This window comes from Denticeps clupeoides, chromosome 4, assembly GCF_900700375.1.
Source record: "Denticeps clupeoides chromosome 4, fDenClu1.1, whole genome shotgun sequence".
Classification (NCBI taxonomy): Eukaryota; Metazoa; Chordata; class Actinopteri; order Clupeiformes; family Denticipitidae; genus Denticeps; species Denticeps clupeoides.
The window spans coordinates 16,112,696-16,250,467 of NC_041710.1; the positions used below are offsets into that span (position 1 = coordinate 16,112,696).

At 41.4% G+C, this 137,772-nt stretch overlaps 7 protein-coding genes and 1 long non-coding RNA gene across 14 annotated transcripts; 5 read left to right on the plus strand and 3 right to left on the minus strand.

Annotated features, from left to right (window-relative positions):
• The first annotated feature begins 2,119 nt into the window (after positions 1-2,119).
• Positions 2,120-13,256, plus strand: LOC114788963 (uncharacterized). Its single transcript, XR_003749598.1, has 3 exons — positions 2,120-2,303; positions 9,780-9,989; positions 11,097-13,256. It is a non-coding gene; the product is annotated as an uncharacterized LOC114788963 (long non-coding RNA).
• On the minus strand, positions 4,629-14,747 carry ccdc13 (coiled-coil domain containing 13). Of its 5 annotated transcripts, none has more exons than XM_028977952.1 (16): positions 14,569-14,747; positions 13,905-14,130; positions 13,672-13,796; positions 13,393-13,535; positions 13,190-13,270; positions 12,919-13,032; positions 12,684-12,788; positions 11,067-11,231; positions 10,590-10,766; positions 9,774-9,974; positions 9,513-9,595; positions 8,627-8,692; positions 7,699-7,824; positions 6,992-7,137; positions 6,779-6,872; positions 4,629-5,953 (listed from the first exon to the last, which is right to left on the minus strand). In XM_028977952.1, the coding sequence occupies exons 2-16, from the start codon at positions 14,120-14,122 to the stop codon at positions 5,740-5,742; spliced, it is 2,058 nt and encodes a 685-aa protein (XP_028833785.1). In that variant the 5' UTR covers positions 14,123-14,130; positions 14,569-14,747; the 3' UTR covers positions 4,629-5,739. The 5 variants fall into 5 exon arrangements, 4 of the variants coding, with proteins under 4 accessions (XP_028833785.1, XP_028833786.1, XP_028833784.1 ...); XM_028977953.1 differs by having other exon boundaries at positions 7,016-7,137; positions 9,774-9,980; XM_028977951.1 differs by having other exon boundaries at positions 9,774-9,980.
• Positions 14,748-14,848: 101 nt separating this feature from the next.
• Positions 14,849-16,429, minus strand: higd1a (HIG1 hypoxia inducible domain family, member 1A). The gene is made up of 4 exons (XM_028977955.1): positions 16,311-16,429; positions 15,972-16,052; positions 15,754-15,888; positions 14,849-15,657 (listed from the first exon to the last, which is right to left on the minus strand). The coding sequence occupies exons 2-4, from the start codon at positions 16,045-16,047 to the stop codon at positions 15,581-15,583; spliced, it is 288 nt and encodes a 95-aa protein (XP_028833788.1). The 5' UTR covers positions 16,048-16,052; positions 16,311-16,429; the 3' UTR covers positions 14,849-15,580.
• Positions 16,430-24,600: 8,171 nt separating this feature from the next.
• Positions 24,601-26,542, plus strand: LOC114788834 (5-beta-cholestane-3-alpha,7-alpha-diol 12-alpha-hydroxylase-like). Its single transcript, XM_028977755.1, has one exon. The coding sequence runs from the start codon at positions 24,611-24,613 to the stop codon at positions 26,144-26,146; it is 1,536 nt and encodes a 511-aa protein (XP_028833588.1). The 5' UTR covers positions 24,601-24,610; the 3' UTR covers positions 26,147-26,542.
• Positions 26,543-31,943: 5,401 nt separating this feature from the next.
• Positions 31,944-43,973, plus strand: gjc2 (gap junction protein gamma 2). Of its 2 annotated transcripts, none has more exons than XM_028976802.1 (2): positions 31,944-32,032; positions 41,056-43,973. In XM_028976802.1, the coding sequence occupies exon 2, from the start codon at positions 41,076-41,078 to the stop codon at positions 42,330-42,332; it is 1,257 nt and encodes a 418-aa protein (XP_028832635.1). In that variant the 5' UTR covers positions 31,944-32,032; positions 41,056-41,075; the 3' UTR covers positions 42,333-43,973. The 2 variants fall into 2 exon arrangements, with proteins under 2 accessions (XP_028832635.1, XP_028832636.1); XM_028976803.1 differs by lacking the exon at positions 31,944-32,032 and adding an exon at positions 37,641-37,840.
• A 2,488-nt stretch (positions 43,974-46,461) lies between these two features.
• On the plus strand, positions 46,462-48,742 carry iba57 (iron-sulfur cluster assembly factor IBA57). Of its 2 annotated transcripts, none has more exons than XM_028977711.1 (3): positions 46,462-46,913; positions 47,109-47,457; positions 47,908-48,742. In XM_028977711.1, exons 1-3 carry the CDS (start codon positions 46,548-46,550, stop codon positions 48,297-48,299), a joined length of 1,107 nt encoding a protein of 368 aa, XP_028833544.1. In that variant the 5' UTR covers positions 46,462-46,547; the 3' UTR covers positions 48,300-48,742. The 2 variants fall into 2 exon arrangements, with proteins under 2 accessions (XP_028833544.1, XP_028833545.1); XM_028977712.1 differs by having other exon boundaries at positions 46,501-46,913; positions 47,126-47,457.
• jmjd4 (jumonji domain containing 4) lies at positions 48,640-51,318 on the minus strand. The gene is made up of 6 exons (XM_028977710.1): positions 50,605-51,318; positions 50,346-50,511; positions 49,977-50,102; positions 49,615-49,882; positions 49,207-49,353; positions 48,640-49,129 (listed from the first exon to the last, which is right to left on the minus strand). Exons 1-6 carry the CDS (start codon positions 50,855-50,857, stop codon positions 48,821-48,823), a joined length of 1,269 nt encoding a protein of 422 aa, XP_028833543.1. The 5' UTR covers positions 50,858-51,318; the 3' UTR covers positions 48,640-48,820.
• Positions 51,319-51,631: 313 nt separating this feature from the next.
• snap47 (synaptosome associated protein 47) lies at positions 51,632-62,702 on the plus strand. The gene is made up of 6 exons (XM_028977709.1): positions 51,632-51,991; positions 52,181-52,696; positions 53,403-53,902; positions 54,784-54,914; positions 61,705-61,884; positions 62,312-62,702. Exons 2-5 carry the CDS (start codon positions 52,203-52,205, stop codon positions 61,849-61,851), a joined length of 1,272 nt encoding a protein of 423 aa, XP_028833542.1. The 5' UTR covers positions 51,632-51,991; positions 52,181-52,202; the 3' UTR covers positions 61,852-61,884; positions 62,312-62,702.
• Positions 62,703-137,772: the final 75,070 nt, after the last annotated feature.

Genomic DNA, 137,772 nt, shown 5'->3' on the forward strand with positions numbered 1-137,772 from the left:
GGATGAAGCAATGGTAAAAATTTGCAAATCATAGCAACTGTTGTAGTTGACGGACAGTGGTGGGGATCGGCCACTCTGTCGCAATGGAGGTTTTGGCAGGATCCATGGTGACCCCATGAGGACTGATCTTGAAACTCAAAAACGTGGTGTGGATTGCATGGAAAGTGCACTTCTCCAAGTTTAACATTAAGAGCAGCATGCGTACCTCCAGAGGCGGTGGAGTCTGAAAGGAGTGTGGGGGCTGTGCATGCTGCCGGCGCTCCTGGCTCCTGGCTCAGTTATGTGCCCTATGTTATGTGCTGGCAGAGAGGTGAGCAGACATACTTTGTCACTTGGGGTGCAGCAGGTAAGCAATGAAGGAAAGTGATTGTGAACAGGCACGTATGTGAGCGCAGGCTTGTTCAGGCTGCTGCTCCACGACAGGAGAGATGCACAGGGCAGAGGAGGAGACTGGGTCTACCTTGGCATAGATGTAGAAGAAGGCAGCAGGCTGAGGAACAGTTGAGTGGAATTTAGGCAATTGGTCAGCAACATGAGAATCAAGGGCAAGGACAATCCAAAAAGAAAGAATCAAAGGCAATTGGTAGGCCTGAGGTTATTTCAGTATGACCTTGTCCCATTTGCTTCCCCGTGGTCGGTTGGCCCAGCGGTGGTGTGGCAGCCATTACAAAAGTACATCATAATTAAGTATTTTTGTTCTGATTTAAAAATGTATTGCAACGATTAACATTTTCATTTTGACTGCCCTACTAATAATATATCAAGTATTAATGCAACTCTTCCTATCCTATGTTATTAACAAGAACAATTCAGGTTCTGTGTGTTCTGTTGAAAGTGAACTCACCGCCACTGGCTCCAGACTTCAAATCATTCTTAATCACAAACACAATCTCCGCTCCCTTCACCAGACTCATAGTGTTTCAAACGTGTGCCAAGTGGCACAGTTCTGCCAATGGGGGAAATAACAAATGTTAGAGTGGCACTCATCTTTTCCATTAGCACAAGTTTTTCTCTCAATAAGGAAACCACATGGGCCACATAGATTTGTTTTTGGCAGTAGCTCATTTGTTACTCACCGCCAAACTGTGTTTTACTGATAAGTGTCACCATTTTAAAAATTATTATAGCTTGATCAAGGTGATTGTTCGAAATGATTAATTACAGCCGATACCAACACTAATTCTAAAGAGCCATTCATTAACAAAAAATATGCTTTAAACATTGTGAAAATTAGATTAATAAGTAGTATTAATTATTTATATACATCTATTGGCAGGCCAGAGTCCCATCCCTGCCCAATCTTAACAATGTTTGTTTCTTTTTCTGATATATCTTCTGTAAGATTAGAATTTACTATATACTGCCATCTAGTGACCTTCACAATATGCTCAAGTTTGTCTGACCCTTTTTGACCTGGCATTAGTTCTGTGATTGCTTTAATACTAGAACTAATGGCTGTTAATTAGTTTAAATGAGCTTGGCTGTAATTTCAACATTACACAAAACTTAAATTCTGGTTCTCTCACAAGGTCAAGATTGTGGGACATTTACAGCACAATACACCTTGTGTTGTATTCTTTATGATATTTATGTATTTTTTACCTAGTATTTTGTCTTTTTTGCTATTACTCTCATTCAATCCTTTCTAATATAGGCTTTTCATAAAATGTTCTTCATAAATCACATCTGACAGCTCCACATAAACCAGCCTGCTGAATAGGGCTTTAACCTCCTCTCAGGCTATATCTGCCAGTCATGACTGGGGTTCCAATATGTTATAATGGTTTCTTTTGATCCTCAATGAAAAATCATTTTACGACTTGGCCATGAAGGTTGATGGAGGTGCACATGTAGCAGATTGAAGTCTGGAATTAAAGAGACACGAAGCTTTACACATTTTCCTTTTCAATGGTACATTACCCATGGCTCCACTGGTTAATCTAATAAGAAATAAAAACACAACCTTTCCTTTTGCCTGCCGTAAAGGAAAAAACATCTTATCAGGAAACACTGCACGGTCCCTGCTAAAGAGCCTTTTTTCATGCCATTGCATGCAAATGAGAGGCTGCGCTCCCAGTGGATGAATGAGCTCTTTGAGCCACTCTGAGCTTCAGGTCGACACGTTTTCACAACTCCTTCAAACTTGCATGGCAAACTTTAACCTCTGCCTTCACAGCGGGACCTGTTTACTTAAGGCCTTGGATGCAGTCTATGGTCTGGAGGAAGCATTGGTCCAGAACGAGGGAATACCTTGGAGGAGAAGGATGGAGAAAGGACCCATTCAAACCTGGAATGACAAATAGGTCAGGCTGTTTACGTACGCTATGTTGACACAAGTTTGTGTTTGACTTGGTTGGCCATTGCGAGGCACTTTTGGAATAAATCTATGTCTTTCTCAGCAGTTGGCCCTTGTAAGACAATGGTAATCTGTTTTTTGTAAAATCTAAATTATTTTGAAGCAATGATGTCCTTAATTATATGGTCAATCAGAAATTGACACCTGTTTAGGGGAAACGTGTTCAGGTTATGGCTGTACCTGAAAAATGTAGGCCTGTGGGCCACAAAGAACAGGGGTGGGTACCCATGATTCTTATTAATGTGAAGAACTCCTGGCAGCACTGGTTGCAGCAGAGCATAGCGAGAACAAGAACCGACTTTGTGAAGCTACCGTTCAAACCACTCTGAGCTCTAGAGCCGAGTGAACAAGTAGGATAAATCGCCTGCTTTAAAGGCACTAGCCACCCATGAAATGCTGAGGATTTCATCTGGACATCATCCAGGGCATACTGGTTGGGTTATTTATTTGACATTGTCTACCAGGACACTCGAACACTCCAGGCCATCACATTTTGTCTGCTGACAGACTGTTTGAATCCACACTTGGAATGAGGACATGAGGTGTAGAACTTGCTCATACTGCCTGTCAAGGATGTGCCTCTTGCAGCCTGTGATGATTTTTGTCATACCCTTGCTGTAAGGGCATTTTGAATTCTGAGCACACTGGCTCTGCGTGGATGATTTATTTTCAGTGCCACTGTCTTCATTTGAATGTGCACAGTAAGACTTTTCTGCTTTTGAGATGTGACATTTGATAAAGAATATGGTAGTATCAAAATGGAGGGAAGTACAGCATGCAGAGAACAATTACAATAAAAAAATAAATGACAACATAAATATATAGTAATATATTATTAATAGTGCTGGCAATCAATTTCAAAAGTTTAACAAATTAATTCAAGTTTAACAAATGAATCAGAATCAGAATCGTATTTATTGGTCAAGTAAGTGCAAGCACATACAAGGAATTTGATTCCGGTAGATGGTGAATCTCAAGTACAGAGTAGAAAAAAAAAAGATAAATTCTTAAGACTAAAGCTTGTATTAATGGTTTTAAAACTATGACACAAAGGTGCATTAAAGACATACTACAAGCCATCTGTGCCATTTGAATCATCCCTATGATAATACCTGGCTAGGATGGATTTTGCATTCTTGTCATAGGTCAGGCAGACATAAATAAACACAGTTTTGGTAATTGTAATCATGTGACAAATGTCAATTTCGACAGCCATTATTAATATATAACATATAAACTCACACCTTTTATATTTTAGGCATATTATATTACTGAAGTAATCCAAATGTAGATGGTTACAAATTCAGAACTGTCTATTTGGATTGACAGCTTATTTACTGTATAAAAGAAGAATTTTGACTCTTCTTGAACGGATTTATCTTTCATTTTCCCTCTCTTATCAGCTCCGGTCATTCCCCTACCAAATACACTCCCCACCTTCATCTATCCTTGATGTGCTCAACACAAGTGTCTTTCTGTAAAGCCCTATTTTCCATGTGCAAGGCTTCTCTGTGATATTTTTGTCTTGTGGCAGCCTTTTCACTTGCTGTGGCCCCGAGGCTTGCCAGTGTCCCCTGGAGGCGTGGAGAAGAAGAAATAGTGGCATTTTTCAGCCAGCCACAGAGCCTCAGCCACGGGTTTAAATTAAGCGTGGTGGAACAGCACGGGAACTGCGAATGAGGGGGGAACGTGCTGAAATCCCTTTGGCCGCATCAGAAGAACATGACTTGTGTACAGGAGTATGAATGGGGAGGCTGATCCAGTGGGTTCCAGTGCTTCTGCAATGTAGCGAGTGCATTTTGTTGGGCTCCGGGGGAAAAGGCAGAGAATAAAGTGCAAACTTGTGTAGTATGTGAAGCCTCATTGAAATTATTGATTTAAAATTGTAGTTTCATAAGGCTCGGATGATTTTAATTGCAAAGTGCATCGTTTTTAATATTATTACATGATGGTTTTATGAATAATGAAATAAGAATTTTAATTCAGTCTTTAACATTTCAGCGTATTTTGCTCATTTGTGTGCAGAATTAGACCAAATATACTGTCCCAGAGTTTTCATGTCACAGGGCAGATTAACAAATACAGCATTAGCCAAAACTATGCTTCTCTTGGCCTTAACAGTCCTGTGGATGCCAGTGAAGTTAAATAGTGATGAAGCCATGTGAATTCATGTCAAATTGGTTAAGAAATGTTTTGCTCTAAACAGAAACATATTGTAATTCATTTCATTTTTATTCAGAACCAGTCAAAATTACACAGAAATTTGGTTAACATCATTGTTTTTAAAAGTATTACCTAAAGAACAGCACACAGCATTGGCAAAACATATATTTTCCATGCAAAAAAACTAATCAAATATACAAAAAATGCATTAGCAGGCATTAATAATGACATTGTGTTTATTAGAAAGAAACTCTGTGCTTGAGCGACTGTTTTTTGTTATCGTGGATGGATGAAAAACCTGTAATTAGTACTGCCTAAAACTGTGGACTGTAAAATTTGCAAAAATTTGTGGACAGTAAAAATATAGATATATTGCAAATTGTATATGCTGTGGAGATTTGTATAGATATATATACAAATCTCCACAGCATAGAGGCCAACTTGAGTGCTATTTGCTGACCACATGTCTTTAACTATCATTCCACCTTAAAAACCTGCAAAATCCTGACAAGCATTTTCTATATGCCGGACGTCTGAATGAAAGATGTTAATGAATAATCAATACATTTTCAGCTCAATTATTATCATTTATGAGCAACTCATAAAAAAATAAAGAAAGTGAATATTGAAGACTATTCTTATCATTTTTCTTTATGTGTATCTTGTGCAGTATCGAGCTGTGTATACATCATCTCTGTGTTAGTTTATGTACATATTTTGACAGGGACACTGTCTAAACATACTGATAAGAGTCACCAGCTCATATCCAGTTGAAAAGTATTTCTAGTTTGTTGGAATAATCCCCTTTGTGTTCCAGCTCTCAGCGGAGGAGGATCTGCTTGACATTTGGATCCTCATTCAGTTTGTGCTGGGGATCTCGCACACTCCCACATTTCAGCAGGGTTTGTTTTCAAAGAAAGCAAAATCTTTTAACAATCCAACTAGTGTAAGCAATATATCCCAATTCTAGTCTATTCTAGTCTGCGCCGCTATGAGCCTGAGATGGAGGTTTCAGACATCAAAGAAGTCATGACTGTTCACCATCTCTGTGACATTTCCCATTCATTCAGATGTAAGAAACGTAGCATGACTAATGCTCTATCTCACTGCCAGGGCAGGTACAATCAAACAGGTAATTGATGTTTGCTGCACTGAAAACGGTAGGCAGACACTGATAATGACATTGTGTTCATTAGAAAGAAGCTCTGCTTGTGCGGCAGTCAGCCTTCATTATCGTGGAGGGAAGAGGAGGCTGTCGGATGCAGGGACATCTCCTGCTTTGTGTTTTGCTTGTGTTGTTGCAGACCCTGCAGGAAGACTTGCTTGACCTGGTCCATCATGTCACTGTAAATCAGGAGGTCCTGCTTCTTGGCTTCCAGGGTACTCTTCAAAGTGGCCCTCAAGGCCTCCGTCTCGTGTTGCTTTGCAGAAAGTCTGTTGGCCCAAAACAGATGCAGCTAAGTAACAGTCTGTAATATACAAACATATTTAAATCTAATTATTTAAATCATAGTTAAATCCAGCCCTCAGATCAGTTCGTTTGCTAGAATAACCTGGTAAGTAGACAAGAAGTGAAAGTGCAGAAAGTTCTCCACGTATCTCTGTAACTGGATTTATATGGGTTAATCCATGTTTTATGGTATCTTATGACGCAGAATGTAATGAAGATTAGGCCAAATATGTACAAAGTGAGAGGAACCAAAGCAGCTGCCCAGCATTCTGCAGCAGCATCCAGTATCCTCTGATACGTGTTTAGTTGTTTGGGGGCTTATCCTACAGTAAGATACAGTAACCACTCCTGTCTCACCCGCACATATATTTCGGCATCTGTTCCTCCACATTTCTTACCAGTGGACATTACAAATATTAAGGCTTACAACCACAGACACTACCAAACCAAACGTACAGATTTAGGAATATTGATAGGCACATTAGTGAAAGTGGCATTTGTGAACATTATAGCATTACAAAAATATACCCCTAATATGACAAGCATATAGCCCTAATATACCCCTAATATGACAATCCCTTCAGATGAAGAAAGTATATGTGGAATCCAGGGTTTCAATTTTACGAGAACGGCGGAGTGAAAGAGAAATTTATATTGACCTGCTCTTAACATTCAAATGGTTCTCATGTGATACGACTGTATTATGCTGAGGAGATATTACAGCTTTCTCTCAAAATGTGGTAGTTCACACAGTCCATAACATGAAAATCTACTCATACATTTATAAAAACACGAGGACAAAATCCTACTTTGCATTCAGCTCATGCACTTGGGCAACGTAGCCTAAGTCTAGGGCTCTTGTGGGGGACAGACGTTTCTCACTCACGCTGTTGGAGGAAGCACCTGAGAAGGAAATATTTGAAACAAGAAATAAATTCTTACATTCACTATGAATGCTTAACTATATTCACATATATCTACAAGCACTGCAAACATGCATATGTGAACAAACTGAAATCTACCAGCGACTCCCCTACTCTGTTGACCTGCTGTCTTTCCCAGATCCAGTTTTGTTTTCTCCAGCTGCTGTTCTAGAAACACAGTCCGACGGCGTTCTTCATGGAACCTGAGATCTATGTCCATACACTTCTGCTTGGCCTCCTCCTCCCTGTCCGAGAATGCAGATCTCATTAGCAAGACCTGACAAACCTTGTTTTTTGTACTTCCATTAAATACCTCAATATAAACTATTCAGAAGATTTTGTCCCCCTTGAGAGCCATTTTAAATAAGAGATTTAATTTCCTGATACTATGCAGAGCATGGGGCATTAAGAGAAGAGAAAGTACAGGCAAACAGAGGAGAAAGGGGAGGAGATGGATACAGATTTGTGACATTGACAATAAATTAGTTCAATTTTCCAGGAAGCGGGGAGTTTGAAATCTCATGACTATGCAGTCAACCCTTCATCTTTTTTTATGAGAACATCAAGTTCACTTGTGGATTTCAGAAATAATTAAATTAACAAAATATACTGATAACTAGTCCTTTCTTGTTTCTTTCTGTAAATACAGAAGACATGTTGTGGCTTTTGTGAACACTCCCCTTCTGCTACACCTGAAAAATACAACTTTATGGTTTCAGCCTCAATGCAGAGATTGCATTGAGAAAGTCCGCTACTTCCCTCTGTTAATTTCCCTCTGTCTGCCACTGAGCGGTTTCCTGCCATACCTGGTCTGCTGCAACTTGGCCAGCTCCATAAGCCGATCCCTCTCCACACTGGCAGCCTGGTAGAGGGTCTTATACTCTGTGCACTGGGCCAGCAAAGACAAAGAGCTGGTGGATGTCTGGAGTCCCCTTTTAAAATTCAGAAGACAGGACTGTATTAATTTTGGACCAGTGTAGTGCCTCCGAAGCCTGCTGCTTTTACTGCTCATGTGTTTCTGAAGAATCACTGAATTAAATAGTTCCGATTATAAAAATATTCAGATATATCATTTTATGTTTGCATTTCATTCATTCATTCTAAAACACACAGAACCTCTGGAATCTCCTGCCAGTCCCTACTTTGATGCTGGTGATTGTTATGACAGAAGATATATGCTGGGGAGGTTGCACAGCGGCCTTTTTTTTCAATTATCTCAGCAGCAGAAGCTCAACTTGCAGACTTTTATATCTAACATTTACTATTGACAGACTGGCAAAACACCATAGATTTAGAACCCTGGCTTTGAAACGCTGCCTTATTGAACTCCTTTGGGTCCACAAAACACTTACTTTAAGACTTCATACAAAAGAAGCAGAATCTGAGACACATTCAATAGAAGCTGAAAGAGAACCTTGCATTTTTATATGGATTGCCCAGTTTTGAGTCTTCATTTCAACATAGCTGCACTGTTAAATCTGTGCTCATTATTTCAAACTAGGTGCATGGGTTTAATTCTTCAGCACTAAAAATATCACTGACCTTTCCAAAATTGTAATTCAGAATGGGATCCGGAAAGACATCTGAACAGAGCAAAACCACTAGTCAAAATGAACTGCAGCGCTGTATACCATAGTTTCCTTTCTAAGAGTCACTCTCATGACAAGTTTTGAGCCAGGGTATAAGAACTGACACTTTCACAGTTGATATGAAATGGATGATCCAATAACCGACCTTATTTCACTGCTGCCCTCTACTGGCAGAGTGGCTGCAGACGCTACCAGCTGATGTCCAAGTTTGCTGAAATAAAGGGACATTTAAACAATTAAAACAATAATAATTTATGGTTTTCATGGGTGCCTATTGCTCACCAAGGGTTAAAAGCAGAGGAAACATTTCATTGTGTGTACCATATGCTGTGCTGCTGTGTATCACAATGACACTTCACTTCACTTATTGTCATACAAATCATGATACACATTATTTTCCAAATATGCACAGAAAGCACAGAAACACAATGAAAACCGTCTTCTGCATTTGACCCATCGCCCACAGTGGGCAGCCACCTGTGGGGACGCAGGGATCTCAGTGGCACTGCAACCCTTTGATTATGAGTCTGCTTCCTTACCAGCTATGCCACCACAGTTGCAATTTATGTAAATACATGCCTAAAGTTTGTATTACTTTATTCTCAGAACATTAATGTGACAATTTATCAAATCTAATTAATGACACAGTCATGCCCATGTCACAATGGCCATGTCATAATGCCCATGTCATGTCAAACTAAGTATCACTGTTTAGAGCAAGAATAACACTGCTTTGTGCAAGCCTTCTGGGTAAAGATCAAACCTTCATTGAAATGCTGCTATGTATGATATATGCTGGTGGTAGTAGCCTATGAACCAGAAGACCCAGGTTCAAATCCCACTTACTACCATTGTGTCCTTGAGCAAGACACTTAACTCTAAGTTGCTCCAGGGGGGCCTGTCCCTGTAACTACTGATTGTAAGTCGCTCTGGATAAGGGCGTCTAATAAATGCTGCAAATGTAAATATATGTATGATATAACTGCATGAACAATAAACCAACAAACGTTTCATTAGATAAGTTCACCCACCGAGCAGAAGCTGATCGCCTCTCTTCTCTTGCAGTCATAGGCTTGGAACTGCTAACTTCAGCCTTGAAGTCTGGGTCTTTATTCTGCAAGGCATGAAAAGAGGCACTAAAATATAGTCATACTGATAATATATTATCAGTGGGTTGTATAGATTTTTTTTTATAATAAATTTAAGTTTTATAATTTCTAACCGTTAAGACCAATTGAAGCATGTGTCTGAGAATCCTTTGGTGACATTGTGCTGGTGATTTCTTGACCTACCTTTAGGGCCAGCTGCTGGATTTCCCACTCCAGTTCCTTGACTTTGGCCTCCCTCTCAGAAATAATGTGCTGGAGCTGCTGGATAAGGGAGCTGTGTCTGTGCGCCTCGCTATGTAGCTGCATCCCCAGGCTCTGCTGGCTCTCATCACGCTGCTCATCCTGCTGGCGTAACCGGCCCAATGCTGCCTGCAACTGCGCATGCTGCTTCTGCCAAAGGTAGGAAGGAGCAGAGAGAACTGTCACTCTCTGGGCATTGCCTCATCTAGGATTCTTCTTCCTTTTCCTCAATTGTTTGTCACTGCAATGTGCAATTACAGACGCAGGCATACAGGTTATGTAAGGTTATGCTTAAAAGTTTTAATGTTTAATCAAACACCTTCCATTAAGAATATGTTATTACCCATGATATTAAAAATATTGGTTGAAACATAGTTTTGACAAATCTTTAAATCCAGAGAAATTAATTGGATGAAAAATCCTGGCAGAAGCAATGTTTTGGAATTCAAAGGATCCTAATTCCTTGTTCATTTTTGCTTTTGATTTATGCCTTTTAATCAAACTGCACTAAAAATATATTATTCAAGTCACAAAGGATACATATCCTAAAACAGAATGATTGAATGAATGAATGAGGCATGAATAAATTAATTTTGTTTTATACAGTGTACTTTTGACCTTATTTGGCTGTTTTGGCTGAAAATGAAGATGGCGTTTCTCTGAATATTACATAGTGGAAAACACTCTACAATACCTGATCCTCCATCATCCAACAGAGCAGTTAGAAATGGGTTCATGATTCAGTAAGGACCCTCTCACCAGCAGGGCATCCACCAGTTCATCGTCATGTTTGCCCTTCTCCAGCAGGGTGGAGATCTGGCTCTTGAGGGACTTCACCTCCACGCTCAGCACTCTGTTCCTGGCCTTTGAGGCCTCCAGCTTGTTTTTCATGTCTGCTTGGTCTCTGAGGAGCACTTCATAGTCCTCAGTGATCTTCTGCCAAGCCCACATAAGAAAGTAGCTGGAACATGTTCACTCGCTAGACACCACTGCTGCAGATGGTGATGGTTAAACTTTTTATGACAAACACACATTACTGGCCATTATACCCAAAGCGTCAGGGAACATATGAATTAAGCACAGACTGTAATAAAACATTTACAGAAAACAGATTTTTTTTTTATTTGATGCATAAATACTTTTACTTGTGTTGACTACTCTAAGAAAAATGTTCATTCGAGATATATATATATATATATATTACATTAAAAATAGCATCTTTTGCACCCACTATACCTCCAAGGCCTTTTTCCGATCCTTCTCTAGGGCACGAATGTAGCTCAGGTTTCTGTCCTGCAAGCCGTTGTGCAGGCGGACCCCCAGCATTTCCTCCTCCAAGCTCACTTCACTCAACTGCCTCTTCTGAGATGTCTGGCCCAGCTGCTGCTCCAGATCCCGCACCTGCAGAGTCACAGGGACCTGATTCCACATCCTGCAGCCTGAAGTCCTACTGACTTTCATGGCACCAACTCTCATTATTTAGGTAACAGTTACATCCTTCTCATGAAAGAAGAGTTTACTTAGGAACACTTTATTGCTTTAATTTCTGTCTACTGATTGAAATAACAAATCTTGAGCAAATTAAATGACCACAGTGAAGTGCTCCAAATACATTGTCTCGCAACAATTAAAAATCTTAAAGATTCCCTGACGTGAAAACATTGTGATTGGTAATGTTGATGACATAATTTCTGAGAATGCCCCCTCAACTTCTATAGGCCAATCTCCACATCACCCTGCCTCTCTCCTCCTCATTAGCATTTAAAGCTACACACACCGAAATGGCGCGTCCTGAAGAAATCTCATTGTGGGACTGGATCAAAGTGGGTGTAATTCTGCACCATGGCTGAATTTCAGAAAGAGCCTTCAGATATAGAATTAGTGGACAACTAAGACCTATACAAAAGAAGAAAAAATCTTATTATGGGACCTTTAAAAGAAGATCCATCTCTCATATTTTCTATTTTCCTTAAAATAATAGTCAGCACGAATGTAGTTGATTTATAGATTTGTGAACACTGCACTGAAGGAATGCCTTTGGGACAGTCAGGAACCAACTAACACTGAGGCTTCATGGCATTGGAACGTCTAACCAATCAGTTAATGTTGAACAATCAATGGTGCAGAAAAATTGCCTGACTGAAGGGAGCCCCTACTGCACTTCTCGCCCATGGTGTACACACAGCTTGTGCCAATGACAGATCTAAAAAAATATATAAAAAATTATTTTATTTTACTGATTGAAGGAGGGTGTTAACTTCAGAGTATGTTGTATGTAAGCATACAACATATAAATGTTATAATTGGGTTGATATTATTAATTGGGTTATGATCCTCTACTCCCCTAGTTCAGTCTTTATATCAGAAAAATATTTTACATGCATTTCCTTTACATGTATGTAATTTCAAAACTTCAATTCAGTTGCTGGTGATTTCTTTCATAGAGTTTGTAATAAATACAAATCCCTTGTAGCACTGAGTTATTTGGTTTCATTTAAATTCAATGTAGCAGAAGATGAAACAAGTGCTTCACAGGAGAGTGTGAGCCTGATTTAAATATTGCACTGCTTCACCGCTCCTCTAATCTCACAAGTATGCTGGAAAAGTTGATTGGCAGATGGACACAGCTTGAGCTCGAACAATCTCTGACAAATTTCAATTGCTTTGAAAATTACGCTGGCATTGTCAGTTTACATGGATGTGTGTGTGTGTTAACTTTTACTGAAAAACTGACATACAGAAAAAACATGGATACGTTGCTTAAAATACATTAGTTGAAATATTCACATTTTAAACAATACTTTCTCTAAAGAGCTACATTAAAGGTGAAATTTTGAGTTGTAGCTCACTGACTCTGTTCTGTAAGGCCAGTATCTGTTGAGAGCGCCCACGCCAGCTTCCTGGAGTGCTGAGCAGTTGTTGAACGTTAACATCTTCACCCACTTCACTAGCCAGTACCTACAAGAAAAGGTGAGAATAGATGACCTTACTTGGACAGGCTACATATCCATTATGACATAGAACATGGAAATTACTCATATACTGATGTAAATACCCGATAATAACTTTTGTAAATAATAAAAACAACCTTATTAGCTATTTTCAGTTCTTGTTTGAGGGCTTGAATCTGGTTACGATATTCTGTCATTTTTAACTGTGCAGCTGAAAGTTTCTCCTGGAGGGATATCATCATATGGTTGGTCTGTTCGGGAACAAACAAAAAAAAGATATTATTTAAAAGTATAAAAGTATTCCAGAAGACCTCAATTCTGCAATAAAAAAACGTGATTGACACTTTTATATAACATATAAATAAGCCTAATGCATAAGTACAGAGCCACCCTAAGAAAGATAATCACCTCAGGATGCTTCTCCCTAGACCTCAGATCCTGTTTTTTCTCGGTGCTTATCTGAGGCGTAATCAAGGAGGCAGCTTGCAGCTATGTTAGGGTCAAAATATAAGGTTAACCCACTTAAGATCAGTGACTGTAACAATTACATGGAAAAACTGATATTTCGGCTGGTTTATGTCCTGTGTGTTTAGTAATTAAAAAAAAATCACCTCTTTTTCAAGTTCTCTGATTCTGTTGTTCATTTGCTTTACTTTGACCTTCTCATGCTCTATTTCAACAGTTAGTGCCCGATTTCGTTTTGACAGCTCTACTATCTTGGTGGCCGCTGCATCCCCTGCCATACCAGATGTACCTGTGACAGGAGCAATCAAAAAGCAGTGATGTCACATCCTGTTTTTCCTGTATTTATTAAAACGATATTGGTAGTAATACATGCTTCGTCTTGGTGCTTTATGACTTTTTCCACAATGGCAGCCGCTGGCTTTTACCTGCTAGTGCAAGTTTGTCCTCCTCCCGTTTCTTTTTTAGGTCTTTTTCAGTGAGCAGCTTGTGGATTCTTTTTTCATCTCGGAACTCTTTCAGTTGATTTTGCAATTCTTCATTTTGCAGCTCTCTACAAGAAATCAAAGGTTTTTTAATGAACAGTTGGAAAACATGGCAATTAAGGGGGCAAGAACAATTTTAAATAGGCTTGGTAATGTTTGTATGTTACAATAATAACCTTTGGCCCAGATCATCAGATGTATATGAGATTAGCCCTGAGAGATTGAGCTCATCCTGGTCCTGAAGCAGGTCTGCTGGCGAGGAAGCAGGGACACTGTCCAGGTCTCTCTCCTTTGTCCTCTCGTGTCTTCGCTGCAGTCGCTTCACCTGTTGCTCCTGCAGAGCCTGGAACTGTAGCCTCAGATGCTCCTTTAATCCATCATTGTCAGCCTCCATCACCGCTGCTGGAGATCAAAGAGAGAGGAGAGAACAACTGTCCCTTTTAATAACAGGCACCAGCACTGCTGTTACACTAAAGCTGTGTTTTAACACCATAGTGGGGGTTGGTTCATCCAATATTCAAGATAACATCCCCTCAAATATTTTTATTTTTAATATTATAAGCTTGTGGGTGTGACACAAAAGAGAGTTAGTACCATTTACACAAGTATGCAGATGCCTAGTTAACATTAAAACAGTCAACAAACAAAATGTAAAGTAAATTGATGAAGAGTTCATGAAAAGTTTACAATAAGTTAATCGATTAATGAACGCTAGCAACACTAGCACTACTGTGCATCAGGTACGAACCTAAGCGTGCGAAGAATCGAATTTTAAAGGTTTAAAAACGTTTAACATTACATTCGGCAATAAATTATACAGGGCAAGCATCGGGAACTTACCGTCGAAGCTAAATATATAACGCGCGAAATGCGTAAATGTCGACTCGCAGAACCACCTCACTTCTCCCCGGTTTAGCAGAGACAGCACTTCCGGATTCCCGAGACGCCTCGGTTTCTATGCCAACAGTATCCAGGTATCCAGTTTTCAGGATCTACGGTTTATTGTACTTCAGCCCATCTAACGTCAATTCACCAACATTCTCCGTAATATTTGCATGATGATGAGCCAGAGTGTTAATGCAATGCAGATTATCGCTGAATTTCAGTCATTATGGCACAATACAGTACACTCTTTATTACATATTACATGTAACAACAGATTAATGTATACAGGAAAGTTTTTTTCTTTATCAGAGAAGTGCTCAGCTGATAAATAATATTCTGTAATTTCTTTTTAGCAAATTGTGTTAGTAAATAAATGATTTATTGTAAACTGTAAACTCAGTGCAGTGCTTCACCAAAATGACACCTGAGTACTCAAGAGTACCCATTTGTAGAAGAAAAGAGTCTAATTATAGTACCTTGGCCTCCACATTTGTATGCCAGACAGCATACAAATGTTTGGTGTAAGCTGCCGCTGAATGTACCTTTCAGCGGTGGAGGGATCACAGAAATAATCACACAAATCAGTTTCCACAAAGTCCTCCAGAGCATTCCTTCTTTATCAGTTTGAAGAGATTTCCTTTCCTATGAGTTTTCAACACAAAAAATATCCATTGCAGATCCACTCAAGAGGATGTTGCCCCTCCACTCTTGAAATGCATTTCATGTAATCGGACCATTAACACCATTATTACTAGACTGAAGTCATGTACTCCTCCCACACAGAATTCCATGTCAGGAAACAAAAGTAGAATTCTCCATCAGGAAGTAGAAATGACTTTCAGAAAGTCATACAGGCACAGTATTTGTAAAGAGGTAACAATTTCAGAAAAAATAACAACATTACTATATAAATTAGGGCCAGGTCCAAATAAATAAGACAGTACAAAATCAACAGCAACAATGTGCATCATTGTTCACTCTTCAGGGCTTTTTGTTCTGCTGCAGGCTTTAAAACGTAGTCTCTGTACATTGAGCAAATCACACCTGCAAACAGACAAAAAGAAAACACAGTAAGCGGCAGTCGCGTGCGTTTTCAGTCCGAGGAGGGCGACCGCGGTGAGGTGAAGCGTGTTACTCTACCTAGGGTCATCGCTCCCACTACAAAGCCTTGAGCAGCGACCCGCATATGAATCAGGTGCACAGACATCTTGGTGTTTCCCCGGCTCTTCAGTCTGTACAGCCCGTAGCCCACAATGGCGCAGAATCCAGCCATTCCTGTAAAAGGAGAATAGAAGGTGACCTCCTACATGAACGTGAAGCTGGGATTTTATTAAAGTGGTGGGGAAACGTGCTGCTACCTGCAGGAACAAATGGGTTTTCCTTCGCCTTGCGCAGGAACTTGGACTCATGCTCGTCATACTCGGCTACAGACATCTTGGCTGAAATGTTCCAAATACATGGCAATATTTTACACGCCGACATTATGTGAGTACCAAGATGTTAAAGGTCTTTTTTTATTAATATAGAAACGACGGCTTTTGGTAAAACTTTCTGAGCTCTAAGCACAGTATATGCAGTAACACCGTTAACTTTCAGCAACCTCTGAAGGTCACGTGAATGCTTCTCTTCTGCACTAAAACACGCCGTACGCCGCCTCTCCATAAGTCTAAATACCTCAGACAAAGCTGGACACTCACCGACCCTGAGCACGTCGTAAAACGCAGACGATTTACCCGGTTCCGCACCGTACGTCCCCTTCCGTCCGCCCGTTCATAAAACGATGACACCGGTCCCGTGCCATGAGGCGCTCGTGACGTCACAGGCAAATACGTCAGTGTGACGTGGCGGCTGCTGGTTGGTTGGCGGCCCTTCGCGTTTCACCCCGTCGCCGCGACGGCGCGGCACATTTTTTTCGTTCGGTGTGCTCCAGCACCTTCAGGGCTGTAGTTTCTGTACTTTTATATGCTTGATGTAGTTCGGAGGTTGGATTCCACTTGAACTCAGATACCCACAATTCCGAACGAAGGGGCACGAGCGCGCCGGGCTCTGCTGTGTCACGCTCACGTCACTGGGACGAAATGTTCCCGGAACACCCGCACCAGCACATATTCCTATATCAATTAATTCAGTCATGCACTCAAATTTACTTTCATTCTTACTTAAAAAAAATAATTCACCCCAGAACGTATGGGTTTATATATAAAATATGTTTTTTAAGAAGATATAAAAGATATATATATAAAAATAGATCTGACTTTTTTCCCTTTAAATTCTAAACTTACACTGCACAAGAAATCAGCCTTGTTCCAATTAATAAATCATAACTTTAAACATCTCAAATAACTGCTATATTTATTTTAATCATAAGGTTAGCATAAGAAACAACAACACAAAGTATATGTACATGGCAGTACACATAATTGGTGTCTTTTGTGTTTTCATTATATGTTGTTTATCACAAAAACAATTTTTATTATTTATTATTGTACATATACATATCTGTATAATGGATATAATTTCCTTCAAATATTTTTTATAATAAATACATTTTATTTAGTATCTTGTATGTAATACCACGAATCCATTAAACAATTCCTTCATACCTCATACCTTATAATATATAAATCTTTGCACATGATGGAGTTGACATAACAAATTCTAAGAAGGTTGTGTCCCTATTCTAATTGACTTAACAATTGAAGACAACGTTTCTAATTTCAAGTTCTGGTTCTCATGGGCCAACAGCAGTATGACAAAATCATGGGGAAAAAATACAACAATGAACCATATCTGCAGTGTGAGCAGATTCTAAGCATTCTGGTCAAGGCATCTGTATTGTATTAATACTGCGTGTAAGCTGCTTTCATAATTATTATAATTTCAGGTTCACGAGGTCGAGACGTGGGATGCCACTAGGAGGCGATATGGTTCCATGTCCAGAATTGGTCCACCAAACAAGTTCTCCCAGATAAACAGAAACATGTTGGGTATCATTTTGTCAAACTTGTGTACTGCAGAAAAAAAACGGGTGAAGGATCATTCCAACTATATTGTTATTTACCAAATTTTGACGTTTAATAATGCCACCACCATCGTTACAACTACAGCTTCAGGGATCTTCAAATGGACCAGTAACATCATTGTGGACACGTAATCTAGACCTTGACACTGACTACATCCTGGACTCCTCCAACCCTACAACTGTAGGACTTATTATTATATCATCCCCAACCCTGCACTGACACCATTTGCAGGCTCACTCTACCCTGGAAGGGGGTCCCTCTCTGTATCACTCCTTTCTAAGGTTTCTTCCTTTTTTTCTCTCTCTCTCCTAGAGTTTTTTGTGTGGAGTTTTTCCTTGTGTGCAGAAGGGTCAAGTGTGGGGGTGTCAACTGTAGGGCCTGTCAAAGCCCATTGAGACATACTGTACGTGATTTTCGGCTATATAAGAAATAAATGTTGTTGGTGTTGTTCTGTTTTGGGGCCCTACATCTAGGGTGCACTAAGGGCATTTTGGCTGTGTTTGCACATATGGTGTATCATTTTACTGCAGACAAGCGATTAATAATAAAACATGTAACACAATAAGGGGATAAACCGGATTTTTTTTAGATATGTGTGATTTTTACTGTATAAGCTATCTTCTGTATTTGTGAAGTGAATACAGGTTCCATGGAGATACATTTATGTGAAAAGTAATCTCATAACGGCTTGGTAATTTAATTAAAATAAGTAGTTAAGTAGTTTAATGAAGATTACCGAAGCAAGAAATTGATCTTTTGGACAATGTAGGTGATGGCAGAGGAAAGACAATTAGATCCCATCCCGCCTGTTTATAATTCATTCAGTTTATCAGTTTAAATAATTCAAAATATTTTTTATTCAGGCTTTTTTAATGCTTTTGTATTTTTGACAAATAAAAGTCTTGAATGTTAGAGAACAAAAAAAATCAGATGCCAGGATCTGAGTGCTCCAAACCCTGCATTGTGTTAAGGGACGCTGAAGGTTCATTTCATTCAGCTACGTGGTGTGACATGGTTGTTTAAATGACCTCAGAGACAGGTAGTTGGTAAGCGTGGTCTGTTGTCACAGGGGAAACAAACTGTCTAAACTACACTTGTAAAATAAAAACCTGTAAATCTACACTGTGGCATGTGTAGTGCGAACTGAATGTGTTGATTTACATTTTTTTATTACGTAAGATTATTTTTGACATAAAAGTATCTATAGAGTTCTGGCAGTATGTTGTGCTCAGTATTTACAACAGATTGATGCACGTTGCACAATAGATGTTTTCAAAGGTCAAGCTGGAGGACACAGGTGCAAACATGCTGGAATTGTTCCAGGGTATGGGGGAGGAGGATCAAGACCATTTTGGCTGAGCTGAGGATGACAGCATGGTTTTAATGTTGTGACTTTTTGGTTGTGCAGTCAGCAGTGGCAATGAGCGCGAAGTTGGGTAGGTGAAGGTTGGTACACAGAACATTGAAGTCAGCAAGAGGGTAATCGAAAAGGTGAGAGTTGAATACGAGAAGTTGGGTTAAAGATTGTGAAATCCTTTATGCACAAGGCAGGTTAAAGAGTGCGTAGCAATGTCATGAGGCACAGGCAATGAACCAGCGGATTCCGGTCTTCCTCGGTGGCTTCATGTCTTGCCATGGTCGCAAGCGCAGATGAATGGGATCCGTGACAGGACACCCCGCTCACAGGCCCTGGCTCTGGATGGGCCAGCAGCAGTCAGATAGTCTTGGATGAGGGTCAGTAGCATGTGGGTTGATGCCAGGGTGGCAGAGGCTCCCTGGGAGGTGGGGTGTATGGGGATATCTTCCACAGCAGGATATCATGGAAGACCAAACTGACTCACAGGGACCATGGGATGGATGATCCGGGATGGCAACGGATCCGGAGCAAGCGGGTGCAGACGAGAGGTGAGGAAGTGCTTGAGACGACTGACATGGACGGCAGGGTGGACACGGATGGATGGACAGAGCTGGAGATGACCAGTTTGAGCCAGCTGAGGATTCAGAATGGCCCAATGACCTAGGCGGGCAACTTGCAAGACTTGGTGTGCAGATGGAGATCTTGGGTGGAGAGCCACACTTGCTGACCCACCCTAAAGCCCAGTAACAATGGTGTTGCAGGTCGTGTTGGGTGATGGTGATGCAGGCAGAATTAGTTGACGGGCCAAGGGGACACCACCTGCAGGCACCTGGTGAGCGAAGATGGCTGGTTGGTAACCGCAGCAGACCTCTGTTGGTGGTCAGAGGCAAAGCACTGCAGGAATCTTCCCAGCTGTTGATTGTCTCTCTCCGGAAGTGGTCTGGAAAGGGCAGATGAATAGTCCCTCCAGGACCACCCTTACATGCTGTAGGTGGGTTTCAAGTAATTGTGAATGTATGAGGACATCATCCAAATAGGCCTATGCCCACTGTCCCAGCATGTCGTGGAGGATTTGTAGATAAATTGCAGGAAGATGGTGGTTGCGTTACATAAACCAAAAGGGATGACGAGACTCTCATAGTGCCCAATGGTGAAAGTTTTTTTCCACTCGTCAGGCTAGGTTAGGCTAGGTTGCAACTCAAAAATTAGAGGCAGTGTGGTTAATAAGGCTTCACAGGGAGTGAAAAGTGATAGTAAAGTGATTCTCATTGTGATACACAGCACAGTACACGTGCACACAATGAAATGTGTCCTCTGCTTTTAACCCGTCGCCCTTAGTGAGCAAACCTTAGTGAACCGGCCACCTTCTGATTACAAGTCCTCTTAACCAACTGGCCTCCTGGAGAGTGAGATGTTTTGAGCACAGCTCTTCTGTTTTACACCTTTATTTATAACTGAAACTTCTACTCAACCTACACAAAATCTCGACTCACATCAGCAATCTTTCCCGCTCATGTAGATTCCTTCTCTACAATATCAGACGAATCCGCCCTTATCTGTCAAACCAGGCCACCCAGATACTGGTTCAGTCCTTAGAAAATCTCAAGACTGGACTACTGTAACTCCCTTCTAGCTGGTCTACCACTATGTACCATCCAACCTCTACAACTAATACAAAATACAGCAGCATGACTGATCTTCAACCTTCCCAAATTCTCCCACACCACCTCTCTGCTGCGCTCCCTCCACTGGCTCCCAGTAGCTGCACGCATCAGGTTCAAAATACTCATGCTGGCCTACAAAGCCAAACATGGAGTAGCACCATCCTACCTCACAGCCCTTATTACACCTCGCACTGCACCTCGTATACTCCGAGCCTCCAGTACTGCTCGCCTGGTCCCTCCATCTCTGAAGGTAAAAGGAAGACATTCATCTAGACTCTTCTCCGCCTTGGCCCCTCGGTGGTGGAATGAACTTCCCCTTGAGGTCAGAACAGCTCAGTCACTGAGTATTTTCAAATGGCAGCTCAAGACCTTCCACTTTAGAGAATATTTAGATACTTGTAACTTTCTTATTGTCTAACTTATGTATAGAAGCTACAACAAGAGTGAATAAAAAGATTGTACTCATAGTTGGGGTCCTAGGGAACCGGAATTGATCTCTTCATCGATGGTAAGTCGCATTGTAAGTCGCACTGGATAATGGCATCTGCCAAATGCCGTAAATGTAAATGTAAATGTAAATGTAAAATCTACACAACTTCTACAACTTTACATTCTACATAGAGATGAAAGTGAAAAAGTGAAGTGAATGTCATTGTGAAGTACAGCAAGCATAGCACACAGTGCACACAACAAAATTTGTCCTCTGCTTTTAACCATCGCCCTTAGTGAGCAGTGGGCAGCAAGTAGGGTGGTAGTAGGGGGTATTGGGTAGCACACTCGCCTATGAACCAGAAGACCCAGGTTCAAATCCCACTTTCCACCATCGTGTCCCTGAGCAAGACATTGCTCCAGGGGGACTGTCCCTGTAACTACTGATTGTAAGTCGCTCTGGATAAGGGCGTCTGATAAATGCCTTAAATGTAAATGAAATGTAAATATGACAGCAGTGTGTGGGCATGTGCTTTGCTCAGTGGCACCTCAGTGGCATTCAAATTTGAATTGGGATTCAAACCAGCAACCTTCCAATTAAGGGTCCACTTCCTTATCCACTAGACCACCACTGCCACACGGTACACATTTGCAACTGAAAAAACAGGATCTTTCATAAATAAACACCAACTAATGGCAGAATGCAGACAATCAAACTAAGGGATGGAACTAAATATAAACAGTGAGGGCAGGAAACAAGAAACAGGTAAACAGACAAACACAAAACCCCACCCTGTCCAAAGTCTGAGGGGGAAGGGGTCCCCTGCTCTTCTTTGTATCTGATTGACAGTACACCCAGGTACATTTATCATATTCTTTTTTCTTAACAGGTGCAAAAATCCGCTTTATATCTATTCTAAAATGATTTTTTGAAGTAGAAGGAAACTTGAGTTTGTTGGATATGCTTTCAGGGTGTCTCCATTCTGGAATGGTAAGCTGCCAAGTTTCATAATGCAGCTAGAAAATATGAATGCTAGAATCAACAGTTTGAGGCAATTTTGACTAATTAATGCATGAAAATTTCCTCTTGATGTTAGGATTGACTGCAGCCGGGCTCATCACCTGTGGCCAACGCTGACGACGCTTAAAAGCCAGAGATTTCTGCCCCTTCGGAAGGGACGGCATTTTAGTGGACCTTAGAGCACGTATGTGAAATTGTGTATTTTTGAGTTCTGGCAATCGCCATTGTTAATTTGTTTATTGTTTGTTTTATAATAAAAACCTATTCCCAGCCTTGATGAGCGATCTTACCAAGTGACTTGGAAAGGATCCACCTCTGCCTCACGTAGACTCTCCACTAGTGTCTCTCAAGGGTCAGTACTAGGTCCTCTCCTTTTCTCCCTCTACACAAGATCACTTGGTGAGGTCATTTCCTCACATGGATTATCCTACCACTGCTATGCTGACGACACACAATTCATCTTCTCTTTTCCTCCCTCAGATCTACATGCTGCTTGCAAAATCTCTGCATGTCTAACTGACATTTCATCTTGGATGGCAGCCCATCACCTCAAACTCAATCCCACCAAAACTGAATTAATATTCATTCCAGCAGATTCACCACATGAGGATCTTACTGTTTACTTGCACAACTCACAGCTCTCTCCTTCTACAACAGCCCGCAACATTGGAGTAACAATAGACAACCAACTCTCCTTCTCGACTCACATCTTTCCCACTCATGTAGATTTCATCTCTACAATATCAGACAAATCCATCCTTATCTGTCAACACAGGCCACCCAGATAGTGGTTCAGTCCTTAGTAAGCTCATGCCTGGACTACTGTAACTCCCTTCTAGCTGGTCTGCCTCTATGTACCATCTGACCTCTATAACTCATACAATATGCAGCAGCACGACTGATCTTCAACCTTTCCAAATTCTCCCACACCACCCCTCTGCTACATTCCATCCACTGGCTCCCAATAGCTGCACGCATCAGTTAAAAAAAATACTGATGCTGGCCTACAAAGCCAAACATGGAGTAGCATCATCCTACCTCACAGCCCTTATTATACCTCGCATTATATTCTCTTAGCCTCCAGTACTGCTCACTTGATCCCTCCATCTCTGAAGGTACAAGGAAGGCACTCATCAAGACTCTTCTCCTCTTGGCCCTTCGGTGGTGGAATGAACTTCCCCTTGAGGTCAGAACAGCTCAGTCAAGTAACCTTCAAATGGCAGCTCAAGGTCTTCCTCTTTAGAGAATATTTAGATTAACTTGTAACCTTCTTATTGTCTGATTTATATAGAAAGTACAACATAGTGAATAAAAAGATTGTATTCATAGTTGGGGGTCCTAGTGAACCAGAACTGATCTCTTCATCGATGGCAGATAAGTGCGTCTGCCAAATGCCTTAAATGTAAATGTAAATGAAGTACATTTTCCAAATAAATAGATCTTTCTGAACTAAACTGAAGTTAATTCTCAGTCTAATTGTTGTTCACTCCAAAACATGTCAGCATGGTTACATTGTGTAAGTCAGCATATGCAGAATACGTCTACTTTCTAAAGACACTGACACCAAGCCAAACATGATGCAACTGTCTGGGCAGGAAATGCAGACCTTCTTTACTACCATGCTCCAAAAGTGGCATGAGGCTACCTTACCCTTTTACCTGCATATTGTCATTGATTGTTTTCCTGCAATCTTGATAACCACTGGAGAGTTGGCAGAGCAAAGTAAGTGTGAGTGCATCAAAGCCTGACAGTAGCTGATTCTTCAAGAAAAGCCATGCAAAATGCCAAAACCTTTTATGATTATTGAACACGACAATTTAAATTAATTAAAGTTGTAAAATATGAAACATTTACTCAACAAACACTTAAACAGAGAATGTGGTTTCATCACACTTTACCATATTGGCTTTCTGTTAATGTTTAATTTTTCTTGGGTTATCCCCATGTTTCAAAGGTTTTTGGAGCGTAAAAAATGTTTTAAATCCTTATGTATTCTACAATATTTGCAAATCTGTAGACATTTCACAATTAAATGTCACCATTCATGAAAATTTTGTTTCTTTTTTTAAAACAATCTGTTTCTTACAGGTGATAGGAGATATAAGAAGACTTAAGGCATTGTTCAGCTTTTTAGTCATTGTTCTGGCTAAATGGCATTGGAACCAGATACAAGACTTATATATTTGTTCATTCTCATATTAATTCTACAGATCACACTTATTCCAGTTTACTATGCATACAGAGTAAAGAAAAGTAAACACCATTTTAGGTAAGCAGGTTATAGCTCACAACCCCCTTGTGTCATCACCGCAATAAAATCTGAACTCAGTGTTCCATAACCTTCAACAGAGTCCTTGACCGACTCTCATTCTGAATGAATACCAGGTTGTTTCAATAGGGCATACTTGAGGAGGAGGAGTTAAGGGTGGAGTATGTGCACCAGTATACAGACAGGAACTGATGAGGCAAGATCAGATTTGCACACACTCCTGCCAAGTGAACCATGGCTTTCCTCCTGCAGATCCTGCTTGCTCTAGTCCTCTCAGTGCTGGGAGGGTTGTACTTTCTGGGTGCATTTCGCCGGCGTCGTCCTGGTGAGCCTCCGCTTGATAAAGGCAATATTCCCTGGTTGGGTCATGTTCTGGAGTTCAGGAGGAATACGGCAGCCTTTCTGGAAAGAATGAAGAAAAAGCACGGGGACATCTTCACGGTGCAGCTGGGAGGGTTTTATTTCACCTTCATCATGGATCCCTTGTCCTTCGGGTCAGTGGTGAAGGAGGCCAGAGCAAAACTGGACTTCAACACGTTTGCGAGGCATCTGGTGCAAAGGGTTTTTGGTTATACTGCCTTAGGTGATGACCACAAGTTTCTTCAGGTTTCAAGTAACAAGCATCTCATGGGTGATGGTCTGGTTGTAATGACCCAGGCCATGATGAGTCATCTCCAGAACCTAATGCTGCACAGTGTCAGCTCCGGAGAACCCTGTAAAGCTTGGAAGGAGGATGGATTGTTCAAGTACAGTTACAACATTGTGTTTCGTGCAGGCTACCTAGCACTGTTTGGGAATGAGACGTTAAAAACAACTGGGAGCTTGGAGAAGGCAAAAGAAATTGACCGGCTTCAGTCAGATGAACTTTTTTATGAGTTTCGCAAGTATGACCAGCTTTTCCCTAATTTGGCTTATGGCGTTCTGGGACCAAGTGAAAAGATAGAGGCTGAAAGACTGAAGAGGCTTTTCTGGAACATGCTTTCTGTGCAGAAGGTGAACACTAAAGAAAACATCAGTGGCTGGGTGCTGGACCAGCAGCAGATGAGAGCAGAGAATGGAATGGAGGAGTTCATGATGGACAGATACATGTTCTTGCTCCTCTGGGCTTCGCAGGGAAATACGGGTCCCTCTGCCTTCTGGCTTCTCCTGTACCTGATGAAGAATCCAGAAGCCATGAAAGCAGTCCAGGATGAAGTGGCAAAAGTTCTGCAGGAAACTGGACAGGAGGTGAGATGGGGAGGCCCTGTCATTAACCTGACCAGAGACATGCTTCTGCAAACCCCCATCTTAGACAGTGCCGTGGAGGAGACCTTGCGCCTGACTGCTGCGCCCATCCTCACACGTGCTGTCTTGCAGGACATGATGCTGCCAATGTCCGATGGAAGCCAGTACCGCGTCCGAGAAGGAGACAGAGTATCTCTCTTCCCATACACAGCCCTGCAGATGAACCCCGAGATTCACCCTGACCCACATACCTTCAAATACAACCGCTTCCTCACCCCAAAAGGAGACAAAAAGACAGATTTCTACAAAAACGGGAAAAAATTGAAGTATTGCACCATGCCGTGGGGGGCTGGGGTTAGCATGTGTCCTGGCCGTTTTTTTGCCACCAACGAGCTGAAGCAGTTTGTCTTCCTCATGCTGTCGTACTTTGAGTTTGAGCTTAAGAACCCTAACGAGGAAATCCCTGATATTGATGTGAGGCGCTGGGGATTTGGGGCCATGCAGCCCACTCGAGACATATCGTTCAGATACAGACTTAGGTTTTAAGAGGAGCGGCCCCAATGTGTCCTGATAATCATATTCTTTAATCATGGGAAATGCATTGTTTAATGAAAAACATGATGTGAAAAATTACACAAATTAATTACAATAATACAGCTGTAAGAATCTTTGTTGAATCTTGGTTTGGAGTAAATTATATTCTTGAGATTTTTTAGAATCTAAAATCATTGATTTGTTTTGTTGTTGCCATACTGTTTCTACAAAATCTATCACTATGTATGAATGCAAGGTTAGTAACTAATATATTTAGTGAACTAGCACTTGACCATATGAAATGTTCTGGAAAGGGTGTAGATAAGTACAAATATAGGTAAAGAGGAAACTGGAAGAAAAAAACAGAAAGAGAAATGAAAGCAAAAATAATAAAAATATTTGAAAGGAGTTTAAGATTTTTGCCTTTTTGTTAAAGTGAGTCTGTTGCATGAGTCTTTTGCATTTCCAGTCATTGTGATGACATTCAGCTGACTTGCTCAATAATGCCATTAATGCCAACTGTTGCCTGTTTATACGTTATTTTATCTTAAGCCAGGTGTACAATGTGTACTCCAGGTAAAACTGGAAGTGTACTCTACGGAAAACAGATGGTTAGCATCTGCTAAACATTGTACAACAGGCCAACTCAATCTGGACCGAAGTTTTGTACTTTGGGATTTTTAATCACATATTCATCTACACCAACATTTTGTACAACCAAAGAGATCCCAGTCATTGGCATGGGCCTATTGGTAGAGGTTGGTTTTCTCAGTGTTCCTGTCTGTACTTGGTGGTGACTTCCCATTCTGTCAGTGCTCAACAAGCTGACTCACAAAGTAATGACTTCATATCCGGCCTTCATCCCCCTGCCGGTAAATGGAGAGGAGATGGGCAGCAGATGATGATGTCACTGAGTGAGTGATATTTATCTTTTTTATTTTGTATGTACGTGCACATTATTGGACAGATGTGTGAAATACATGTGTTTCTGAATATGCCTGTGTCTGTGTGAGCCAGGGGAGAGCGGAGCATGTCTCTCTGTGACCAGAGAAGAGCAGAATGTGTGTGTGTGTGTGTGTGCGTGTGTGTGTGTGTGCGTGTATGTGAGCTAGAGTAGAGTGGGTGTGTTTGAGGGCATGTGCTAGGGGACAGCAGAAAGTGTGTGTGCTTGAGAAGAACAGGAAGTGTTTGTGTGTGTATGAATGTTTGTGTAAATGAGATGAGTTTTTGAAATGATTGAAATAATTAATTAACTTTTTTTTTTAAACTAACTGAGCACTGTTCCTTGAGGAGCAAACTTACATGTTAACTGATTTGTGTGTGTCTAGCTGTATTCTATACTTTATTGAGTTGTTACTTGATTCACACATGATTGATTAGCTAAATAACTGATTAATGCAGTGGTTCCCAACCTTTTTTCCCTGAAGTCCCGACTTGTCTAAGAAAAACCTATTTCTTTCTGCACACACACATTAAAAGAATAAAATGATTAATAAAAAATATATATTTGCAAATTGCATTGCATTTTTTTTTATTCTCCATGTTTTACATTGCAGAGTATATAGAGTTTATGTTGGAGCTGTCGCTAAAAAAGTTAGTCCCAAGCTCGACCTGAGCCAAATGTTATGCTGTGTGGTGCATTTAAATAAATGACAGTCTCACGGTCACAATTAATAAAACAACTAATAAAACAAATATGTTAAGTCAAATTGCAGATAATCAGTCCTGTTAACTTAACACTGAGTTTTTAGTGGTGGCCTAGTGGTTAAGGAAGCGGCCCCGTAATCAGAAGGTTGCTGGTTCGAATCCCGATCTGCCAAGGTACCACTGAGGTGCCACTGAGCAAAGCACCGTCCCCACACACTGCTCCCTGGGCGCCTGTCATGGCTGCCCACTGCTCACTCAGGGTGATGGGTTAAATGCAGAGGACAAATTTCACTGTGTGCACTGTGCTGCTGTGTATTACGTGTGACAATCACTTCACTTCACTAAACCAACAATGTAGACAAAATACAATTAATATTAAGAAGAAAACATTATAATATAATCATTATTTTACTTGAACACACATGAGGATTTCTTGCAGTAGGACATAATAATCACATTAGGGGAAAATGAAATAAATAAATAGATAAATTCGATATATCTAGGAAGATATACACAACTACTACAGAAATGCTGGATTGGTGGAACAGTGGCTGGAACTATTGGTGGAACTAGGACAGCCTAACTAAGGGGAATTTAAAACTGTCTGTGCTTAACAGAGAGACTGTGTGATAAAGTGAACTTAATAATTGACATTGCGTCTGGAACTTTAACAGAAACAGTGTCAATTATTAAGTTCACCAATATACCACTCTAACCACATATTTCAGTATCAGTCGTACAGTGCCACTGTCTGCCGCTGCTTCTGTTTGTTTTCTACAAGACACTGAATCAAGCGCACAGACTACTGGCAGAACCCCGGTGAAGAGACAGCAGATAAATCCTGGTTCCTGACAACTGCTAAACGAGGACATAGCATGAAACAAACCAGAGGATCACCACAGCCACCACCACCATTACAACTACAGCTTCAGAGATCTTCAAATGGACTAGTAGCATCATAATGGACACGTATTTTTATCTTATTGGACAATCACAAACCTGCACTGACACCACTTGCAGGCTCGCTCTACCCTGGAAGGGGGTCCCTCTTCTCAAGGTTCCTTCCTTTCTTTTTTTCTCTCTCCTAGAGTTTTTTTGTGTGGAGTTTTTCCTTGTGCGCAGAAGGATCAAGTGTGGGGGGTGTCAACTGTAGGGCTTGTCAATAACATTGTTGCAGGAGGAAGCATCTATAGAAATATTTTTGGGAGAAATAGAAATCCTCACAGAAAAAAGACAGTAACAGAAGGTCTTCGGGGCCCAATTTTAGGCCCTTGGGGGACTGGCATCTGGTTTCCCCTGGTATCCTTGAAGCGTTCAGAAATTGACTGAATAATGTCTGGACCAGTAATGTCTGAGTACTTTACTTTTACTTTACTTTACTTTACTTTACTTTATTTAACAGACGCTTTTATCCAAAGCGACTTACAAGAGGAAAACACCAGCAATTCTTGTTTGATTTCTATAGAATATTGAGTTTACAAACTAAGAGCCCTGATAAGGCTCAAACTTGTCAGTGAAGAGCATGCTCAGAGATTGTTAGGTGCTAGACGAAGAAAAATTATAATGTATTTATACATTTTTGTATTGTTTGTGCAATGTGTACGCATGTGCGTGTGTAAGTGTTAGATTTGTCTGTAATATTTTTTGAACAAGAGGGTTTTCACCTGCTTCTTAAAAGTGGTGATAGTCTCGGCTAGTCGTGTGGTGGAGGGCAGGTTGTTCCACCAGCCAGGGACAACAACGGAGAACAGAGATGATTGGAATCGGAGACCCCAATCATGATGATTGAGATGATTGGAATCGGAGACTTTCATTTGCTGATCTGAGAGAGCGTGCAGGAGTGTAGCTAGGTAGTATTGTATTGATGTAGTTCCATTTACAGCCCTGTAGGCAAGCGTCAAGGATTTGAACTCAATGCGAGCAGCTACCGGGAGCCAGTGGAGGGAGGTAAGAAGAGGCGTGACATGGGTGTATTTTGGCTGATTGAAGAAGAGACGGGCTGCCATATTTTGGATCATCTGGAGTGGTTTTATGGTGACTGCAGAGGCTCCAGCCAGGAGAGAGTTACAATAGTCGAGTTTGGAGATGACCATTGCCTGGACGAGGAGCTGCGTAGCCTGTTGTGAGAGAAAAGGCAGAATCTTGCGAATGTTGTAGAATGTTGTAGAATGAGTTCCTACAAAGCGGGGGTCCTTGAAAGCAGGGATCCAAGCAGCTACAGACAGAAAAGGACTCACAAAGCACAAAGGCCCACAAAGAATCAGTGGGGGATTAATGCAACATAAGCACCACTGAATTAAATGACCATGACAAGATCCATGAGAATCAAGTACTTAATAATTAATTGATCTAAATCAATAGCCTAGACGGAACTATCAATATAAACGTAATCTGATGAGTTTGGTTTTATATTGCCACTCGTGCAACTGATTAATGGGTCCTGATTACTCCAAGCTGACGGCAATTGAGCCAGAATCATCAGGACCTGTTAAAAGAGTGCATGCAGCATCATTAACGTGGACCACTGCTTTACATTACATTCACCTCCTGATGGCCAACTGCACTACTAACTGCTTTGCTTAAAGCTACTTATTTTTTGACACTGGTAGGGGCTCCTGAGGATATGAGCCAAAGAATCCCATATAAAATGGGTCTTAGCCTCTGCGTTTTCTGTTGTATAATGTGGAAAAAAATTCAGATGTGGTACAAGCATAGAAATCACTGAAAGAGCCAGATAACTTCATGTCAGAGTCTGGAGATTATAGTGTTCCAGCTGTGGAAAGAACAGCCCAGGAAGAACAAAGGTTGTCAGACACGTCACTGCTGATAGCTGAGCCCAGGATGGCCAACATCTGAGGACTGGACACCTCCCAGCAAGTTGGTGAAGATAAAGAAAGAACAGTAAAATTCAAGTGGGGTCAGAGATAGTAACCTCTCTGGGTCAGTGTAGTGATTATTATTGTGCACGGACAGCCCCCCAACAACTTGCTGCTCTGTGCCCAGTTTTTGTTGTTTCTGTGCAAACAACTTGGCTGAACGTCTCCCAAGTAATATTTATCCTTGTTCTCTCCATCTCAGTCCATTTGTTTGCATTTACTATTATGTTTGCCAAATAATAATCTTCACTTGTTTCTTGGTAACTTGAGTAAATGCTATGTATTATGTATCAGAAATGTAGTTGATTACCTGTAATCTATATGGAGCATTTTGTGTTTAATTGAGGCATGCGTGTCAGTATTTTATAGTTCTTTGTTTTTATTTATTTTTGATGTAAAAATGCCATTTCAAGTTCTGGTGTTCTGAAATGAGAGGTAACTGTTGAACTGAGTGCACTACCATGCCAGAGGCAGGTAGAGTGGGAATTTTCAGTTAACAGTATGCACTGGTATACACTTTGTACACAACAGTATTATGCAACAATATTCATTTTGTTTGCACTTGTTTCTATTGGTGCCTAAATGTTTTGCACAGTACTGTACATCTGCAATGATGGGTACTTCTATGACTATTGTTATTTTTAGTAGTGAAGTGATTGTCATTGTGAAACACAGCACACAACAAAATGTGTCCTCTGCTTTTAATAATCACCTTGGTGAGATGAGGGCAGCCATGAAAAGTGCCCAGGGAGCAGTGTGTGGGGACGAATTGAGAGATGAATTAAGGCCAGTAATATGCTAAGACTGAGCAGTCATCTTGCATTAGACATTTCAGTTTTGCAGTTAAGTTCTGCATGACACAGAAACACAGTCAGTGTACCTTGTGTCAGCCAGTGCGAGCACAAGCATAAAAAACAAAATTACATGCACTTTATCTGTATTCAGGCCCTCAAGGGAATGCTTGGAAATTAAGGGCTATGGGATGTTGGTGCTTAAATTTGCGATTCAGTGGTCAGGAAACGTCTGTTGCCAACACAGCAAACTCTGCAATAACTTTTCAATGTACAGCAGACCACATGTAAACCTTTTTTCCCTTTTATTAAAGGAAGGCTTTCAAAAACAATTAATCACATTTCCACATTTAATTGAACTAAGCAGTGAGCCACCCGAGATGAACAATGGGACTATTGGTAGAGGTTGGTTTTCTCAGTGTTCCTGTCTGTACTTGGTGGTGATTGGTTTTGAAGGAAAATGACCCATTGTCTTGCGGCTCATCCTGCTGCAAGGTCTCGGCCGTGGACAAAGGTCTGAAAGACATCCCTGTAGTTGTCTCTGGCACTGTAGCAGCATTTACGTTTGCCCTCCTCATGGAGAGGTATGTATCAACTTTTTTATATATCTACCAGATGCTGGGATTGTTTAATGGTGACTACGTGGCTACAGCTTGTTGTCTTAGAGTTTATTGCCTCTCTGACAATTTCATGGTTTCTCATTTAGCATTTATGCTCATTTGATTACATGCTTTTGCAAACTTTGTGGGATAAAACCTATAAGAATGTTCTGAAATAACTGATTTACAGAGAATCAAAGCATATTTTCGTTTATTGTTTATTGTAATTGTTTGGAATTTACGTAAATATTCTAAATATAATTTGTTTCACAAAGAATTTGTAATGATTACAAACATTATAATAATAATGATTGTCATTTATTATCCAAATACATGTTAGATCAATACTACTACTACTAGCATTAAGAGTTATTTGGAATATTATTAAATGTAAAATATTGAAATGTATTATTCATATTATAGCTTTGTAGCATTTTAATTTTAAAATAAGGTACAGGTGTTCTACATATCCCATGATTCTGTGAATATGGCGCATCCGAGTGCACTTGTTGGGAAGTGGATGAGCTACTGAGTACAACGCAGGAGAGCTGCCCTCTACCCCAAGGCTACATTAATTTGACAAGCAGACCAAGAAGGCGCCATTGCTCAAGCAGCTCTTCCCATTTTTACATACATTTTATTGTTTACATGTTCTGCCGAAACTTGGGAACCTTTCTTTACAAGAAAGTAATATCACACACTGACACATTCAAATTCATTTTAAAAGAAAAGTTACCATTTAAATCCTGAAAATTGTGATCTATTCCTTCATTTTATATTAAACTTAACATAATATGTCCACATTCAGAGATATTTCAAGAATATGCTTCTATAATTCTGTACTTTTTGAACTAACTTAAGTGGGAAAAAAAATATTTTTGCATGGATTTCAAAAATAAGTAATACTTAATGCACCATATTTTACAGAAGGATTTTAATGAGCAATTCTACTTCACTACATGCCATAAATTTACATGTTCTCCAAAAACCTGTACAGCAATGGAAATGTTTTTGATCAGGAAGCAGTTCTTAATAACAATTGTAAATTAATTGCAGTAACACCTTACACTGGCATGATTCACTCAGACATTACTCATCATTTATTACTCATCAGTAATGTCGTGGTACATGATTAAAAAAAAACATACATTTAATTTATATGTATCAATTACTTCAGCTTGTATCATTCTGAGCCCTTACTGATTTACTATGTTTCTACACACAACATGAATGACTGAGCTGCATGAGTGCACAAAGAATCTGTTTACTCAGACCGCAGGGTAAACACCTGATGCCTGGACTGAGCTTCCAGCAATTCACAGCATACAGCAGAGCGTGCATCCTAGTCTCAGAATCACTACTGCAACTATTAAAAACAGGGCCAAACATCCTGCCCCCGTAAATCAAACTTTTATAAGGTGAGAAAGAAAATGGATTACCCACAAATTTAATATGTACAAGATTTACTATAAAAGAGATTACAGATTTTTTTTCTCTGTTAATGCACAGATCCCCCCTCCCCTCATCAAAATGTATTAACTATTATATATGGGATGCTAGAGTGAAGAAGACCAATGCATCTGTTCATATAACATAATTGCGAAGGTATAGAGCCAAGCAGACCAGTTTTTGTACCACACTGTAATGTAGCTACATCAGAAGAGACCACAGCCTTCTAGAGAAACTCTTTCACCATTTGACTCCTAAAAAGGTTGCCACAGACCAATCAGATTGTCATTGGATGTTTCTTCCTTGTCCAAGCAGAACTCCTGATACATGAATATAGTGGCATCTACCCCCCAACAAGACATTCCCATCATGGCACCTCAGGCCATTTGTTTGCCTTCTGGGACCCTGGTGACACCTCATGCTTGCCTGGGGCTTGCCGCAGCTTGATAAAGATACAAGTGGGTGTTTCCATAAAGCATAAAATGCTATTGACCTGGAATTTCACATCTTAGACAGATCCCACTTTAGTTGGTACTCGGCAGCACTGAAACATGTCTGATGTGGCTGCCGGTATTTCTGCCGGTAATTCTATGCATTCTTGAAAATGCATAAATATGCATTTTCCAATGATTCCCATATATTAGTTCGTTTTTGCCACCAAACCACATATGCAGACTGTGGTGTATTTGAATGAGCACTCGGTGCATTATTGTGTATGACTGCCAGTGTCCATGTATTCATGTTGGATTATGCATGTCTTATGCAGGTGTTGAGTCGTAGCTGAGAAGTAAAGCGGTTGTATCGTTCAGTGATATTTGTAAGACTGTTGTCTTTCACCTATGTAATATTTCAAAGATAAGATGGATTTTGACTTCATGATGCCGGAAAACTGGTACATGTATTTGTTATGTCAAATATCAATTACTGTAATGCTTTTTGGATGCCCAACATCATCTCTCAGAACTCCAAAAAGTACAAAAAATTTTGTCTTCACTACATTGGCTCCCTGTCAAATTTAGCATCACCTATAAAATCCTACTATTAACATATAAGACTGAAAAAGGATGGACCCCGGACTGGTTGTGTGACTTGCAAATCGAATTACACTCACAACATTCTTACTGGTACCGAAAATCAACCAATTTTCAGTGGGTGGATGTACCTTTTTTTACAGAGATCCCATGCGTTGGGTCATAGGGTCACCCAGCCACCAACACCCTAACTGCTGAAGCTAGAGTGATCTTCAAATTGCCCAATATTTTCATCATACGCTGTGTCAACTGTAGGACCTGTCAAAGCCAGTTGAGACAAACTGCTTGTGATTTAGGGCTAATTAATATATAAATGCTGTTATTGATCTGAATGGATCACCATTACAAATTTCCTTCACATTTCCTGGAATATACAGTATACTCTTTATGATGATTATATAAAGCTTGAAGTGATGCTTGATGAAATCAGTTGGTGGATACAAGGTACCATGCAGTCCTGTGACAATCTAGCGCTAGTCTAGTTTTTTTAACATGTTTTGTTCTCCATGGTTCACGTACGAGATTGTAGATGTGACCTCACAGCAGAGCTGTAGTCCATGCACAGGGTGGTGCAAGTTGAACTTGTACCAACCATGCTCTAAGTCACTTCCACTGTATTGCACATGACTTCATATGCAAGATGAAGTTTTTCAGTGGTTTCAGCTCATGTAAAATCCCATGCTGCTTGATGGGTGAGTGTTGGCTGACTGTGAGATGTAAGCATGGCTGGAGGACATTTCTGGGGCATCTCTGGTGTGTGCCCTTGGGCCCATGTTCCAAGTCGCTTCAGTGGACTCCAGCCTCTGTCAAAGCCGGCGCAGTGGGCAGTGACCTCGGGGTGGACCAGGCCTGGATGAAGTCAGATAGTTGTAAACAAATGAGAAAAGACTTCCACCACTCTTAGGGTGGCCTGTAGGAGAGCCAACACAGCAATGCTTTCACTGGATGTGTGTGTGTATGTGTGTGTGTGTGTGTGTGTGTGTGTGTGTGTGTGTGTGTGTGTGTTATGTTTATGGGCTAGATGAGAGTTTAGACTTTCATATATTTTTTTTTTTGGTCTCACTTGTCACTCTTCGCTGAGGGGCGAATCTTAGTCACATGGTTCTTCTTGATTTGTTACATAAACACAGACCTCTGTGGCCCCATCAACTTTAGTTCCCAAGTAAAACTCCTAGGATGACAGTAGGAAAAGCAAAGGCAAACTTTTGGGCTGATGCTTTGCTGTATCACTTATTTTTCATGGATCGTTGAAGTATGTAAGCTCAAATTCTTCAGCAGGCATATCATACAGTGATTTATGTCATTTGCATACTTTGTTGACACCATCACACGCACATTGGGGAAAGCTGCTATCATGAGACATCTGTTGCATTTGGGTGGCAGTGAGAAGATCACACATTATCTCACGTGGGCAACACGTGTTAATCTGACACCGCCAACACCCTAAGGGGTGGCACATGGTCCTGATAGCTGCATCCCAAATGCTGCTGTGGCTCTCATACATTTCTGGTCTGGCCCACCAGGGGTGCGTGCCAAGCGCATATAGTCTGCCAGATGTGGGGTTCTGAAGGCAAGGCCTCTGGAGGTTGGGGTGCCACAGGGTTAGCTGGGCAGATTTCAGATGCAGCCCATGTAGCCATTAATGTGCAACATCAGCGATCCTCAGCAGCCAGCATGCAGATTTCTGCTCACTGAACACTGCCTGACGCAGTTAAGGGTCCGGATGACCCCTCCAGTCAATGTGGCTAGAGTTGACTGAAATAAATTAAAGTTATTACATAAGAGGCATGTTGCTTGAACCTGTTTTGACATTGGCTTGTTTGTCTCTCTTCAGAAATCTGGTGATTTAATGTACTTTTTCCAAACCCTTCATATTATTTTTTGCAAATTAGCAAATGAATGTAGTAATGTTATACATTTTTGGATATAGAAGCTATCTTCTTAGTGGGACTGTTTAGTGTCAAAGACGTCCTAAAATTGTAGAAGTCCAGATGGTTCTCCAGCACATGGGTGGAAGTAAGAACAAAATAAAAAACTATTAGAATACAAAAATGTATTACTATGGAAAATCAGAAGTGTTATTTATTAATTAGTATTTTTAAAAATTGACCTGAAAGAATAAAGCAGGAATATTATGGACTACAACACTAACCAGGCACAGCATTTTTCCCATGGGAAATTTTTATTTTTGGAACATTTCAGTTACCTGACAATTTGACCTTTACAACGTACAAAAAAGAACCAGAAATGTTGCCATCATCCTTTTTTTAGCATCACAATCTGGCATGACCTGTATGGCATATCCTTTACTTTGCAGTGTACTCATGTCTTATGGTTCTCCACCAGTTAATATTGGAACATGTGCCGGTTATTTTTGAATCTTGAAAAGGCCCGACACATCCGCTGTGTTACCTGGTGTTACACTGTTCCCATGCCTGACAAATAGCTTCACTGTAAACACACAAGCACTATGACTGAAAAGACACAGTCTAATGCAACGCTCAACCTGTCCCAGAATGCTATCTCTGGATCATTGCCCAGATGGAACTTATAAATATTATGACACAGGATATGACTGAACGTACCTGTTGGACACTCAGTGGAGAATCTAGTTCATGGCAATGTGTTTCATGTCCCCTCTCCTGCAGTGTCCCTAAAACCCCAGCTTTGGTTAACAGCGCTGCTTTATGCTGCTCTTGTATAAAGTGATGCATATTGGATGTATGACACTAACCATCAGATGATTCATCTGCAAGGTGCAGTCCAGGCATTTAGAGATGAGGTAAGTGGAAGGATGTGCATTGAAGCTTTTGCAACAACACACTCAGCTCTTGCCCACCTGATGAGAGGCTGAGGGCATCAATGAATGGAGTGTGGCTAATGAACATGGCCAGCTGAGTGCCCATTCCAGCCCAGAGTCAAAAGCCTTGAAACTTGACCCTTTACGTTGGGGTCACCTACCAGGGAAGATTTTCCCCCCCTAGCTCCCCTCCCACCCCCCACCCCCCATGCTTCCTACTTGGGCAGAAGGCTGGCGTAATACAAACCAGACTTGATGCAGAATGTGAGGCATTTGCACGAGTGACTCAGTTTCGAACTGAGAGGGGAGAGGGGCTGATCGCAGGAGACGTGTCTCCGGTCTCAGGCACTCGTAGTCCCCCCATGGAGGAGATGAGTCTTTAGCCAATGGGGGAGTCCGGCACCACCATGTACCGACCACATCTGTGGAAACTCCTCTGTGATTATATTTACGGGCCTCTGTAAGCATGCTGAGGAGGTTGTGGATGGACAGGATCACATGCAAATCCTCAAGGTGGGTTTTGTCACATTTTGTCAGAATCTGCTTATGCCTGTAATAACTGCATTTGCATGATGAATGCGTCCTCTCATAGGACATTCTTTTGTTATGCTCTATGTGCAGAATCAAGTAATTGTGCTGCTTGTCATTTCTACACAAAGCATAACATTAGATATATAAGTATGCCGTGAAATTTTACAGTATTCACAAACTGCAGTTTTATTTCTATCAAATGTGTTTGCAGAAAATGTGCAATTTATTTCCAGCAAATGTAATTCTTTAAATGAAAATGTATTTTGTGATTTTTTTTTCTTTTAAATGTGTGCAATTATATCTCTACGTCCCCAGATGTTTCATATTTGTGTGTTTTTTTTTTTTTCATTTCCATTGCAGGTTGAATAGTACAGAGTACCTTTATAGATATATTAAAATATATTCAGTGAAATAAAAGAGCTTGTGCTTGAGATGCCAATGTCTATAGTTTTTATGTCTATGTCTACAGTACTATAGTTTTTCAAATTAAGATGACAGGTAAACATCTGAACACTTATTGTTAAATGTTGTATTACTTTGCAGCCAGTGTTTCTAAGGATCTTTTTTGGTAGAAAATGGTGAATCTGAATTAGAAAACTTTATTGATCAGAGAAAATTGCTTATATAATAACTGCCACAACACAGAGACAAGTAAAATTATATCAAATAAAAAATGTCCAACCCAAAGAAAATGAAACATGCAGTTGTGTGAAAAACTGGCACAGTTGGTAATTTAGAATAAGTTAATGTGCTTATCTGAAGTAATTAAGTACTATTGTGACGTCCACAGCTGGGAGCCGTGGGCCCGATGAGGAACCCTGATTGGTCACAGCTAAGTAGAACCCAGTCTGATCAATCAGGGCACCATGAAGAAAGAGAGGCAGCCGCTGCATTAACGTGCACTAGAGTAGCTTTCCCTCTGTTTAGTTCCTTAGTTCTGGCCATCGCCACGTGCCTGCAGGCAAGTTTACATTGGTTCCTGTTTTATTTTTTTATTTTTTGGCTCTCGCATCGTATTCCTTTGTTGTTTTCAATAAATTCATTGAGCATGAAGTCCTGCCTCAGCACTTCTTTTCCCCCCTCAGCTTTTCGTGACTACTATTAAGTAATTTGAAGTAATGAGAAGTAGTGGCAATATATATGTACAACAATATTTGTTTCTGATGGAAATTGGTGACAATGAATACTTTTATCTGAATTTCAAACAGTTTTAGCAAACATTGTTATATACACAGAGCTTTCATTCTGCTTGTTACAGTGGAGGTTGTTTCAAATTGAGAGATGTGTGCATGGAAATCAGAATGTTTCTCATGCAAAACAATGCCTACTCTGTTTTCTGGGAAGGGGTTTCAGTGGAGCAGACGCCTTGTGTCCCCTAGGTCTCACACAACTAGGAAGTGCAGAGCCATCTGTGGCCATGGACACTTTCCTTCTTCCCCCTTCTGACACAAGGGTCCCATTTCTGCCTGTTCAGATGGCAGGAGACATGTGGTCAACGACCTCCGTGTCAAAAAAAATGCTTATACGGAATTACAAAATGACATTTTATTCAATTTGCAGCAGATTAAGTGGCCTGGGCTGAATTAGACAGCCAGGGATATGTGGATCAAACATGGCATTCTTATTAGGTTGCAGTCTTCAAAGACGCATGTGTTGTGTTAAGCTTGGCTGTGTTACAAGGAAATTTGCAATCTCTCAAGAAATTAAATTCCCTCAGTTCCCTTTGAATACAAGTACAGTATGATGAAAAACCATGGAAATCATTGAAATAGTTTTCAAATGGAATTCCACATTCAAATGAGGAATTCCACATTTACCCCAGAGCTAGTCTGTACCCATAACCTTAACCTTTAGGAGCACCCAGGTGTAAACCTTCATGCTAGAATGAACATCAACCATCATGATTTTATTTTATGCACTGTTACATGAGACCTGGGTACACACTTGCAATGGTCACACAGGTTTCCTCCAAAAAGCCTAGTGGAGACTGAACAGGTTATGTAGTGAGAATGTATGTGGAACAGTATTTGTTCTGTCACCAATATTATTTAATAACATGGAATAAAAACTTTAAAAAAAAAATCTTATTGAAAAAAAAGCATAAGGCTTTATAATCAGTCACATCCCATAATTATTTAGGTGGCCTGGGGCAGTGGTGGTCTAGTGGTTAAGGAGGCGGCCCCATAATCAGAAGGTTGCCGGTTCGAATTCTGATCTGTCAAGGTGCCACTGAGGTGCCACTGAGCAAAGCACCGTCCCCACACACTGCTCCCCAGGCGCCTGTCATGGCTGCCCACTGCTCACTAAGGGTGATGGATTAAATGCAGAGGACACATTTCACATGTGACAATCACAGAATGTCCCTATTAATATGCAGTATTTGGTGACTGCCAAATCAGCATCAACAAGAAGTATCAGTTTGAATATTATATTAGTGGCCAGTGGCGTCTTGTCTTGTGCTTTAGGGCAGTGGTGGCCTAGGGGTTAAGGAAGTGGCCTCGTAATCAGAAGGTTGCTGGTTCGAATCCCCATCTGCCAAGGTGCCACTGAGCAAAAGCACCAACGCCACACTGCTCCCTGGGCTCCTGTCATGGCTGCCCACTGCTCAGCAAGGGTGATGGTTAAAAGCAGAGGACACATTTTGTTGTGTGCACCGTGTGCTGTGCTGCATTGTTCCACAATGCCAATCCTTTCACTATATTGCATTGACTTTTTTTAGCAATGTATATTTAATTATTTTCTAATACAGCAAATGCATTTTTTAAGTAATAATTTTTAAATAGCTGTATTCTAAGTACTGCATATGTATAATGCAATCAGGACTAAATACAGGAAGTTCATTTAGGTATCATTATTACATGTATTCTGTTATATCCCAGACTTGAGTGTGGAAGTCTACCCTGTGATAGGCTTGCACCATGTCCAGCAGGCTGCATAACATCCTTACAGTATTACAGTATTTCCATCCCTGATCTAATGCAGTATTTTTTTACTTTTATTGATGCTGGTTTTGGATATTTGGTTTCAGTTCAAAGTAGGTACACATATAAATTTAACATTCATTTTCAATGTTTTGCTTAACTGAACTGTATTCAGTGCATGTTTTGTTGCAGAAAAATATTTCACCTACACAAGTTCTTTTCAACGTGCATTTCATTATTGCATAATGAAAGTTCTGTCTTTCTGTGTTTTTGTAGATTGTAGTGGATCGCGTTCTATGACCAACATGAGCTGGAGCTTTCTCACTCGTCTCCTAGAGGAAATTCACAACCATTCTACCTTTGTCGGGAAGGTATGGCTGACCGTTCTCATCATCTTCCGCATCGTGCTGACTGCTGTTGGGGGGGAGTCCATCTACTCGGACGAACAGACCAAGTTCATTTGTAACACCAAGCAGCCGGGCTGCGACAATGTGTGTTACGATTCTTTCGCTCCACTTTCACATGTTCGCTTCTGGGTATTCCAGATAATCATGATCTCCACGCCCTCCGTCATGTACCTTGGCTACGCCATCCACAAGATCGCCCGCACCTCAGAGGACGAGCGCAGGAAGTTCTACAATTATCAGAAAAGGGCCCAGCGCAGCAAGTGGCGAGACAGCCACCCGTTAGAACAGGTTCTTGAGGAGGACGATGATGCTGAGCCAATGATCTATGAAGATGCACTGGAGGTTCACGAGGCCCAGCATGATGTCGGGAAGGGTTTGAGCAAAGACTCTGAGAAGCATGATGGCCGTCGGAGGATCATGCAAGAAGGGTTGATGCGGATCTATGTGCTGCAGCTCTTATCACGGGCGGTTTTTGAGGTTGGGTTCCTGGCAGGCCAGTACCTTCTCTATGGATTTCGTGTCAATCCTTCCTATGTCTGCAACAAAAACCCATGTCCCCATAAGGTGGACTGCTTCATATCGAGGCCCACTGAGAAGACCATCTTCCTGCTCATCATGTACGTGGTCAGCTGCCTGTGCTTGCTGCTCAATGTGTGTGAGATGTTCCACCTCGGCATTGGTGCTTTCCGAGACACCTTGCGCAAGAGGAGGAGCAAGTGCCGCCGACCATCTTACAGCTACCCGTTCTCAAGGAACATCCCAGCCTCCCCACCAGGCTACAACCTAGTCATGAAGTCCAACAAGCCCAGCAGGATGCCCAACAGTCTCATGTCCCATGAGCGGAACATGGGCCATGTGGAGCAGGAACAACACTGCGCCAGCCCAGATGAAAACGTCCCCTCGGACCTAGCCAGTCTGCACCGGCACCTGCGGGTGGCCCAGGAGCAGCTGGACATGGCTTTCCAGACGTACAACAGCAAAAACAACCCCCAGACATCCAGGACAAGCAGCCCCGTGTCTGGGGGCACAATGACAGAGCAAAACCGGGTCAATTCTGCACAAGAGAATCAAGGAGCCAGGCCTAAAGCCAGCTCAGAAAAGGCTGGGACAATAGTTAAAAACGGGAAGACATCTGTATGGATCTAAAAGTCAAAATATCTTTGAAGCGACTAGTCAGCTGCAGGCCACAACACATTCACTGTATGAAAATGAACTAATTTGGCATACAAACTGTGCAGCAAAAATTCTTTCCAAAGGGAAACATAAACAGTCATAATCATATGCATTACTCTAACCTTATTCTTCTCCTTTGCTTACCATATCATTATACTAGTTTGGGTGTTTTAATCTGATGGTAGCATGTCTGGATCGTATTTGGAAATGACCCAATATAGAAATATTAATATTTTAAAGAAAATGTGTAACTGTATTACCAATTTTAATTTATTTCATGGACATTTTTTGTTTGGTAGATATCTGGCACTTTTGAATATATAATATATATATACATAATGTCTCAATTTTGTGATTACGGACATGCTCATTTGAACATTGCCTGTCCCTTTGTCTCTGGTTACTTGCACCTGCACTGAAAAAATACACACTCCTGAACCTTCTCTGTGATAATTGTATGAATTTAACCTAAACAATGGCTAAATTTTGAAAATCCCATTTTTCTTGACCTAATTCTGTCCATTTACATTTTTTTCCCAGGACAGGGTGTCTTTTTGAGGTTAATCCCATTGATAAAATGAAATGTCACAAAGTACAATGTTTTATTGCATATGTAATCCAATCATCAGCCATAGCAGCTCTCAAGGTTCCCCAAAGCTCTCCTTAACATTGATATATTAGTAAATGTGCCAGTTAAAATGTAAGGCAAACAGGCCACATCTGTAGGATAGAGAACAAATGCAGAAAAAAAAGTCATAAACTTCCTGCTAATAAAACTTGGACTTTTGTCCAAACATTGGTCCTCTTCCTTAACCGGATCTGTGAGGATGTTGTATGGAGGAAATGTGTAATATACCATACAGTACAGCAAGTCAATCAAAGGCAGTTTAAACCACTTAAGATGTTGTGTCCAGGGATCCTTTGTCCACTAAATTATAACCTATTGGTTAATGAACCATGCACTGAAGTAATGGATAAACATTTTTAAAATTAAGTATTTTTTATATTATTGTACCTGGACCTTGTGTACCAGGAACAGGAAAACATTGGTCTACACTGTAAAATGAAATCAGGGCTTTTTATGGAGTTATGAAGTTCTGCACAATTAACAGGGTAAATAATCACCAGATATAATACCAGTACAGCTTAGTCATGTGTATATTTGGTTGTGAATCATTTCCATTCAGAGTTTTGCCTTTTGCCTGGAACCTTTTTATTCATTGTGCCTTACCAAAATGATACTGTGATTATTCACATCATTGAAATACTGGGGCAGCCTTAGTTCAAATCTTACTGGTTAGTAATCATGTTATTTTAGTAATTTTAAAGAGCATGTCTACAGCACTATCTTGGATACATACCGTTAAAAGACCATAATCTCTGAAAATGTTATTTATTGCCCAAAGCATATACCATTTTCCATCTTCAAAATAAATGAATTGCAGTTTGCCAACATCAGACTTGCGCATTATTACACCCCCTCTTATTCTTCTTACAAGATTACGCTGGATATTGACAGGTCAGTAATTACATTCCTTCACTGGGCTTTTCTTTGAATGTATAAATAAAGGGTCATTCATAGGCATGTTCAATGTAGCTGCACTAATTTTTACAGACGGACAGGCTGTGATACTTTTGCTTTTGTTTTAAAATAATAAAAGATTTCCTAAAACCATGTGGAAATTCTCAGATGATTGAGTAGGTAAAAGAATGTGTAACTGGATCTGGAAATGCAGTTAGTCTAAATTACATTCAACTTCCTCTTTCATTATCACAAATTAAATATGGTTTATGTGTTCTACAGGAGACAGGGGGCACTTGCTCTGATTTAAAAGGAAATCTGCACTTAACAAATCAGCAACGTGTGCAGATCGGTCTGTATCCTCTGTTTGGACAGTGAGGATGTGAGCCCAGCTTGATTTGCCCTCATTTGGCAGCGTGTCCTACATACACCGACTGACCTCTGCTTAGCGTTGTGTGCTGAGATTTTTTTGCGTGACCTGTGGACAATCATTACACGTCTTTATGATTATGAGAGGACAGGCCCAAAGCATTTCTACAGAGCAAATAATACAACACTGAAAATGTCTGAAGGTTATGGGGTGGTGTGTGTTGGCTTATGGTAATGGCTAACGGGTCTTTCTGTGGAAGTAGCCGTGACATTATGAGGGAGCAATCCATTCTCAACAAGACAGCCTCAGCAGCTTCAGGCCATGCCACCAGAAAACAGCACCAGACATCAGGCTCCACTTGTCCTAAAGTCACATTTTTTGGATTTGTCACAAAATGTTTGAAATTTTAAACAGCAGCATGATAGCACACAGTAGATTTGACCTTCATAATAAAGTTTTTGAGGACAAATCAAATGTATTTGAAATAGATATTTTACTTTCTCCTTGGGCTCCTTTGCCACTTCTCAGTAGGATTGCATGCAAGACCTGACTGATGCTTACACTACATATTATTAATTATCACAAAGCTATGTCATTTTAAAAAGATGCCATGCAATGTTAAAAGCATTGGCAAATCTTGAGTAAAATAATTGACTGGGATTAGAAATATAAATGGACAGTATTTATAAATATATTTGTTGGGATGTGTATATACTTAAGGCCTTTGATAATAGCCATCTGGCCCAGTGTCTCACCTAGCTGCCTTGTGTGCAGCAGTTCAATGACCCCTCGGCTGCCGCTGGCTGCCACGTTGGTCTCATCGACATCTGAAGTTCACATGAACTTGGGCAAAGGCATATCACGTCATCAACCTTATGAAGGTCACTGCGAACTCAAGATTTTTTTTTTTTCAAACTTTTCAAACTTTTATAACTTTTAACCATCGGCCATAAAAAAGTTTACAACCAGTCTTCCATTTCCTCATTACATTGTAAATAAATATGGAGGACAAACAATAAGATTTCAGCGTATTTAATCATTTATAGCCATTACACTCAAGTCGTTGTAATCTTTGATGCCAGTCAAAGGGAAGGGTATCAGCATAATTTAAAACCCAACAGATAATTCCAATAGTAGCGGATAGTAGTTCTCTTTGTCTCTGTCTCCCTTTTATGTGTTGTCTGTCATTTGCTGGCTGTGGATTGATTGGGGGAAGTGTATGTCGGGAATAATTAAGCAGGTAATAGGTGCCGGTTAAAGTGGGAGGGGAGGGTTTTGGAAGGCCAGAAGCGAAGAGAAACATTTTGTGTTTGGGCTGCTGGGATGAAGGTGTGGGTGCTCGGATTTCCCTGGGGAACTTCTATTGGTGCTCCACTGTTCAAGTCAAGTAAACTTTATTGTCATCTCTTCTATATATTGTACAGATATACAGAGAGACGAGAAGACGTGGCTCCAGTTTACACAGTGCAACATAAAAGTAGACAACAAAAAACAGATGCGGCACATGAAATACAATATATAAATAAATAAGATACAAAATATACATTTTAGCTAAAAATGAAGTGTTAAAAAGTGACCGACTGTGCAAATAAATAACAGTAATGATAGTACAGTTATTGGTTTCAGTGCAACATGAAGAGGTAGTCCGTATAGCAGCGTGTGCATAATTGCAGCAATGAGGTGTAAAGTGCAGAGGTGCAACAGAGTTAGTCCACAGTGCGAGTTGTTGTGAGTTGCAGTGGAAGATAGAAGCTGTGAAAGAAACCACAGGGTTTGGGTATAAATAAATAAAATTGCAAAGTGTAAAACTTCAAAGTAAAATTATCCAATTATCCATAAAAATTGTCCCTCATTTTCCCTCCTTACAGGGTGTTATGAGAGGATTTCAGGGTCAACGTGTCTCATCCAACAAGAAGCCAGAACCGAAACAAGCCGCTCTCAAGGGCTCCCTCTGGCGTCTAAGAGTGTAAAAGTAAACCAGCATTAAAATGCCCACGACGTTTTTATAGTAAACGTCTATTACACTATCTATAATTTAATAAAAAACAAACTTTAAGCAAAAATGACTGAATGAATTCTCTTTGATATAGAAATGTGCGATTTACGTTCAAATTCATTTTTATTCATTCGTTTAGATTTCAAAGGTCGTTTTACATTCTATATTTAAACTCTATATTTAAACGTTCAATTTACCGAGTTCGATCAGAAACAGACTCAGGTTCTCGTTCTTTCCGCAGTGAGCAGTGCATTGTGGGAAACAAGATGGATTCCTACGGGTTAACCTGGCCGTGGGCGAATGTCCTTTACGGAGTTTTACGTGGTTCGGGACCGACTCGGTTGCAATTGCTCTGAACACCATGCGCCTTTCGGTGGTGTGCAGCGGTGCCGCTGCTCGGCTCCTGCCCGCCGGCCGGGGACCCTTCGCCGTCCCCGCTGCCGCACGGAGTTCACGGAGATTCAGTCAAGAGCAGTCCAGACCGGCCGAGTTCGGGCGCTACAGGTTACCGCACAGGACTCTGGTGAAAATCCACGGCCGCGACGCCGACTCCTTCCTGCAGGGACTTGTGACGAACGACGTGAAGCTGATGCGGGAACGGAGATCCCTCTACGCGCACATGTTGAACGTCCAGGGAAGAACCCTGTTCGATGTCCTCATGTACAGGTACATTGCGGCGGATAATGGATTCCTGGTTAACGTATTAATGTTAACTATGGTCATATTGTGCGATATAATTCTCATTTACTTGGTTTGGCTGCCTGTTGTAAGTGTGCAGTTTACGTTCCTTATCTCGAGTTTGTGCTCTCTGCATAGTGATGATAGCCCATAACGAGTCTATAATCTCCCCAATGATCACAGTGTCTTCATTCTCACAGTCCAGAAGAACACACTGTTCTGCTGGAGTGTGACAGCACAGTGAAAGAAGCCTTCCTACGGCATCTGAAGGTGTACAAACTCCGGCGCAGCATAAGCATCGCACCATGTCCAGACCTGTCTTTGTGGGCCCTGTTGCCATTAGTGACACAGATGAAGGATCTGAAGCCCGAGGTCACTGATCTTCAGCAGGTGGTTGTGTTGGAGGAGGATCCGAGGACTACGTTCATGGGCTGGAGGCTGATTGTGGGCGGTGACGTCAAGCCAACGGACATTGTTGCTTCTTCTCTAGAGAGGGACATAGAGGAGTACCACAGGCATCGCTATGCACTTGGTAAATGATTACAGTGGTCCACTATACCATACATCGTTTCTTCTGTCTTTAAGTGATATTTCTGTGTCAGTGGTGGCCTAGCGTGTAAGGAAGTGGACCCGGAAGGTGCCACTGAGCAAGGCGCAGCCCTCACACACTTCTCCCCGGGCACCTGTCATGGCTGCCCACTGCTCACCAAGGGGGATGGTTGAAAGCAGAGGACACATTGTGTTGTGTGCACCGTGTGCTGTGCTCTCTGTGACACAATGATGGTCACTTTTCACTTACACCTCGTGATACCACCCATGATGGGTGGTCTCAGAATTGTAGCTTCTTGATATATAATAAATTAACATTTATTGAGTTTTGTTGTTGTTCAAGTGTATAGTTATAAAACCACATAGAAAGGACACTGGAGCAGTTGTAATTCATGGATTATTTTTAATGTTGACCATTTATGTCCCGCTGTAGGGCTGCCTGAGGGGGTGAATGATCTTCCACCAGGTGTGGCCCTTCCACTTGAGTCCAACCTGGTATACATGCAAGGAATCAGCTTTAGCAAGGGCTGCTACCTGGGCCAGGAGCTGACAGCCAGGACTCACCATACAGGGGTGGTGCGAAAGCGGCTAATGCCCGTGTGCCTGTCCGCTCCGGCCGAGGGACTGGAAGAAGGGCTGGAGCTGCACACCCAGTCTGGGAAACTGGCAGGGAAGCACAGATCTGGTGTCGGAGATGTCGGCTTGGGTCTGATCCGCCTGGCACATGCTAAAGAATCACTAGTACTCAAGACGTCTGAGGTTGGCGCTGTGACCGTGCAGGTCTCTGTACCCAACTGGTGGCCAAAGGAGAGTAAGGACAAGTAATTCAAAAGAATAAAAGCATTGGTGCAGTTCTGCAGACACAGATTAAACTCTGTTTGAAATGTGATACATGGACTGAGAACCAGGGCATTCGTGGTTAATAGCAGCATTAGGCCTTTACACTACAAGAGGCAGAACAAAGCTACATTTCCACACTAAATGTAAACTGGCCGATTTTTGCCACTCAGCCCCTTTAATTGGTATATTTGGCCAATTATGACTGTTTAGTGCTGGTCTGTGAAACTGACCCATTATCTCAATTTAGAGTGCACAAAAGTTTAGGTCATTGTGTGTATAGTAGTTTTTAAGTGACTTGACAAGAAATATACAGAGGACTTCAGGACAATATTTAATTTTTAATGTAATTACTTGAAATGCTCCTTATGCCTACACTGAAACATTTCAAGCAGTGGTTTGTTCTGGGCCAATAAACATTCTTGATTTGCTCTGCTTTGCAACAGTTGCACAGTTCCACACATCGTTCTCATTTAAATAGAGCAGCTAATTTCCCAGAGTCGAGCCGGTCACGCGTTGGAGCGCACGGCTTCGTGTATATCCTGGAGCAAAGTTTCTGGCTGAAAGCTCAAAGCAGACGGGACGAGTCTCTTGAAGTCTTCATTACCGAGCATACACTCCAGGATGTGAGCCACTCTTTGAAGGTCAAAGGATGCATGGTGAGGACCTAAAGAGTCAAGAATGTCGGATGGGGGACGCTGGAAGCAGGTGCTGCCTCTTGGGCAAGACTTCAGGAATGATATCCGGTTGTTGGTGATGATCTTTAGAAAAGTGGCAAACTCTGCATAGTCAATTCCTGTACAAGACTTCATGATGACCTGAGGAGATAAAAATATAAACCTCTTTAGGATCATATGCTAGAATGTTTTATATAATCATCTAATATTTCTCATACTTGGCAGTGTTGATGCCATGTGTCCATAGTGTCCCTCCATTCCTCAATTTCCCTTTGGACAGAAGACAGTTCATCCTGTAAGAACTTCCACATGATGTCCACATTGCATCCATTTAACCAATTATGATTGATGGAGATGGTATCTTCCTGATAAGACAGATAAAATAAATTTACATTTCAAGTGACAATGACAAAGATTTAAGATTAAATTTAATGTGCAGTTGGCATATAGAGACTATAAGAGAATTTATATAATATTTAAATACAAACACTATTAATAAATAACATATTGATGTACTTATGTACATATATTTAGAAAATTCATATATTCATACAAGTTTTTCCCCCCCTCCAATCTTTTTTTAAGGTACATTTTAACCTCTTAAAACCAAAACAAATAGTTCTCACCAAATTGTAAACCTGATGATGCCAGCCACTTGGCACAAATATGATCTCTCCAGCCTCCTGGATGATCTCAAGAGGCTGGCATGCCTTTTCAAAGTGGGGGTACAGAGTTTTATCCTGAAGCATGGGTGCAGTGACATCATAGGCAAGGTTGCCATGAGAGTCGCGTAGAAACTCCTCCTGTCCTGGAGGGTACAAGAGCCACTTCTTCCTGCCACAGATATTGGCTGACCAGCTATAAGACCGGAAGACGTCCGCGTGAAAGGGTGTCCTGTCAAGCACAAATGAAAGGCTAATTAAAAAAAAAAAAATCATCTTATTCTGTTATTTTATGAACAGTGACTCCAATCATGTTACACCCATACCAGGATCCTTTGGGTCCCATGTAGACAAAACGATAATCATCCACTTCAATAGTATCCCAGTATTCATTAAGCCAGTCAGAAGAAAAGTATATTGGCGTGGTATAGCTCTTGTGTTCGGGAAAAGTCCTGAATACCCAAAAGCAGGAAAATTATTCAATAGCAGGTTCTATATAGGTTTGTTACTAAGCAACCAGGCAGCTTATGTTTATCAGTTACATGCATCATACATGGCAGACTTATTTTGGGGTTTGCATGAAAAAATACCTAATCCAGACATTCTGCTTTGATGTTAAAACATGGCTCATAATGGTCCACACTTAAATTTTACTTGCTTGGAAGCTCCTTTTTGTGGGTGCCTCATATACATACCTGTGCATATGCCAGTCCTTTAGGTACAGGCACCCTTTAGGTGAAGAATGTCCATTTTGAATATATTCCTTCCAGTACTGGATGAATTCTTTAAAAGGGATGATTTGCTTTGGATTTGCATTGTACTCCTTTGCATTACAGTTTGCCACAGGTACTGGTGTCTCTTCTGTTGTGGTGAAACGTAACCAAAATAAGACAAATAATGTCATGAACATGTTTAAAGTGAAAATGCTAAATGCATGCATTTCTTGAAACCCACCAAACTCCTGCAGAAGCCTCAAGAAATTGGGTTTGCCGTCCGCAGTGACCCAGTGTTTCCTGCAGTTCCACTCTGCGGTAAACCTCTTCGAAAAGACACAGGGGTGATTGGGGAGCAGGTAGTTTTTAAAGAATTTTGAATAGCTGATGCTCTTCTCGATGTAGTCCACAAAGTGAGAGGAGCAGAACTGTTGATATGACTGCCTGGGGAGTTTAATAAGGCTGCAGCAGGTATTGAATGTCTCTCTATCCATGACATCGCAGTTAAAGGTTTATTTGGTGACGAGCTGGTTTAAAAATCGCCGTCGCGGTAAATGCCACGCGTTTCACTAAAGACGGCATTAAGACCACAGGTCACCAGCTTCATTCCCTAATCCGGCAGCTGTCAGTCAACAACAGCAGCCTTGACGAAATGCAGATAAACGACATTGCACGAAGACAAGCAACATGAATCCATTCGCAATCGCCCTCGTTTCCTCTAACCGCGAAGGTAATACCGGTATAAAAAAAATCTACGTGGCGCTCTGAGCCACACTGTGACAACGACAAGCACTTATCTCCGGTGTTTTGAGTTGATTCCACGATGCTTTTTGAGCGCTAAAGCTAAAAGGCTAAAAACTGTATGGGAGAACTCGCGGGAAATCTCGCGACGACTGGGCACATCTTGCCGAAGTGACAGCGGGGCGGTGCTGAGTAGCTGTGTTTCCCTACTGATCTGAGAACAGCATGGCATTCACTCTTACTTTGCGTGTGCCTGATTCACCGAGAGGAAAGCTGGTCTCGAATCAGCAGACTTGAGCTCTGTGGACGAAGAACGTAGAAAAACTACGGAAGTAGTATTCTCTAAACAAAGACACTCAGGGACTGTCCCTGAAACTACTGATTGTAAGGCGCGCTGGATTAGGGCGTCTGATAAATGCCGTAAATGTAAATTGTAAACTCGTGGTCGTGTTCATAGGAAGAAAAAAGTATACAGATTATACCGACCTGAGCACGTTGTCTTTTAAATACATTAAATACTTTTAAATACCTATAATGCACCTTGCACCACCCTTCTCTCCGAGCGGAACCCTTCTTTTTAGTGCTGGAGTTTCGGTACAGACGGTTAAGGTCGATGGACGTGTGTCACGTGGCTTCCGGTCTCCATCCCCGCACTGTTTACATCGTGATGAGGTTGTTGCTGTCAACGGCGGGGCAGCGGAGCTTCATCCTTCTTCCTTTATATGCTTAAATAAATCATGATTCGGTGGATTATTCTGCACTGAAATGTGCGCTAAAGAAAACATATGTCAACATGGCGTGCATTATTTGTTGTCGTTTATAATTCGCGATGCGCCATTAATTATTTATTGCTATTTATGCTCCTCTTTAAATCCGAAATCGAACAGGTATTCATTTTTACTATTTAGTACATACATATGTGTAATATATACATATATAATGGTTTTAGTCTCCTGCTGTGCCTAACCTTTTCCGTCATACAAGATCAGTGTATATTTTGTGCCAGTGATGTAATGTTGTGTTTCAGGAAAACAGTGCTTTTTTTTATTTATTTATTTATTTTAATCTTTCATTAGGTGAATATCTTCTGGTTCCAAGATGAGTCGTGATGTTGCCATCCACAGCTGGCCCGGCGCTTACTACATCAACGGTGAGAAGCGCTGGGTGAGCGGCCTGCTGTCCCTGAGCTGCACCATGCTGCGATTCACAACAGAGCAGAGCAAGGACAGCGTGGTCAGCTTCCGCCTCTCGCGTATTATGGAGATCAAGATGGAGTCCTCCAGTTTCATCTTCAGCACCCTCACCGTGCTGGAGCAGGGCAACGTCAAGCACTGGTTTGGCTCTCTGCGGCCCAACCGCGTTGTGGTCTACAACGTGCTGGAGCATTTCTGGAGAGAGTGCCTCCTTTCGCCAACTGAGAGCCAAGGGGCGCAAGCTCCCCCAAGTAAAGGCAGGGAGCTAATCAACCTGGTGTCTGGAGCACAGCGCAGGCTGGAGGACACAGGGAAGGTTCTCAACCATCAGGGTGAGCAGTTTGACAACGTCATGCAGGGCCTGGACAAGATCGAGTCAGACTTGGGCGTGGCAGACAAGTAAGTCCCTCACTCTTCTCATTACAGATTCATATCTGATAAAATAACTGTAGGTCATGTACTGTCGACCTGTAATCCGCATCAGTGCACCCAATTCATTCAATATGCAAACTGCATGTTTAGCATTGAAAGTTAAGAAAGCAGTTGTTTCTTCAGAGAAAACTAAAAAGCCACATTCAACTTAATAGAAGGCCGTTGTTCTGTTGTGTGCCATTTGTTTAAAAAAAAAAGGTAATATACAGTACAGGCCAAATGTTTGGACACACCTTCTCATTCAATGTGTTTTCTTTATTTTCATGACCATTTACATTGGTAGATTCTCACTGAAGGAATCATAACTACGAATGAACACAGGTGTGTCCAAACTTTTGGCCCGTACTGTAAATAAGACAGGTTGTTATAACACACACTTTAACTAGGTGTTGGTTAATGATGGGCATTACACATCTGCAGTGGCTTCAAATGCGTGTATGGACCATAAGGTGGTCCTCATATCATATGTGAAGTTATTTATTCAATAATTTGTATTCTGCAAGACCAGATGAAAGATGTTATGTATATGCATTTAAAACGACTTTATTTATTTATTTAAATTACGAGAGAAAAAAAACACTCATGAACACTCATGATAGATTAAGATGAAATAATTTTGCGACCTCTAATGGCCATACACACTTTGTGCTTGTTTTCTCCCCACTAATGACAGGCTGTTATCAGAACTAGAATCTCCCCCCTGGTGGCCTTTTGGCAAGCTTCCATGGAAGAGCCAACAAGAAGCCAAAAGTGAGCAGGCTACCCAGGCTGCTAGTTCCAAGGCTGTGGGAAAGGGACCCAGGGTGGTCACCAGCATTCCTGCCATCGTTTCCAGGGGTGGTGTGTCGGACTTGAAGCCTGGGAGGCTAGTTATTTTGGTGTCATCCCTGGAAGTGAGGGATGCAAACGCACACCTCCTGCACCATTTTGAGCGGGACGAGGTGGACGACATCCGGGTTCACAGTCCGTACGAAATCAGCGTGCGGCAGCGATTTATTGGGAAGCCTGACATCTGCTACCGTCTGCTTTCAGCCAAAATGTCAGAGGCCATGTTTGTACTGGAGATGCAGTACAAAAAGAAGGTAGATTTCACCAGGGACTACTATGCCTTTCAGGCCTCACCATCCACCTCTCCTTCAGACCCTGGTGGTGAGGGGTCAGTCTGGAGTGCAGGTACAGTGACCAGAGTATAGCTTTTTATATTACTTAACATATACAGTCATGGCCTAAATTAAAGGTACCCCTGGAATTTTCCCCCAAAATGCACTATTTCTCCCAGAAAATTGTTGCAATTACAAATGTTTATGTGCATTGGAACAACACAAAAAAGCAAAAAAAAAATCTGAAATAATTTCACACAAAACTTATTACACCATTAGCTTATTATACCAGAGCAACTATTTAAATAAGCAGTTCTTACATCAAGCGTCAATACATCATTTCTTTAAATATATCAGATATAACTTAACAATTTAGTAAATAAATTAATAATTTGCATTATCCATTAAACAGCAAATCAGTAATGAAACATCTTAGCTAGAATGTATTGGTTTATTATTATTTGTGTTATATGCAATTTGGGCAAAAATGGCCTGATTGATATTACAAATCCGAGAAGAGCGTGAGGAGAGACATGATTGGAATTGTTTAACAGTTTTTTAGCAACAAGCGTGCATGGAACTTTGAAGCCATTGTACAATGTCAGATGCTTAACAGTGTTAATTAAAAAAAATATGAATATATGAGAACTCCCAGTAAACAAAAATAACGAATGTAAATGGATGTAATGCGCACTTCACGCCACACGGGGGCAGCAAAAGTCTTTAAATGATTTCACCTATTTAAAATAAGTTCATTAGCTTCGTTATTACTTATTTCTTCATCCTACAGTTCGCACACACCCAGACCCGGTCACCTGTTGTATTCTGTCATATTAAAAACAAAATGCCAGTGTTGTTAATAATTGTTCTCCCATGCATTTAATGAGACCTGTGATGTTGTAGGCTTGCCAGAATGTACAACAACAGGAGGTTCTCAAGGGTGTTATTCTTTAGCTGCAGGCTTCCTCCAGCATGGCCAGGAGACAGAGGTGCCTGTGGAGGTTCCTGCTGGTGAACTGACTCAAGTTCAAGTCCACGTCCTTCAGCCCATGGTTACCGAGGCTGAGGCTCAGGAACTGAAGCAGGTAGGAACGCTTTTTCAAAATTCCGATTTTTTTTCTCCATCTTCTTTGTTTCTCCACTCAGTGGAGTGTTACTGCTGTTGAAATTCACATTCTGCCAGCAATGACTCCAGTGCTTCCCGCCACTGCTGGCAGAGAGCTGTGACTCCAACTCCAAGATATAAGTGCACTCAGAGTTCAAAATATCCAGTCGCAGTCGTGCTGTACAAAGCCGTCTCACATAGAGGAAGTGGTCTCTGCGTGCATGTCGTCCAGATCAGATCTCCTGCATTATAATTTCTTCTGGGCCTTGATTGCAGTGTGGCGATGGTGATGATTGTGTTGAAAGCTGCAGTGCCCCAGTCAGGCTGGGGGACTGTGGCCGTCTGGGTGCCACTTTTTACAGGTAGTGAGAAAAGTCTTGGGAAAAACAGAGGCAGGCAAATGCATGTCAAATGTGAAGGTCAAATATGTAAAGATAGCTTTAGTTAAACATTGCCAACATATCTGTGTTCAGAATCATCCAAAGCCAAAGCCAGGTATCTTCATTTATTCAGGTTGGTTTATACCAAGTAAAAGTTTTGTGGTTGACGTTTTATGTAAGCTACATGTGACTAATGGGGTGACCAGATGTCTCATCATTGCATTGTACATTTTGGCCCCTTGTTGCAAAGCCCACATTGACAAAATGTTCTTCGTTGTCATTGGTGATTTACTTGTAATTAATAAGAATCAGCCTCTAGGTGTAAAAGCATTATTCAGCTATATAATATAATGCTTTGACAGCATAGTAGTGGTAGTCTAGTGGGTAACACAGTCGTCTAGGAACCAGAACACCACAAATTAACAGGTTCAAACACCCCACTACCATGGTGTAGTAACAAGACATTTAACCTTAACTTCTGTAACTACTCCCTGTAACTACTGATTGAAAGTCGCTTTGAATAAAGGCGTCTGATAAATGCCGTAAACATAAAACCGAGGGCAAAGTTTAGCTGATGGATCAACATTTAGTCACATTTGACACGAACCATCCATCCAACATATATTTGTCATCTTTGGACTGAAGTATATTCATTTTCTTTACCCTCCATATCAGCAGCAGATGTGAGGGACCACATTAGATTGCTGTTGTGTGAAGATTGAAACCCACACAGAAGGCCCCAGCTGCCGCTTCTGTGCTGTGCCTCAGCTGTTTGTTGGGAAACACCGATGCAGGCTGCGGTTTCTTCGGTTTTGTTGTTTCTTTCATGGCCGAGGCACAAAAGGGTTTTCCCATAGTGTGCACACGCACACATACACACACACACACACACACACACGCAATGGCATCATCTCCTTTCCCACTAAGTGTCTGCTGTAGCGAGCGTCTGCAGAAGAGGGCCGGGTCGGAAGCAGCACGGTCTGAGGCTGCCAGACATAAACAATGACGCAGAATCAGTCCATAGTTTCTCAATGGACACGTTATTAAGGGTTGCATGGAATGTGGCCCTGCATGTGCAGCCATGTCAAAACACAATCATCTCGCTGTGACCAACGATAATTTATGGTTGGTGAACAAAAACAGGTATCACTTTCACTTCAGGATGTGTTGGGGTTGGGAAATAAAGGAACCAGTAATGTAAAATATGATGAGACTGTTTCTTCTCTTACGTCTACTCCTTCGTGTGATATTTTCAGATATTTTTTTTACTTTGTGGGCTGCTTCTACCGACGAGGATTGACAGTACAGTCTGGACGGCATGTTCAGGATTCAGGCGTTCCTCCTCTGCCTCAGAATCCATAGTCATTAGAAGAAGACCATATCTTTATAACCTTATCTCAGATGTTTCAGCTGTTTTTTTGGTGAAGACATTACATATTCAGGAGAATGCAAGGGCAGTATTGACAGAGCGGACGTGAGGGAAAACTCTTCACTGCTGGACCAGACAACATCCCAGGAAGATGCTCAGAGACCAACATATTCAACATCTCACTGAGCACCGTCAAGAAGTCTTCAGTGGCGTGTCTCATTGACTACCATCCCGTTGCAATTACACCCATCATGATGAAGTGCATCGAGAGGCTGGTCATGAAACATATGAAGACCTTGCCGCCCTCCACCCTGGACCCAGTCCACTCCACGGACGATGCCATCGCCACCACTCTTCATCTGACCCTCACCCACCTGCACAATAAGGACACAAACACACAAATTCAGGCGGTTCAGCATTTAAAACCATCATTCCTCAGCACCTGGTCGAGATGCTGAGTCTGCTGGGCCTCTGCAATTGGGTAACACACTCGCCTATGAACCAGAAGACCCAGGTTCAAATCGCACTTACTACCATTGTGTCCCTGAGCAAGACACTTAACCCTAAGTTGCTCCAGGGGGGGACTGTCCCTGTAACTACTGATTGTAAGTCGCTCTGGATAAGGGCGTCTGATAAATGCTGTAAATGTAAATGGATCTTGGACTTCCTGATTGAGAGACCTCAGTCTGTCGGGAACAGCATCTCCAGGACCACCACACTGAGCACCAGAGCTCCTCAGGGCTGTGTGCTTAGTCCAATGCTGTTCACCCTGCTGACCCATGACTGTGTTCTTGACATGATGTGGTTGGAGCTGTGCATCGCCGCACAAAGTTTCTCTGTGTTCATCTAGAAGAGAAACTCTCCTGGAGCATCTCTACTCCCTGTGGATGCTGAGGAAAGCCCATCTCCCACCACCCATCCACCACCTTCTATAGAGGAGCCATTGAGAGCCATCTAACCAGCTAGATCCCTGCCTGGTTTGGGAACTGCACCATATCGGACCGCAAGACCCTACAGCAGACAGTGAGGACAGCTGAGATCTTTCTTCCCTCCATAACGGACATTTACCACACACTCTGTAACAGGAAAGCCACCAGCATTGTGAATTACTCCACACACTCCTCACATGCACTCTTCACCCTCCTTGCCATCTGGAAAAAGGTACTGAAGCATTCGGGCCCTCACTACCAGACTGTGCCATAGCTTCTTTCAACAGGTCATCAGATAATTATCTATCAATGTACCATTCCATTTTGCACAGCAATTTGCGCCGGTTTTCTTTGCACATTTACTATTCATGTCACCTGTTTAGCGCTGTCTGTCTATAACCATATAAATATCTTTTATTTGTCTGTTTTGCTGCATGCATGAAGAAAAGGCACATCGATGGTGGCAAAATGAAAAGTTCTCCCCACATTCTGCATTTTAACATCATTATTCAGTCTCTTTAGCACAGGTTTTTTGTTAAATGTTACCCTTGCACTGCCCTTGTGTCACCTGTTTGCACTTTATGTATCCCAGTTTGTCTGTGTTGCACATGTGCTTTTTATGTGTTACGTGTAGCACCAGGTAACAGAGAAACGTTATTTCACTGAAATGACAATAAAGCTTAACTTTAACTTCAAAATAGTCTAGAAGCAGGAGGTGGGGCATTTGAGATCTGTCAGTCATACCTGGTCATGCTTTCATTTTGCTTTGTTTAGAACATTTTTTGATTGCCTTGCAGTGTTTTTGGGCCCTTTAATTTAATTAATAAATGGTTAGAATTATGTAAGAGACTGAATAGAGACTGATGTTAAAATGCAGAACTTATTGTTTTGCCACCATCGATGTGTCTTTTCTTCATGTATGCAGCAAAAACAGAAAATAAAAGATATTTATATGGTTATATTGGCATCATAGGCACAACATTAGAAAGTGAAGTGATTGTCACATATGATACACATCACAAGCAGCACACAGTGAAATCTGTCCTCTGCATTTAACCCATCACCCTGAGTGAGCAGTGGGCACCCATGACAGGCGCCCGGGAAGCAGTGTATGGGGACGGTGCTTTGCTCAGTGGCACCTTGGGGGATCGGGATTCGAACTGGCAACCTTCTGATTACGGGGCCACTTCCTTAACCACTAGGCCACCACTGCCCCTCTGAACAGGCAACTTTATTTATTTATTATTTTTTATTTTTAAACTTGCTAAATGCTATTTTGCATTTAGAGATAAGAAACCTAAGTAAATTTATTTCTCACAGTTTTTCAGTAATTTTTTATATCATGGCAAATGAAAGGAGAGCTCATGGTTAATACATCCATGAGTCTGTTCTCTATCTTGATCTGTTTTTGCATTTTTTGAATTACTTTCAGTCCCTGATCATGGCTACAGGCTCCTCGCGTTTAAATTTTTGTACAGATATAATTGAAGTTCGCCTTCTAGCTTTTATCTTATTTCGGTAAATCCTGACAAATGCTGTGAAACTATAGTGTATTTTCCCCAACATGATACTAGTGAAACATCACAGTGGTAAGCATGACATGATCTGCTGTGCGGGGTGCTGATGGGGAAGCTCTGTGCTATCTGTTTATCGGCTGCAAATTCCTGACCCGTCTGAGTTTGGTAGATCAGACAGATTAACTCAGTTTACTGGTTACATGACTCTGGTCTGGGGGGAAAAGTCAAGAACTAGGTGAATAGTTTCTTATTAAAATTTTTACAGAATGAGAAATATGAAATTGCAAATGACAGGCATCTTCCTGTTAAATGTGTAAATGCATTTTTATTTTTTTTTTGAAAGTCATGTGTATTCTCAGCGGAGTTGTGAAGGAATGTGTGCCAAGACATTTGGATTCATGATGTGCTGTCTGACCAGATCCATTACCTTCTCAGATTTCACGCGCCGGCACCGCGAGCCGTGCAGATTGTGCCTGGTGAAGCACATAATTCAGAAGGTTTCTGCTTTTGTGGTTTTTGAGATTCTAAAAATAAATTCAGTGAGCTTGCTTTGCCTGTTCAATATTAGATCCAGTTGTTTCCATGTAGCATTTACTGGCCAGATGGAGGTCAAACTCCAACATACACCAAATTAGTTTACTTGAATCTGTAAGGGGAAGATCAAGGTACTTTGAGAGGTTCTCCCTTATGCAGTGGACTTTTATCATAGCTGAGAACACAGCAGCTTTGTTTTCGAAACTATTATTCATCCATTATTCTGATAAGCAGCTTTAACAGACTTTCAGACAAGGCCTCGCATAGACACACCCCGCTACGAGATGAGTGCCATTTACTCTCACTTGAAAGCTTTGTTTAAGATAAACGGGTGATTGAATGGGATAGGACTCACTTGGCTACTGTAAGTGAGTGGCTGCTAAACAAATCAAACATTTTTGCATTTTTGGAGACATGTTCAAAGTTTTGCATAAATGACACATTTTCAGCTGTATATTGACTTTGTTGCTGTAGTTACGGACCAAAATATTGGGCCAGGCTACAACAGATTGGTGTGCTGATTGTGCAAAATGTAAGTTGTAATTGCAGTGTAGATTTCAATTACTACTGAAAAACAAAATTATATTGTTATTTTGGTATGACAATCAAGTTCCAAGAATGCAATATTGAATGCAAATCACTGAAATGACATGAAAATAAAAATGACATTCAGACAGAGAAGCCATTAAAAACTCACAGGCATGACTTTTGAATTTAACATTGTATAGCTGCCATGTGATTTTCATAAAATGTGTTATGTATAGGTCTAAGTGTACTGAAGTGTTAGAACAAACTCTAGAAAAAAACTCTTGTAGGACTCACAAGTCAAGTGCGGTTTAAGTCAGTTGTACAGAACACACCTGGGGACGCTGGCTTCTCATCCCTTGTTCGATTAATGTTGAGCCTGAGTTTTCCTCTCTGCATCCCACAAACAACGAATTAATGTCCCATCAGGGAGCAGAAGAAGCGACTGTCATCTGTTTCACTGCTCAGTTTTAATCTCACACCAGACTCCATGTGCGTAATAAATGTGACTTTTCCAGAAATAAGAGTAGGAATTGTCCTCGTGCATATTCAGTTCCTGTCTCTTCCCAAAACAAACAGAAGACAATTTATGCAGTTGTCATTAGGCCTGGGAGGAAATCGTTCTTCACAGCTGTCTGGACGTGGCCTATGTGCCTCTGTGTCTTGTTGCTTTGTCCATGTGTGCTGACTGTTGAAAGCTGACATAATGTCATTGGGTTTGTGTGTATGTGTGTGTGCGCGCGCGCGTGTGTTGGACAGCATAATATTAGTTTAGAAACCACAGTGGCGGGGTTTGGAGTGAGTGTTTATTAGATTTTACTTGGCACATCATGGTTTATTTGAGTTGTTCCATTGACCATAACATACACCGGCCATTTGTGGAGCGTGGCAGACGGCGTTGTGCAGTTCACCGGACACTGAGAGAAATTTACACACATGGGCACTGTAAATGGCTATATTTGGGTAACTGTGATTTTTTTTTTTTCTCTCTCTCTCTTCTCATAATATTGGCATAATATATGCCAAGGGAGAGTTGATGTGCTGTAACATCATTGGTGCTGGTGCACCTGTATTTGCTTTGAACAGTCACTGGAACAGTCACTGGCTGTCCAAGCCTGTCCATCAGACTCATGACTTCAATTTCGCCCAATGCTTTTAACGTATCATTTCTATGCAGATTGAGTTTGATGCAAGATCATCATTAGAGAATGGGCCAGATGCTTTGAGATTCAAATTTTTAGGCATAAATGAATAAAATGCAAGGCTTATAGATCAACAAAAGTCTGATCAAAATATGATTATTATGTGCAGAGACTGATACTTTAAAAATTATTTTTGCAAGAATATTGATGCTGATGATCATAAAAGACATTTGTCTATTAATAAAGGTGTTAAATAACCATTGAGCTTTAAGGAATCAAACATTTAAGGAATTTCTAACATTTTAACAACTCCATTGTGGGAGTGGGAGGCAATGCTCAGAGCAAAACTAAACTAAACTGAGTTTTGCTTGCAGATGCTCCTGCAGCTGAAGAACTTGGCTCTGGAAGCAGAGACTGAGCTGGAACGGCAGGACGAGGCACTGGATGCCCTGACCTCGTCCACCGAGCGCGCCACCATGAACATCGACAAACACACGCGTCGCATGAGAAAGCTGCTGTGAGCCCTCGGCCTCTCCAAGACCACCCACAAAAATGTAAGTGTAACTGGGAAAAAAATAGAATAACGAGTAAACAGCTATGGTGAATTCCCAAACAGGAAAGAATGTCGCTGCCTTTCTGCAGCCCCACGGCTGGAAAGGGAACACAGTCCCTCTAAATGAAGTGACGACATTTTATTTTTTACAGAGATCCTTTCTACCACCAAAAGTAAACATTAGGCTAAACTCTGACTGTCGGATATTTTGCAGCCAGTTGTGACTGTAAATAGCTTATAATAGCGTATTTTATATATATATATGTGTTTGTGTGTGTGTGTGTATATATGTATATATAGACCCTGTAAAGTCTGCATAATCTTCTGTAAATGTTACACTTTGTCTGATGTTGAGGTAGATGAAGAAGAAAGGTAGGTGAAGAAAGGTGTTCTGTACTGCCTCTTAATGGGTTTTTTTCCCTCTCTAGCACCATGCAGACCTCCTCCACTCCACACATGCTGTTCCCTTCAAGCTCAACATGTTGCATGTTTTGATGTAAAACCTCAATAACGGAGGGCAGTTTGTCCTGTAAACACTATGGGTCCGATTTAACCAGAAAATTGCAGTGATTGGGCCTTGAGAGGGAAATGTGAAGGTGCAGTCCATTCCAGGAGATGAGGCCGATGTTCTAATGATGCATACCAACGCTAGTTTTGACTGTACATCATCATAGGCTCTGTTGAATGATACTGACACAGTAAACATGTAGCTCTGTACACTAAATGGCCTGAATGGTCCTGTAATGTAATCTTGTCCTATATTTCTTGTATTGTTGTTCTTGTGATGTAGTTGAATAAACTGGAAATAAAAACTTGAAATGGTTGTGGTTTCTTCCCCCTCCCACCCCTGATCTTTGATAGTGATTAAAAAAAAACATCAACAAACTATGATAAATGAAATGTTTACAGAAAGTCATAACAGATGCCACCCATTGTAAATGTATGTGCGTGTAATGACCTGGCAGAACCCAACGTCAAAACATTGGCAAATTGGAGTCGGAAGCTATTTGCTGTTGCGTTGCCGGCGAGCGGCTCTGAATGGAAACGAGGGGTCTTTGTAAACAGCTCTGAGTGGCTGCACGGGGGGAGCCCTGTCATTAGAGCATCCTGTTGGCACAGAGACCCTCGCATCTGCTCGCCACCCTTGCGCAAAACTTTTCACGAGCGAGACCACCATGAGCCAGAAGTACAGATTAATTTCATTTGGCGGGCTGTGCAAGCGCTCGCGCCCGCTGCCAAAAAAGGGAGCCCTCCTCAAACCCTTTCACGAGAGGCACGAGGACACTGCGAACCAGACCGGACCTACTCTGAACCAATCTCTGCACTGTAGAAATATGGAGACAATGTCTAGCTTCTAGTGTTCCACTGAGGTGTAAACTTACATAACTCACATGACCCACACACACACCGTTTCGATCCCCACCCTGTCAAAGAGCAAGTGCTCCGTCAGGGCTGTTCCTGCTTGTATTTAAGAGGTCAAAGGGTCTGCTAGGCCTAGTGTCAAGGGGTTCCTTTTACACTCCCTTCGCAAAGTATGAAGCATCTGTTGAAGAAATGAACCTCGTGCTGCAGTGGATTCCTTTCCCTAAAAACCAGGGGCAGGAGAGAGTGAATGCACACTGGCGTGGTTAGCAGCAGCCATGCAATAAAAGGAAGTGGTGGCGGTCTCGTCTGACCACAGACACACGAGATCCGGCTTTGGCTTCCCAGCGGATGGTGTGGAGACACCAGGGATTTCACTGGCCTTGACTTACTCGTCTGTTTACCCGACAGGCCTGTGGCAAAGGACTCTTGCGAGCAGCGTGTCATTCGACGGTAAATCAGTCAGTCGTTCCTGGGAAAATGTCTTTCCCATCGGAATTGGAGCAACCAGGTCAAGCAGTCAGTAATCATGTAAGATATGAAGGCCTGCCGTCCACCCAGATAGAAGGTGAAGGAAATCTTAATTTGTGAGGTTGAAGGAAGGGCCCGGCCTGGTTATTTCAGCAGCATTAGAACACGTCTGCATGTGGCGCTCAGGCCATTGACTCATGCTCTGGCCGGCCTCTCTCAGCTGCAGGTGTTGCTTCCCCTCCGTTTAGCTGTGGGAGGTTTGGGTTTCAGGAAATAAGCCTTGTTGGTTAATGTTGGAGCCGGGAGAGGGAGAGAAAATGGCCAAGAGGTGCTGTGCGCGGTGCGCTCCACTTTCTGCAGAGATAAGGCACTTCTCTGGTAATTGCCGTTGTTCATGTGGGACCCTTAACGACTCAGATGCATTCTTTCATAATCATATGTGGACGCAACTTAACATTCATATGTAAGATATGTAGGTGAGTCCTTGATGTGCATATAGTCTATAAGTGCTTTACGTATAGAATATGTGTACTATCGTTCAACATTTTTTTTTATGAACTAAATGTATATTGCATCATTCTGGACACACTACTCAGTCTATTATCATACACGGAACAAAAACGCATAGTGAAGTCATCTCAGCTGGCATCTGAAATACCTGACGGCAGGATGAAGCTCTTTCTTTATCGTTGAAACTACAATATGGGATATTTAAACCAGCATAAGAATAGTTTTGTACTGTTTCATAGTTCTAATGATATTTCAGGTGCCAGGCTGACCAAAAAAGCTAGCAGTTGGATAAAGAATAGATAATCATTCTAATTCTATTTATAAATATGTATTCTACCAGGATCAGCGTGTAAATTTAAAATTCTTATAGTAGAACTGTGTGTCTGGTGAAATATTGCTCCCTAGCTGACGGACTATAAATTCACCAGGTGGTCAAATCTTACACACTGCACCTTTAAATACATTTGGTAAGATTCCTACAGAATACACAGAATCAGATTTCTCCCCAACACCTTGCTCTGTGTGAAGATGTGGGCGCCCCCTGCATGACTGAGCACATGGTACTTTCCCAATATCTGGGAGAACAAGTGGAGATGAAATGATATCATTGGCCTCCTGTACACATTATTGTTATCTTTCCTTTGGTCCTAAATATGCCTGTTGTGTTTTTGTTTCAATTTACTCCAAGAGGGTCCCTTTTCATCTCGGCTGGAGGGAGGTGCTGAGCTTGGCACAGGCCAAGACAAACTCTCCCCACAGAACTGTCCTTCTCATGTTCACCATCTAAAAGAGAACACAGCTTTTAAAGATGTCAGTGTTTTACACATGCTTATGGCTTCACCCTACAGTATGCCCTGATTCCTCTGGGGTAGTTTTAGTGTGCCGATGAATTGCTCAAACATGATTTATTCAACATTAAGTTGTACACACAACTTCAGGCCTATTTTTATCCTGACCTGACCGTATGATATGCTGTAAAACTGTTGTACTATGTATGTTAACATCTGCTAATGCTGAGTATGATATGCCGTTATTTAGCTCTCATACCTCTCATTTATTTAAGCACTGTGGTGATGTCAATGATGTTACTAGCCTACTGTGAACCAAATTAGCACAAAGTCACGTCTTGGTACCACTGTAACCGTGAGTCGGCATAGCCCAGATCCTAAGTTGCTTTGGATAAAAGTGTGTGACATATAAAATGGCAGTGCGGGTGGAGGCAAGTCAGAACTTCTGCTGGACAAGTAGCCATAGTGCTGTCTTCTGTTACATTCTGATCCAGATAGCTCATATTAAGAAACACTTGGCATGGTTGGTAGACAAACACGCATTACATGTCAACATAACCATCCATTGGCCACAAATTAATTATACAAATTAATTACAGACGTGCTTGAGGACGCAAAGTGTCCTATCCACAAGAACAAGTGTATCTCTTGCAGCTGAACTGCGCCTGTATCAGCATGGCCAGACACAGCCTGCTTTGCTGACTCTAGTCGTCACTTTAACTCACCAAGCTGTTAACACAACGAAAAAGAGCCTGTGAGCCAATATCTCTCAGCTTAATGGCCATTGTGGAAAGGTTCTGCTGGTTCCAAGGTAATAATCGAGGCCTTTGGATGTGAACGCAGAGCCCCCAGTGGCACAGCAGAGGGCAGCAGTGACTAATTCAAGGCAGTACTGCTAATTGCTAGCCAGGAACATCAGCTATTAGCACATTTAGGCCTGTTTGCGGCACCCAGCATGATATACTGCACACTGAATGGGCTAATGGGCTGTTGTAATAATGTGATAATGCCACTGAAGCTGTGAGCTCTGCACTTTGAGGTTCATTTCTTTGAAGAAATTACACCCTGAAGGGTGTTTTACTTGTATAAACATGGCAAGAATAGGGTGTGGGACTGTGCACTCAAAAATGCACTCTGGTGAACAATTTGAACGGTCAAAGCAATTCATCTGGAAAAGTATCCAGACCCACAGTTCAGCATCCCACCATTAAGCCATTCTTATTGTCCCAGAGTTTCACTCCATTTACATTTATTTTCTGTCTGGCTCATAATCTAAATTTAAAACTGAGATCTCTTTCTGACTTTTGTTTGTCTTTGTGAATGGAATTCTGTAAGAACCAGATCGTGTATGCATTTAAAAAAAAACATATATACGTCTCCCTGAGCAGTGTTCAGCTAGCTTCTACTGGATCAGGATAATTATTTATATATTATATATTTTCTTTATGAGCAGGCCCCCCAGAAGTGTTCAGTGAGACTGTTTTTAGTGCCATTTGATGCAAATGGAAACACTCAGACCACACAACACATTACTCTCCGAGCAATGTCATATGGCTCAGGCCACTTAGGTTATGACATTTGGGTGAGTCCTGAAGATGCTCCAGAGCTCTACTGGGAGGACCCGAAGTTGATATCTGTGCTATGGTGGAGATAAGATTTCCTGCCAGGTCTTCCTCTGAATCAGGGGTGGAGGACCCACGGCGACAGCCACAAAATGTGCCTCAGCACATGGGGCTTGATGTGAGAGTAGGGAATTACGACACTATCATGACCATGGCTGGCTGTCATGGGTTGCCACCACTAGTTTTGGGGTAACTATGGGGTAAGTTATGGGTAACTATGGTGGTTTGGGACTTATTTAGCTGCTGGAACAGGATGCTTTCATTCACCAATGCCAGTCCATCAGCAGTTTCATAATCAGCATGCATTCCTCTCTTTATTTATCACAGGGTTCTGTCTGCTGATGGCATAAAGACCTCATGTATATTACAATTACAGTATGCAAGATTATTTAAACCTACTCTAATGTATCTTCTGTGTAGAAGAAAAAGAAAACAAGCATACAAATGTAGTGGTAAAATCCAAATGGCCACATAGAGTAAAGTGTTTATTTACAGTATTTTCAATGGCCATAGCAATGTCAGCTCTGGGTCAGCTCTTTGTCACAGTGCATGATGTTTCACTATGTATTTATTAGGCTGTCTTTATTATGCTCTAATAAAGCTTTTATGAGAGCATTAGAAATTAGAATATTAATCGTATTCCTTTTACTTTTTGATCCATTAAGACATGTCTCCTTCAAGCACCAAAGCTCACTTTAAAGCACTTCCTTTATTGCTTGTTTCACACTGATAAGTGGGGAGATAATGCAGGTTTAATAGCTCAGGGTTGTTTGTACAGTTTGTTATATAGAGTTTTCTATTCTAATGTGTGTGAAACATTGTCAACAATGGCAGAATGATCACAGGTTAATGAGTCAACTGAGTGACTTATTATAACAACATTATGTGAGATATAAATAATGTTCATAAAGAATTATCAATGCATATGAGATAGGATGCATTGAAAATGTAATGTTAAATGCAGATTTGGTTTTTTAAATTGTGCTCCTGATTTTTTGACTGAGTGCATTTAAGACAACAACATTGAACAGTATTTTTATAATCATTTCAAACTCTAAAACCTGACCCATCCTTTTCATCCATTATACTATGAGATTAATAGCAGTAATTTAAGAGACTATTATTTCCCCAACAAGGCTCAGCTGATAGTTGTATTAAAAGGGTATATGTTGCTTTTGGCCATTGGCCAGACATTCCAGTTTCTTTGAGTGCAGAGAACACAAAAATAGGCAACGTGTGCAAGGAGACAATTACGCTGTTTCTTACCAAAAGATTTAGTTTGTCTAATGTAAGTTTTGAACTACTTAGCAATAGCACAATTTCATAATTTTTTTAAATGTTGTTGAATTTAATTCTCTGCCCTCATGCAAAAATATCATATGGAAAAATGCATGAAAACATTCTTCATTCAAATAATTCAAACATAGCCAAACAGTAAAAAACATTGTACGTCTTCATGCAAATGTGCAGGTACAGTAGCCTTTATACATACAACCAAGATGTGATGCATAATGGTTTCAACAGTCTTTTAAAGGGGAGCTTCTGTCAAATAAGAACAATCACCACAATTAATCTTTTTCTGTTAACTGAAAAGGCAGCTGACAAAAGGAGCATGCGTTTCAGGGTTAGGCCTGCAGCCATGGCGCCATTGTGTTAATGCCACACATCATTGGGGCCGAGGCGGGTGTACATTAACAAACACAGCTGACTCAGGAGTTTACATTTCAGCAGGATGACAGTGCACTCTGCGTTTGGGTGGGACTTGGGAAAGTCATCTTGTTTCAGAGGGCCCCTGGCCAGCAGCCAGCGTGGTAAGCCAAGCTTTTGTTGGGCAACCTGTTAAGTCATTGTCTAGAGGTCCATATTCAAACAAAAAAGATCTTACAAAGTAGCACAGCAGGTATAGCAGGGTGAGACAGGCGGAGACGGTGCTAGTGTTACTGAACTGAAGGGATTTGGGGAGTATAATATCACCCAACCCTTTGGTGTAGTTTGGTGTAGTCCTGTGAACACTGGTCCTCTAAACACAAGTAGTGACAGGTCAACATGAAGGTCTGAGAAAATGTAGAGGGTTTGATTTTTTTAGTCAGCAAGCAAAGCAATTGCAATCTTTTACTTGCAGATATCTATTAATTCAAAAGAACATGCAGAATAACATGGGGCTATAGGAACGGGATCGACCAACTCTAAGTCCATCTGAGGTAATGTCTCCGATGAGCTTGTTAGACCTGAGGTTAATGTCTCACCTTTCCTGACACATTCAGGAAAGGTGAGACATTAACCTCAGGTCTAACAAGCTCATCGGAGAAAATACTATCAGCATTCACACTGTAATGGAATAAAATGTTGCTGAAAGTCATATCAAATTTCTGGCAGTCACATAGAGCTCATTTTAATGGTAAACCTTGCTTAGAATGTTTGTGGCACGTTCCATGGCCTGAGTATCAACAGCCATTACAGATGGGAAACTGGGATCTAAATGTGTCATGGCAGCATAGTGCAGGGATGGACAAACTTGCACAGCTTCAGAAACAGGGGGATTTATTACATAAAACAGGAACACGCAGCAGAACAAGTTAAGGACCCGACAGGGAAGCGATACAAGAAATGGCTTCACACAATCACAATAACGATGAACAACACACAACGAAGCTCCGACCCAAATCGCAGAACCGGAGTACCCCCATCCGGAGTCAGTCAATGACAAAATGTGAAGCCCATCTATGTGGTAAATAAAGTTTACTCATCTGACTCCATTGACTACAGATTGTGTTCACTGTACAGCTATACTCATAAAAGAGTCGTAGTCTTTGGCCATTCAGAGAATTTGTTAAACTGGTTTCGTGCAGTTAACTTTCAGTACCATATTGGGACTGAGCTATACAAATCTGTCATACAGGGAGTTTGTGGACGCACTCACAGAAAAAGGGAACAAACTGATGCTGAGCCACTGGCCCACTGGACAAACAACCAAAAACTGCCAGGTTTTTAAATAAATGACATGATGTACAATGTTTAAATATGTCATGTTGCATTTTGAAAGCTGTTTTGTCCTTGTCCTATGTTGGACCTTTTCTGGATATTTAATTTAATTTCACAGTTTCAAAAGCAAAAGTGTTAAAATGAATGTTCCAAATCTCACCTATTACTTCATTTAATACAGATTGTATCAATTGTCATGAACCCTTTCTAAAAGTGTACTGGCAAAAGCACATAAATAAATTCCTTAAAATGAATTATCAAATTCTCAAACACATTGTTCTTGTGACTATGTAGAAGGTGTAGTGAAAACTGTCATTAATATATTTTTAACACATAATAAAATAACACACACAGTTAGAAATGATGGTCTTTTTTTAATTCTCTTGTGAAGAACACAAAATGTCACATCATGTTTTCACCCTTCGATATGGTGCTAATTCCTGGAGAGTTGCGAGGTTTAATTATTGGATTTTACCCAGATCTACCCAGAAAAAAACAACTACAAATTCACAATTTAGGCTAGGCCACAGTAAGTGCATGGATTCCAAGTGAAACTGAACATTTCCCTGAACTAAAAACAGACCCCTTTCTCTTTTCCGCACACTTTGTGGGTTTATTTCTATAAGTGCTTGGAATGTACAGACAACACCTATTTTGTGGAAAACCCTTCTGTAGTCCCAAGTGTTTGTCCAGGGAACTGGAGGGAAGCAACTGACAGAGCTGTAACCAGAGATGACTGAGCTCTGCTGGGAATCCCAACCAAGGTCTAAGAAGCCATCAAGAAGCCAAATGAAAATTACTCAAGGTTTAGTCGTGCTTTTTTCCTGTATATGAGGTCTGATTATGCATGGGGTGTTATGACAAGGGTGTGAGCAATTTGTTCTGTGTTTTTCACAAGCAGAAAAAATAAAAATCCGCTTATTTCATGACTGTTGACTGGAAAACAATGACGTGCTCCGTGGCTCTGTCTCCCTGCTGAGGAAATTAAGGGTTACTCAGGATATCGCTTAGGAATCCCCATCGCTGAGGTAAACCATGGTGCCTTCAAAACAGTCTTCTGTTTTTGAATTGAAAGCACAGACTGCTTTCAATTAGAGCGTAGAATTTCAAAGGCAGTTCCTCCCTTTTTTAATGTGCTTTTTTATTATGTGCCCTCAGTTTATTTGGAAGGGAAATTTGTAGGTGGTGTCCTTGCTGATTGGCACGGAAAACTTCCACCTGTGGTTCACCAATGTTATGAGAGCGTCAGAAGCATTGAGAATTTGTGTACATGTCTAGCGAGGAGTAGTTTCTGCCCAACTTTGCTAGTCAATGTGCTGAATGCTTTAAGGAGAGGGAGCACAAAGAGCAACAGATGCTGAATTTGTCAAGGTGCAATGAAGATTCAGCATTTTGTTATTTTCAGTGGTGGCCTAGAAGTTAAGGAAGCAGCCCCGTAATCAGAAGGTTCAAATCCCAATCTGCTTGCATATATTTTGCAATTGAGCTAAAATCCACAATTGCAGGACAGGGCAATTTTACTGTCTATCTGTAAGATCAGTCGCAACAAGCTGAAAGATGAGCTGATGTGTTCTACAATTTAAACTTGACAGTTCTGTGTTGTGCTGTCAGGTACTGGAATTTAGAAACACAGAAACTACTACTTCTCACCTACAAATGAACAACTAATGAGTAGGTAACTTCTGTTTGATACTGTCTACTCTGTAACACCTTATTGTTAGTAGTGGAATGTGACTTACGTGTTCCTCGTCAGGAATTGTGCGGTTGTGGAAACAAAGGAAAGTAAATTTTGTTTGTGTCATTTTTCAATTTAACCAAACATTTGCAAAGTTCATGAATTTTAATCGAAATTTTGCCAATTCAATAAAGAATACTTGTATAATAAGTGAAAGTGAAGTGATTGTCATTGTGAAACACTGCAGCACAGCACACAGTGACACAACGAAATGTGTCCTCTGCTTTTAACCATCACTCTTGGTGAGCAGTGGGCAGCCATGACCTCAGTGACACATTGGAGGCACCGTATTGGAATCGGCAACCCTTTGATTACACTTCATTTTATGGGTCCGCTTCCTTACCTGCTTCCTTACCACTGTCCTAGTTTTTCATTTAGCACAGACCTTAAAATTACAATAAATGTCCATAAACAGAACACAGATATGAGAGTTAATTACAATCCAAAAAGCAGATATGAAACCAAAAAAGATATTTAGCAAAGCTTAAAGCTAACGCTTTGAATTATATGATCTATTACGTTCTTGTTCCGGGGTCCAATGTGAGTTTGTCAGGACTGTGTGCTCTTGATTCCCTTTTAGACTTTCAGATTTGACACCAAAAAAATCTGTACATTGGCTCTTGAATGGATGTCAGAGTGTTATTGCCTATCTGTGAGTGGAAAGCCATTACTGGGTGTGGTGAACGTAAACCATATGTTCGAGGCATGGGAGAAATAATAAATCAGGTGAGAAATGCTACAAATGCTAAATGGTAGTTTGAGTCTGGAAAAGGTTAGAGCTGCGTAACGCTTTCCCTGTTTGCCCCTTTAACATACCATTTTTGTTTATTATAATGCTTAGGCCACAGTAAGAAGGAAGGAAAAAAAGAAGATCCATATCATGCATTAATATTTTTGATGCACAGAGAGCGTAAGATGCCCATTTTTATCATGCAAATGGTCAGGTGCTGCTATCTTGGATCCTTTCCTACAGTTTTTATGAAGAGGAGTACAAATATATTGCAGAAATTGTGTAATTGCTCCCATATGAAAGACAGCCAGAGCTATTCCGACTGACGTTAACACTTTAAGAAGAATCTCTGATTTAGCCCAGTGCCAAAATGCCTCTCACTAAAGTTAACACAGAGAGAAAGGCGAGAAAAGAGGTTATGGCTGTAATGACAAACACATGTACCTCAAAAAGAGAGAAAAGCAATTTTTGGTGCCTGTCTCCAGTTTCAATGGTGGAACACATACACTATACTCCATAAGGTTGGAAACACATGGTGTGCATCCACTCTCAGTATTTAGGTGGTCTTTTGGTTAACTCATAGATATTGTTCATGTAGGCATCATAGTGACACTTGTTTTCCATAATCAGGCTACATATTTTTAGGATTTGGTGTGCAGAAAGAGAAGCATTACATGGCATATGGTACCATTTTAATCAGGAGGTGGGGTAAAAGGATAATCGCCTAGGTGTAGCTCACTTTAACCGACAACATCCATAACACCATCATGTGATGCGGTTGAGCAGGTCAGGGTCCACGTCTGATCACTTGATGGCCATTGCATGTAATTCTGTAAACAGTCTGTAAACATGTCAGGAAACGTAACAGCAAGCAACAGCGTAACCGTGCAATAGTTCATGTTGAATTTTATTAACTCAGCATTGCCGCAGTGCTGGACCAGTGCTGTGACTCCCATAAGTAAAATCCCAGCATCATGTCTACAGTCTCCAGCCCACACCCACTGTGACTTCAGCAATAAAATGGTTTATTATTTCATAATATTTTAACTTTGATTTATAGGGTTGGTCGCAAACTGTTTTTTGCAGAGTGCTCATCGTCCTCAGAGAGCAAAGACTGATTACATCAAAAAGGCAATATATGTGAAATAACCAAACACCTATTATAACCAAACAGCTATTGCCCATCAAAACAAGGTGAGACAACTAATTATGCGCTGATCAAGGGGCAGCAGAAGAATAAAAGTTACAAGATTCAATGGGCCTTAAAAAATGCCTCCCAAATACTACCAGAATGCTATGTGACTCACATGAAAAAATGGAATGCGCTTTAACTACGAGAAATTACTTTTATGTTCTCTGAATGATTTGATCAAGGTATGGTGAATAAACTTGTCCATCAGGAGAATCCCCGGAGCCACAACAATAGCAGCAAGCTTCTTTCCAGGCATGGGAATAATTCTTTCCATCAGGTCTTCAGAGGTGCAGGCAGCTCGCATTCTTTTAAATTGTATGCACACCTGCTTCAGATTCACTCTGTGCATACTTGTCTGAAAAAGAGGATATAAACACTGTGGAAAATGAGGGGTCATGGGATTCCAACTCTACACTTTATTCTCTGCATTTGAGAAGCTCATATGCATTTAACTTTTTCATGTTTTCATTCATGAAGCATTAATGACTGTAAGTTTAGAAATGCGAATTGTATCATTCAGCCCAGAAATGTGAAAAAGCTATATTGTCAGATATTTTATATCCAGTGCTGTGCAAAATTTTTAGGCAGGTGTGGAAAAAATGCTGCAAAGGACAGATGTTTTTAAAAATCTTAATAATAATCTTTTTTACAAAATGCAAAAAAAAGAACATTTAAATCAAATCATTATGATCTGCTACCGCATCAATATGAATAGTCCACCAGGATCAATGTTTAGAGTGCTAGGAATGCTAGGGGGATACTAACATGTATGCAATGTACAGTCATGGTCTGAGCATGCAACAAAATGAGAATTAATAAAGAAGATCGTATTATCCTTATCCGTAAGAATTTGGCGCTGTTAAATCCTAGGAATTATCCTAGAAGAATTATACTAGTAAAAGTAATATGGCTGACCATTGTGTCTACGATCCTGAACTTCTTTGAAAGAGCTTGAATGGCACATCTTGAAACTACAGTCTTCTTTGAAATCGTTGTTTGGGTAAAACTAATGATGTAAAATTAATGATGATTAGCTACAGGTTGATTAGTTTCTACCCAGTACCCCTGACTAAGACTCGGTACTCCCAATCATAACGAGACAAAAATAGCAGTTTTGGGGGGTTCTTAACATTAACAAAAATAATAATAATAATAAAATAAAATAAAAAAACTAGATAATTTCCTATAAAGTGCAAACAGCACTATACATATGCAAACAGTGTATAGTCTGTTGTATAAAAAAATTTCTATTTTGAAGACCTGATGGTAAGAGTTTCTTAGATCACATCTGTAACCTGTGGGGTTTGGTAGTGGAAAGGTTGAGAGATCTGTAAATACAACAGACAGCGCTTTAGGCTGTGCTAGTGTCAGTTATGTGATTTGTGATGCCTGAGCTAACCTCTTTTCAGTTTGATGATTATTGTAGTTACATTTTATAACTAAAAACTTGAAAAAGGCAGTGAACTTCAACTTTGTACTTTGCTCAGTGGCAACCTTCTGATTACGGGTCCTTACCCACTAGGCCACCACTGGCCACAATTGTATGTGTTCAGCTCATGTCTTATTTATGCAAAAAACTTGCTTCAAGTCAGAGCCAATCACACACCATACCTTTGTACTCCTAAAAAACAATTGTCCAATTGTCCTATTGTTCAAGCCCAATTAAGCAAATTATGTTGAGTAAACAACTACCATTAAAAACACAATTTATATATATATTATATAGTTTAATGCTTATATTAATAAAAATCTATCACCCTTGGTGATTTATTGGATCTATTTATCTGGGTATCTGGGTAATCAGATGAAGCTATTAAAAAAGTCAATTGCCTTAGCGGGTAAGAAAGCTGACTCGTAATCAGAAGGTTGCTGGTTCGAATCTCAATCCACCAATGTGGCACTGAGGTGCCACTGAGCAAGGTACAGTCCCCACACACTGCTCCCCGGGTGCCTTTCGTTGCTGCCCACTGCTCCCTCAGGGGATGGGTTAAATGCAGAGACCACATTTCACTGTGTGCACCAGGTGCTGTGCTGTATCACATGTGACAACTAATCACTTTCACTTATTATTTTAGTTTAATTATTATATACACTGCTTTTTAAAACCAAAGGAAAACATAACCAACAATATTAAGTTCAACTCTGACCATGAAACATGACGTTAAAAATGTATTTTAGTTTGAGCATTTAAAAGATTGTACTTGTCTGGCTCGGGTTAGTACAGACCAATATCTCGACCACGGCCAATCAGAAGCGGGTCCCACCTGTGCCCCACCTTTCATGATCTTTGATTGGTTTAGAATACAACATGTTAGGGCAACCACATTTAGTTTACCTCAGATTTTTTCAGTTCCACCGTTTAGCAATTAGGTTGCATTCTAGAGCCCTGTGATTATATGTTGTTATATATGATTATATATTCTGATTATCAGGGGAGCCAACCTCCCTGGAAATTACTAATATAATACAGTCTACATTAGCGGTGTCTGAAATACTTTTACATAAAAACCTCTCTTTATAGGAAATTATCTAGTTTTTTATTTTTTTTTTATTTTTATTATTTTTGTTAATGTTAAGAACCCCCCCAAAACTGCTATTTTTGTCTCGTTATGTCTCGGTACCGAGTCTTAGTCAGTGGTACTGGGTAGAAACTAATCAACCTGTAGCTAATCGTCATTAATTTTACATCATTAGTTTTACCCAAACAACGATTTCAAAGAAGTTTCAAGATGTTCCATTCAAGCTCTTTCAAAGAAGTTCAGGATCGTAGACACAATGGTCAGCCAAGGAAACACAAAAGCGATAACATGATGGGTCAAAATTGACTGTAGCCGAAGGCAGTTTGATCACCGAAGGTGTGGAGAGCAGAATAATGATTGTCAGCAGGCAACAGGGAAGCATAGTGGTGGTACCTTGCAGGATTAATGCTGAGGAAAAACAGGCAGATATTTATTTATCATGCAATCAGGTATGCATGTGATTGGCCCTAAATGTATTCTGCAGCATGACAACAACCCCAAACATACTGTACAGTCCAGAAAGTTCAGGATTGTTTTTATTAATTTAGATTAGTCTTTTTTTCATTCACTGCATTTTGTCAATTTATTAAAATAAAGCCTGAGCATTCATTTTTGAAAGCATTTTTTGATTTTAGCATTTTTACACACTTTCAAACGTTTTGAACATTATTGTGTGTGCGCGTGTGTGTATGTGTTTCGATTAAAGGTCACTATGAAGACCACATTGTATAAGGTTTTCATGATCGCTCATTTTTGATGATTTATAATTGGTTTCTACTCAAGCAGAGACAGGAAAAAACAAAATGCGGGTTGATGTTCTCATGAAGTTTTCCAGATGTTGTTCAAGTCCCTGAATGCTTTGCTGAAGTACTTTAGCAAAAACTTTCCTCCTATTCAGCACTGAGCAGACCTCACTCTCTGTGGACTTTAAGGGCAGTGGCTCTTCTCAAAAGATTATCAGAATAATAATTATTTATTATTTACTCTTGCACAGCACATTGGTTCCTATATCCATTTTGAGACTTGAGAATGTAATAATTGGGCAAGCAATCAATAAGTGAATGACTAGGGAGTTCATTGAATCTCATAAAACACATTTGCAGAAATGTTCCCCAGAGGGTCTTGATGATATTTAAAGGGAACTTCCTTTTATTTGGCATCTTACCTTTTTGTGAAGGAACATCTGGGGATCTCACTGTGTAGCGAATGGGCTGGAAATTTATGACATGTGACTAAGTTTTGGGGGGAGATGGTGGTCTCCCTGGACAGGACCACACCGTAGCTCACACAGGCAGCTTTGGGCCAGAGTGCAGGGATTGCAGCTCAACTGGCCTATCCTTCAGGAAAAAGGAAGCATTTCCTCTCAATGAATCACAGCAAGTGCACAGATTCTACAGCCATTTGAAATCCGTTGTTGAACTAAATGCTAGCAGTATTAGTTATGTGCTATTCAACTTCCTGTCCTTCACTCACTCAAATTATTTCATTGGGGAAAATACTGTGTGGTCCAAAGAACTGACAGGATATTGATTTCCCAACCTCAGTCTTGTAGAAAACACATAAGCAATCTTTTTTTTTTTTTTTGCATCTCAGGCCTAGATTTACTTCAAGCTGTAATTTAACCATCGGAACCAAAAATACACTAGAGCCCTACATGTTCACCTGAGTGAGCTTTAAGCAGTCACTAAAAAAACATTCAACATGTATATCATATTTATTTATTTATGTTACATGTTTTATTGTAACTGCACTATTTCACCCCGCTAATGTGCTCTGCAATGAGATATCTAAGGTCCTGAACACCATGTGAAGCAGCAAATCTTTTTTGTCAGCATGATTTCTCATTCAAACCATATGTTGATGTGAATGTTCAATAAATCAGTGAAAAATTATGTTTTTGTAATAATAACTAATCAATTTAGGATGCATCTTCAACAATTATGTTTTTCTCCATCTAATATGATTTAGGAATTAGCACAGCTTTGATCTAGAAACAGGTTTATGTTAGAAATATGTTCTAATGTTCCACCCAATAATTTAATTCAGAAAAAAAAAAAACTTAAACTGATAAGCAAAAGATGTAATAGTCACAGGAGAAATTAATGCAGAAATGTTTTTATATGAGTCCTTCCCTTCCTTCTCTTTTCTGCTTCCTGTCTGCTTTAAATAAATTTAATGAAATTGTGAAACAAGGGTTTTAGTGACATTGATAGTGTTATACATTAAAGGTCCCCTATTATGATTTATTATTATTATTTTTTTGTTTTTATATAGGTCTTAATGATGTCCTTATATGATGTCCCTATGAACCAGAAGGCCCAGGTTAAATGGCACTTACTTCCATTGTGTCCCTGAGCAAGACACTTAACCCTAAGTTGCTCCTGGGGGGACTGTCCCTGCCACTATTGATTGTAAGTCGCTCTGGATAAGGGCGTCTGATAAATGCTGTAAATGCAAATGTAAAATCATCAACTCTAGAAAAGAAAGAACAGATCAGGCTTGTAATTTACAAATGATTCAAGACTGTAGAGTGAAGTTATGATTATAGTGGATTTTGCCACCTGATTTAGGTGTGTATTTGTGTTTCAGGCAAACCTATTTTGTGAACATCACTGTGAGGTCAAAATAGACAAAACAAAAAAAAAGCATGCAATGCTTCAGGCCGCAATGCCAGTTTACGTCAGAAAGCCACAAAATTGGCATGTGCAAAATCAATCTAGATGGCCCCACCTAGTTTCAGTGACTTTTCTGAGTGTCAGTGGTCAATGAAAAATGTGTTGGAAAATGCAGGCCATATTTCCAACAAAAACCCACAGGATGTGTTGGAACAGTTGACCAGAAGCATCTGGCCAGAGAACTGTTGGTGGTGTGTCATTGCTCTTGCAGTGGAAGGAACTGACCTTAAGTTAGGAGGCCAGTACTCAGTCCAGGGACCTGGGGGTCAGCCTTGGGTGTCTGTTGCATCAACCATCTCTCAGTGTTCTTAAATGAGACTTTTGACCTCCTGAGGCTTTTATTAGCAATATTTATAGCTGCATCCATCATTGCAACTATGCACTATCCTAACGGCATAGCCCTGACCTCTTTTTTCATTTTTGATAAATTAATACCATATTAACAAGACAATTACTTGGCCACAGAAAGAATCAATAACCTAATAATACACTAATATTCATCATTTAGATATCAATTTGCCTTACAAGTAAACAAGATTTTTTTGGTTCAGAAAGGTCCTGCTTTCCAGAACAAGGTGCCTTCATTAGGGTGGAAAATGCTGCCAGTAGGCATGATTCTCATACTTTGCACCCAGTAAACATTTGCACCATTAAATGGTATTACCATCATCTTGGCAAAAAAAAAAAAAAAAAAAAATCTCTTCAATTTGGCACCATTCAGCTAGACACAGCCACAAACTGCTGTATTTCAAGGTCAGTGGTCCTATTTACTCTTACTGTTATTGTTTAATATATTCATTATATTCCGTAAAAACAGTCTTCAGATGACAGAAATTTCAGAGTGCAGGTGTGTCAGGTGATGCATGTAACTTTGATTGCAATCTATAAAAGAGTGGTTTTGTTTAAACTTCTATAAGTAAAACCCAGAATGAGCCAAACTCACAAACATTATAGATGCGTGTGTCAGGCAACAAGAAAGTAAATATGTAAACACATAGATGGAAAGAAGAGGCCTTAAACAGAAACTGTTTTAGGTCCCCTGTCTGTCTGCAATGAGAAATCCATGTTTCCAACCTGACCTTGAATACAGCATGAGGCCCAGGTTCCTTCCAAGGCAACAAGTAAGTGAGTGTATGACATCTGGTTAGAGTTGGCAGCCATGTTGTTGCCCCTCACCCCACTCTCTGCCTCCCACCCCAAAGAAATTCGCACTCTCCCTCTCTCTTGAACAGTGTGGATGAGGACGTGGGAAGTTCCCCATTGATTGGAGTGAGGGCAGGTTCCAAACAGCTGTATCGGGGGAAGCCGTGTTCTCCTGTGTGAAGTCATGCCTTAGACATGTGCAGGAGGTTCTAATTATGCCAGACGCTTTACAATAGGACCCGCTGCTGGACGGCTGATAGAAGTGTCGATGGTAAAGCCTGTCCATTTTCCTCTCCAGTGAAAAAAACAAATCTTGTTAACTTTTCATTCACAAGAAAACTATGTCAATTAGGGTAGAGCCAAACCCAGAAATTGAATTTGGAGAACACAACTGTTTGATTTTTACAAATACATATATATACATTTTTTTTTTTTTTTTATAAAAGTTTTGTAATTATCTGAATTAAAGAACAATTCACTGGATAAATCACTAAACATTGCCCAAAGCCATACCATATACCATATTTATTTATAAATCCTTTAACACAACAAAGGAGCTGGCCAAAGTGCTGTACATTAAAATAATGTATTTTTTTTTTTTATCCCTCTAAAGCCTTCCACTGCTCCAATAGAACTTTTTTCTATAGTGCATCCAGGTGCCATGCATTTCCCAAGTAAAACCTGGCCATCCACCTGATGTGATTCCTCAAACCAAGACACCATGTTCCATATTGTCATGGTCCAGTTCTGATATTCTCATTTCTGATAAAAACAGAAATACCTTTTTAATGATTTTGAGCTATAGCATGTGTTGTCACACACAGCCTGTGTTACTCACATAAAGCCCTGGCTGCCCAAGGCCCCAGTCAAAGGCACTCAAATCAGTATACTTGTCCATTTCTATACTTGTCCACAAATAAAAAAAACAAAAAAACACATCCCACCCACTGCCAAGATAATTCATGTTATTCATGTCATCTTGTCATGACATTATTGCTGATATATATAATGTCTTTATGATGGTACATAAAGATGATTAAACCTTGTATCTGTATTTAAAGATGTACACTTTAAGACTGTGAAAACTAGACCAAAATGCACCACAAATTAATACAGACAGAAACAGTAAAATCCTTGTGCATCCTTAATGTCAGTATTTGTCTAACTGTGGTTACATGTGTTACATGTTATGTTCGCCAGTAAATTACATTACATTAATAAAATGTTAGACTTGGACCACATCTGGTGACACAAGGTGGTGCTACTGTATCTGAAAGGTCTGCTGCTACCCAGGGTACAGACTTCATTTGACCAAATAATTAACATCCAGCTGTTTTATTGCCTCCAGACTGGTTACCTCACTATTTGCAATTGTCCCACTGTTCTTTAAAAAAGTGAAATAATTTTCACTATGTACATTACCTAAAATTACTCTTAGCTGGCACACAAAATAATGGCTAGTGTCAAGTGAACCCTTGTGCTGATTAAGTTTTTGAATGACAAACAGCATACATTTTTCGCATTCAATATACATGCACCTAAATAGAAACGGGCAGGAACAACACGATCACCTCAAATGATACTCCTTAACCAGTGCAAATGGTTTGTTAGTAATGGCATCCAGATGTTTTTCTTCTGTTATTACACTATATAACACATGTATGCCTAATACATTGGTCTGGTCTTTTGATGTTAGTAAAGCAGTAGGCAGTTTCACTGTTGGCATTAGTGCAACGCTTTTAGTGTCCCAGCATGGCATTAAAGAGCTGCAAAGGTGGAAGAGGTATAGAGATCGAAAATGTAAAAACCTCCAAACAGGCTGAGTACCTGACCCACAATAGAAATTAAGTGGTGAAAGCTTAATGGCCTCCCTGCTCACAGTGCCACATCACAGTGCCAACACAGCTTGCTGCATCCCGTCACAGTGGCCCTGGTTGTGATGTCAGGTGGCTGAGTTGTGACTCCTTTACAGCACTACTTTCCCGGTCTGTTAATTTACAGCGGGTTGTAATTCCCTCTGAGCGATGACATTACTGTGCGTGACTGCAAATGGAACACTTACAGCTCTCCATCTTTGTCACTGTTCCCTGTGCTGCTATTTATTTTTCATTTGTTTATGCTAATCAGTAACAAATGTGTCTCTTGCTCTGGACTGTGGCAGATGAGAGTGGACACAAGAATATATCAGTTTCCAAACCAGGGGAACACATTCATATCAGGATGCAATTACTCAGTAAGGGTGAGGGATAATATTTTATTTTCTGATCTAAGTCTATATTGTAATTTTTCATAATATCCAGGGGTCATGTAACATTTTCAAGCCTAGTGAAACTGTATGACACATTCACATAATAATGGAGAAAACAATAAAATAACAACATCTACTCAATAATTAAAAGCAGATGTCATCTGCAGTACAAGTAAACATTAATATTTTCAGATTTTCTGCTGTCAGGGTCAGTTAAAAAAAATCTCCTCAATAAGCTGATTGAAACACAGGAAATATATCATATAATGATTTTTTATGATACAGTTAGAATCAGTGCCATGTGCAACCATCATGGATGGTGAGAGTATCATTGAGACATTCTTGGGCTCTTCTAGATCCTCGTTGGGCAGCTGAATGTATTAAGTGTAAATCTTTGTTATATTAAGTGTTTGGTTTTGGGAAATGATGATTCTTGAGGGGGCATTACATGTGATCAGAACACAGGTGAAAGATGAATAAGGGAATGAGGCAATGGACAAGACAAATTCATATTCTGTGTTTGCATATATATGGTGATCTCCATGCCAGCATGTGATGTCTAGATCAGCGTGTCCCAACCCCGGTCCAGGAGGAACGTCTCCCAAAGAGTCTTCACTCCAGCCCCACCTTAATAAGGCTCAGGTGATGCTTAATGGCCTAATAATAAGTGGGGCAGAGTGTGAAGATATGTGGGTTGGAACAAAAACTTCCAGGCAGATGTTCCGCCAGGACCAGAGTTGGGAAACTCTAATCTATATAGCCGAAAAAGAGATAGAAAGATGTTTTTATACTTTCAGAAATAAGACAGCTTTTCATACGCCATGCTTCTGAAATTACGTCAAATTTGGTGAGATAAAAATGTACCCTTTTTGTGAACTCCTGTTCTTCTGTGTCCTTTTGTACCTTTTGTTCGTATTTCATGAACACTCCTGGTCTGAGCAAATGTATTTCCAGTCCAATCTGAGATAGAAGCAAATTTATCTTGACAGCTCAAAGGAACAGTTTGTCATTCTATAACTGATACTCCAGTTTTACTTACTGATCCACATCCAAAAAACTTCAGTTTCCCTAAGAACAGGCACTCTTGCCTGCTCTATGTTTTATTCATTAGGCAGCTCTGCATCCCCCACTGATTTATTTTGTGTTATCTTGGATTATGCATGCAGCCTTTCCTAATCCTGCACTCATAAAAACACAGGGGTGTCTCTCCTTAGGACATGTGTATATTTGGTTACCAGCGCCATGAAGTGCTCGGGACCGGAGACAGCTGAAAGCATGCTCCAGTTAGATCGGCCTCTCTGGACTGTCACAACCTACCAAGTGAGCCACTCCAGAGAGAGCCGCACACTCTGTGCTGTCATAAACAAATCTATCTGCTGCGCCAGTAGTGAAAAGCTCCGAGAACATCATTAATAAAGATAATGAAGCAGATGGCTCTTTCATAAGACATTTTTTTACTGAGAAACCAGTCGAGGTTCATGGAAGTTGGGTGGACTTTGGAAAAGAAAGACTCTAGTAGTGAATATGCTGAATGTGTAAAAATGCTTAGTAGCTGCTTGACCTATGTATAATCTACCGAACTAAACTGCAAATATGAATGTCTTTCACGTACGGATTAGTTGTACAGAAGGGCGGTGAAGGGCAGAAGGGCAGAGCCATCTGATGGCCTAGCGGGTAAGAAAGCAGACTGCAACCAAAGGGTTGCAGGTTTCATGGCTGCCTACTGCTCACCATCGCTTTCTTTCGCTTTCTTTACAGATGAAGATTTCTTTACAGATTTTATACATTACTGGTAATCATGAAAGTGAAAGTCCTTGTTTGGCAGCTGAAGGTGAAAGTGAAGTGATTTTCATTGTGAAACACAGCTCTGCTTTTAACCATCACTCTTAGTGAGCAGTGGGCAGCCATGACAGGCACCGCTTCCTTAACCGCTAGGCCACCACTGACCCTGAATGTTTGCAATTAACATGAATGTATAATGCATCAAGATTGCAATTTTCTGTGTATGACTGTTCTTTCCTTTGGTGTCAGAAGACACATGTGTGAGGAATAGCTCACACATGTGGTGCAGTCGGCACAGTGAGGTGGTCAAAGGAGAATAATTAACCAGAGCCTGACTTGGTGATGTACCCGCAAGGCCTAAAATAAATATGAAATGGGGCCCAAAGTAACTGTTTATATACAAGGCCCAAAGTTTTTGGGATACATCAATGAACACTGTTGTGTGGAGCACCTGGAATGGTGGAAGGACATCCAGGACATACTGTACCTGCAGGACAATTTTTGTCCTGAAACTGAGAGCAGTGTGACAGAATGGTGTGTGTATAGTGCCCTTGGTGGGTGTTTCATGTTCAAACCATGGAAAACTGGAGACACAGTGTAGGGCTCGACCAACAACTATTAAAGTTGTTATGATCATTTTCTTCAGTCTTCAAAAAAAAAACACAAACCATCACATTGGAATACAAAATAAATCATTAATAAATTCAGAACATATTCAGAACATTATGTGAAGGCAAGAAAAAAAGCTAGAAAGCATTTGAAGCTCAAACTGTTCTTGCAGATAGATCCACACTGAGCATGTGCTGCATTTATGATTAATCAGTTGTGCCACATTTAAGAGATAAATCATCTGAAGGGCCGTCTTCAACACCAGTGTAGCCTGGAGACATGTGGTGGCTAGAACAAAAAACAGAGCATCCTCCCCAGAGTGAAATCCATACCAGCAAGGGTGATTTAGCGTGTAAACTCTGTGTTTGTTGCCAAGCTTTTGTGGCCATACTCAAAGACTAAGGTTGTGAATAATAGGGGAATTCTTTATCATAAGAATATAGTAATCAGGACTGATTATCTGAAGTGGAAAATATGGGTAGTAGTTATACTGGCTCCTTAAATGGTGTTTGTGCGTTTGTGTGTGGGTGTGTGTTAAATCTGTTGAATTTTCATCTGGCACCTCCAGACCTTTATTTTTTGTCAGATCTAACAGTGTCTTTCCCATAATGACCCATATGCCTGGGGAAGGTGGAGCCATTGTTTGTCCAACTCATGGGTGGCTTGCGTGCTCACTCAGGGACAATAGCACCCAGGCCAGTGGAGTTCCCCTCCTGGGAGATTGCATCATGAGACTCTGATGTGGAGAAAGACTGAGCCCACCTAGTGACGCCAGTGCCAGCTTAGTCTCAAAAAGCATTGTGCGAGGGAGTAGGAATGTTAATGCAAAACATATAATTTTGTTCATTTTAAGCCTAATCTTCACACCCATGTGAACTTGACAGTGCACAGGGGTCACAGTGGGATGGGAACATCGCCTGGAGACCAAGGTCTGATGTGAAGGGAAGCTGGTTGTATGGAAACGCCCAGGAGCAGTGGAAACTGGGTCTGTGTGAACTGTCAGCACCAGATAGCCACAAGGGCAGCTAATCTGCTCCTCTAGCTGCTGTGCCACTTGCACTTTCACTGACCGACTTCCTCTGGCTGCATTAGACGGGAGGGGGTGCCCGCAGCTGGATATCCTGATTCCAGCCGGGTTGAAACAGGGAGGGGTCTGCCTGGACATGGGAAGATCTGTTTCCTGGGGGGAACCCTCTCTAGTGTGTCACGCGTAGGTAAAGAGCACGTCCACAGCCTTATGTCATTGCGTATGTCGAAGAGGCGCTGACACTGACTGTGTAATTAAATATTCCAGCGGCCAGACAATGGAAAGTAAATCACTTAATCAACCTCTCCCCCCTTATAAATGAGTAGAACAAATACAAGATTGTTTGCACAATGAGTAAGAGGTGGGATGGATGGAAATGTCTCAATAAACGAGGCTGAGCGGGAGACCCAGCCCCATGATTTCATATCCTTGCAAGGGTTTCCAGAAAGCCTAGTGAGATTCATTAAACCTCGGCCTTTGAGGTGTGTTTGTCTTGTCAGAAATGTATGTAACCTATGAGTCAACAACCTTTCTTGTCTTGATAAATAACAAATTTGTTTGATAGTGATGCCAGAACTCTCATTCTTTCTTATGGCCAATTTCTTTTCACAGCTCATATAAAAGGAAAAAAATAAACTGATGTATTCCAGGACATTTGGCTTTAAATGGTGCAAAACAAGCATTCTTTTTAATTGTAGCTGTAAATATTACTGTCCAATTGTTAGAGTAGTTATATCTTGAAATCTACTCTGTTGGTTTGTGTCCAAGGCTGCGATCAGCACTTCATCTGGCAGTGAAAATCTGTGCTCAGTTTTTGCAGTGTGAGAGAAAATGCAGGGGTGTCTTTAGGGGTGTTAAATATGTATACTTTTCCGTGTGTGAAGTGCATCATTTCTCAACATGGATGCTTTTAATCCATCTTATTTTTGAAAGTGCTTTGCCAGGAGAGAGCTTATTTATCAGCCCAGCATGGATTTTAACAAGTACTTGACTGCCCACTTAAGGACATATTTTCCCCGCTTACACTTCAGTCATCTGGCAGTATGAGGTCAATGCCAGCATTTTGTTACAGCCACGCCTTAGACAATTATCAGATAACAGCTTACCAGTCATCTAAGTTATGTCAATTGGTGCAAATGACGAACAGAGTGATGTCAGACACATGCTGCAATGGTTATTAAAGCTCTGGACATAATGTTACAGATTCTGGATTACAGTACAGGGTTGGCAGATACTTTTGTTATAGACTGGTCTATACTGTGCTAAGTTTTAATTAGTAGGTATATAAATTGAAGAGTTCTGATGGTTTGGAAAATGTCAACCATCATCCTAACAATTCCACTGTTCCAATGAGGTTGAAATTAGTACAATATCTAGAGCAAAAAGAAAGGTAGCAACCTGTCCAGCAGAATCAATTGCAATTCCTCTCTCTGATGTTAATGTGACTTTTGTCATAGTGAAAAAAAATTGACACCAGCATGTGACTAACAAAAAAAGAATTTAATACCAACTACAAAGGCCGGGAAAAACAACCAATGACCAGATGAGGACATGACACAGTAGGCTGCCCACAATCAGAAAAATCAGGAAGATAATATCCGAACGTTTACTATGTAAAACTCCGGACTGGAACACAGAACCAGAGCACTCACCAGAGTCAGTCCTTGACAGTACTTAGTCATGATTAGAGGTGTAAATTTTGGCCTGAGTTCAGGCTCAATTTCAATCATTTTAGTCGGGCTCGGGTCAGATTGGGTTGAGCTCTAACAGTAAATGAATGGTTAGCAAACTACAAACATCCAGTCTATATTGTCCATCCTTTCCATTTTAAACCCACTCATATAAATGCTTATTTCTTTTTCTTCTTTGAAGCGATCACAAAGAAAGCGGGGTTTTTAAAAACCGGTACCTGTCGGGTCTAGCCCTGATATCGTGGGACATCCGGAACCTGCTACTGCACACTGCAGTGTATTGCTAGCCCTGTTCCCTGGCTTGAGTGCAGCCATTGTTTTTAAGCTCCTGACAGGGTCCTGGCGCCCACAACGAACTTCGGTAGGGTCTGGGATGCCTGCATCCCAGTTTCCTGGCCTTTGTGTGGCAGGACCTTGGCGCTCATGACAAGGTCCACTATGGGGTCGACAAGACCTCCCGCTTCATCTTCGTCTTCATCTTCCTTGTGAGGCCAGAGGCATGGTTGACTTTTCATAGCAATCAGGTCACTGAGACGAGTTGGTGAACAGGTACTTGTGTGCACCGTGTGCTGTGCTGTATCACAATGACATTTTTTTCATATGTAAGTGTTTCTCTCACCAGGTTTTATCTCCAGTTGAGTGATTTGATGAATGTGGCACAGCTGTGTGTTTATCAGAGATGTGATAAAAAAAAAGGTAAAAAAAAGCTGCTGACCAATTTATTTCCATCACAACTGATGGTGCTCCAGCAATGGTTGGCTTCATTAGCTGGTTCATTAATTGTGCAAAACGTATGTTTACTGCTTAAATCTCTGGATTGGAGCATAGAACCAATTATTCATAATTCACCATCATTGTGAAGCAAATTGTTAATCACGAAAGAAGTGATCCAGAGATTTTTATTACTTCCTGTTTTGTTTTCATTTGTGACATTGACCCAGATTTTACCGAGTCACACAGTGACGTCAGTATCTCAAAGGAAGCAGGCAAAAAATTCTAACACTAAATTTACACAAATAAATTAAACAAAACCAAACACAGCTTCATGGAGGACAGCAGACACAAGAACACAGAGGGCAGACTTAAATGCACTAAACGCATTTGGACAATGATCATTAACAAGGACAAGACGAAAAATGTGATATTCAAATTCAGATTTACAAAAACATTTCCGGGCCAACATGTGGCAGCAAATTACTATAATTACACTATAAAAAAACTATAGTGTGCTTTAGTATGCTTTTAAAGCTTTACCTGCCTCCCTTTACTCAGTCCACAAGCCATATCACTTGAAGAATGTGCAGAAAAATAGTAATCATTAAATATATTTGTTTTGTGAAGCATACAAACAGATTAGTGGCTTTGTTGCCTTTTCATAATAACCATACATAGCCCTGGATTATTGGAGACTCGTCCTTGATTGTCAATGTCAACGGATTCTCTTCAGGTTTCAGAAGATCTATGAGTTAATAAAGGTTCTCTTTCCATCTTTATCAATTTCAGGGCAGTGAATTAGATCAACAAGTGGAAAATAATTGTTTTCTCGACACAGAACCATGCCATGAATCTCATGAATGCTAGTTTGTTTTTGGAGGCATTATTTTTACCAAAGCTGGTTTCCATAACCAATGTGCCTAATTTTGCCATTTGTTTTAGGTTCATGCTCTGTGCTAAGACTTGCAGAAGCAGACATGTACACACTCAAGAAATATAGCAGCAAGTATAAAAGCACAAACTTTCATTGATCTGCATTATGAATATCATCCAGAATGATTTCTGTTTGCTTTTATTGCTCCAAATGAGCTTTGTGCAGGAAATTGTGTTTCTTTTCCTGGTTATGAACACATGGCACATGGCAATGTAAGAATATTAGCAGGACAGAAAAAAGACTTTTCATTTTTGATGGATATCCTCATGTAGTTCTAACGCTGAAAAACAAACTACAAAAAAAAAAAAAAGCCAAACGGATGTAGTGCAGCTTAACGTGTTTCTTTCTGTTTCTTTAATTACCCAACATAATTCTGTTTTGGCCTTTAACATCTGATCTGATGTTTTTAACTTATTCAGTAGGTATGGTGAATGTAAACATTGCAGATGATTCAGAATTTAGTGAGGAGTAGGTCTAAAGACAGATCAAAGCCAAACTCTGGCCCCACCAGCGGAGATAAATACAGACTTCCTCCTCTCCCTCCTCGCCAGTTTTTTTTTTCCCACACCCCTCTCACCCCGTTTCTGTAGCCAGCCAACTTAGAGGAAATGATAGCCCACATAAAGAGGGTCTCGACTGCTTTTGACAGAAACAGTTCCACCTGATATCGCTCCAGCTGATGCACTGGCCTCTATGTGGGGATCCAGTTTGCTGGCTTCATAGTCCATAGTCTGCACATGCAATGGAAACTACAATGGGACCTACAGTACATATCTGCATCTCGCTAGTTTCACCCCTGGAGGATCCCTCTGCTTGCCAGTCCTATAACATGCTCCATTGCCACCCTTAACTGCTTCCTCATCTCGCCCGGAACATCCTCTCTGAGTTTTATTGACTTTGAATTGTGAATCTGGGTTTAGGGAGTGTGTTAACTGGCACAAAAACACAGCGATTTTACCCTTTTAATTATGTGCTCGCACACAGAGTTGATCATTCAAAAAAATGAGACTGCTTTGCCAAGGAACAGCACGCTGTTAAACACAGGAACCAGTCTTGGGTCAACCGAAAGGGACACCATTCAAAGACATACCATTGAAGCCAAGCTGATATTTTACTGGCTGATTCTACCATTGAAGCCAAGCTGATATTTTATTGGCTGATTCAACTTCAGACACATTTTTGCACATTTTAAAGAGCGGATGGATTTAAAAAAAAAATTGTATTTGAAAAAATCTTTAAGTTATTTTGGTGGTCAGAACTATGCACATGGCAATGTACGAATATTAGCAAGACGGGAAAAAAAGAATTTTCATTTTTGAAGGAACACATCATTCAGTTCCAACGCTGAAAAACAAACTCCAAAAAAAAAGCCAACCAGATGTAGTGCAGCTTAACATGTTTCTTTCTGTTACTTTAATTACCTGACATAATTCTTGGTGGGCAGAACTAGCTCTGAACAATTTTAAGAAAATATCTAATTGAGATTTATTTGACAGATATTGCATTTGTGACATGCATAAATGTATATTGAAACATACCGCAAGTTTTGTGTCCTTGCTCACGTTTAAGTGACCCTGCCTCATGGTGGCTCAGGCTTTCCTCTGGCTTTTTCAAGACCTTGGTCATGGGTCCTTAGAGACAAAAAACTTAAATCTAGTAATGAATGGGCTGTTTTTTTTCTTCATACAATGCAAGGCCACCCAAACAAATATATGTGCAGCATGACATTATTTCCACAGCTTTCTTACAAACAAGGCAAGTGCATGCCAGGCCTTCTAATAAGGCTGCAATTCACATCCAATATTTGCAGTATTTTATTCCTCTCCTCAGGAAATCAACCAGTGCTCATAAATTTCTCCACCTGTTTGGAAATGTCTTTTAATCGTTTAGGTCTCTGTGAAAAATCACAAGTGAGGCATTTAATAAGCAAATAACTTTTGGCCGCACTCAGCCTTCCTTTTGGAGACTGTGAGTCATGCCACAGATGCATCTTTGGTAACACATAATGTTATTTTTAAGCTACTTTTACGGTACTTGTAACAACAGCTGTATAAAAGAGTCGTACTGATACCATTGAGAGACTATTTTTTCAGACATGAAGAGGTGAAGATTACACTGACAAAATGTTTTGGCATCATATTTGCTTGACAATTACAATACTTGAAAATTTCTGCAATTACCACAATATGCCCCCAAAAACCAGGTGGAAAGAGTCAGCTATAAAGTCTGACAGGGTGTGCGCTACTCATGGTTATTTCTTACCTGATGTCATCTACGTTTGGTTATTTCCTTGTAGTTTCTCAACATTTTCAATACCGAATATCCACAAACGACATAACTTGAAACCACAGCTGTCATGTCACATGCAATGGATGAGCTGTAAACGCTCCACATATTTAGATAGGATATCCTTTAATAACTAAAAAGAATGGACGCATGATAGCCATAAACATAAAGACAACCATGTAGCATAACCAGCAACTAAACAGAATAATGCAGGACAAGGGAGTGAGGGAGAAAACTAACATATGAGCATTAGCTGGGAGTGATTAGAACCCTTGTTTGTATGTGACTGGCAGCATTTGGCTAGCCCAGAACTGCCTCGGCATCACAATAGCAGATCAACTGTCTCAATTTCCCCCATCCTCTGCCTCTTTATTTTCCACACCAACCACCTGCATGTCATCCCTTACCACATCCAAAAAAAACTCCTACAAGGCCTTCCTCTTTTCCTCATGCCTAGTAGCTCTAGTATTCTCTCCTCTATATGTCCAAACCAACACAAACTCTAAATGTTGCTGTGATGCAGATATTCTTATATTCTATGATTAAAATACATTATGAATATGGAAAAAAGCAAATAATTCTTGTAGTCTACCAGTACCATTCATTATAGGATAACTGTGTCCTGGCCTAGGTATAAAATTAAACCGAAATCACATTTAGACCACTATAAATGATAAATAACCAAATGAAGATTCTTGGGTTACTGGAGCAATAAATATATCACCCTAAAGCCACAGCCAGGAAGCAGAATGTATGAAGGTACATCCTCAGCAGAGACGTTTTGGAATGGTCTAGTGCACGCTGTGTTTTGGTTGCCTTGCTTCAGACCGCCATCTGTAAGAAACGGCCCAAGCTGATGTCACATAGTCCATTTCTACACCTCATTGTGATCCTCTCTGAATGGCCCACCCAGTCATAAGCACCTCTCCACTGCTTCCTGCTGTGGTTAATGAGCATCCACAGTCTGCTTTACTAACTCTGGCAACGAACCTGTTCCACACCCCATTGTATTGTTAACCCTTCGACATAGACTGCTGCTTCTATACATACTTTTAACAGTCCAGTGTTCCCGCCCCCTTTTTAAAGCTCACACTAAAGGAAGATTCCTCCTGGCACCCTACACCCAGTTCACCGCCACACACCTTCCCCAGCTTGCCATGTGGAATTACCACACCAGTGGAGGCCAAGCCTGTCCAGAAGCCACTGCAGGTCTGATTTGTTTTGGCTTGGGTTCTCTCTGACATGCCTGGGAAGGGCAAGGAAAGGAAATGGGTGGACCAGCAGCTCTCAGCTCCCCCGGAGAAGGCCTGGGAGAAGCCAGAGACTGTTTTTCGTGCACTTGTAAGGGTGAGCTTGGCCCCATCTGGTTTTAATAAATAGCTCCAACTAACCGGAGTTTGCCGGGTCTGCTCAAGGACATTGTTTCATCCAGCATGCTCATTGTGTGGAACTGCATGGATACATTTCAGAGTGTCATGTGTGAAAGATATACTGTCAAAATCTGTGCTCATGACAACAATGCAGACATGCAGTGGGATCTTGAATCCCCTACTGGGCCTTGTGGTGAATGAAGGCTATAATGATGACTGCAGTGATGTGTACTTTCCAATGCTGGGCAGTAAGGCGCTGCTTCTCTGCATCTTCTAGTCACTGTTTATGTGGTTAGAGCATTTGGTTTACTTCAAAACCATCCTGAAGCAACACAGCTCTACAGTCTGGGGAAACCTATAATGTCAGTTTGATCTAAACTGAACATGGCAAAACAGCAACAGGGTCAGCAACAAAGTTTGAGCACTTTATTCAGCAAAACTCTGATTAGCCACAACATTAAAACCGTGTGTTTTATATTGTATAGGTCCCACTTGTTCCACCAGAACTGCTCTGACCCATAAAAGCATGCAGTCCACAGGGTGTCCTGTCGTATCTGGCACCATTAAGATTCGTTTTATCTCTGGCTTGATTTTTCACACAGAGACCCATTCAGTAATATATGTGTGTTAGTGTGCGTCATGGTATTATCTTGCTTTGATGGATTTGAACCATTGATGGATTTGATGGATTTGAAACTTTGATGGATTTGAACCTGGGCTTTTTAGTTCATAGGCGAGTGAGTTACCCACTAGGCTACTACCACCCTTCAACATCACTTAAAAAATATGTAATTTAACAACACATGTTTTTCCATTCATTCATAGCCCTATTCTAGTGTCAACTGTCAGTGATTTGAGACGTTTACTGGGTTGCCGCAGTTTCTCTGACCTTTTAACTCCCAACATGCCTCAGTAAACATCATTGGAGACCCTTGACCCTGCTGCTAGCATATGGATTGTCTTTCTTATCTTTTGCACTACATTGCAAGACTTGCTAATTTGGAGATGCTCTGACCAGGGTCTTTTGCAATTTGGTCTTGTAAAGGTGAATCAGATCCTTACTCTGGTCTGTTTTTCCTGCTTTTATTACATCAACTTGAAAGCTGACTGTTCACTTGGTACCTAGTTTATCCACCCCCAGTCAGCTGCCACTGTAACAATATGCAGTGCTTTAACTTTTCATTTCAAAGTGACAGACCAGATTCAACAAACACAACTCTATGGTTAGTGTAAAATATTTGAAAAAAAAAAAGCTGAATGTCTCTCATTGTTTGTTTATTTCACTTCATGTTTGCAATATATGCAATATATTTCATTCTGTGTGGTGCCTTATTTTGGGACATTTTTAGTGCACTACTAACACTTGGACTGAGTATTCAACCAGACCAATGTACAAATAATAGATCAGTTCATTATCATTATTACTTATGAATTCTTTCACTCACTATCCGTAACCGCTTACTCCTGTTACTCATTGGAGCCCTGCAGGGCGAGAACTTATCCAGGAGGGGGAAAACCCACCACGGGGCATACACACACACCATTCGTTCACACACTCACACCTACAGTCAGTTTTAACCTACAGTCAATTTATAGTCCCCAATCCCCCTTGTGTACATGCTTTTGGATGGCGGGAGGGAACTGGAGAACCCGGAGGAGACCTGGCATTTGTTAAGGAATTGTTGGATAAAAGATCCAAGTGCTGCAGAAAACTGAGTGAGAAAAAATCAGAGTGCAGATCTGCACAGTGTGAGGCTGAATCTGACTTTGATTTCTATCAGAATTGTTTCAGATTCATACTTTAATGTTAATTTATGTTATGTTGTGTTAACTTATGTAATGTTAAGATTCTCTGAGTTGTTAGCAATAGTAAATTTTTGGAAAACATTAAATTCTGCTGGATTTATACAGTAGCCAGTAGAAGCTGGCAGCCACAATGAGGGTGAGAGGTCACAATGCATGAGCAGCACAAACAGCAGTAGCTGCTACACACCACCAGCATGCCCACCAGATTAGATCACTCCCCAGTTTTGTTGGTAATGTCTGTCTTGCCTTCCTGCTGTTTTATTTATGATCTGCTACCCTTTGGACCCTGTTGGATGCTACTTGTGCGGTCAATCCTGCACTACCAGTGCCCAAGTGACATCAGTGTTGGGGCAACATAACAGATGTCCTCAACCTCCACACCTCCAGAGCCTGTTTATCTTCAGACGTCTCAGTTTGCCTGGGAATTACCCACTAGTTGCTCTTTATTATTCAAAAGTGGTTTTAATATCCAAAATGTTATATAAAAGAAAAAAAACATTTACGACCAGGATATAATACCTATATAAAAGGATTTATTGATAGGTGTTTTCAGTGCAGCATTCAGATCTTGACTGATACACAGCAACTGGAACAGCACACTTTCCCAAATATCTTGTAATAAAATCGTGGAACAATGAGATTTGGACCTGGGCTGAGATGGGGAGACCACACATGTGGATAAGCCTGTATTGTGCCAGTTTAATCTCATTAAAGCCTTAAATGTGATTGTGAAAGAGAAGGACACAAACGTCTGGGGAATGTTCACAACTACTGGCTCCATACTCAGCACTGCATGGGGAAGATCATAATATCTCTTCATATTTCACTTTGACAATACAAACTGAATTCACAAAATGTTAAATAGACATTTGTTATTTTTCTAATATAATACCTGTTTTTGTGCTTGAGAACTCAGAATAAAAGTTTTCTTTTACTACCGTTTACTCTTGGGCTTCTTCTGAAAAATCTATTGATATAGACTCACCTGGATACATAAAGCATAACAATTTGCTTTTCTGGACACAATCAGATTTCTATCAACATTCAGCCTCTAAAAGTGAATTGTCATTGTGAAACACAGCACAGCACCTAGTGTACACAACAAAATGTGTCCTCTGCATTTAACCCATCACTCTTGTTGAGCAGTGTACAGCCATGAAAGGCACCCGGGGAGCAGTGTGTGGGGACTTTGCTCAGGGGCACCTTCACGGTTCAGGATTTGAACCGGCAACTTTCAGATTATGGGTCCATTTCTTTACCTGCTATAGCCACCACTGCCTTTACAATTAATCACCACTTTACAATTTAATCACAGTTTACTGTGATTACCTTAATTCTCTCTTGTCGCTGCATAGCTGGCTAGAAATATTGTTAGAGTTCAGAAATCCCCCTGTAATGGACGGCTCTTGCTGTATGCATGAATGAAACAGTTCAACCACTAAGACTGTTCAAACAATAAGCTGGTTCTGAAGCTCACTGAGGAATCACATAAAAGTGAAAACATTGATGGCCGAAACAGTTCTGTGGCACTGGTACCAACTCAAATAAAGTGTAAATTCATATGTGCTGTCTGTAAAGAGCAGTTCTTGCTAACTGCACTTTTGCTTGGCAAAGCCCCTTGATGGGGCTCTGGTGGCAGTCTTGGCTCATTTTATGGTCTAAGAACAATAACACATGGACACCTGCTGTTTATTTTTCAAGGATGCACCATCATTATCACTACACTGCATAAACAAAACATAAAGTTACTGTCAAACCTTGGGAACATGGATATTTGATTTTTCCACCAGATGGTGCAGCCAAAGTTCGTGATGAAAGTTAATAAAATACATCATGTTTCAGGAGATATAAATGTAATTACAATTACAGATGCCCCTGCAATGGACTAGCGTCCTTGTTCCAGCCTCAACTGCAGATTGATGGGACTGGCTCCAGTCCCCTTACAACCCTGAACTGGATAAGTGGATATGGAAAATGTGTTATTAATTTAATGCAGCTTCATTTGGAACCTACACACAGTCGCACAGTTCACGTTAGTAAAACAGCTATAGCTGTTACTGAAATCATTATTTGGCATTTCATTAACGAAATTACAATCTCTGCATATGTCAGGAAATAAGTGCTCATTCATCTTATCCTGTAATGAATGGCATTTCTTTTTCATGACCCTGTCAAGGCCGCTGCTCCACCTCCAGGCCTGCATGGGTCCTGCTACTGCACCCTCTGTCCTTCACTCTGACAGATAGTGTACTTTACTCATCATTCAAAATTTTAAAATATCTGGCAAACAATAAATTAAGACAGCAAATTAGTTATTTTATGTTCTTTTTTGCCAATTTTCTTTAGGGAATAAACTCTGATAGAGTATTTATTCCCCTATTAAGTATTTTTTTATGCTCTAAATATGGATTTAAGCTATGCACATTCTTTACAGCACATGGTCAGTTAGATTTCTCATTTCGTCACAGCCAGAACCACAAAGTGCACAAGAAGACATTGCAGAACTTGGAAGTGTTGCAGGGAGTAGGAGGAGGACTTGGGTGACGCAGGCAGGCAGCGAGGGAAGAGGGGTTGTGTGTGAGACTGCTCGCTGGGGCTGTACAGTTCAGGGGGCCGGAGTCAGGCAAGGCAGTTGATATGATATAAGGTCAGTCAGGGTCAAAAAGGCCAGCAGTAACGAGGGTAAACCAGCGATCCTGGTGGGAGTCCACGCGCCCCCTGTGGGCCTAACGGTGGAATTGGCTTCACAGCAAGCATGCACTTGACATAGGCTCCTGATACATATTCACTGATATGTATTCACCTAGTAACACTTAACATTTAAGTCAGACCCTTTGTGTTTATGTTTCCCAGCCTGCCTGTGAGACACTGGGGAGATCAAAGGGTGTTTTCACTTTTATTTTAATGGATGTTTGTTCATCCACTGACCTCTGAAGTGGCAAAGTTTCAACACAACAATCTCTAATCTCAGGTTTCTTGAAGCAACAAAAGGAAAAGGGAGGACAGACAAAAAGGCCCTTGACTCACAATCGTAGTGCATTGACGTTTTGATTCTTAATAATATACACAGAACTGTATACATTTTGTGAAGGCTTTTTTGAGGTTAATGGTTCTTAATCTAACCAATTATTTGCAATATGTACTTTTACACTTTGCGACAGACATTTCCAGAGTTTCCACGGGCTGTTCATGGCTGTACCAAATCTCAATGCAATAGACTCCGTCCCCCCTCCCCTGAATGGATAAGTGGATATGGAAAATAAATAGATTGAAAATATGTTGAAAATGCACAGAAATCTTAACAAAGACATCTGGGAGGTGGGACACCTGGTATTCATCATAAAAAGAAATGGAGGAGATTTTTGAGAATGCAGGTTGAAATTGATTGTTGCAACATGCATTGTTGCATTTACCTTGCCATTGCACGCACACATGTGTGTTGACTAAAACTGTAACAGCTAAAAAGGGACTGGGGAATTGGCCTCAGTCATGTTTGACTGAGAGAGAAAACCCTGAGAGCAGGGTTTAGTGTTTGCGAATTCCAGAGCTTGATGCATATATATACATGCAACCCGATGGAATGGGAAGAAATAAATCTAATTCTACTCTCCACAGCCTCTCTAACCACTTTTTTAAAGAATCTACAATACTTTACTGACTTGGATCATGTTTGCCCTGGATGACCTCCCCACCACCAACACACATGCACATATAAACACACACGGCTTCAAATTAAGATCATATTTGTTTCAGATTGGTTTAATTTCATTAGCATTTGTTCTGTGGGTGGGAATCCTGTGAGCAGGGAGATGTCCATTACCCCGAATGTCCAGGGGAATGTGGCCACACAGTAGTTAGATAAACTTCAAACAGGACATCAACATCAGAGCTCATTCAGTCTGAATCTTTGGACCACAGGGGAACACTATGCCAGAGGGCGGAATAGTACACGATAAGATGCCTTTTGATAATGCAAAGCTCGGATGAAGGTATTTGTTGTTATTTGCAGCTTTAGACCAAGCCATGGAAAAGCTACATTTTACAAAATCACTGTAGCAGTGTAAATATTTATCATAGAAAGGTTGCTGCAGTTTTTTATCTGTTTTGTTTCTTTATCAAAGGGATACATCCTTTCCCAGCATTACTAGTCCAACTGAATTCATGAACTTCCACAAATTCTTTTTAGTCAATAATCAGACTTTTCATTTTATTATTTATATGCTAGTATGCATGATATTTTAACATGTTCTGTTACCCCCCCCCCCCCCCCCCCTCCCCCCAGTTTGTTGAAATTCTGTGGCATAGCTATTTGTCATGGCCACCACTAGTCCACTGGGGCACCAGAGGGCTCCATTACGACCCCGGACCTGGTGACCCGGAAGGAACCCAACAACAACAAACACAATAAAATGGCACACACTGCAAACTCATACACTGCCTGCCTCATATTTGTAAGCTGTACTTTCCTAATTGACCACGCTTTATGATGACTGGTTGTTTGTTTCATTATGATTCAAGATTTCCTTTTTGCTGTTTGTTGGCCACTGATGATTCTGAACCAATCTTCCGTCTCCGACTCTGATTCCAGCACGTCCTCTGACATCCCATCCATCCCCGAGAGAAATCAAGCTTGTCGAGCACATATTTGTCCCACGGCATTCCAGTACCAGTACACCGAGATCGGTGCAACTCCTCTTGGCCGGCCTCACCTTCCACGAGTGCCCAGGAGAAACCGGAGTCTACACCGCTCCTCAGAACTTGGCTGAATGCATCATCAAGCCAGACGCATCACCCATGACTCCTCCATGCCAGCACGACGCCCATGATGCCCGTGATAGGATGAATTCACCACGAACTGGTGGAGCAGATTGTCTGACTGTCAAGCGCTGCTAAAGCTGGGTGCAGTAGTCTCCACACTCACCACCCAGGTACAAGCCATGCAAGCCACAGCCGTCCACGTACCCACACCACGCACGACCTTGCTAAGACCACCAGATCCCGATTTCCACTGCTGCTGCCATATCGCCACCTACATTGTTTCTCCGCTTACCGGCCACGCCCTGGACTGGGCTACGCCACACAATTTGCGACTCCACTGAGAATTTCCTGCAAGAGCTGCAACTCGTTTTTCAGGGCAAAACTGGTGGCTGGGCAGCCTCTCTGCATCTCATGTTCATAAAACAAAGTAACCAGAGCATCGCTGATAATGCCACTGAGATTCATACTCTGGCCAACAACAGACACTGGAGCGAGGAAGTCCACCAGGTGATGTCTTACCAGGGGCTACGGAAGAGCATCAAGGATTAACTGGTGAACCGCAAATGTGGGTTATCACTGAACAGTATCATCTCCCTGGCCAATACTGTCAACCAGCATTTCACTGACAGCAACACCTCGACCACCAGAGAGCTCCCACCCCTCCCCCTCCTTCTCAGCCAAAGAATCTATGCAGCCCATGGTCCTCTCACGATGGGAGGCACAAAACCTTTGCTACTACTGTGGTGGACGTAATCATTAAACCCCAGAATGCCCCAACCAAAGACCGGAAAACAGCAAGGCTCCCCAATGCCACAGAGGCCTTAAAACTCTCTGTTCAGCCACCTGATGCACTCTCTCCATCACTTTGAGCTGGGCCACACCCTCCTGGTTCCCAGGGGTGTCCACTAGTTGATTCCGGGATGGTTGATCTGCTCATCCGCCTTGCTCTCCCTACAGAGCACTGCGACTCCCCACAGGCTGTCATGGGCCTCAGCGACTGTCAACTAGGCTCGTGTCACAAGAAAGTATGACCCTGCCTGCAGGGCATGCCATCCTGCTATCATGACCTTAAAGCAGTCTTCGACAAGGGCAGAGCAGCAGAGCTACTCTCTCAGCTACCCTCTTCACTTTTTTTTTTTTTATTGGCTGTATGGTCGGGCTATTGACCTGCTTCCTGGTGCCCTGCTCCTACAGGGTCACCTCTACTCCCTCTCCCTGCCATTCTTCTTTGTGATAAAGAGAGATGAAGGACTTCGACCATGCATCGACTATAGGATACTGAATGACATCATAAAGAAGATCAGGCACCCTTCACCCCCTCGTTACGGCCTTTAACGTTCTGGCAGGAGCAAAGATTTTTACCAAACTAGACCTGTGTAATGCTTATCATCTGGGCGGGATTCGGGAGGGGGATGAGTGGAAGACTGGACACCATGAATACAGTGTGATGCTGATCGGCCTGTCCAACATCCCACCAGCTTTTCTATCCTTTGTTAATGATGTCCTCCAATACATATGTTGTACCTCAAGGACATGCTCATCTTCTTCCCACCCACATTCATCATTTGCTATCGAACTCTGCGGCCCAACGGGCCTTCAAGGAGCTGAAAACCTGGTTTATAGCACAGATTCACCCTGACCTGCAATGCCCCTTTGTTGTGGATGTCGACACCTCTGGTACACTGACAATAAACTGCACCCCTGTGCCTTCTTCATCCATCGACTGTCCCTGGCTGAATGCAGAACACCCCCAAGAACCACCTTCACCTGACACACCTTCCTGACTGCTCATTTGTCCCAACCTATGTCCGCCTATAAGTTTTGCAGTGGGGTCACCATGACTCTCGCTGGTCACCTTGGCCCAACACATCTTCTGGTGGCCAGGTTTGCCAAGCGACTGACTCTGTGGGCGCTTGTCCGGTCTGCGCCGCCCCCGAGGCGGAGAATCAATGACCTCAAGGACTCCTCCTACCTCTACCCAGCTTGCATTGCCCCTAGTCTCACATGTACTTGGACTTTATCACTGACCTACCACCCTCCCAGGAGAAGACTACAGTACTGGTATTAGTAGATTGCTTGTCGAAGGCAGCATGATGCCTTACACTCCCTGGACTCCCCACGACTGCCTCACCTTCCATAAGTGCCCAGAAGAAGGCAAAGTCCACACTATTACTCAGAACCCAGCTGCATGCATCATCAAACCAGATGCATCACCCATGAGACCTCCACACCAGCCACTTGTGCGCCCGATGGTCACGTTTGTGATACTATTAGTACAATTATTTGAATGTTCAATTAAACATTCCCCTGAAGGACTCATTTAACCTCTCCATTGCATTGGGCATTTTGGGGCTGGAGGCATTTTTCCTTCTTTCTGGAAGTCCATCCCACTGGTTTTAACATGATATCTCAGGAGGTGAATATACTTTGGTGGTCAAGTGTAAAAGTTCATGGTTTCTGTAGCCTTGAGAACATCCTTTTCTCACAAATTAAATTAGGGAATAATGTCTTGAGGAAATTTCATCATTGTCAAGGTAAAAAATGACCTCACATTCTTGTGGAAAATTGATATTAGGGATATGTATTTTGGCGGTGTCATGCTGCGCTGGAGAGGGAGTGAGGAGACATGGAAGCCTAACATTTTAAAGAGAAATAATATTTATTCTAAACAGAAAGCAAAAGAGTGTTATGGCTCAAACAGCCTACCATTACCGTGAGTAACAAAAGACACATTAATGCAGAAACACTTCCTGTTTCCTGCATACACCATATAAAGGGTCCTGATCACTTGGGCTTCACACGCAGCGGCTGGAAGTGATCAGGACCCAATTATCAGCCTAACTTGTGCAAGCTGGTTGCCCAGCAGCACCTGTCCGTGATGGTTGGTCTGCAGTGTCTACAATGTGGAGGAATAATTACCTGAATCATGTTCATGGAGTCATACAGTCATGATCAGGTATATTGTGCTCACACTTATCGTGTGCACATTTTTTATCCTTGTTTTCAGTTTAACTTTAAAATTATATTTTGTTCTTGCACCTTGTCATTCAAGTGATGACCTCTTTAAAAACATTATGCCATGTCAGATTTGATGCATTTATAGAAAATACATAAACATGTTGAAGGGCAGGTCCCACACATCTTATTTTTGTTATGTGGCTGCACTGGAAAGTGTCACACTCACCTTCTGTCACCTCTAGCTCCACCCTGTCTCCAGCTAACATGCCGCACTTCTTTCCCCTGCCAGAGCTGTGACCCCAGAGAGCGGTAGCTGTCCAGCTTACAACAACAGATAGCATCACTGCAGCGGCAACTCTGACCACAGAGGAAGAGGTGAGTGATCACATTCCACCGCAACTCCTTCTTGTGGCCACTGGCTCTGAGAAAGCAGCAGACACTCAACAGCTGCAAGGGACTTTCCAGCTATTCCTGACTGGAGGAATGTTCCTCAGTCAAATACATTGTGTCACTGTATTTTATATTAAATTGTGCTATGTACAGTCTGCTGCAGTTTGCTGTTTACTTATGGCATTGTGTATATATTTTTTCCAACAAAGATTAAAACAAAATGGGTTGGCTTCCAAAACTGCAAATATTACTGTGTAAATAAATACAGATGTTCTGTAAAATTCACATTCTTAATTTCATTCTGTGCTTTTCCTGTCTTTCACCTCATTTTCCCACTCCAAACCTGTGCTTGCTCCAGAGTAAAGGGGGATGAAAAGGGCCACCTGGCATGGCTTCCATGTCTTCAGACTGCAGTGACCAGGCCGGTTGATCCCTCTGAGGACCTGCTGTTCCTCCATGTTCTTCCATGTCCTGTTTGTGAAAGGTGAGGGAAAAACTGAGGCACAACACTTGATCCCAGGTGAGTCATGTTGTGGTGCAGTCAGTTTACATGGGCAGGACTGTTGTGTCAGGGTGAGGAAAATATATGTTTTGCATTATGTACATACAACTATCTTAACTGGAAAATTAGTCACCTTATGTTATGCAATGTTCAGTTAAGGGTCTCTATTTTAATTTCATCTAACTACCCACATAAAATTTAATATCCCCACTCTCCATCCGGCACATGTGATCATATATCTATATAGTGAAAAGAGACAATTTCAATCCAAGTCCATAGTGCAAGATAACAATACACCAGTTTGCCTTTATGAACAGCAGCCCACTCACCTGAACTGATTGAGGTCTGAGCCACTACAGGGCAACCAGGACATCTCTACATTTTTGGGTTTAGGCTCTTCGTTGTGGCTTTCACCATTTGAGTTTGATTGTTGTCCTGATGGAAGATCTTGCATAGTGGCTTCTCCTTCCATACCACTCTACTCCAATTCTGGGATTATCTGTGTATGGTGTGATGTTCAAAACTGTTCAGTTTGGGGATTTTCTTCAAAACCGCGACCTCACTGTTTGCCTTAAGCACTCATAAGCAAACATTTTACACTTGTTGCGGGTACTACCAACACATACCTGCACGTAAGGCATAAGAGATCAGGGTATACCTTGTTCTTAGGCCTCATGCCTAATATTACAACTCGCCATTGACAATATCTTATGCACCACTTCGAGCTTATTATTGTGATTAGACTACAGTTTTTTAATTCTGTCACTTTTTAATGTTGTAAAAAATAGATTCTCAGATAAGCATGAGCACGGTCTGGAAGTATTTTGGATATCAGTCAGATGAATGGGGAAAATCAAAATATGAGACAAGTCCATTTGCAAGAAGTGCTTCAGTGTTGGGAGTGGGGGGAGTAAAGATGTTGTTCAAATCAAATATGAATATTTTAAACGCCACTGTCATCAAATACTGTTAAAGTAAACTATGAATGGCTGTGTCTTTGCTTCTCTCTCTTTTCTCTCAATTATGTAATTGTACAACATGAATATATTTTCACTTCTGCAGCATGAGAAGAAAGGAGTGCTGTTTTTAGTTTATTCATGTACTAGTTAGTTTTTTTGTCTATTTATCATTATTATTAAAAAGTTAATGTGTTTGTTTTTTTAATCCCCTATAGTATTGGAAATAGTATAGTATCAGTGACAAGCCTAATATGTGATGGCACCATGTTTGTAGCTCAACTGAATGGTTGAAATGGAAACTTGGATTTGTACTCTCTTAACATGGAATGTTGGCCTCTGCTCTGTTGCTATGATACTGTCCATTAGATGCAACACACAAAAATATGTTCACTTTATATAAATACGTCTAGATTCCCAGGACCATTGTGCCGAGTTTCTGTACCTAACTCTCCAGTCCCTAATGGAAGACCTGGCAGTCATCCCTCAGGTAGCAAAGACTGCAAGGCTCCCCTTCACATTGCTGGACACCTGTGCAAGGGAAGTATCCACAAACATAATATAAAAGTGTACCTTGCAGTATTAAAAGTCTGTGAATTAGAAATGTAACTGCAATTAGATAGAAAAGTCTCCAAAGGGCTCAGTTTTCCTAATAAGATCACTGATACTCATTATACCTGAAAGATTCTGTAAGATGGGAAATCCCAGGTCCGTGGCATTTCGTGCTTTTGTCTTTGTCGTGAAGGTCCCCCTCCTGTATTTTTGTCAAACAAGAGGTATCAAAAGCCAGCAAATGGTTTGAGGTGTCATAACAGGAAAGACAAGGCAGAGTCATCAAAGGACAAATCCTGATTGGTCTGTGTAAACCTTTTGGGAGTCAAATGTATAAAAGATTTTTCTCTTGTGTGCTGAAGGCTCTTCTCTTTTCCCTCTCCACCCCACACCCCCAACTTTCTGGGCCTTTTTTGCCTTGTTTCTCCTGGGCCAGGCTGCTGAAACCTGGTTTCTGGCTTTTTCTCTCTCTTCCTCTATCCCTTTCTCTTTTCTTTAATTTTGGATTTTTATACATACAATATTTACATGTAACTGCAATAGTAATCTACTGGTGTTAATAAATTAGAAACTGATCATTCTGGTTACCTCTTTTGCACCATGACTCTTGTCCAGGTAACATCAGATAACATCAGAAAAACTGTGTTTTTAATACAGTGTGTGCATCTTTTTTACACTTCTGTGAACTGTAAAAATATGTTATAATGTTATTAAATATATGTACAAATACACAATATAAGCATATAGCTGCATGCATGCAAGTATATCTATTTATTTATTAGTCCAGACATATAACTGTATGGTATATAATAGTTCAGAGAATCTGGTACCACTGTTTGCTTCACCCAGGTAATATTATATTAAGGCTGAATAAATCAGGCCACATGTGGACGTAAATATGCAGACCCATTTACACCAAACTCAATGAAGACACCTCTTTCTGCCAAAAATAGGCAGACTAGGGAAGATCAGTGAAACCAATAAAACAGGAATTTTCATTTAGATTATCAGCTGCCCCAGACCCAGACACAAGAGAGGGAGAGAGAGAGCGACAGCAGGAGAACACGGCTAGGGAATTTCCTTCCAGATGTTTTGGTTTTAAAACGAATTTATAAATCTCTTTGTTTTAGGGCCCAGGGGTTGACCTATGGTTTAGCCCACCTCCACCTCATCCCACACCATTGCCGCTACCCACCCTTTCAGATCTCGTTGAAACCTTTTAATCAAATGCACATCTGGACTGCATTGCAGAGCTGCAGAGGCAGGCCTGATTGCTATTTAGCAGGACCACGCAATGATGTCACAACGCATTAATAACAACGTTGCCCAGGGCAACCACATTTATCTTGCTGTCCAAGAGATGCAGTACCACAAAGCACAGAGTGAGGGGGACCATGATTGGTTAAATGACAAATAAATGAATGTTATTCAACACAATAGCGGTGCTGGCAATAGCTGCACTATAGTGATTGCAAACATGCAATCCCTATAGTGCTGAAAACCCTGCAGTTTTCCCAACTTCTTAGTAGAAGACTGCAACAAAATTCTGAGACAGTTTGATGCAAATCGCTGTATAATAAGATCTAGCTCACAGCATAATACTTTCAATGTTTCACCATACCTAATTCAATCAGTATTTTAATAAGGGTAAACCCAAAGAATGAATGCCCTGCAGGAGTAGAGGTGGAGACACCTGATCACCTGCATCACCTGTACTTGGCTGCATAGTAATTTGACACACCTGCACAAAGAATTTTATTTTACATAACTGATATCACCAGATATCCAGCAGTATAAATCACTGTGTAAAGACATTAATCCATCCAGCATATATTCGTCATTCACCCATTGGCCCCAAAACAATTTTCAGCCTCAATTTCATAGTAAGCAAACAATTAAAAGAGTTGATAGGATATCCACAAAATATATTAAAGAGTCTGACCACTTTAAAAAACATTACTTGTTTCTGTGATTTTCAATATTAACAAATAACATATTAACCATCCAAACATTGCTATTTAAAAGAGCATTTTGTACTGATTAATTAGCTCATAACACTTTCTCTGACAGATGTACATTTATATGTCATTAAGTAACATTGGAATAGCTTACCTTGGGCCACTTCCACTACAAGTAACTCACCCTAATTTGTCACAGATTTATCTTGGTAATGAGCCACATGTCAAAGGCATTTTGTTAAAAAGTCACCAATCATAAATCATGCACGACGTGTAAATAATGTGTAACACCTCCATTCAGGGCTCTCTGTGAGAGTATTAGTCATAACACCCTTTATTACATCACTTCCCGTTGTCATCAGCTTTTGTGCATAATCGACGCTGTCAGCATGTGCATCGCTCCTTTTGCTCAGATGTGGACAGCCTCTGAGGAGAGAACCAGTGCCTCATCACTGGAAAGACCTCAGCAAAATGTCTAATAGGGAGCACTTTTGTGTTATTTGCAATGATTCACTACAACAGCTTTTAATACTTTTATCCTACAGAGGTATTGAGTTTCAAATCAAAGTGTTCTATTTTTCTCTTTGAACATTTTTCTCCTGATACTTTCAGGTCATTTAAGGTCATAAACGTTATTTAACTTGTCCCTCTGGCAAAGTCGTCCCCTTTAATCTCCAAATAGTTTCACATTAAGCCCCATATGGCTCCCAATTTTGCATAGTGGTTCTGCATGGGATCCAGTCCAGCATTGTCCTGCAGGACATGGCCACAGGACTGACATGCTTCTGATGAACTGCTTGCATGTCTTTTCTATCCAAAATCCAGGTGAGAGTCATGTGAGGTTCATTCTTTCCAGTGCAAAGAAGTGCCGCAGTGAGAGTCTGAAGAACAACAGCTCATCAACACATGGCTCTGTAACAAGCAAGCACCCCAAAAGCAGTCAAGCTTTGAATCAAAGCAACCATCTGGGATGACTTCTTTAGCTACTCTGGACAACTGTATATTAAAAACAGCCTGAAAGCGTACTGTGGGCACTTTGTAGCTCTGACACCACTTGATTTATTTTAGTGGAAAACTTATTATCCTCATTAAATTAAATACGTACTGTCACGGTCCACGGAACCAGAACGTGAGCGTGTGTACGAGGAGACGAGGAACCCTGGTGCAGTGTGATACAAGGAGGCAGATAGGCTCCCTCCGACTTACTATGCGTACGTAAACCGACAACTCCGGAGCGGAAGCGGTACGCTGCCGGTACTCAGTCACCAAGAAAGGGTCCAGGATGAAATGATTCGGGATCCAGGACCGCTCCTCCGGTCCGTAGCCGGTCCAGTGCACCAAATACTGGACCCCCCGACCCCTGCGCCGAGAGTCGATGATGTGCTTGGCTGTGTAAGCCGGTCCCCCGTCGACGATACATGCCGGTGGCGGATCCGGAGCCGGCAGATGAACAGACAATCGGATGAATGGCTTCAATTTGCTGACATGGAATACTGGATGGACATGGACAGTAGGAGGGAGCTGGAGATGATAGGCGAGGGATTGATCCGGCTGAGGATCCAAAACGGTAACGAGGGGACAGTTTGTGCGACTCGGTTCTGAGATGAAGATCCTGGGTGGACAGCCACACTCTTTGTCCCACTCGGAAACGCAGTCAGTGTGGGTGCCGGTGGATGACGTCCTGCGGGTGGTGGTGATGAGGGCCGACCGTGCTGTTCTCCAGGCATTTCGGCAGCCACGGATCATCTGACGGGCCAAAGGGACTGCATCTGCGGGCACCTGGTAGGGGGCGAAGATGGCAGGTTGAAAGCCATAACACAGACTTGAAACGGGCCATGTCCGGTGGAGGAGGAAACCTGCAGGTTATGGGCCAGCTCCGGCCAAAAGAGAACACCGGGCCAGGTATGTTGATGATCTGATGCAAAGCGCCGCAGGTATCGTCCCAGCAGTTGATGGGTTCTCTCCACCTGGCCGTTGGTCTGAGGGTGGTAGCCAGAGTAGAAACTGCAGGTGGAACCAATGAGGCGGCAGAAGGCCTTCCACACAGCTGAGAAACTGGGGTCCCTGATTGGAGACAGTGTCCTGGGAGAACCCATGGAGGAAGACAACGTGTTGAAGCACGAGGTCAGCAGTTGTGGCAGAGGACAGTAGGCCGGGCAGGGTGACCAAGTGGACTGCTTTGGAGAAGCGATCCATGGTGGTCATTCCGTTGGACGCAAGGAGACCGGTGATGAAGTCCAATGCGAGGTGGGTCCAGGGATGATGAGGAATAGGAAGAGGATGCAGGGGACCAACAGCAGGAGTGTTTGAAGTCTTGGCCTGGGCACAGACATGACAGGCGTCCCACCATAACGAAGGACACCAGAACGCCCGGAGTGGGTTCTTTGACATCCTGGATGGCCCAAGAGTACAGAGGAGTAACCCCAATGCAGCTCATCGGACTGGCAGGTGTTGGGGATGTACAGGCACCCTGGTGGGATGTTGGCCGGGCCAGGGTTGGGACAGTGCATTGGCTTTTTTGGTTCCTGGAACCGGGACGGTAAGATAGGTGGTTGAATTGTTTGAAGAAAAGGGCCCACCTCGCCTGACAGGGATTGAGTTGTTTGGACACTTTGATAGTAATGAGGTTTTGATGATTGGTCCAGACCAGAAAGGGGGTGTCACAGCTTTGCAGCCAGTGTCGCCACTCCTCGAGTGCCCACTACGGGGTTCCCCACCCCGTAACGCCGCTGCGTCGGAGTGAACTTCCGTGAGAAGAAGCAACACGGGTGCAATTCCCAGTCCAGACCGCGTTGAGACAGGACAGCGCCAGAACCAACCTCTGACGCATCCACTTCCACAACAAAAGGAAGTGAAGGATCTGGATGTTGAAGGGCAGGAGCAGTGGTGAAACGAAGGCAAAGGGACTTGAAGGCATGGATGGCATCTGTGGTCAGGTGAAAAGGGCATGTAGAAGGCTTGGTGAGAGCAGTAAGTGATGCTGTGACTGTGCTGTTGCCACGGGTGAAGTGACGATAGAAATTCACAAACCCAAGAAACTGTTGCAGCTGTTCCAGCATCATGGGTAATGGCCACGACGCCACTGCTTCCAGCTTCTTGGGATCCATGGCCACACCCTGGGGCAAGTTGGTAAAGCCCAGGAATGTGGTGGAGCGCTGGTGGAAGGCGCATTTTTCGGACTTACAGTACAGTCAGTGGGCAAGCAATCTCTTCAGGTCGATGGCCGGATGGTGCCGTTCTGAAGCACCTCGGCCACAAACTGCTCTGTGGCCAAAAGAGAGAGAGTAGAGATGTCCTCTAGGTAGAGTGGTTCCCGGTAGCAGGTCAATGGCCATGTTGCCTGGTCGATGGGGTGGCAGCTGGGCAGCTTTGGATGGGTTGAAGATGGCGTCTAGGTCGTGGTAACATTGAGGAACGTTATCTAAAACAGAACGGGTTGATTCTGGATTCGAGGTGGAAGACGGAGAGCTGTGGGAGACAGCAGTGGCGATGACAATGCGCTCCCCACTCCAACACCATGCCTGATGACCAGGAGAGATGAGGTTCATGGAGAGACAGCCAGGAGAACCCGAGGAGGAGTGGTGAGGTGATGATGGTGGATTTTTTTGACGTGGGAGTTGATCCGGAGCTGGAGAGCAACCGTGTGGTAAGTGATGGGTCCCGAGGAAACGGGTCGACCGTCCACGGAGGTGATAGTGAGTGGAGATGCGAGTGGAGATGGAGGTTCCATGGGGACGTGATGTGCTCTAATGATTGAGTAGACTATGAATTTTCCAGTCGCCCCAGAAGCGTACATGGAATACATGTCCCAATGTTACAGAGAAAACCAAAAATAAAAGAAAGGTAGAGAAAGAGAGAAAAAAGCCAGGAGAAAAATAGGTAAATAGAAAAGACTCAGAAACTGATAAGGAAGATTCCCCTCAGTTACCAATAGAAAAGAAAATGGAAGTCCCGAGACCACAAGAGATACATTTATACATTTGACTACCAGAAAGTTGCCACAGACCAATCAGAATTTGTTGTTTCTGCACTGTCACGCCCCCGGTGTCTCCGGCAGAGCAGGGGATCTCAAAACAAAACAAACACTTCACACGATGGAAAGGCCATTTGACAAAGATATGGCGAACAAAGAGGTGATGGGCCTCTCCGCAAGACAAAAGCTGCATTATTGTTGTTTGTTAATTAATTAGCAGCCCAATGGTTCAATAACAATTCCTAAATATGTTTTTTTTTGGCATGTCAGAATTAATTAGTGCATTACAATAATCAATATAAATTATAATAGCACGATGTATACAGCCAAAATAGTTTCTCTACATACACCAAATGTTTATTAATATGTTTGTCATTCATAAAAAGGTGTCTGTGCAGTGACATATAAGGCCAATGATGAATAATTAGTATTGACTTTTTTTCTGAATAATGTTTTCTAATAATTGGTTCTAATGGAAAGTGATCTGATTTTTTTTTAACTAAAATTTAATATGAATATAATTGTCATAATTATTTACTATCAAATTCAATAATACTATCACTTAAAGAGAATGTAAAGCTGGAGCTGCTGTTTGTGGAGTAGATAAAAACACAATGATTTTAAACCATATTTATTCCCATGCATGTCAGTGGCTGGAAGTCAGTTGTGGAATTAAATCCAAAATTCTTCCAGCTGTTGTTGCACAGTTATTCTAGAAATTTTCTTTTGTTTCAGATAATAAGCATGTCTGCTGACCTGAGTGGCCATGTGTATCTGTTTTGGCACTATTATGCACTGAGCTCTTGGAATGTCTATGCCAAATAAAAATCTATTTGTCATGCTTCTCAAACCATTCCTGAACATTTTCTGCATGATGGAAGGGCACATTAACCTACAGAAAGAGGCCACTGCCATCAGGGCTGAAATGATATATGCGGTCTGCAACATTTTTGAGGGTAAATACATGGTCTGGGCCCACTCACTTAGTGACATGAGTGTGTTAGAGAATGTTGTGTGTTTGTGCGCCCTATGGTGGACTGGTGTCCCGGCCCTTGGTGAGCCTCCATCCTGCGGCCAGTGTCCCAGCTTTATCTGAGTGGGACAGCAGAGATGGTCTGGAGAGGCTCACACTGTTCTGCTTATCACTAAAGGGCCTAGGCAAGTCGGTGCATCTGACTGTCCATTTGATCTTAGTGGGCCAAGAACTGTCTATTCTCAACTACAGAACTGCAACCTCACCCAGATGCCCTTATCCACATAACTGCAAACGAGAGATAAACATCCTAACCGCAGTTTTGCAACACTAGTACTGTTGCTGGTAAAACTCTAAGGGTCATGGTGTAATGTAAGGAGGCATCAGCCCTTGGTTTTCTTCATTTTTATTCAACTATGCTGCTTTTTTTTCTCATCGTTTGAAGACTATGCAGAAAAGATGTAGAATACCATCTTAATTAAGGTTCAAATACCATGTGTCTCTCTCTGAGAAACAACACATGCATCGATCACAGACCTCATGTCAGAAAACAGAGGACAGAGGGACAAAGAAAATGAGATGAAAGGAATCAGCACTGAATGTGCACTGCGGTTCATTGTTTGCTATCTGGATCATCTTCAGTCACCTGTAGCTATGATGTGAGAACAAAAACAGATGCAGGCTGCAAACAATTTCTTTTTTAAGCTCATGCCCCCGAGCCACCACATCTCCATGTCTTCTGTTCAGTCACAGTCACAGCCACGTCTGGGAAAACAGAACACATAACCGTAACCAGAGCAGCCCCTGACCAATTTGGTGCCTTTGGCAAGATTTTTAGCTGATGTCCCTTGCAAACATTGACCAAACGTTGACCAAATCCTTGTACCCATAGACTGACGGAAACAACATTGTTTTTTGTATTTGTGACTTTGAGTACACAGACAAAAACAGCCACTCTACTGAAATAAAACAGAGCATAAGCAAGGTCATTTACGAAAATGCACTTACAAAGAAATAATGGGACAGTGTTGGTGTATCTGCAGATCATTGTACACATTCTAAACACAAACAGCACAAGGAGAAAAATTCCTAGAAATGATGGACAAATCTATTCAGTGAGCATGTGTGTGTGTGTGTGAGCGTGAGCATTGGGGCATCTGTTAATGGTCTCTACATTTCTTTTCATAAGTTTCCCTGGTATGCCAGATAGGATTTATTTATAAAGTGTCCCAATAAAATATTGGATGCCATGACCCAGGAGACCAGCTCCAATGCTCCCTGTAAGATATCATCTGTTACTTTACTAGAAAGATGGATGCTGTAACTCCCTTATTCAATATTTTGATGACATTTTACTAACAAATTCACAAATTGTTGAGATGGCTTGAGATCATGTCACATGATATTCCTCCGTCATTTGATGTCAGCTGGGTGGGGGCATTTATTTTTCTGTAAAACAGTGATGTTTCTACTGAAATTGATTTCTCACAATAATTCTATTGCTTTGCCATGACCCTTTATGTAAGGGGAGAAGTACTGAATGCAAATTAGCATCACAAACCTATTCATTTATTGAGGTATTAAGTTTCAAAGCAATTAACTTGAGTTGAGACCCTCATGTGGATGGTTACACTGCGACACATGATCTTTGACAGCTATATTCAAAATTATAGATAAACAGTGAAAACACACCCCCATTATCCATTCAAGACAGTCACTTAAAAAAAGATTGTGTGTCGTCGTTTTCAGTAGAAATGCATACAGTCACTGACCTCACACACCCTGTAGACTTGCATTATTGTGTCATAGGAAATACAAGATCATAGGTTACATCACTTATTATATCCAACAATCAATTATGTGACAAAGAGCAGTGATACATATCTACAAAGGGTGACATCAATGGCAAAACGTGGAATGGGAGAAGGCCAGAGGCTTTGAAACTCAAAACCCCTCATGTCACACCCCTCGCTTGTTCAGCAATAAAACTCATACTGGGGAATCTCCAGGAGACATTAAACATTGCAAAAATATTTCTGCCATTATTCTGCAGTATTTGGGCATTTTCATACAATAACTGAGAAACCGGAAACCTGCTGTAGCTACATGCATCTTATGTATGCAAGAAAAACAGAATGTCTCTCGTTAAAATGATTACCATTCAGTTCACTAAGTCACTAAGTAACATAACCTGAAATGTATGCCTTGTTTGCCAACCCAACATCTGGACGCGATACTTTAACACGATACTTTAGCAATATTTTAAGCGATACTTTAGCCACATAATAAAGCCCTGCAGCTGGATTGCCACAACATCTTTATTTGATTGCCTTCTAGGAAGACAGGAAAATCCATATCACACTGGCAACCAAGTTGCCAGTTAACCATGTAGAAATTTGGTGGATAAAATGTATTGAATTACTTTGTTATCTACATAGAATATGATTCTTGCTATAAAAACAAAGTTGTGAATGAAGTTGAATGAAGTTCGGACATGGAGTGTATAGATTGCATGCCTGTGTTGGTGCAGGTGTCCTGCAGGTGCTCTGGTTTCCTCTCTCTGTCAAATGTCATTCGCGATTGGTTAATTAGCAACTCTAAAATGTCAGTAGTTTGTGAGTGAACGGTGTGTTTGTGTATTCTGCAGTGAGCTGGCACCCTGCCATGGATTATTCCCCCCGCCCTGCACCCCGGCATGGCCTTTAACAGCAGCAACATTACTAAGCAGTTCTGGATAGTGAGTACACTAGTATGAAATTAAATGAAAGTGAAGTGATTGTCATTTTGAAACACTGCAGCACACGGTGCTCACAAAAAAATTGTCCTCTGCTTTTAACCATCACACTTAGTGAGCAGTGGGCAGACATGAAAGGCACCTAGGGGGGGGGCGGTGCTTTGATCAGTGGCACCTCAGGAACCTAAGAGATTCTTAGGTTCCTCCAATAATTAATTTTTAATTCATTATTTTATATATACCTGTATTTCAGATATGTAAGCCATTACTTTATCAGAATCCATTTCTATTCTAGATAAAACTGCCTGTTTCAGGCATGATCTGAAGAGGTTGGTGAACCAGCTTTATCATATATTTTATTTTTTAATAAGCAATGATGCACTTAATTCCATCATCCCTGTGAACATTTCTCTGAAATCAAAAGGATTTTTGTGTTGGTGTCATCCATGTTTTTGCATGTTTATAAAGGTCTTCTTGTCCGAAGACAGAACTCATTGTATCGCTTTAAGCACTAATTACCTTCTGTATAAATTATATTCATTAACATAGCAACATCATACACTGTTGGTAGCAACAGTGATTCATATGCTTCTACATATGGTCTTTGTCCAAGCATTGTCTAGAGTGAGTGAAGCCATGTGGACCATCTGACCATAGCGTACCTCATTATGTAAATAAATCATCATGATATTTTGATACTCTGAAGACAGTGGGGTTAGTTCCACAGTACAACTGAAAAACCAAGATGATGAAGAGCTTGCACAGAATTTACCATATCAAAGCTTTTACCAGCTTTCAAGAATGACTTAGTCCTTAATTAATTATAAAGTAATCACTTCTTTTATAAATTTTACCACTCATTATTTTGGTTGGAATTCATGTTGAATTTTACATCTTAAAAATATATTTCGCAATTTGAGTATACTTTCTAGCATGAGTTAACTAGTGAGGTAAACCAGGTAACTTAGTTTACTTAATAACTTAGGTTATTAAGGTACCATCCACGCAAGAATGTTTTACTCTTAAACAGGAAACATTCTATCCAATCTGGCGTGGTGTCCACATGGAAATGACGTTTCAGGGTATCCTATACTTTATTTTCTAAAACGGGTTTGAGAGGGAATTTCTCTTTTACACATACACTCAACTTGTGATATTCTATGTTATATTTTAATATTTTCTGTTCAAATTTCAATGTACGGTTAAGCAACAGTTAGTAAAGTGCACTGTAAAGATTGCCACTTGGGTTAACTAAAATGCATTAAATATTTATCTAATACATATTACTATGTGCAGTTTGATATTAAATCTGATTTCATTCAAGGATTTATTTATTGCATTTAACCTGATTTTGGTTGAATACTCAAATGAATACATTTTACTCATTGAAAAGTCTTTGGTTTTAGACACCTGCATTTTGCACCACATGGACACCGTATGCCTTATGTTTACACCTTTCAGTTTGTTGTCTAGGAAATTCTGGCCTTCTGGCAGATTGAACGTTGAGTTGAATGTTACAACATTTTATAAAAATAAAAAAAAACACACATTTTATGCCACTGTTTAGAAAATGCACTTCGTAAAACACACTTTCCCAACATCATCATAATATATTGTTGTAGACAGTAGGGGTGGAATCTGATGGGGTGCTTGCAAAAATTCCACTTGCGCGAGCTGGTTTAACTGGAAAGCGAGTTTAACTGGAAAATATTTTCAAAATCTAGCACCAGGCTTTTCCTGAAGGCACTCATGCACAAACATGAAGACTGTGCACGTAGTGCTACGTGATTCATCTTCCATGACTCTGAAGTTACCTACTTATTCCTTATTCGAATTTCTCTGCTCAGCAGGCTGCAATACCCACATTGCACCTGTAGAGTAGAGTTCAGTGAGACTTTCATTCAGGACGTCTGGTGACATTATTATCACTCCTTATGCCTCTTTGTATGTGTTAGAGTAAATAAATGTGTTGGTGCAGTGGTGGCCCAGCAGTTAAGGAAGCTGACCTGTTATCAAAAAGGTTGCAATTTCAAATCCTAAACCGTCCTCTGCATCACCATTGATGAGTAGTGAAAGGTGCCTGGGGAGCAGTGTGTGGGTATACTTGCTCAAGGGTACCTCAGTGGCATTTTGGCAGTTCTGGATATAACAGGTTTGGTTGGGTTTGGTAAAAAAAAAAAGAGCATGTTTTAACTGCAGTAAGTAAACTGTCTGCCTTAAACTCAGTTATACACAAAAAGCTTTTTTTTAAACCTGCAAAATTCATTAAGGCTCTTGTATACACAAACCTCTTGACTGTACATACTCCAGTTGCCAGTTTCCCACTCGAAATGGCAGCTATCGGGCCAGCCGAGTCTTCCCTTCCTCTGATTTTGTCAGTCATGTGGTTTATTTGTTTTAGATGTTAATGCTGTTCCCTGAGGTTTGAGTTTTTCGGTCGTGGGACAGTGATTTATTACCCATGCGCTGATCCAAAGGCCTGTGGCGGACTGGCCAGGTGCAGGTGTCTGAATGCATTATTTTGACCTCTTTTCCCAGGACTTGTGCCTCTCGTGTTGATCTCCATTGTTCCTTCATTTCAGTTCTCCTTCTCACATCCTGCTCTTATCTCTGTCGTATTGATAAATGACATTAGCTCTGCTTGGCCTGACAACAGCGAACAAATGTGTTTTTCAGTATTGTTGAATACTCCTGTAGAGAGGCTGACTCTAAATGCCCCCGATCCCCATCACTCACTGCTTAAGTAGTTCTGGGAACAGGAGCTGGGCCTTCAATGATTAAGAATGAGACAATTACATAAATCCTGTGAACTTCAACTGAACCACGACTCCTTTGTCTTTCTCCGCGCTATATTTCATGATTGAATTCTCATAAATGTGCAGAATGGTGTTAGAGGATGTCTACCTGTAGCTATGGAGGTTGGTGGAGGTGCAAAAACAATTGAAATAAAAAATGCATAGATTTTTATGAGTCGGAATCGTTCGCTTTGTGACAACCTTGTACTCAGTACACTGCAAATAAGTGTGAATCTAGATTGATGAACTGTGCTTTGATTTAAAACGTTTTATCAAGCATCTTACAGATCCCAGCTAGCCCAATGTTTCAATGCTGAAAAAAGAGGACATCCTCTGCGTTTTAGAAACACTTCTACACTGCCCGATCCCAGGAATCACACCAGTGGGTGAACGCCGTTGCATGTGAAGCACACACTTGCGTGACTGCACTCGTTGTTTATTGCCCACATTCAGTTCGTGACTGTCTTCAGACGTGTGCCAAGTCTCAAGCCACATCCCTAATTCTCTTTTAGTTTGTTGGTTGAACGATTGGCTCCCTTCCCTGCCTGTGGATCTTGAAACGTCACGTCAGCTGTACGTTGTGAGCGATGCATGTAACACAAACATCCTCTGGAGGAAAAACAAAGTGGTTGCCATGCGAAGCGTGAGACTGCAATCGTATAGCAAGGACAGTTTTTCCGCCCCATAAAAATGGACAAAGGAGGACTAATCTTACCTATCCATTTCCAGGATTTCAAATGTCAGTGCTGGACTGGAGTGTTGCCGTTCTTGTCATTAAGAGCCTTATTAGCAATGTGATGTAAATGCTTCATTTGCAGTGTGCGTGAGTGTCACTTATGTTGGTTTCTTCTCAGAATAATGTGAGCGTGTGAGAAGTGCAGGTGATGGACTATTTGTAAATGATTCTGCGGTTAAGCAGGGGGTTAAGGAGGCCCAGGCCTGTGTTTTGCTTGACATGCAAGAGAAAGAAAAGGTTGATTTCGCCGTTTGGGTGCACACGTTTTATTAATTATGCTCATTAGGGTAATTTTCTAAATAAAAAGAGTCTTGATGGAATCTGAACGGGTCTCTCGTACTGACGTGCAAGACTCCCCCCCGATCTCCGGGTTGTTTTTGGCACCATGGCAGTGCATGCAGATGTCTTTGGCAGTTGGGGGAAGCAACTCTGTGACTTATTTTGCCTGTGTAACGTTGTAGGTATGGTGAAGTTTATCGATTTGCACTTTTTTCTGCCTGGTTTTATTGCCATGCCAATGAAATATTATGCATTTACTGGCAGCATACTCCTGCACACGCTACTGTTCAGTGACAGGGTCTGTATTCAACAATGCATAATCTGTGGACATCTATATCTGTCTGTCACGTTCCCCTCTAGCTCAGGTGATGAATGGAGGACGCAGGTTGAAAAATGAGAATGGCGTATTTATTTTCAACTCAGCAATGTCCTTTCTTGTAGTGCCACGCCTCTCCTCAAGAGGTCTTGTTGTAGGATTCTCAGCGAGGCCCTCAGTATGAGAGCCAAAGATCGCCCTTGTCCTTCACAGGCCTCGAACCGGTGTCTCCGGGAGCTGCGGCGTGGCAGAGCTGTAGTGAGACTAGAGGGGAGAGTTGAGTTCCTGTCCTACCGTGGGGTTCACAGTCACTGCCATTGAAGGACAGCATGCAGTGCAGCAAGGAACTCTGGTTGTGTGAGGGAGACCGAACGCAGGACTAGAGGGACCGGCTGGTTATAAAGAGGAGTGGACAGACCCATTACTGCTAAACTAACCAATCACCGATCAGAAGTCATTAACCCACTAAGCACCCGTGATTACCATCACTTACCTGTGATGAAGAACAGGCGGGAATAATTAGGGTGCTAGTGAGCCCCGGAAGAACACACACTAATACATGGGCGTGGCAGAGGTGGCACGAATGTTACACTGTCCTTAGAGATCCCTGCTATTTCTTTTTTTTCTGCAGCGGTCACAAGAATGATGGAGGCTCTTTTGCAGGCAATGCCAAATCAGAATTTTTTAATGAGCTATGATTATTGTGCATCTTGGAAATAGCAGAAGGATTTACTACATTTCCACACTGAAACTGAATCAGAGGGAAGTATTTATTTCCTGTAATTATACAGTATTGTACTAGATTTGGTGTAAATGCCAGTTTATAAGTGCATAGTTTTGCTCTGCAGATAATAATACGCATTTCCTGAGTTATGGAACGGCTTGCCAGTTGCTGCTCGGGACTGAGACGCGGTCTCAGTGTTCCAATCTAAACTGAAAACACATCTGTTCACTTTGTCATTCTGTTAAAATCCCAGACACGGTGTCAATTATTAAGTCCACTTAAAAACAAGGTCACTTATTCAAGCAAAGACAGTGTTAGTTAGGGTTACCTAGTTAGGGTACCAGGCCACTATTGCAATAATGTACCACCATTACCCTGTATTTTCTGTTTTCCACATTCTGCCTCTCCTTCTGTTTGTTCTCTCCGAGGATGAAGCACCCAGACCACCTCCAATGATGAGACCATCAGAGAGGTACAGGTGTGGACATGGACTGCTGGTACCACCCAAAATGAGCTCATGACTCTTAGCATCATTAGCATGGACAATCTTTGAATTGACAGACTTGTTGTTAGCCCAGTGTTAACAGTAACACTGCAGTTATGCTTATTGCACACTCTTGTTACCCTGGAAGGGGGTCCTTCTATGGATTATTCTTTCACAAGGTTTCTTCCATTTTTTCCTCAATGTGAGATTTCTAGGAAGTTGTTCCTTGTGTCCAGAGAGGGTCTGAGGGGTGTCATCTGTACTGGCTGTAAAGTTGATTAAGACAAACTGCTTTCAATTTTGGGCTATACAAGTTTATTGTTGTTGAATGGATCAATTTGAAAACACTGAAAAAGCAATCACTAACTGTTATCATGATCATGTCTTTGGCTGCACTTCATATAGAATTAGAATAATCATCCTCTTTTACCTAAAAATGTCCTCTTTGTGAGACAAACTGTGTCCAGCTGGGTTTTTCTAACTGTTTAGCTGCCTTAACATTTTTCACGTCATCCTACACATCTATTCACTTCCATTCGCGTCATTATATCAGTATATTATCCTCTAAGGTGCTCTCTTTTTCACAAACACAAAGACATTTTTTTTGCCACTGTATTTTAAATTGGTTATGCTGATTGGTAAAAATGTTTGTAAATTCACATTTACATTTGTGGTGTTTGGCAGATTCCTTTCTCCGGATATACCATGCTTACAGGTTACCATCAGTAAAGTAATCAGTTGTGGTTCACTAGGACCTCAACTCAGAATACGATCATTTTATTGTTGTTGTTGTTTTTAAGTGATGTTTTTATGTAAAAGTTACAAGTTAGTCAAAGTATTCTCTAAAGAGGAAGGTCTTAAGCTGCTGCTGTTTTGGTGATTGGTGAAAGTGTTTTGCAAAATTAGTTTTATGTCATTTTTATTTGTTCAACAAAATGTTAATTTGTTTTATGAAATGTTAATTTGATTTGCTCTTGTCGGCCAGCATAGTGTTTGGAAAGTAACCGAGAAAAGAAACAACCTAAATAAAATTACTGCCTCAGTGCACTGGATTTGTAGTCAGGCATTATTACTGTATTAAGAGTCAGAAAGTAAACCTTCAAAAACCAGATTCTTGTTGAAATTGTTCTTGTGTGAATTGAACAATTTGAATGTTTGAGTAAGTCTGTATCGAAAGTAAGTAGGCTGTAATTTTCCATTGGAATGTTTCCAGCGGTTCTTCTGCATCATGCAATGTAGAATGCCAAATAGCATTTCTGATTAAACTAATATTACAACTGGGAAATTAATGATCATTTATTGAGACATTTAAACTATAAATCTATCATGGGCTATTTTTTTCCAGACCACAAACAGTCATGTGTTTTCTGAAATCGTAACTACAAAATGAATAGCATCGCTTTTTTAATGATATTATTTATCAGTTTCCATATACCTTATCAATGACATAAATAAAAGAAAAAGCACCTATCCCTGTTAAGTACAAAAATAACATCAGACTAAGTCCTTTGTCTGAACTGAAAAGCTGCATCTGAGTCTCATACAGGCCTAAATCCCAAAGGTAAAATGGCTACAGTCCCAGTCTCCCTCAGTTATGTGACAATTTCATGTTAGAGCGCTGGCTGACCATGAGGACAGGGAGGAGACCTTATGGGACCAATTACCGTCTCATCAGTGGATGCATCACCAGTCTAGTGCCACTTTCATATACTTTCCCACAGTAGACTACTGACGCACTGGGACATCATAGCTGATGCTATCTGTAATGAGATGTTTATTTAAAAAAAGAAAAGAAAAAAAGACAAAAAGAAAATGGAATTGACCAGATTGTTTGGCTGTAAATTGTGTTCATGAAGATGTGCTGATGACGGGGGGGGGTACGACACCTTCAGTTCACTCCTACCTTGACCATTATATAGACAGGGATTTGAATGCAGTAAAAACTCGTCTGATGAACGAATGATTTGAATTTTTATCTTTGCTAAACTAGGTTAATCCAAACAACAACACACCCAGTAATTGAAAATAATTGCTCAGTCTCTACCACCCTGCCTCTGCCTCTAGCCCAGTATGTCTGTCGTCGCTGCAATATTACTATGAATGCAGGTAGCCAGGCAACTCACACATAGCAAAGCCCTGGTTACAAATGCAAAATTTCTCCAACCATGGTACAACAGCCGATGATTACTAGTTGCCATCCAGTTGACATATTTTGATCTATGAGCCAGCCTTACATAAGTCTATGTTGGGAATTGGAATGTATTTGTCTCTCACTGTCCATCAAAATCATGTAGTTGTCTCAGATTTCAGCTTTTCCCATTAGGGGTCACCACAGCGGTCCAACCGCTCCGGCGTAAGGTTTTATGCCAGATGCCCTTCCTGACCCAACCCTCCCCATTTTCCCTGGCTTGGGACCGGCACTAACAGACACAGTCACATGTGTCCCAAGTGGCCCACATCTACAGTCCAGCAAGACAACTTTGGTCATCTGATCAGCTGCTCTTGACCACCCCTAGGATTAGGCTAAAGACTCATGGAACCTTCTCTGCTAGATCTGCTCCCACTCTAGAGGTTTTTAAGATAAGGTTAAAAACTCACCTTTTCTCTGCAGCTTTTAGTTAGAACTGGGTAAGGAGTGGTGTTTATTGTGTTTTTTTACTATTTTTTATTGTTTTATGTCCTGCTTATATGTTTATTTTATGTTCTAAATGTTTTATGCTTACTTGCATTTGTTGTTAGCTGTCCATTTTGTGTAGACATTTTCTTGTACATCACCTTGGTCTACTGATTCTTTAAATGTGCTCTATGAATATACTGAGTGGCTGGGTTGCCCATCACAATCATGTACAATTCCAAAATGAAACAGGAGTACAGCACAGTACCCCATACACAGCACCCCATATTGACAGATTGTTGACATTTTTACAGATTTATTAACAAAGAAAAAACAAAATATAATATGATCCTCAGACCCTTTGTTCAGTATTTAGTAGAAGCGGCATTTTGATCTAATAAAGCCATGAATAAACCTTCCAACAAGATAACAAGAATTTTACCAAATAAACATATACGGGGCTTTGACCTTTTCTTGTCCATCGTCCATTGGTTTTTTCTTTCTGCGATTTAGCACAACCCAGGGAAAATGTATTGTTACACAATGAGCTTGGACTGACAATATTGTGAATGAAATGTGCTTTATTTGGAAGCACCCCCCCTCCTTTTTCGACAGGTTGTGTGTGAGACTTCAGCCCAGCAGCAGAAGCAAGAAGCAGGTGCACCGAGGCCTTGTGCTCACTTTAGAAAAGGCATTCTTATTTTGATGTAATTTGCGAGCTGGTTATTAGCTTCCACAGCAGCCAGCCAGAGAACACCACCATTACTTGTGTAACACCAAAAATATTACTTATGTTTATCTAAATTCCAGTCGCCATTATTTCCTGTTTCCCCGTTAATCCATCAAGTTTTTCACACAAGTGTGGCCTTGACTCAAAGTACTCAGCAAAGCCATTCTTCATCATGATTAATAATTTCTGTCCTGCCAGGAAATTTTTATGAGTGTGGCCTTTCTGCAAGTGGATCTCTTAAAGCAAACCATGAGCAAGCAACTGAAATGTTTAGCCGGGTCAAGTGAATTCTCCGCAACGAGTTGATGTGTCACCTCATCAGGGTCACCTGAGTGAAGAGGTAGGTGAAGCACGCGAACAATGAGATGTGCTGGCTCACACGGAACATTCCAGATGCTCCGGCCCTCCCTTCTACATTCTGGCCCAAGAAATCCATGCCTTTCCTCGCTTTTGCCCACTTAAAAGAAACAAGTGCAGTTTGAAGGCGTTAACGTGCGTCCTCTGGCCCCTCTTTTGCTAAAAGGACCCCTCTCTTCCTCTAGCTAATTGTCAAAGCAAGTGATAAATAACCAGAGGCTGGCGGGATTGCAGGACTGTTTTGTCTTTGCATGCCCTCTGTCCCAGAAGGTATGTGGACAAGGGATCACCTCTTGGCAGGCCTGTCCTCCAGCCCTGGTTCCTCATGTAAGACCAATGCTATGTGCACTCGTCTCACTCCTGCTTAAAATGGGCCTGACCTTGTGAGTGTCTGGGCAAGGAGGATGGGGGGGGGGCTCAGACAAAATGCCCATGTGTCAGTAATGCTGTGCTTAGCCGTCGACAGCCCAATTGTTCCCCTTCGCGGCACCACAGTTGCGTCAGATCCAAAGATTCCATGGCGCAGCCAGAGTCAGGAACGCCACAACATCTGCTACTGCAGAGTCTGCTCCAACAGCGTGTCAGAGCTTCCTCCACAATATCAGAGAAACAGTGCGAAGGGATCGCAAATCATTCACATTCCGCTGAACAATGTCACATGGCTGAGTTTTTACTGTGACGTCTGTTTAAGGCACAAATATAAAATATATGACGTAGGGAAAATTGCAGATCAAGGTTGACATTTAACTTACTGTTAACCCAAGACAATGTTTGTGATCTATACTGTTATATATATATATACACACTTGAACAAAAGGTAGTGTAGCATAGAGAAAAGAGGGAAATGGAGGAGAATATTGACAGGACTGGGTTAAAATAGTTAGAAATCAGGAAGTGTGTTGCTAAAGAGCTGTCAATCATCTTAAATGGTTCCTCCCTTTTAAACTTTGTGATCAAATAAAAATATGATTAAGCCTCATTTTATGGATTTCATAAAAAATCAATCACCATCAATAAGGTCTGGGGGGGGATTGGGAAAGATCCATTCACAAATAAAAGTAAAATGTTTTTTTCCATTACTGGCAAAAAAAAAAAAATATGACCTGGAATTCATCCAACATTCATAATGTATTAAGGATTAATACTGTTGACAGTGCATAATTACGCAGGTTAATTTTGCTTGTATAAATGGCCTGTCAAACGAGTTTACACTTTATCAGTGAGCTGTTATCATCTACAGAAATTGAGGGATGGGTGGCAACAGCTCCCTGCTATAATGGAGACAGAGTCAGGAGCAGGTCGTAGGTGGTGCCAAGCACAACAAAAAATATGACATGAGAACGTCTCATCTGTCTGGTTCTCCAACACTAGACACCATGAGTCAAGTCTGGTGAAGGAGTTCTTGGGGGGGCTGAAAGGGTGGAGGTTTCCTTGGGCCGTTCATGAATATATACTCTACTCCTTGCCCTGCATCCTGTTTTCTGTCTCTCCCCATCTCTCCCATAGCGTCAGTTACCAGCGAACCACATGTCTCGAGATGGAAAATTACGTTCTTGTGTCGTTTTTCCCAAACAACTGACATTCCCTGCAGCTGTAGCCCAGGCGTGATGGGAAAAAGAATTTCCAACAGCTACAGTAGGCAGCCAGGAGAAAAAGTCTCATTTAAAATCTCTCATTTATTTTATTAATTGATAATTACATAAATTGTGGCTTGATTTATTGCTAATATTAAAATCTGTGGCACGTTTCAGATTTAAACATCTGATAATTGTTATTCTGAAATATCGTAGCCTTTACTCAGTTAAAGCATAATGATCTCTTCCAAAGAAACAACATAACTTGATTGCAATGTCTAGGGATATATTGTGACCTATATATTGTAAACGATATATAGGTGACCCTTGTGATTGAAAATTTTCCAATATTTCAAAATGTTCCAGTGTTCATTAGAGAGGCCACATGCTAACACATAATAACAATCACTTCACTTTCACTTTCATATACTGCAACAGAACAGACAAACGTAAAAGAACACCCCAGGTCGTGTATAGAGCAGACGACAGTGAGAGGCACTGGAGGGCCGGCTCTGGGATCAGGTAGTGTGGTAGCGTGATGCGCCGTGGAGAGCGTACGACCCGCGCGTCCTGCAGAAGAGGGGCCATCGGTTTGGGGTTGAGCCGTAGTGAGTCGCGCCAGCAAGGGGATCCGCGACACCTGGAAGTGCAAGTTCTGTGGGTGAGTGGGTGGATAGAGGACAGCAGCAAGAAGGCTTCATGAGTGTTGGCCACAGAGGTTGTTGTGTCCCCCATCATGCATTCTCTATCGATATGGGACCTCTGTGCTCTTTTCCACCATGCCCACCTGGATCGTCGGGAGCTCTGTGTTAGCCCATGTGACTTCCTGGTGTGAGAAGATGGTGAGAGAGAGGCAGACAACGAGTAGTAGGACTGCTGTGTGGGCAAGAGCTGGCCAAAGACAGTGACGGGTTGTTGCCAGCAACTCCACTGCCAGGTCTGCCTCGCAGGTAGCACAGTTAGCACAGGTGCAGAGACATCCACCCTCTGCACAGACGTTCCCACAAAGGTTGGCGGTGCAGTAACAGTGGCCTGGCCTGCTGCAGCAAACCAGTCCCAGCTCCCCGCACACACCACCCAACAGCACCTGGCATAACAGTGGAGTCAGCAGTAGTCGCAATCCAGCACACATCCAGCACACGTACCACTAGCAGCTACCCGTTCCAGCTCCCTGTGCACCACCCACTTCAAACAGGCCAGTAGATCTGTTCACTGCGGCCACCACCGCCGACCTGCAGGAAAAAATCATTGTGACAGTCAAACACCAACCACCCATTCCAGTCACTATACACGATGTGCTGGAATGGGTGGTTGGTGTTTGACTGTCACGTTGTATAGTCATTGATTGAATGCCAATCAATGACTTAGCGGCTGGCAGTGGCCATCTTGCCGATTTATAGGAGTCACGTTATCTCATCTCCATTTTGCTGCCTCACTGTCAGACGCAGGGAGGGACAGGAGACGGCAGAATTCCTACCACACAACTGACACAAATTGGGGTCCCCAATCAGAGACAATGTCCTGGGGGAACCCGTGAAGGCGGATGACAATGAGGAATTAAAAGAGGATGCAGGTGACCAACAGGGGGAGTGTTGGGAATCTTGACCTGGGCACAGACATCACGTAGGCCTGTACATCCCACTCTAACAATGGCCACCAGAACTCCCGGTGAATGAACAAGATGGTCCGTTGGCGTCCTGGATGGACAGAGAGAGCAGAGGATGTTGGATTAGCCAGGGTCTGACGTCAGGGCGGCCCAGACCTTAGTCTCCAGGGACCAACGGAGAGGGCCTAGGATGCGGTGGGACAGAAGGATTGGTTCGGGTTCAGAGGAAGGGGAGTTTGGAGCGTGCTGTCGGGACAGGGCTTGAGAATTTGTCATGATTGTGATGAGATTTTGATGGTTGGTCCAGACCAGAAAGCGGGTGTCACAGCTTTGCAGCCAGTGTCAGCACTCCTTGAGCGCCCACGTGACCACTACCAGCTCATGGTCCCCCACCCCGCAATGCTGCGGTGTCGGACTGAACATCTGTGAGAAGAAGCAACACTGGTGCAGTTTCTGGTCTCTGATGCATCTACTTCCACAACAAAAGGAAGTGAAGGATCCGGATGTTGGAGGACAGTGAAACGAAGGCGCAGGGACTTGAAGGCGTGGATGGCATCTGGTGTCATGTGAAAAAGGCATGTTGAGGGTTTGGTGAGAGTAGTGAGTGGGGCTGCGACTGTACTGTAGCCATGAATGAAGCAACGGTAGAAATTCGCAAACGCAAGAAACCGTTGCAGTTGTTTCATTATCATGGGAAGGGGCCTACGATGCCACTGCTTCCAGATTCTTGGGCTCCATAGCCACACCCTGGGGTGAGATGGTAAAGCCCAGGAATGTGGTGGAGCACTGGTGGAAAGCGCATTTTTCAAGCTTACAGTACAGCCGGTGGGCGAGCAATCTCTTTAGGACTGCTCTCACATGTTGGATGTGGGTTTCCAGGGTTGGTGAGTAAATGAGGACGTTGTCCAGGTGGCATACACCCACTGTCCCAGCATGGCGAGGAGAGCATGTTTGATGAACTGCTGAAAGATGGCGGATGCATTATACAGTCCAAAGGGGATGTAATGATTCAAAGTCACCGGTCAGTGTGATGAATGCCATTTTCCACTCGTTGCCCTCTCGAATGCGAATCAGATTGTAGGCAGATTGCAGATCCAGCTTCATGAAGTACCTGACCCCTGAGAGGGTATCATGGGTGTGTGGCAAGGTTGTTAAATTTTTCACTGTGATTTTGTTGAGGCCACGATAGTTGACGCAGGGCCTCAGCCGACCCTCCTTCTTCAAGACAAAGAAGAACCCTGCCGCAACTGGTGAGGTAGATGGATGGATGGTGCCATTCTGGAGCGCCTCTGCCACAAACTGCACCATGGCCAATTGCTCTGCTTTAGAGAGGGAGTAGAGATGTCCTCTAGGTGGCATGGTTCCTGGTAACAGGTCAATGATGCGATGATGGCCGATGATGCGGCAGCTGGGCAGCTTTGGCGCAGCTGCCACAGGTGGCTGACCTCCTGCGACAAACATTCAATGAGGGTTGCCTGCCACACTTGAGTACATAATGTGACAAATTCCATGGGGTTAACAGAAGGCTCAGTCATGCTGTCTTGGTACCAGCACAGGACCAGAACGTGAGTGTGTTTTTGAAGAAACAAGAAACCCCTTTGCCATTAAACACAAGGAAGGAAGATAAGTTTTTGTCTGGTTTAATATGCAAACAAGAGCCAGCATATGCCGCAAAACACCACACGGATGTTGTCGTTCATGTTCTAGATTGATTTGAAAAGTGTGCAAAGTTAGCTGAAAAGACTGATCAGGGTTCGAAAAGACAGCTATAGGCAGAAGATGAGGAACCAGCTTAAGCACAAGAATTTGAAGTATGGAGAGGCCTTGGAACCATCTCAGCCACCAAAGAACAAAGTGAGTAGGATTAAACAAACTGACGAGGATTAAAGCAAAAAAGGCACCAGGTCCAGATGCCCATTTTCAACCTGAGCCACAAGCTGGGGAGAGTTCCACAGCTCTGGAAAACCTCTTGTGTGGTACCCACACCCAAGACTCCATGAGCCAAGGACCTCAACAGCTACAGGCCGATGGCTCTGACATCCCACCTGATGAAGCTCCTAGAGCATAGATCCTGGCTCAGCTTCTGGACTACCTCACCAACTGTCCACAATACATGAGAATTCAGCACTGTGTGTCAGACAGGTTGGTCTGTAGTGGTCCACAGGGAACAGTTCTGGAACTGATCCTCTTCACCACCAACTCAGGGGCAGTGGTTGGCCTAGCAGGTATGCCCATAAACCATAAGGTTGCTGGTTCAAATTCTGAGCCACCATGGTGCAACAGCACCTGCCAATGAGCAAAGTACCATTCCCCACACATTACTCCCTGAGTGCCTGTCATTGCTACCCATAGGTTAAAAACAGAGGATACATTTCATTTTGTGCTATGCTGCAGTGTTTCACAATGACAATCACTTCACCTTCACTTCCACAGAACTACCTCCAGAAAAGCAAGGAACTGGTGGTAGACTTCCACAGGCACAAACATCCTCCACTGCAACCACTGAACATCCAGGGTATGAAGAGTTACAGGTATCCTTGTGTTGATCTCAACAATAAATAGGAATGCAGTTTTGATGGAACAGGGCAGAACAGGTTGTACCTGCTGTGGAGGCTCAGGTCTTTTGGAGTGAAGGGCCTCAGCCATCTTTTATGGCTGGGGCAGCAGCAACTCTGCTGGAGATAGAAAGAGACTAAACAGGCTGATCCAGAGGGCCAGCTCAGTTCCAGGATGCCCTCTGGACCCAATGGAGCCAATGAGTGACAGGAGAATGGTGGCTAAGTTGTCGTCCCTGTTAAAATACGTAAGATGCGAAATTCCAGGTCAATGACTTTAATGAAGACCCCCAATTTATCTCCAAGCTGCAACCTCTTGATTGTATGCAGAAGGCATCACCAAAAGGCCAACAAATGGCCTGAGGTGCCATGATGAGAAAGTTCTGTATCAGTTCTTTTTGGAAAAGGTAGAAACATCAATGGACAATCTGTCCTTTTTTGCAAGTGAATTGCCAGGCATAAAAGAGGTGCTCTTAGCGGTTACTTTCTATTCTGTTCCTCCTCCATCTGGGGCTTTTCCTTCTTTCCCTGTATGTCTTTCTCCTTTTCTTTTAATTTGGTTTTTCTGTAACATTGGTACCATTTTTACATACACTTTGTACATAATCTACCTGTGTTAATAAATTAGAACCTGTTCATTCTCTTCATGAAAATTTATTTGGACCAAATTTGTCTGTTAGATTTCACCCTATTTGGTTGAGTATTTCTTAGATTTGAATATAAGGTACTATTTACAAAATGAATATAAATAAGCTAAACAAAATGTGTGCAAATTATTACCTCAATTTTATTGGGTAGGTTCTATGGGATGTTTATTATAGTGTCCAGAGCACTGAATAGTCATTACTGTCAAACAGAGAACAAAATATACAACTCAGAGCAAAGAAAAAATAAATCAAAGAGTTTTGCAGAACAAACATAAAACTGTTAAACTGCCAGACAGAGAAATAGAAATGTTTATGGAATAAACAAGAGGCCACAAATATACAGAACAAAGGGCCAAATTAAATATAAAAGTTAATGAGCACAACAAGGCCCAGCTGAGGTGAATGAACAGAAACAAGCCGTGACAAAAACAAAAGCAGATGGTGACCCTTACTATAAACACATGCTAGGTATTCATCTGGTGCTGAGGCCTTCTTCATGCATCCAGCAACCTTCACAGCAGGCAGACAGGTGGAACCCTTGACCTGTAAAATGCATGGATATTACAACATCGCCCAGTGTAAACAGGTCTAGTGCCCCTGCTGGTTGAGTGTTGTACAGTTATTAGTGCCAGCCAATCACATGTGCTTCAATATAACCACATTTGTGGACCTTCTGTCAATTTAAAAAAGTCAGTGTGGTCCCTGAGCTAAATATTTTCCAAGCCCTAAGCTACAATATATCTTAGTACGCTACTTGTCACTCATAACCCACCATGATCCTTTCATTACTTGGAAGAAAGCCTACTTGCTGTCCCATGTGTAAACAAAGCAAAGTCACTACTGGAAACAGAGCATTTGCTTATAGAGCCCCAAATCTTTGGAATAACCTTTCAAGGAGCATTTGGGAATCAGACATAGTGTCAATATTTAAATCTAGACTAAAACCTTACTTGGTTTTTGGGCAGTGGTGGTCCAGTGGTTAAGGAAGCGGCCCTGTACTCAGAAGGTTGCAGGTTCAAATCCCGAGCCGCCAAGGTGCCACTGAGAGGCCACTGAGCAAAGCACCGTCCCCACACACTGCTCCTCAGGTGCCTGTCATGGCTGCCCACTGTTCACTAAGGGTGATGGTTAAAAGCAGGTGACACATTTCATTGTGTCATCCTGTGCTGTGCTGCAGTGTTTCACAATGACAATCACTTACACACCATCTGCTGAATCCACCTGATTGTAATCTGCTGGAAGTCTAATATGTTACCTTACTACTATATCGTAATACATAACTGCACTGCAATAACCTCTATAACCTGGATCTATCTTACTGAACCACCCAGGGAAACAACCCATTGCTGACCAGAGGAGAGCGAGAATTGCTGGTGTCTTCCCATTGTAAGTCGCTTTGGATAAAAGCGTCTGCCAAATAAAGTAAAGTAAAGTAAAGTAAAGTAAAGGAGAGCGGCTTCTCCTATCAAAGAAATAGTTCCTTTCAAGTTTTCTTTTTGTAATATCATGTAATATCACTGTCACACAAAAGTGAGTTTCTGAAAAGTTTAAATAAGTACAGATATTGTATTACTTTGCTCATCTCATGAAGATCAATGCGTAAGCCTGAGTTTTAAACATCATGAGAATAGGATTTTGATAAAGTCTCCGGCCTGATCATTCGGCTACACACATGTCATTAATTTAAACACATAAAAAAAGTTCAAATATTCCAAAAACATAACCAAGAATTAGAGATCAACACTTGTGTCTAGGCTACTTGTGGAGCGTGCATACAAATAAAAGAGAAGAGTGAGTAAAAAATAAAAAGTGCTGGATCAGCAGGGCTTGGTTCATTGTTAGGACTGGTATGCCATGTCCCAGACTGCTGTGTGTCCGTGCTGGGTGATGGCAGCTCCGCTGCGGTTTGGGCTCTTATGGGCTTAGTAGGCAACTGGTGGCACCTGTCTCCTCCTCAGCGCCAGCCTGCAGGCTGAGCCACTACCCCTGATCCCGGGGCTAATTACTTTCAAAGAAGGTCGGATTTATACTGGTCTTCCACAGGCGCCAACAGGGCCGCTGCTCTCTCTGGTCTGCACTTTCTCCACGTCGTGTGGGGATGCCTGAACAATGTCACTGTGGTCATGATGTATGCTTGTGAGGAGCAGTGGCATATCTGGAATGCTTCTGTGACCGTTCATATGACAGTATAGTGTAATCAGCAAAGGCGACGTGTGCTGTTAACACTGAGCCAATTGCTTCCACTGAGGCAATTGCTTCCACCAAATACAGATAATATTTACTCACTTTTTTTTTTATAATAATAATATGTATGTTTTTTTTGCAGTGGTGCAATGTGTAAGAGATGCAAATAAAACGTTTTGACTGTCAAAAATGTCTATTGAGGTATTTTAGATATTTTTAGACTTTTTCATGTGCACACACATATAAGTAAAATATATAAGTATGCTTTATATTGTACTGATTTTAAAGAAAATTTTAAAGATGCATAGTTGGAAGTGCAAAAAAACATTAATGGGGTGTCCAAATCATTTTTGCTATTTTAATAGTCAAAGCACAAAGTGGAAATTGGTGTTTATGTGTTTTGGATGTGTGTGCATTTCCTGTGCCACAATCTTGATGGCACATTTCCTCACCTTTAAAGGGCAAATTTTCATGATGCCCATTAGTTTATTAGTTTATAATTATGCTATTATAAAATGTACGTCAAGATGATCAAAGTTGCTGTCCTATCATCTCAACATGTTGTACCAACTGATCATGCTGCTGTGCTCTTACACAGGTCTTTTAACAAAATGTTACCTTTCCTATAGGAGCATTAAAGAGATAATTATGAGTCATGGTTTATAGGGAACAGTTTGGACGTCTTTCTTCTCTTAGATATGTAATCATTTAGAAGTATTCATGTGTGAATACTCAATGTGTGAATACACCGGTACATTCACTTGAGCACCCAATGTGAACAGCACCAGCAACTGGAGATTTCATATCTGAATCCATGTTCCATGCATGAACTGCTTGTGTTTTTAAGGTGGGATAATTCAGCGGGGGCTCTCTGTTTTTCTTTTTTGACCCGTGTTATATTGTTCAGTGAGCTGGGAGGAGGCCAGCATGTTTCTCACTGGTGGTGTTATTCCCATATGAATAATTATTGTAATTGTGTGTACACTACATTGGCAAGTAGCCAACTGCTGTTATTCTTGGTGAAATATTTAAGAACTTTATATCTCTTTTAATACATTTTATGTAGTCATTCCAATGACCTATCATTTTCAATTAATCTAGCATGACATTGAACTTTATTTATTATTATTGATGACAACAGATTTTCCACAGACCATGTTGCAAAGATTACAATCTGGAGAACTAATTCACAAATAACTTTACATTCCATGGTGCAAACAGGCCCTTGGCTGGTTTAATTACAGCCAGACGTCAGGACGATTTGAACCTAAATCTTTCCAAAAGCCTGCCAAGCAGACCCGGCCTGTTTATGTTATAATGAAAAGTGGAATATGAGACTGATGCATTAAGCCACTGAGATAAGGGTTCGGGGTTTCACAAATGTCATTAATTATTAGTAGTGGCTGCCCCATACACTCAGCACTTGAGAGACCACCAGCAGGCTGTGCCATATGATAAATGATTTCAGACCCACTTATTTATTTAAGCGGTTCATTAAATTCCTTCTCTCTCTTGAGACAGAAAATATTTCTGAAGACATTCAGGATCAAGTCATCTACTTATGCCAGTGAAGGCAATGCTGGTGAATGACAATTTTCAATGTCATAATTTTAAGTAAAGTAAATCTTTTTTTAGTCACCCTTGAAACCTTGCACAATGACCAATTCTTTCCAGCATTGCACAGTAAACGTTGCCCCCAGGGAGCAAAGGGTCATTAATTTTTACGTTTTTTTCCAAACCCTAATGTATTCATTGATGTTCTCTAGCATTAAGAGAACTTCATGTTCTGTAGTTGTGCTTGGTCCTCTCATACAAAAAGGAATGGTAATATTACCATGCAGACTGCACTTGTTCAAATATCAGCACTTAATACAAAAACAAACCTGTCAAAAGCTTTGGATGTCTGCCATTACATACTGCTGAGAAGTTTCTCTTTCGTGATGTCACAGGCCTGTGGCAGTCTACATAGGGCAACCATGGCAGCAGTTTTTGTCACCACACCTACTGGACTTAATGGAGCAATTGACACAGGTTCAAGTTTACTGCCTGAGAACCATTGCTGGCCTTTCCACTTTCATCCTTATCGGTCTGATAAGTGATCAGCCCATAAGGATATTACCTCATGTCGTGTACAGGACTAGCTCTGAGAGTTTATATTCAAACTGGAATATATGGTTTATATTTTCAGTGTCTTGGGGACAGGATGGTAAAGCCACATTTTAAAGAAAATATGTGAAATTACTTTGCTGTGAAATTGCTTTTTCAGAAATGCAGTCTTTTTTTTCCAAGACTGCATAATTTCGTTGGATCAGAGTTTAAATTCCTTTTGGACGTATCATTGTGAGACACAACAAATCTTTACCACCAGCGAATTACCTTTCTCTTGTCCCATATTTCATGGCACGATTCATCCCTGGCTGATATGTTTAGAGATTGGCAGAGTAATAAAGGCAGCTTTGTTTCTAATTGAACGATTGGCAGGGGCGCTGTTGCCTCTTACTGCTCGTAGGCAGAATGCGTTCACACAGTATCCCCGAGGGACCTCAAGGAAAACAAACCGTGGTGTTTGACCTTTCAAGAGACTCTTGTACCAACAGGCTCCTCTTACATCTCATATCAGCTTCCCTTAAAGTCCAAACAAAGGCTCAGTAATAGTAACCAAATAAGACGGAGAAGCTCTGTACTGGACCATGGTACTGAAATGCAGAGAGATGTGCATTTTGGCCAAATTGTTCTGCAATGCTCAGGTCTGGGACTATACAAATAAAAGCTGATAATTGGCAGAGTGTAAAACAGTTTTGGAAAGAGTGAAAAGGAGGGCAAAATATTTCACAGTAAAAAAAAATTTCCACAATTTTTTATTTTTTAAAATCTCATTTTCTGTGGCAATTGCATTAATTAAAATGAATAATCATCATCTCATGGTACTAAACTATGCCTACACGATGATGTGTAAGTAACATATTGTTTTCAGTCCTGCAAATGTGCAACTGAGAATGCCAATGTGCTGTCACTTAACTCTGTTTTCCTCATGGGTCTTAAGAGTTTGCTAGTTACTGCATGTTTTCAGCCCCTGGACAGAGCAGCAGAGCTGCTAGAGTGAACAATATCAGCAACATGGATGGTACTGCCAGGGGAGTAGCCCAATACATCTGATTTGTATTTAGGCTTAGCCATATTAAGCAGATTTGGGTATTTTAAAATGCTGCTCTGCCACCAGCGTAAATCGGCTCCAATTCGTACCGTGCCACATGGCGTGAGCCTTGCATTCTTCTGGAAATTAGAGATGCCTGATTTGTTACATCATCATCATAACATTTCTTTCTTTCTTTTTTTGATAATTAAAGGAGATTTCAGGTGTATTCTCTTTAACTCAGTCTCTGTTTCAGACGTGGGCCTGGACTTCCCTCTCCTTTCAGACTACAAACTTTTGTCACATCATCAGAGACGTCCCGGCATGCTCCGTAATTGCTGGTTTATAGGCAGAGGAGCCAGGGATTTCTGGAAGTAGTTGGATGTTGTACCAGGGTTTAGCGGTGAGACAGCGGAGATGGTGCGGTGGAGGTGCAGGCTGGGCTGCCCGGGTGACTGGCAGGTCCCACGTCGGCTCTAACAGAATGATCACTCAATGACATGAAGGCCTGTTCAGAAAATAGAGAGTGCCCAAAAGCTTAACCAGACATGTTTATTTTTCCAAATGAGTCTGTTCTAGATGTCAAACATTTTTGTGGATCCCAATCAGAAGGGATGAGGGGAAGGTCTGTGGTTCATCTTTGATCTTCTGTTCCAGGGTACAGACCCAACCACAATATAAAAAATGAGGAATATGAATATGATTTAATTATAAAATTACATGAGAGGGTATTCACTTTTTTCCCCTTGAACCAAGGAAACAGCCTTCAGCTTTGGCAAGGTGCTGTGAGAATGTGCCAGCTCACAAGTCCAGGGGCAATTCCAGGTTTTTTCAAAGAATTTTTTTCCACATAGTCTTATGATAGGCTGTATATCCTACAACCCTGCATTCTCTCAGGTGAAGGGTGACATATTAAAGTAGAAAACTGAATAAACATTTGGACCATTTAGAAGGATTGTGCTCAATGTAAGATGACTGTAAAATGACAGGCACCATCATACTAAGCCTTACAGTTTTAGTTAGGCTACTAATGTGCCTAATTGTGACACATTATGTCAGAATTAATGTTCACATGCATTCATGTTTATATGTTAGTATTTATAATTACAGAAATTCATTCACATTAACAGAAATGTTCAATCTCTGAATAATATCTTTAAATGGTTGAAACCGAAGGTTACCCTTTAAGAATTAAAATCTGTTTAATTCTCGCAGGTTTTTAATTTCTGTTATGTGAATCTCTTCTACATCGAACATTGGTAACATTCTTGATAATAACTGGACATTATTTTGACATTGAATTTCTGATCAGCCATTATAATCAGGATAAAAACAAGAATTAGTTGACTACATCTAAACAAACAAATATGCAGATTTACCTTTTACCTTTCAACCCAATCTATGATTCTTGAAAGACATCATGTTATTTTAATTCCTTAAATTTAGTACAAATGTGAAACTTTCAGATTATCTTTCCTATGAAAGTGTTTTTGGAACAGAGGAGGGTGTGCACGACTCCACCCCACTCACTTGTTTTGGGTTTCCATGTTTGAATGTGTCTCACGCATCCGGCGTTACCTCAGCATTGGAATGACTTTGCGTCTGTGATCCGGCTGTAGAGACGAAGGCCACCACCCCTTAATCTCCCACCAAATCTTCTATCTCGGGCAAATTCTTAACACAGTCACAGAAGAGCCAATGACAAGCTGGTCACACAAGTATTATGTTTTATGTTTTCCCATTACTGTCTACTGTTTCACATAGAGGTAAGGTCCATCCAGGCAAACTGCTGCCCACAAAAGAATGGGCCCATTGATTCCCCAGAGGAATAATTTTAGTTGAGGGAGAATTTACCACAGGCCCAGCTCAAAAGGGGCTATTAGCTTCTTCTCCAGGGCTGTGATCCATGACTTGGGAGCCCCAGTTGTAGAGGAGAAAGGGGAACTCAGCTGGCACCGATCTTCCAGTCACAGCGCCCCTTAAGCCCAAAGCTCACGACTGCTGAAATGATGTTTCGTTTAGCCAAGCATGCTGCTTATGCCATCTAGACAGAAAACAAGCTTGAAGTGGGAGGGGCTCCAGGCCAGCTTTTTACAAACTGAAACCTGGGATTAACTTTTTTGATTTACGCATCCTGCTTTTTATTTCTGCACACAAGCCACTTGTGTTTATATATTTCAAACTGAGGTCTGCATGTCCTTATCTAAGCAGGACCTGTCCCCATGAAGTATGATCTGGCCAGTCCTAAGTGCAGGTCGGGGTTTGCCTTTTTGTGGTTCTGGGGTTAGACCACTTCAGGGCGGGGCTGAATTCCTTTCTCTGATGAGAAATCTAAGTGGTCCATCATTACCGGTACCACCCCCCTCTACAACCCCCTTTCTCTCTCCTTCACCCCCCCTTCCCGCCCCCAATGACTCCAGCTTGCCCCAACCTGCCTCCCCCCAGTCCTTTCCTATTTCAGCACCACGCCAGGTTGAGATATCAGCTAACACATTATCCTCTTAGCTCTGGGACTGATAGGTAGTAAGGGCCTGGAGCCAGGAGAGACTGGGTACACTTATATCACTGATGCCTGCCAGACCCAGGCAAGCAGGATGGCCGTTCCCAATACTGCAGAGCTCTCTGTGTGTTTTTGTGAGCGGGGCAGCAAGTTTAATAGCAAAAGCAAAAAAAGAGCCGACCTCATTTATGAAATAAGCTCCACGGGCACAAGGCTGTGACGCTTGAGAACCAGAATTAATTAAAATCATTCAATTTCTACCTTTAAATGTGAATTAAACAGTGAGCCAACATTTTATTTTTTTGCAAAAAATGCATGGTCAAAAAATATAAAAATACTCATATAGAGCCAATATATCAAGCTTGATGATTATATAGTGATAATAATCAGTGTGATACACATCACAGCAAAATATACACAATGAAATGTGTCCTCTTCTTTTAACCCTTCACCCTTGGTGAGCAGTGGGCAGCCATGAAAGGCGCCCGGAGAGCATTGTTTGGGGCAATACCTTGACTACATTGTAAAATGAGCCGTCAGAGTTTTTGTAATTATTGCTGACTAAATTCTTCCTCATTACGTTCTGTACATGAGTATCTAAATGCTTATCTTGGTCCCAGTCACCAATTGCCAATACAAAAAGCCAAACTCACCAGTTTTTCATGATTACAATGAAAGTTATAATCTGCTAAGAGTCCTCTAATA

Excerpts from the sequence above, each read along its gene's own strand:
- higd1a (XM_028977955.1), bottom strand. The coding sequence starts at position 16,047 with ATGTCTGTAGCCGAGTATGACGAGCATGAGTCCAAGTTCCTGCGCAAG. Across the intron at positions 15,889-15,971 it reads AAACCCATTTGTTCCTGCAG|GAATGGCTGGATTCTGCGCC; the intron begins GTAGCAGCACGT and ends CTCCTTTTACAG. Across the intron at positions 15,658-15,753 it reads AGTGGGAGCGATGACCCTAG|GTGTGATTTGCTCAATGTAC; the intron begins GTAGAGTAACAC and ends GTCTGTTTGCAG.
- gjc2 (XM_028976802.1), top strand. The coding sequence starts at position 41,076 with ATGACCAACATGAGCTGGAGCTTTCTCACTCGTCTCCTAGAGGAAATT.
- LOC114788834 (XM_028977755.1), top strand. The coding sequence starts at position 24,611 with ATGGCTTTCCTCCTGCAGATCCTGCTTGCTCTAGTCCTCTCAGTGCTG.
- jmjd4 (XM_028977710.1), bottom strand. The coding sequence starts at position 50,857 with ATGGATAGAGAGACATTCAATACCTGCTGCAGCCTTATTAAACTCCCC. Across the intron at positions 50,512-50,604 it reads GAGGCTTCTGCAGGAGTTTG|AAGAGACACCAGTACCTGTG; the intron begins GTGGGTTTCAAG and ends TCACCACAACAG. Across the intron at positions 50,103-50,345 it reads AAGGACTGGCATATGCACAG|GACTTTTCCCGAACACAAGA; the intron begins GTATGTATATGA and ends TTGGGTATTCAG.
- snap47 (XM_028977709.1), top strand. The coding sequence starts at position 52,203 with ATGAGTCGTGATGTTGCCATCCACAGCTGGCCCGGCGCTTACTACATC. Across the intron at positions 52,697-53,402 it reads GACTTGGGCGTGGCAGACAA|GCTGTTATCAGAACTAGAAT; the intron begins GTAAGTCCCTCA and ends CACTAATGACAG. Across the intron at positions 53,903-54,783 it reads GGGGTCAGTCTGGAGTGCAG|CTGCAGGCTTCCTCCAGCAT; the intron begins GTACAGTGACCA and ends GTTATTCTTTAG.
- iba57 (XM_028977711.1), top strand. The coding sequence starts at position 46,548 with ATGTCCTTTACGGAGTTTTACGTGGTTCGGGACCGACTCGGTTGCAAT. Across the intron at positions 46,914-47,108 it reads TTCGATGTCCTCATGTACAG|TGTCTTCATTCTCACAGTCC; the intron begins GTACATTGCGGC and ends CAATGATCACAG. Across the intron at positions 47,458-47,907 it reads CAGGCATCGCTATGCACTTG|GGCTGCCTGAGGGGGTGAAT; the intron begins GTAAATGATTAC and ends GTCCCGCTGTAG.
- ccdc13 (XM_028977951.1), bottom strand. The coding sequence starts at position 14,122 with ATGGAGGCTGACAATGATGGATTAAAGGAGCATCTGAGGCTACAGTTC. Across the intron at positions 12,789-12,918 it reads AACTGAAAATAGCTAATAAG|GTACTGGCTAGTGAAGTGGG; the intron begins GTTGTTTTTATT and ends CTTTTCTTGTAG. Across the intron at positions 6,873-6,991 it reads ACAGAGTAGGGGAGTCGCTG|GTGCTTCCTCCAACAGCGTG; the intron begins GTAGATTTCAGT and ends TTTCCTTCTCAG.